This window comes from Elephas maximus, chromosome X (assembly GCF_024166365.1).
Source record: "Elephas maximus indicus isolate mEleMax1 chromosome X, mEleMax1 primary haplotype, whole genome shotgun sequence".
In the NCBI taxonomy this organism is placed as follows: domain Eukaryota; kingdom Metazoa; phylum Chordata; class Mammalia; order Proboscidea; family Elephantidae; genus Elephas; species Elephas maximus.
In genome coordinates, this window is record NC_064846.1 from 32,892,568 (window position 1) to 33,036,746 (window position 144,179).

At 38.0% G+C, this 144,179-nt stretch overlaps 1 protein-coding gene and 1 pseudogene across 8 annotated transcripts; one reads left to right on the plus strand and one right to left on the minus strand.

Annotated features, from left to right (window-relative positions):
- The first annotated feature begins 3,629 nt into the window (after positions 1–3,629).
- Positions 3,630–116,418, plus strand: THOC2 (THO complex subunit 2). Of its 8 annotated transcripts, none has more exons than XM_049871370.1 (39): positions 3,630–3,715; positions 15,576–15,634; positions 18,999–19,090; positions 21,355–21,406; positions 26,641–26,711; positions 27,579–27,700; positions 28,252–28,385; positions 42,928–43,094; positions 53,455–53,547; positions 55,616–55,771; positions 57,096–57,268; positions 59,638–59,833; positions 75,536–75,577; positions 76,263–76,393; positions 76,493–76,594; positions 78,843–78,927; positions 79,787–79,880; positions 80,467–80,547; positions 82,140–82,236; positions 85,559–85,676; positions 86,477–86,656; positions 87,452–87,616; positions 91,796–92,071; positions 93,092–93,233; positions 93,669–93,826; positions 94,744–94,872; positions 95,206–95,337; positions 95,431–95,615; positions 96,130–96,308; positions 96,537–96,639; positions 98,051–98,484; positions 98,685–98,743; positions 100,175–100,291; positions 105,343–105,480; positions 105,823–105,892; positions 105,973–106,130; positions 108,250–108,326; positions 108,767–108,812; positions 115,638–116,418. In XM_049871370.1, exons 1-38 carry the CDS (start codon positions 3,645–3,647, stop codon positions 108,792–108,794), a joined length of 4,866 nt encoding a protein of 1,621 aa, XP_049727327.1. In that variant the 5' UTR covers positions 3,630–3,644; the 3' UTR covers positions 108,795–108,812; positions 115,638–116,418. The 8 variants fall into 8 exon arrangements, 7 of the variants coding, with proteins under 7 accessions (XP_049727327.1, XP_049727325.1, XP_049727329.1 ...); XM_049871368.1 differs by lacking the exon at positions 115,638–116,418 and adding an exon at positions 113,650–113,793; XM_049871372.1 differs by lacking the exon at positions 115,638–116,418 and adding an exon at positions 113,650–113,793 and having other exon boundaries at positions 108,250–108,325; positions 108,772–108,812.
- LOC126068673 (tyrosine-protein kinase Fer-like) lies at positions 113,543–114,258 on the minus strand (annotated as a pseudogene).
- Positions 116,419–144,179: the final 27,761 nt, after the last annotated feature.

Below are 144,179 nucleotides of genomic sequence, written 5' to 3' on the forward strand. Positions count from 1 at the left end.
ATATTCTGGAATGACTCACAGAATATTGCAGAAAGTATACCATACTTATGACTACACATTTATTACAACCAAAAATGATACAAATGAAGAGGCACGTAGGGTGAGGTCTGGGAGGGGTCCCAGCATGGAGCTTCCACACCCCAAAGGGACACACTACCCTCCTGAGAGCAGATGTTCTTACCAACCAGGAAGTCCACTTGAGCCTTAGGGCTCAGGGCTTTTATCAGTCTCACCATGTGGTCATGATACATTACGCCTCTAGAGGTTAGTCAACATCAGGCCGCCAGGTGGTCCTTCTTGCTCTGGTTAGCCCCCACTCATTAGTCTCAGTTGTCCTCCAGCTCTCAGGAACTGAGAACAAAGGTGAAATTGCCTTATGCACCTCATAGAGGCCCAATCGATTACAGATTTAACCGTATTCTACTAGCTGCCTCCCCCTTTCTTCTTTTTTTAAAATTTGATTTAGAAATTTGGGCAAGAAAGAAAAGTGTAAGTCATTGGGCTCCCTTCAATCCTATTCGATAAGGGAAGAAACAGAAGCATAGAGAAGTTGATTAACTTTCCCAAAGTCACATAGCTAAGTGGAAGAACTTGGGTTCAAGCTCAGGCACAATAGAGGTAAGATTGTCAGCTCTGGAGCCAGACTGCTTGGGTTTGAAGTGGGAGAGAAGAGGAAAATTAAATGGTAGGGAGAGAAACAACGAAAAGCTTAGAGGAGATAGTGAGAATCCTTATAATCTGGGCCCTGTTCAAACCTAGCAGACAGATAGTGTTAACATGTCCCAGTTTTCAAACTATGGCCATATCTGCCCTGTGACTCTGACAAACCTCTCCCTCACAGGCATCTGGACCACTACCTCTTCCCACACTGCCTCTTCTGTGAGATTCCAATTCCAACCTGAAGACCTAACTATACTACCTGACACAGATGATTGAAGGACCTTTTTCTCACCAGACGAGCAGTTCAGTCAAGGTAGAGCCAAGTTGATTGGTTTGGCATAAACAGCCTTAGCATAAAATGCAGAAGCTATTAGGTACCTTATTCCAAGGAACTTAAGTCGGGATCTTGGAAAACCTTTTGTATTCATTCTTTTATTATTTTACTTATTTTGCCTTGGTTTATTTTTATGTGCCTATTTCTTGGTTCCATTATCTATTCTCACTGAGATGGTAAGTGAAATGATTGCTTGACCTTACCATCACCCAAAACCAATCTATGACTACATGCATCAGACTATCAACATTGATACTAACCAGTCCCTAGCCATCACCACAGATCTCAGTCCCTGCCTAGCAGATTGCTACCTTTGAGCCAGTTAGGTCACCAGGGAACAGTACTCCCAGGTGCCAAGACAATACCAGACACTGATAGCAAAGAACAGGTAAGCCAACAACAAGGATGTAAAAGATACAGTAGCTTCGCAATCTTATTGAGCAAGAAGCCAATTAGCCCTGAGGAATTCCTAAAGGAATTGTCATAGCATGTAAAAATAGTTTTGTGGCCTCTGGGAGAAAGGAAAACCAAGGTCTGTGTACTTCAAAAGCCTCAAAGGGCACCACTGCACTTAGCTCATACCACATTTACGGCATACTGCATAGTATTCATACTGTACAGTTCAGTACTTGTAAGAAGAAATCACTGCGACATAGTGGCAAAGTAAGCCACAATACAGCAGAATACTGTAGATCAGTGGTTCTCAACAGGGGACCTTTTGCCCTCCAGGAGACATTTGGCAATGTCTGGAGACATTGTTGGTTGTATCAACTAGTGTGTGTATGGGGGTGCTACTGACAACTAGTAGGTTGAGGACAGGGATGTGGCTAACATTGAAGGCAACTGACAACAACATGGAAACCCTGGTGTCATAGTGGTTAAGAGCTATGGCTGCTAATCAAAAGATCAGCAGTCCGAATCTACCAAGTGCTCCTTGGAAGCTCTATGGGGCAGTTCTACTCTGTCCTATAGTGTCACAAGGAGTCGGAATCGACTCCATGGCAACGGGTTTGGTTTTTTTTTTTTTTTAACAACGTGGTGCCCTGGTGGCACAGTGGTTAAGAGCTCGGCTGCTAACCAAAAGGTCTGCAGTTTGAATCCACCGGGTGCTCTCCTTGGAAAGCCTACGGGGCAGTTCTACTCTGCTGAAATCCACTCAGTTGGCAGCAGGTTGTATTTTTGGAACAACAGCATATATATATCTACATGAAATATTTCATTTTGAAACAAATGTTGACATAACATGAAATGTTGTTTTGAAACAAACATTAACTTTTATTTTGAATTAACATTTTAAAACTTTTTATTTTAAAAGTTGCTAAAATAGTACAGAGGATTCCATATGCCCTTTGATTCTTCAAACGTGAACATTTTACCACAGTTGCTTTACTTGCTATGAGTTATTTTTCTGAAACATTTTGCAGTAAGTTGCAAAACAACGCCGCACTATTTCGAAACATCTCAGGGAGAATTTTCTTACAGCAAAGACTTTCTCTTACATAACTACTGTACATGTATTAAAATCGGAAATTAACATTGATACGATACTATTACCTAGTCTACAGCTATTCTAATTTGGTCAGTTAAAAATAGTGCTTTTTCCGTCCAGGACTAGTGGTCCTACCTCTTTTCTATTAATCTGGACGAGTTCCTCAATCTTTCTTTGTCTTTCATGACTTTGATAATTTTGAAGAGTGGATACAAATTATTTTGTAGACCGTTCCTAAATTTGAGTTTGTCCGATGTTTCCTCAGGATCAGATTTAGGTTATGCAAAGTTTTGGCACTAATACTGCAAAATCGATCAGCGTTTTTCTTAGTGCCTCATCAGGAGGCGCTTGATGTCCATTTGTCTCATTTCTGGGGCTGCTTACTTTCCTCAGTTAGGACGGCGTCCACCATGTTTTTCCATTGTAAAGCTTCTATTTCACGCTTTGAAATAGTAACTATCTTTTGGGAATATACTTTGAGACTACGTAAATATTCAGTTTCTCATCTTACTTGCGCTCCCTAGTTCTGCGTAAGGTTACAATAGTGATAGACAGAGTAGGGTTTCAGAATACGTAGCTCCTTGTGTTTCCCAGGGCCGATTTCTGGATCCCTCCCTTGCATTAGCATAATGCCTGGCGCGCAGTGAATGCCCGCCCCCTACCCGACTAGTTTCTTTTTATCTCAGCCCTGAGCAGAGTGTATTGTAATTTATGTCTGTCTCTCACACAAACTATGAACTCGTCGAGGGCAGGCATCGTGGCCTACTGTTTCTCAATACCAAAGTATAGCACGCATACAATACATGCTAGACACTGGAGATACAAGCAGATAAATTACAGTCGAATTTGAACAGTCGCCTGTAGATACTATGGAACCTAAGAGTTACAAGTCAGACTGGGGACGGCACGTTTCCTGTTCTAAAGAGAAGCGAGGGTGGCGGAGGGCACGTGTGATACAGTTACTTTGCGAAGGGGCCCACGGCTCGCGCGCGGCCTCACCGTTGACCGGCGGGCCTCTCACTCACGCGGAGTTAGGAGGAAGGTGGGGCGGGAAATCGAAAACCGAACTCTCAGCTCCCGGCATTCCTCGTAGGCGGTGCTCCCCTTTGACCCCTCGCTCGCGTGCTACACATCCGGGCTTTTGCTACTAGTGAGGGGAAGATGGCGGCCGCAACTGTGGTGGTTCCCGCAGAGTGGATAAAGAACTGGGAGAAATCAGGGAGAGGCGAATTGTGAGTGTCCAGGCCGGAGGCAGGCGCCCGTCTAGGCCGGGCCCGGGCGGCGGCCGCCCTCTCTTGTGTGGCGGGAGGTTGGGGAGAAAGATGCGCCCCCTCCCCCATCAGGGCGGCGGGCGTGGACGGTTGTCTGGGAGTTTCGAACTCAGGGAGAAGAGGTGCTCGTAACCGCCGCCGACCTCCTTCCTTCCCTGGCCTCCGTAAAGTCCCTGCTTCCTGCGGTAGCCCCGGCTTCCTTTAGCCTCTTCGTAGAACTCCGTTTCGCCCCCGCGGGTCCCTGCGCTCCTGCTCGGTCTCTTTTTGTCCCCTTCTTCGCTTGAGCTCACTTGGCTCCTTTCTCTTTACGGGGCCGCCGGGGGGGGGTTCGGACTCTCCACCTCTCTCTGTCCCATTTCTTCACTTTGCACCCGTTCGACTCCGCAGTTGGGAGCCCGGAACCTCCTCTGCCCGAAGTCCGAGGAGGGCGAACCGTCCCGGACTCCCTCCCCTCCTCTCCGCCCGCCGCCGCGAAGCCCCGGGCATCGCGAAGAGCCCCGCTTGGCACCTCTCGTCCTCCCGGGGAGCGATCTCTCGGATTGTCCCGGCCTCGCGCGGCGCCGCGGCCGTGGGGAAGTGTGGCAGGGATTGCCTCTTTCCTCGAAGACCTACCGGCATTTCTTTGCTCGTCTTTTCACCTTAGAGCCTTTTCGGGTTGGATTCAACTGTCGTCATTAAATGTTTCCTAAACCCCATTTTGTCCTGGGACTTCAACTAATTTTGGCAACTTTCCAAGCTTCTCGAGTACCTAGGATAACGCGTTTCCTTTAGCCATAAAACTTAATTTTTCCCCCAGTAACACCGAAAACAGTTATTTGCCGTTCTCGCGGTTTCCTCGCCCAAATTTTCAGCTCGCTCGCTCTTTCCCTCCCCCCACCTTGTGAAAAAAATACCGTTTAAGCAGCAAAAGAAACCACAGGTTTAAAAACAACTTAGTTCTAATTTCCTTCACTGAATTGCTTTAGAAGCTAAAGCTGAACCCTCTATGAGCTGAATGCTTGCTAGCCCTTTTTGTCGTCGTTGCCCCCATCCTCCCTTCCAGTAGCTTGTTTAAGGTTGCTGGTGTGAAAAGATAAGAATCTTTGGAACTTCATTTCTCGGAAGGAAATGCGGGGAACGCGTTGCTGGATCTTACGGGTGTAATATTGCCCGCCCCAATGGCCCACCGCCCCTCCTACGCGCACGGCCACGAAGTCTTAACAGTGGAGCCCTAGAGTTGGATTGCCTGAGTAAGCGGCCGTTTTAGCCTCTTAACTGGCTGAGTGACCTTGGTTAAGTTCCTTAACCACTTTGACTGTTTTCCCTTGAATAAACTGGGAATAATAGTACTCTATTCAGAAGAGCATTGTGAAGACTAAAGGATAATCCTCGTAAAGCGCTTGGCATATAGTAAGTGCCATAGTGATAGCTATTAATAGTAATATTTCAACCTATAGATGTTTCAACTTAGCGGGACAGCCCTTGCGCTTAAAGTCTGTAGCACTCAGTTCGCAGTTAATTGGTCTTTGACTTTTTATGTGTATTTATTTCTGTTCTCCAACGAATTGAGAGGCCCTTGAAGAGTAGGGACTGTGTCTCATATTTCTTTTGATTCTGCCCCTTCCCTCCTGCCAGCCCTTCTGGCACGTGCTTGGAGTGCTTATTGGTTTATTAACGGTAAAAAAAAAAAAATCCGTTGCCGTCGAGTCCATTCCGACTCATAGCGACCCTATAGGACGGAGTAGAACTGCCCCATAACGTTTCCAAGGAGTGCCTAGTGGATTCGAACTGCTGACCTTTCGGTTAGCAGCTGTAGCCCTTAATCACTGTGCCACCAGGGTTTCCTATTAACGGATAGAGAAGTCTATTTGATAAACATTCATTTTGAACTGTCATGAACATTGTCCAGATTCTTACACAGCCAGTCAACAATTATCTGTTAAGTCCCCTGTGTGCATGCAGGGAAGACTGGATGATCATCATCTGTATTAGATTAGGATAACCCAAAAGATTGATAAATCACTTCCTTGTTTTGTTAGGAGCCCTGGGGCACAGTGGTTAAAGCGCTTGGCTGCTAACTGAAAGGTCAGCGGTTCCAACTCACTAGCCACTCCAAGGGAGAAAGGTGAGGCAGTCTGCTTCTGTAAAGATTACAACCTTGGAAACCCCATGGGGCAGTTCTGCTCTTTCCTATAGGGTCTGTGAGTAGGAATCGACTTGCTGGCAGTGGGTTTGGTTTTCTGTCTGTTTTGTTTACTTTTAAAGCCAACTTATTTATTCAGGGGTTGTCATCTTTGGAGATTGCTCAACTTTCTCCTTCCTGCTGTTTTTGACAGTTTTACTATTATTGCTCCCACCTTAGAATGAGTGGTATGGGCTAGGAAGTAAAATCAAGAGCCTTCTGTTTGGCTTCTAACTGGCAGTGGTTGGGGAAAAACAAAATGATGTTGGGAGTTAAAATACCTAGCCAGAATGGAATTTTGAATTCATTTTATGTATATTTACACGCTCCATGATATCTGTCATAGCTCCTGAGTTTGAAGAGCTGCTTCAGAATTGTTACGAGGACTTACATGTATATAGTTATTGCATGGCTTGTGGAATGTGGTTTGAATTATACTAGATCCAAATCAGTATAGTCAGTTTTGTAATTGAATTCTGTTATATAAAGTGTCTGAAGTTAACTGTGTAACATAATGGAATATTTTAAATAGTCAATCATTTCACCACTTGATACTTAGTTTTCATATATTTGATTCCTTTTCCCGCTATAAAAACTTTGTTGCATATAGCCTAATTTGGGACTTCTTGTCATCTTACTAAAGATAGATGTTAGCAATTTCATTAGACAGAACAAATTATGTTGTAAATATATTACAAAAAAATCTTTCCTTTGTCTGAAAACAGCCTCTTTTAAGTGTAAAACAGCAAATGAAAATGTTAAAAACAAAGGTAGTGTGTCACCAAATTAGAATTGAGTCCATTTATAGTTCTGGCTCTTAAGAGTATGACCAATATTTAAAATTGGATCTTTGATGGATCTTTCCTTTTTAAGGAGATGAATTAACAGATGAGCTTTAACTTGACTGAAAATTACCTTTTAAAAAGGTATGATGTAGTTTGTGATATTGTTAGTTCATTTCTTGTCTGTCACTTCTTATCGTTAAGTCTGTATTCTGGGAGTTGCAGTTAATTTCAGCATCATAGTGTTAAAAGCAACACATGAGATATGGGCATTTAAAAACTTTCAAAGAGGGCAAATTCTTAACTGTGCCCCATAAAAAGCCATTGTCTGTTAGCTGGAAGATCCTGGCTTTGAAAAATAAGCTTTGTTAGGTACATAAAGGAGAATTAAAACTGTATTTTGCCTAACTGCATAGTCCACCACATACCTGTCTTTCCAGAGATACTGATAGTTTTTGATGATAAATTACAGAACTCTTAAAATGGTCTTTTTCAAATGGTAGCAAAAAGGCAAAGGATTACCAAAACATAATTGTCTTCTCCAGTAACACTTAGATTTAGAATCTTTTTTTAGATTCTTAGGTTTTTTTTTCCCTTATATCTAGTTTTAGAAGTTTCACAATGTAAACCCTTTCAGATTCTGCCACATGTGCAAGATATGGTTTTAATCACTTTAATTTTGGAATTAAGAGTTTTAGTGTCTTTATGATTTTATGTTAGCATAGGACTTGCTTTGATGAAGCAAATAAACTTGCATGTACTGGTAGATACAGTAGAGAATTCTGCTTTTAGTAGAAATCAGTCACACAGTGAGCTCAGCATTTCTCTGTCACAGGCAACCTTAATGGAAGACTTATGTTCCAAGCTCTTAATCTGAAGATGCTAGCCTCATGTAAATGCTTTAGTCTAGTTTTGAAGTGCATACTTATATTTGTTTAGTATCATCAATTTGTCTGGTTGAAGAATTTATTTTTCTTTTAAAAAATCTACATATTCCAATTAGAAGTTTTTGTTAGGACTTATTAATTAATCATTGGTAATCATAATAAAGCTTTAAAATTTAATTGCTAAATGTTTTGGTTGCCATTCTTTTTCTTCTACTGCTGCTAAATGATTTTAAACATTCTAGAACTTGTCTAAATACACTTGGATGCTCAATAAATGTCTGACCTGAATTTTTTAAAGGGAAGTAGGAGGGGAGGGTTTAGAAATTTTAGTCTTGGTGGCTGAAGATTTTTTCTCCCCAAAGGTGCTCTAAATTCTGCTTAAACTTTATTTGATGTTTAGTTGATGTCTTAGTCTTCAAACATCTGGCCTTAATTTCTCATTGCAACCTGTATTCACAAGTATAAGTCTTGGTCTGTTTTCCTGGTAAGAGAAATGCCTTCTTTAGAAAATGTTAAAACAATATCAGGAGGTTATCTAGGTTACTTTTTTCTTTCTTGGTTAAAAAATTAAAATATTGTATAAGGCTTAAACATTTAGAGTGGGTGCTGTTAAAGTGTTTGTGCGTTTTCCTACTGTAAGTACAGGAGCTTCTCTTGTCTCTTTACCATTCCCTGTTCCCTTTGCTCATAAATGCATGTTTTCACAAGATACAACTACTTTGTCCTGGTATTCATTTTTATGGATTATGTCTGTGTTCGAACACTGAAAATAGAGGTAGCACTTCACTTTACCAAATTTAGCCTTTTTTATTTTTATTGTATTTTAGATGAAGGCATACAGAACAAGCTAGTTTCTCATTAAACAGTACACATTGTTTTATGACATTGGTTAATAACTCCGTGACGGGTCAACACTCTCCCTTCTCGTCCTTGGGTTCCCTATTAGCAGCTTTCATGTCCTCTCCTGCCTTCTAGTCCTTGCCCCTGGGCTGGTGCGTCCCTTTAGCCTCGTTTGTTTTTGTTTTATGGGCCTGTCCAATCTTTGGCTGAGGGCAAACCTCAACAGTGACTTCATTACTGAGCTAAAAGGGTGTCTGGGGGTCATACTCTCTCGGTATTGTTTTGTTTTTAACAATTAACTGAGGCACAAATGAACATCAGCCTTCTCTATGTGAAGCCAGCTTTGAAATGTTGAGCATAATCAAGTAGTTCAGGCTTGTGCTGTGTTTCCTTTTTACTGGAAAATGGGAGCCGGTAAGGTGAAATGCTAGCTACTCATGTTAACAAGTATTCACAAAATACTTCTGAAGCCCTTGGAAGAGCTTAAGACATTTTATTCAGTTTAAGTTTCACAGATCTTCGACAGAAAGCAGATTCTGTCCTTCTCAGGTACCTAAGACAGCATCTCCACAATAACACTAAAATGTGTAAAAAGCGGAAAGAGTGCTGAACGTAATTATTTGGAGGTCATTAAGGAACTAATCATTTGAATTTGAACTAAGGTGGAAGATTTGGTTATTTTTCAAGTTATGTTACAATGGCCAACCATTGGAGGTAGTTTTGTTTTTCCTCCGTAATTTAGATTAGGATACTAAAACTGTTGAACAATATTTGTAAGAAACAATTGTTTCTTTAAGGGTACTTGCTCTTCTGTTAGTGGTTTAGAGAGAAGAGCACAGATTAACCCACTGACTGGGGGAAAATTCTTAGTGATTGGTTTTAGTTTCTTCCAACTAAGGAAGACCTGTTTTATACTAAGGTAATATAAGTATCTGTTATGCAAGTGAATTGCCTTATTGTAATAACCCATCAGTGATTCTTTACACAATTTCAAAAAATCTTTGAGATGGGAATTAATAGTTCATGATGCCATTGTCATCTGCATACTAATATGTTTGTGGCCTTGTAACTGACAAGATAGAATGATCTTTCAATTATTTCTTAAAATTATGTAATGATGAATGTACCATTAGATTAGTTAGGGGTTTAGAATACTGACACTATCCCTACTACCCTCTTTGGAAGGCTTACCTTGAAAGACATACACATTAAGCTTATTAAGACAAATAGAAAAATGAAGTTACTGAAAATGGGGAGGAAGCAAATACATTCATCATAAGAAGGAATATTTTACCTTGCACTTTGTAGCCTGGGTACAAAGGGAAAGATGAGTTACTTGATTCTGTTAAATTCTGTCAAAGGCAGTGTTTCTTGCCACTGTGTTCTAAAGGGAAATGAATCTTTGGAGGCAGTGAGAACCACAAGGAGGGGGAGGAGGGGACTCTTGTAATTTTATAGCAAATATTGATGCAATCTTGATATATATATTTACTCTCAACAGAAAGGAGCTCGGTAGCAGACATTTTTTGGTTATACTCTCTCATGCTAGTCTGAAGCAAATGGTATTTCTTTGTTGCCTATTGGAAGGAAAATTGATTTTGGTTTACATTCCAGATAAGCTTATGGGTAGGTTTAATATATTTTGAGAAATTAGCTTAACCAGTGCTCTCAACCCATTGGAAGGCCTGTAGTAGTTCTCCAGGGAAGTAAGCGAAAGCACTTGGGATCAAACTTAAAGCAGTTGATTTTACCATTTGTAAGTTGCTCTCTGAAGAGCTTTTCTTTTAAACGAATTGGCTAAAAACTAACTAAAAAATGAGGTTTTTAAACTATTCCGATTTAATGTAGTATTAACTCTTCATTGGCAAGCCGTTTTTATTCTTTGGTTTTGAAAATAATTTTGTGAGACCTACAAGTGAATTCATGACCAGAAAAGTATACTTAGTTGGCTTTTAATAACCTTACCCTGCTCATCTTGATGATGGACCATTGAAATGATCAAAAGACACAGGTGAGCTGTAGGGGCGTGGATAATCTGCAAAGTAAATACGTAATTTTCTGTGGATGATTGTAATGTGGCATCATTTTTTAGATGTGGCATATAAGCAAATTCAGTGTCTTAAAATTAGTTTTTTCACTATAGAAAAAAGATTGCTAGACATAAAAGAACTAAGAAACTCATATTCGTTGGCCACTGACTTCATTTTCCTTAAAGCCTTGTGCAACTTGTACAAATAATTTTTTTTTTAAATTGTGAAATTCAACAAAAATACGGACAAGTGCATAAAACAAATGCAGAGCTTAAAGAATGATTGTAAAACCCACACCCATATAACTCATGCCCAGGTCAACAAGATAGACCTGTATTGCTTTTACTTCCCAATTAGTTCAAGTTTGTTCTTGAACTTCATATAAATGGAATCATAGAGTATGTACTTTGTTGTATCTGGCTGCTTTTGCTCAACATTATGTCTTCAGGATCTGTCTGTGTTGCACATATTTATAGTTCTTCCATTTTGTCTTCATAGAGGCAAAATATACCATTGTATAACTATACCCTAATTTGTTTATCTTTTATGTTGTTGATGAGTATTTTGGTTATTTCTTGTTTTTGGCTATTGCCAACAGTGTAGTAGAAACATAACCTGTACAAGTATTTTGTGTACACAAGCATGTGTTTTTATGGAGTATATACTTAGGAGTAGAATCACTACATTATGGATTATGTTTGACTTCAGCTCTACTAGATACTGCCAAACTAATTCAATATGTACTACCACCAGAAGTGTATGGAGAGTTCACTTGTTCTACATCCTGGCTAATTTTTGACACTGTCAGATTTAAAATTTTTTGTCAAGTTGATAGGTATGTAATGATATTTTATTGTGGTTTATATTTTCATGAGTATCTTTGTATATGTTATTGACCATGTGGATTTCTGATGTCTTTTTCTGAAGGGCCTCATATCTTTTAACTCACTTTCCTGTTGGATTGTTTGCATTTATTTCATTGATTTGTAGTTCGTTACGTAGTCTGTCAGACCGTTGTGACCCGTGGGGTTTTCATTGGCTGATTTTCAAAAGTAGATCACCAGGCCTTTCTTCCTAGCCTGGAAGCTCTACCGAAACCTGTCCAGCATCATGGCAAAATGCAGTCTACCACTGACAGATGGGTGGTAGCTGCACATGAAGTGTATTGACCAGAAATTGAACCCGGGTCTCCCTTATGGAAAGTGAGAATTTTAACACTGAAGCACCAACCATCAGATCCATAACCGATCATGGGGATGGTGCAGGGCTGGGCAGTGTTTCCTTCTGTTGTGCACGGGGTTGCCATGAGTTGGGGGCTGACCCCATGGCAGCTAACAACAGTATAGTCTGTATCTGAGTCCTTTGTTACACTGTATGTGTTGCAAATATCTTTTGTTGTTGTTTGGCCCTTTTGTAATAGTGGCTTTTGATGAACAGAAACTATACATTTTAGTATAGTCAAATTGATCAATATTTTGCTTTATAGCTAGTAGTTTTGTGTTTGAGCAGTCTTTCCCAGTTTTCAGGTAATGAAACTATTCTCCTATAATTGTCTGGAAACTTTATTATTTTGCTCCTTATTTTTTGATCTTATCTACCTGCTATTGATTTTTGTGTATACTGTGAACTAGGGGTTTGCAATACTATGTTGTGGTTGAAGTATATGAAGAAGATTTGGCCTCACACAGATAAGTAGTTAGCATAGAGAGAAGAACTACAGCTTTTCAGATAATTGTGGGTATTCTTCTTTAATACCACACCAAAATTCGACAAGTGGTTGTTTCTTAGTGGTTTCTTGTAATGTGAACTTTTCATATTTTGTTAAATTAAAATCCATTTGTCTCTCTTGAATTTGGAATGAATTTTTTTACCCATGCATCATTTTGCAACATCATCCGTTGATCAGTTGAAAAATATTGGTTCACTGTCTATGCAGATCTTCCAAATATTGACACACTTCGTTGTATAATATCAAAAATCACATTTTTACGTATCATCACTGAACTAATCAGGAGAGTCTTTATGAATTAGGAAACAGGCTCATGGTGGCAGATACAAGTTTTCCAAAATTTTAATTTTTGCACGAAATCTTAAATTTCTATCATTGGCAGCAAGTACTCTCATTTGGCTTCCACGAAGTGACAGGCTCACTTGGTTCAATTTTGAGAAAATGTCTTTCCAAGGCCCAAGTCTGAATAATCATAGTTTGTCAGTTGTTCTTTCCAGTAAAACATAAAGAAGTGGTTAGTTCAGCTCACAGTTCACCAGTCGCACAAATGCTTTTACTGGAGATGACCATAATATTTTGGTGTGTGGTAGAAATACTTTATGCATATTTTCCATTTCATCACATAGAATGTTAAAAAGGCATGTTCTTTTAAAAATGTTCTTATGGCTTGAGATTTAATAAAACTAATTCTATCACTTCATCAAGGGCATTCTTAACAGACTGGCTTTTGTTCACTTGAGAGCGCATGGTCATGAAGGTACAGTTTGGTGCCATCTTAACTGAGACTGGCTTTTATTTTCGAGTTCACGGTCGTGAAGAGTAGGATGAGACAGTTCAGTGCTTCTGCACTGATACATGCTGAGGTGCCGGCAGTTTTATCTTCCATTGCTTTTGCACTATTAGTGCAAATGTTACTACAGTGAAAAAGGGAAGTGAAGTTTTAATACTACTATGTGTAATTATAGTTTTGACCTTGCAGATCCCCTGAAAGAATCTCAAGGATCAAGGGTTTGTGAACCACTCACTCTAGAACTGCTACTTTATGGAATTAAAACAGGTTCCCTAAGCTTTTTTTTTTCCTTTAAATTTTATTTATTTTGTTGTTGAGAATATACACAGCAAAACATACACCAATTCATCAGTTTCTATATGTACAGTTTAGTGACATTGATTACATTCTTTGACTTGTGCAACCATTTTCACTCTTCTTTTCTAAGTTGTTCCTCATTAACATAAACTCACTGCCCCCTAAGGTTCCCATCCGATCTTTCTAGTTGCTGCTGTCAGTTTGGTCCTGTATTGATCTTAAAAGAACATGATGCCCATGGAAGACCTTTTTTACTAAAAAAAAAATTTTTTTTTACTAGTTAAGCTAAACTGTTGTTCGGTTTTAAGAAGACTTAAGGGGATGTATTCGGTTCAGGGTTCAAAGATTATCTCATGGCAATAGTTTCAGGGGTTCATTCGCTTTCCATGGCTCCAAAAAGTCTAGAGTCCATGAGAATTTGAAATTCTGTTCTGCATTTTCACCCTTTTGATCATGGTTTTCTGTGGAGTCTTTGACCAAAATGTTCGGTAATGGTAGCCAGGCACCATCCAGTTCTTCTGGTGTCATGGCAAAGGAGAAAGTTGTTCATGGAAGCAATTAGGCACATATTCCATATCCTCCTCCTATCCTGACTCTCCTTCCTCTGTTGTTCCAGGTGAATAGAGAACAATTCTTAAGCATTTATTTTAGTGTTTGTCTGCTGGAGGCGAACTCTCAGTTTTTGTTTGTTTGAGATTCATTATTTTGACTTTTCTTGGAACTATTTTCTTTGGTATAGAATTTTGGATTGGCATACTTGATTTCAGCACCCTGAATGTATCTTTCAGCTGTCTCTCGAGGTCACTGTTCTTGTTGAAAAGTCATGTGACTTTATGAAGATAATCTTGTTTTTTTTTGGACAGGATTTGTTTTCCGTTTTCTGTAGCTTAGCTATGATGTTTCCAGATAGGGATTTTACTTCAGTTCTGGAAAACTAGATTCTTGGCTATTATCTCTTCATATATGGCTTTTGCCCTATTCTCTTCTTTCTGCAGCTCCGATTAATCGTGTACTTTCTCACCGTATCCTGTGTATCTTTGCTCACTATATCCTGTGTATCTTCTTTGCTGTGTTTAAATTAATCTAATGAAGAAATAGTCAAAACAGGAAAGTATATTTTTAATTTTCAATTTTTTATGTTTATTTTGTGGGAAAAATCTCAAACACATTAAAAAGTAGACAGAGTAGCAGAATAGGCTCCTATTGAAATCATCAGTTAGCTTCAACAATTATCAACTCCTGAGTAATCTTGTTTCACCTATAATCCCACCCATTTTTCCATTCTTTTGTATTATTTTGAAGCAAATCCCAGACACTGTCATATCATCTGTAAATATTTGAGTCTGTCTTTGAAAGATGCAGACGCTTTATAATTTCCAATTGTTTTATAAATGTCAGTTTTTTAAATAGTCATTTGAAACAGGATCTAAATACGGATCCATACATGGTGATTGTTATGTCTCTTAAGCCTCTCATAACCTCAGGATCCCCTACTATCTTTTATTTTTTTCTTGCAATTTTATTTGTTGGGGAAACTGGGTAATTTGTCCGATGAGAGTTTGCCATGGTCTGAGTTTTGCTGATTGCATCCCCATGGCATCATTTAATGTGTGCATCTGTTTTCTGTAAATTGATAGTTGGGTCTAGATCGCTTGATCAGATTTAGGTTCATGCTTTTTTTTCTAAAGACAACTTCATAGGTGGGTAGTATACTCTTTCATCAAGATCAAGAGGCACATACTGATTTTTTTTTAATGATGCAAACAGCCACTGATCCTTTTATTCATTAGAGATCTTAAAATGACATTCTAATTCTGTCATTATTTATCAGCTGAAATACTTTGATACAGAGAAATTTCTTATCTACTATTTGGTTTCCCAGTGGTGTAGTTCATGGAAACCCTGGTGGCTGTGGCTGCTAACCAAAAGGTTGGCAGTTGGAATCCACCAGGCACTGCTTGGAAACTGTATGGGGCAGTTCTGCTCTGTCTTATAGGATTGCTATGAGTCAGAATTGACTCGATGGCAACAGACAATAGGTATAGTTCATATATGAAGGGCAGAATAAATGCTTGGTTTTTTTTTTCTTTTATTTACCAGTTTTCAAAGTAATAAATTGGTTCAGTGGCATCCTCCAATATTGACCAATTAGGTTTTTAGCTTTGTTTTAGTGTCATTATAAACAAATGGATTTAAATATACCTGATACATTTCCAAATATTGTTTCGTTGATATAATTTGCTCTGTAAGAATCATCCAGTGTTAGGATCAGAAGTTAATACAGATTATTTCTCTTTTATTCTAGTTTGCATTTATGCCGAATCCTCAGTGAAAATAAAAGCCATGATAGTTCAACATATAGAGGTAAGACTTTTAAAAGTATAATAGCTATAGTTGTTGGCTTGATGGAAGTTAATAAATATCTGCTTCCCATTCAGTGTTATGATTGAAAACAAAAGATATAAGATAGTTCACATTATATAAAGCTTTTATATGTATGTATTACTGTCAGGGTTAAAACCATGGTTATAGCAAGACTGTCCATCTCTACATACAGATATTTTTTGATCTCTACATGCAGATGTGTTATAGTTATATGATATCACTTGACTTTTATAATTGGGACTTGGCATATTCACTGAATTTGAGCAGTTGCTGCTTGTATTAAAAATTACACAGGCTAGCTACCCATCACAAACAGAAAAGAGAAGCTGGCACAGAAAGAAAACTGTCTTCATCTTAATTGCACTGCAAAATTTCCAGAAACTGAGGTTCAGTGTTTTTCCTAAAGCTGGTTATGTTTAGGTGGTATCTGGGGATCTTATTAAAGCAGTTGTCATAGAAAACATTAAAAGCAAAGCAGTTGTTTACTGCATATCACGAATACGATTTATTAAGTAAAATGTTATATAATTAAACAGTATATAAACTTCCTTAATTTTAAAGGATTTTACCATTTAACGTTCGTTGATTTAAAATTGAGTGTATGGATTTGGAAAAAGGGGAGGTTAAAAAATAAGAGCAATTATGATTAATAAATTTAAAACATTTTCATACGTAGTTTTCATTAGGTGTAGAACTGAACATATTTTTGATCTGGAAAGTAAATTTTTTATAACTAATATTTTAAAGCAAATATCATTAGATAACATTTATTGTAATTATTTAAATTATACGTTTATGAATAGAAGATTAAGAACAGAATGTTTTTCTGTAGATACATTTCCTTTTGTTTTATCAAAAATTGACTATACCTTACCTTTAGAGGTTATGCTTTTTAAAGAACATTTGGATATTTGAGTAGAAAGCATTTTTTAACAAATCAAAGAGCAGTCTTTTTCCCACTTGGGGAAGACCTGTTTTAAGACTTAACACCCCCAGCCACCAGCCCCCAAAGATAATTCCTTACAAATTGTGCTTATAAAATTGTGTGATCATTCATAAAGATTTCTGAGGTTGCTGCAATGCCTTATTGTTTGAATAAGTCAGCTGACTGTCAGAAGTGTAAGAAAGTACAAAAGACTCCTTTCTAAAAACAGTCTGATACTTAAGTTATTTTTCTTCCCCATGTTTGAAACAAGTTCTTAACTATGTAGTTAGCTTTGATACTGTCAGCTCTTGAAACCTTGAGTGGCTCAAATGAGAAAAAGAATTCTCAGTAAAACTAAATAGCAAAACACAGGGTGACTATTCTTTCAGTTTTAAATGAGATTGTATGGTTCTTTAATTTTAACCGGGGTATTGCTAATTTGCCCAGGTCTGATTAACTTGTGAAACCAAAAATAGTTCTGAGTATGGCTTCATTGGCTGAACTGCCATTGTTTTCCCTCTCTTGCCCCTACCTGTTTCTTCAACACACACACCCTTTGCCTGATCCCTGCCGACAATCAGGCTTTCATCTGAGGGCCCCAGTTGGTAGTCATATGCAGGAAACTGTCCTTTTTTCCGAATCTTTGTTTTATCTTGAGGCCCTTGGGTAGTGTTTCTTCTGCCTTTCCCTTTCTGCCCCTCCTTTGAGCTAATTTCAGTTCAGATAGACAGTTTCCCTGTTTCTGTGGATTGAATGCAATAGGAGTTCTGAACTTCAGACTTTTAAAGGACACTTAGAAAACTTTACTTGTGCTTTAGGGACTTTTTTGCTACTTTGTGGATTACAATGTGACTGTTTTGTATGTCACTTTAATGTCAGTAAAATGAGCCTGGCCATTTGTTCTCTATTTTAATCTCCTTCTGTGAGTAAGATTAGAATTCCCTCAGCCCCAGTGAGCAGTAGAGAACATATTCTTATGGGAATTTAGGTCATGCTGATCAACTGTTTTGTCCTTCTAAAAGTGATTGCTTTTTTTTTTTTTAAAGTAGTTATCTGGATAATTTTAAATAAGTATTTTATTAATGAAAACGGGAAGTGTGAAATTGATCTCATATTCTTACCATACCAACAAATAGAGCTTTTCCTTTTGCATTTTAGGTTTTATGTATAAAAGCCAAAAAACCAAACCTGTTGCTGTTGAGTCAACTCAGTTACCAAGGAGCGGTTAGTGGGTTTGAACTGCAGACCTTTTGGTTAGCAGCCGAACACTTAAGCACTGCGCCACCAGGGTTCCAGTTTTTATGTATATTGTTTATTTATAAGCCTAATGAAGGCATAGTTGTCAGAAAGGCAGAATATATTTAATAATGAACTCTTCATGAGGAAGTGGGATAATCTGGCTATATTTCTTTTAGCAAGTGATTTAGTGGACAAATTAATTTCATTGGAAAATACTATTTTCATTGGTTAAAGGGGGATTGATATAAATTTTCATTTATGTTCCTTTTTTGTGACTGGTAGTTAAACCAGGGGAGACTTTAAAATACTTGATTTTTACTTGCTGTTTTCTTCTCAAAGATTTTTGATTCCTCTCTAAAGGTGATTATAAATAGACTTTTACAATTGTGATCTTAGAGCTGCTTATTTCCCACTTTTAATGAGAGGAAGGAGGTACAAGTTTTAGTTTTGCAGACTAAAGAAAAAGATGACTGGAAGGAGATGTTCACCTGATCATTAAGCCCTCCCCTCCAAAAAAAAAAGTTCCTCTCCAGGAAAGAGGACATAGTAATTAATAGTACCTGGAGCTACTTGTGGTTAACAGTTCTCAGAGAACTGCCATTTGATGTATGTGTGTATGTACATGTTTTAGTTGGAATGCCGATAGAAAAAGATAAAAAGAGATTTAGGTTTGGGTAAATTTCTGACAGTAGGATATGGAGAAAACTTGGTTTTATATTTACTCCTGTCACTGTAGCCCTGAGGTTGAATTAACTATCATCTGAGTAAATTTAGAAAAATTATTGTGAAATCTGCTGGTGACAGAAATGGTTAATTTAAAAATAATTATATTTAGGTTGCATGAAAAAAATGCTTTCAAAAGTGTTTGTGGGGGGAACCAGAATAGCAGATATCGCACACTGTGAATGGAAATATGTGGAAGCTGTAGACACGGAAAAAGACTGGCAGGGAATGCTCAAGTAGTAGTTACCTTAATAATAGTGGAATATCATTTGGCTTTTTCTCATCTTAGAGTGTTGTGTTTTTGTGAATATAAAAGAGAAAAACATGCTAGAGGAAAGCATTAGAAGTGTACTTTTTCTTATCATTATTGATGTTTACAGTAATTCTGAGAAGTGGAAAATACATAGATTTTCTCCCAAAGAGTCGACCTTTCACTATTTCTTTTACATTCAACAGATTTCCAGCAAGCCCTCTATGAGTTATCATATCATGTCATTAAGGGAAATCTAAAGCATGAACAGGCATCTAATGTTCTTAATGACGTTAGTGTAAGTATGAATATATATTAATTTAAGACTTGTTACATATCTCTTTTTGCCTTGAAGTGCATAACTTGCATTTCATTTTATTAGAAATTGTAGTAGTGAATGTTTTAAGATAATATTGGTAAGCCATTTTGACTAGACAGAAATAAAGATATTTTTGCCTTTTTGTCTTAATTGTGAGTAAAGCAGAAAATGTTAGGTAAGCTGGGATGGGGGAAAGCCTGCATTGCAATGAAATCAAGGTAGCCTTAATATAAAAATGCTATCCTCAAAAAAAAGTTGGGTAGAATGTTTTTCTCCCAGTATAGCATATCTAGGTATTTTCTTTTGTTTGTCCTTCTGTTTGGAAATTAAATATATATTTAAAAAATTAAGGATTAAATTATTTTAAATTAAGGTTTCACAGCTCTCGCATTCACTTGCTGTCAGTTTTCATGTTTGCTGTTTTTTTTCTGGAAATAACTAGATTTTTTGTTAACATTTAAGTGGTTATTCTGTTTTCATTTATTAGAGAATTTAAGTTAGATTCAGACCAGATACTTTTCATGGTTGTTTGGTATTTGAATTAGAAGATGGGCTCCCAAATTTAAGGGTGTTTAATAAAAAAAAAAAAAAAAATTTTTTTTTTTTTTATTGTAAGGAGCCCTGGTGGCTCTTAGGTTAATGTGATCGACTGCTAACCGAAAGGTTGGTGGTTCGAAATTGACACCTGCTTCATGGCAGAAAGGTGTGGCAGTCTGCTTCTGTAGAAATTTGTAGCCTTGGAAACCCTATGTGGTCTCTATGAGTTGGAATCGACTCCAAGGCACTGGGGTTGGTTTTGGTTTATTGTAAATCAGTAGTTAAATTTGAAATTTTACTGTGCCTTTTTTTTTTTTTTTTACACATTTAAATGTGTTAATAGGCCGGTTTTTGAGCTTGTATAAAAAAAGTTATCTGCCCACTTGAGAACAGCTATTTTAATAAGTACAATTGAGGTGGGACCTGGGACTTGAAACTAAAATCTGATTGATAATTAAGATTCTTTTCATTCTGTAAACTGGGTGTCAGTATAGGTTTTAGTGTGTTTATAGAATCTGATTCTAATTCTTTTCCCATTTACTGAAAGTGAATAGTCCAGATGAACTTCATGCGTGTCTATTCAGTTCTTAGTTAGCTGCAGCTGATTGCCTTTGCCATGGCTTTCTCATAGTACTATATACTGTTCCATATCTTAGCCAAAGAAGCACACCTTGTGTGTCTCCTTGCAGCTGCTGTGTTTTTCTTGAGAATTATGCCCCTTCCTTTTAGTCTCTGAAAATAGGCTAATATTAGGGCTCCTAACCAAAAAACTAAACTCCCTGCCGTCCAGTCGATTCTGACTCATAGCGACCCTATAGGACAGAGTAGAACTGCCCCCATAGGGTTTCCAAGGCTGTAATCTTTACAGAAGCAGACTGCCACATCTTTCTCCCGCGGAATGGCTGGTGAGTTTGTACTGCTGACCTTTTGGTTAGCAGCCGAGCACTTAACCACTGTGCCACCAGGGCTCCTTTAGGGTTGCTATAGTATCAGAAAACTAATTGCAGTAAGTAATTGAACTATGATCTTTACTAGTGGAAAATGGCTTTACAATTGGGAATAGGGGTGGGAAGTCAGGAGAAAAATCTAGAAAAAATGCTGACGTTTTCATCTAGAAATTAAGGGAGAGTATTGGGTCAGCTTCTCCAAAGACTGTAAGCATTAATGAATAAAGAAAATAGCGATATCTTTTATGAGACAACAGCTTATAATTTATTTTGTATTTTTTAGATTTCTCTTCATCTTATACCACTGTGGTTTTTTTTTTTTTTTTTTTTCCTTGCATAGATCAGTATTGATTCAGGCATGAGCACAGCTTTTAAGGTTTTGGATTAAAAAATGTACCATTTTTTTAACAGTCTTGCTATAGGTTAGGTGTAAGGTGCTCTACAGTCAAGTGGTTTCTAACATAAAACCTCATTGGAAAAATGTTATTTGTGTTCTTTAATGTTTCTTGAGGTGCTTATTTAGGTTTCTGTTTTTTATCAGGTGTTTTCATGATAGACATTTAAACATTTTTTCAACATTTATCTCCCTCTTTTTTTCTGTGTTATGAAGCTTAAGTTGAATTTTAACATTTGTGAACATACTGGTGTTGGGTTTTTGTTTATTTTTAAGTATTACCAAAGAATGATATTATCAAACCATAGTACTTGCTGGTGTTCTCTTCTACTATTTACCATGAATGATTATATTTTTAAAATTAGGAATTTCGTGAGGATATGCCCTCCATTCTTGCCGATGTATTCTGCATATTAGGTGGGTATTGCCTTACTTACCCTGTAAAATAAGTGCTGTTTGATAAATCAGTGAACTGTGTTAAATGAAATGCTTTCTTCTACGCTAATAATTTTAAACAAATGTATACATGACTGCAAATTTAGAAGTATATACATGTATATTTACAAAGAATAGTATTGTAAATCTAATGGCAGTACAATTACTTTATTAACTCACTTTAGAGTATTATTCAAGTGGTTTGGGTTTTTAACAATGTGTGTTTAAATAAAGTTGAGCTGCATTAGATCATTTCAAGTAAAGAAGCCAGGTTTTTTTGACGTTGGGTTAGTCTGAGTTATCGAGATCAAAGTAACCAAATAATATTCAGCGCAGGTTATCAATGAATGGCGTCAGAATCTCCAATTTAGGACACTCAAGAGAGATAATAACTTTGCTATTGTGCTGTTATGATTCTTCTTAATTTTAGAAAGAACAAGAAGAACCAAAGTAATCAAAAATACTTTTGAGGATCAGAAACCATCTTTGGAAATAACAACTTCTCTATTTGTCCAGAATAAATAATAATTTATGCTAGAGTAAAAAGAAATATTTCTTCGATTTAACAAAAAGTAGCATCCCTCTATGGGAAGCATGGATTAAAAAAAATAATGTGTATCACAAATTTATTTAATTTTAGATCTGGATTAAAATAACTCTGAGCACAGTTATTCCCATCAGTCTTGTGCTTTCTATAACTTTGAGTCTAATAGAAAACATTGTGAGACATTATAATATTTACTTTAAAATAAGACTTGTCCGCTGAGGGTTTGTCAAGCTGAAATGAATTATTTTAGCTCATTAATCCTAATTCCTAGAATTGGATAGATTACTTAAATGTCTTACTGAGAGTCTAGAATTTGATCTCAATAAATACAAATGCCAGGTACTTGATCCTTCAGGATATTTAAGATTTCATAACAGCAATAATGTTGGAAACAGGTCAACTCATATGTGGGCTGTGAGTGATAAATGAACAGAGCAGATAGTTGATGGGGTGACCATATGTCCCAGTTTGCCTTGTTTCCCTTGGTATAATAATTAAAAGTGCTCTTTACAGTATCAAAACTGTGAAGTATGTGATCAACTATCTGTTGGGTTGATTGATTTATAACAACAACAACAAAAAACCTTTTAAGCTTAATTTTTGAAGCAAGCACTAATGATATTATGTTACAAATAAATATAAGATGAAGTAACGTTCAATTTAAAAAAAATGTTTGCTTTTACCATCAGTTTGTAAGACTGAAAGACTGATTTGTAGGTAACGTGTTGTAGAAGTTCCTGGATAGTTGTCAGAAGTATGTTTTATGACTTTCTTTGAGTAATCATCAATTATCAGCTTACTAGTTCCGGTAATTTCTTTATTATTTTATTAGGGTGTATTTTTCCCTTCATGGTTACTTAGTAATATGGTTGGATTAAGATAAGTTATTATTATACGTCATTGCTTTTTACTAGTAACGTGAATTCATGAAGATGATGTTTGGTTGCTCTTGGGAAATTTCTTTTAGCCTATCCAGTCCATTTTTACAAGCAAGATTAGGACGGCAAACTTGGAAAGAGAATTTCCCTCACCTGCCCCCTCATTCACCTACCCCTACCCTTGGCAGAAAAAAAAATGATCCAAGGGTCGTCCCAGACCAAGGTAGGGGAATAGGAGTAAGAATGTGAGCTATCTATAGTAATGATGATGATAATGATAATGTAGGTGCTGTTTTTGGAGTACCTTCTATGTTCTAGGCATTGTGTTAAGCATTTAATCTGATTAAAAAAATTTTTTTTTAATTTTGTTGTTGAGAATATTTACACAGCAAAACACACATCAGTTCAACAGTTTCTACCTGTAGCATTTGGTGACATTGACTACATTTTTCAAGTTGTGCGTCCATTCTTGCCCTCCTTTTCTGAGTTGTTCCTCCCCTATTAACATAAATTCAGTGCCCCTTGAGGTTCCTATTTAATCTTTCAAGTTGCTGTTGTGACTTTAATCCCACACTGATAGTTCTTATAAGAGCTTAATGCTCAAGGCAGACATTATTTACTAAAAAAAAAAAAGCTAAACTTATTGTTTGGTTTTAAGAAGAGTTCAGGGGGATATTTTTGGTTTAAGGTCTAAAGATTATCTCAGGGCTGTAGTTTCAGGGGTTCATTCAACCTTCATGGCTCTAAGAAGTCTGGAGTCTATGAGAATTTTAAATTTTGTTCTGGATTTTCCTCCTTTTGATCAGGATTCTTCTATAGAACTTTCAGTCAAAATGTTCAGTAATGGTAGCTGGGCACCATCCAGTTCTTATGGTCTCATGGCAGAGGAGGCAGTTGTTCATGGAGGCAATTACCAACACTTCCCATATCCTCTTCTTACTCCTGGCTCACCTTCTTCCTGTGTTGCTCCAGGCGAATAGAGACCAATACATCAGTTGCCTTGGATGGCAGCTTGCAAGCTTTTAAGACCCTAGGCACTACATGATGAACTAGGAGGCAGAACAGAAGCACTAAATGTGTTATTAGGCCAGTTAACTGGGATGTTCCATTTAACCATGACCCCAGACTTCCAAACCAAGAAACAAACCCCATGAGGTTTTTGGTTGTACATAAGCAGCTTTTAATTTTATTTTAATCCTCGTAGCAGTTGATATAAGGTAGATCAGAAAAATGAAGCTCAGAGAAGTAGTGATTTTTCCAGACCATGTTGCCTACATTCCAGGATTTGAACCTGGGTTTCCTTGGCTCCAGAGCCCATGATCTTTTTGCTACATCATGTTGTAGGGAAATAATTTCCAGGTTAAGATAACAACTTTCTTTAAAAAGACCTGAGAGCTATATTAACCTGAAAGAGGAATCTGAGGTAACTTGATGGGCTGTTGGGACCTCCGAGGTGAGTTAGGTAGTTGGTGATACTGAGGACTGGAGTTGGAAATGGCTGAGGGCTTTTTAGTAAATTCACAGGGAAAGTAAAAAGAACTTATTAGAAGCTGATTGAGGGTAGAGAAGTCAGGGATAATGAGTGAGTCTATTAGAATGGTCTTATGAGTTAGAACAAAAAGAATAAAGAAAGCAGGAAAAGCACCGTTGGGATAATAAAATGCTGTATTGATTGCTGAGGTAACTCAGCTAAAAAATTTACTGAGATCCTATTAAGCATTTCTTGTTATGGTCAGGGAAACCGTGGTGGTGTAGTGGTTAAGAGCTATGGCTGCCAACCAAAAGGTCAGCAATTTGAGTCCACCAGGCAGGCGCTCTTGGAAACCCTATGGGGCAGTTCTACTCTGTCCTGTAGGGTTACTCTGAGTCAAAATCAACTTGATGGCAACAAGTTTTTTTTTTTTGGTTTATTATGGTCAGAACCTAGTGATGGGTATCTTAATCAGGTCAGATGGCTAAAATGAGAGCAGACTTGACTTGAAGGATAGGAGGATGAACCTGGTACCCAGGTACCCTGAGCTTAGGGACCTGGGAGGTAGATCTTAGGGTTTAGGGCCCTGGAGGATAGATAGATGTTGGTTAAAGAAATGAGCACAGTTTAGCTCTGACCCATTGAAATAAGTGTCCTTGAAGTTGTAGGCTGAGGAGGAACCTGAAAGAGTAGATAGCAAAGTGACAAGAGGAGTTCCTGGAAGGGATTGATTAGATACAGATAAACAGCCTTAGTGAGAAATTGAGATTGTACTGCAGTTTACTTTGCATACAGTTACATCCTAAATTTCCGTTAATACACTCCAAGCTGACTGTGTGCTTAGCTGCAGTGGCCAGGATATGGAGAAATGGCAGTGTCCAAGAAGGGAAAGAGAAGGGCCAGGAAAATGTGGACATGCCTGAGGATAAATCCTCTTCTCTTTCACATCTCAGTGATGACAGTAGAAAGTAAACTGAACCAAAGCAGTGGTAGGGCATCTTTTGTTTGGGAGAGAACCCTTAGAGGACAATTTTTATTACTTCATTACCTCTTTCTATAAAAACAAGAAAAACAAAACCGTTGCTGTTGAGTTGATTCTGACTCATGGTGACCCCGTGTGTTACAGAATAGAACTGCCCTGTATGGTTTTCTTGGCTGTAATTGTTACAGAAGCCTTTCTTCTGAGGTGGCACTGGGTGGATTCGAACCAACAGTTTGTGCCACCCTGGGACCTCTTTCTGTGTTGCTGTTGTGTGCCACTGAGTTGATCCCCACTCATAGTGACCCTATAGGACAGAGCAGAACTGCCCCATAGGGTTTCCTAGGCTGTGATATTTATGGAAGCAGATCGCTGGGTCTTTTCTCTTGTGGAACAGTTGGTGAGTTTGAACCACTGACCTTTCGTTAAGCAGCCGAGCTTTTAACCATTGCACCACCGTAGCTCTTCCTCTTTCTATAGTACATTCTAAATTATCAGTTGACTTTTTAAATAGGGTAATAGTATGTAGTCAATAAAAACAGTTATCTGAAAATCAACCTTGTAATCCTGCCAGTCCTGGTTGAAATTTCTGATGCTTGACATTTAGAGCTAGTTGATCCTCAAATCAGAAAATTGTTTGACAAACTTTCTGAATAATTTACTGAAACTCAAGGAGGTCTTAGTTTTTTCTTTTTAACATTTCAGTAGGAAGAAAACTAAAAACTTGAATGAATTTGTTTACTGAATAGAATTTTGATTCAAAATAGGATGTTAAAAAATATCTTTTAATACTGTCTTTTCATAGTATTGTGGCCAGGTGCCTTGGTTAGAACATTTTATTTGGAACCAAGGTTGCCAAGGTCAAGGGTTTGATCTTCATGAGTAATAGGATCTTTAGAGTTAGAGGACATCTTTGTTGTCACCCAGCTCAGCTTTTTACCCAAGGAAGGAATCTCTTCAGCATCTCTGACAAGTGGACATTTAAACTTTACTTGAAGTTTCCTTCCGTTTTGGAGAATAGTCTTTTTTTTTTTTTTGAAGCTTTGACATGGCAATGCAGGTAGGTATCTCCTATATAACTGACTTACATGGATATGTCACAAATTACAGGGAGCTCGGTTAGAGAGCATGGGTCAGCCTCCATTATCAGGAGAAATTCTTTCCGAGCATTCATATGCTGCATATGAAGGACAGCTCATGTTTACTGTAGTTTTATATTTTTGCAAGTTCAGAATGAGGCATTTTAAAATGACCTACTCTTAAAGAAAACAAGTGTCTTACAGTGCTAGAGAGTCTAGAAAAAAAAAATCAGACTTTCATTTTTTTTCTTCATCCTTATAGATATTGAGACAAATTGTTTAGAAGAAAAAAACAAAAGAGACTATTTTACTCAGTTGGTATTAGCATGTTTGGTAAGTATTAAAAATTTGTTTTCCTTTCTAAGTTTTGTATTGAACAGTTGTAATCACAGTTAATCGTGTTAATGGAGGAGAGAGTTGACGTTCATTTGACCATTATGAGGTGAGGTTTGGGTTTTGAGATTGAACGTTTTGTGAAATTAGACATACTAATTATTTCCATGAAATAGGCATGTTATCATATTCCTTAAACTATTTGTACGTATAAGACTTGGCGATATTCCTTGTTTAGTATTTTAAAGTTCTTAACTAAGGAAAAGGTAAGCAATTATAAAGTGAGTAGGAAGATTTGGACAGCTTTTAAACTGAGAATGTTTTCATAAACTCTTTATTAGGCAAGGGGAAAAAGAATGGAGGTAGTTTAAAAATAGTAAGTTCTAGAACTTGTCATAATTATTGTCTAGTAAATCATTTTATGTTCATGAATTTAGAACCAAGGAGAAATGCCATCACTCAGACCTGGAAGAATGTCCTTGTCTTTGCTGTACTAGAATTTGACTCACAGTAGAAACTAAAGAAGGCTGAAGTGCGTGCGGTATTATCTTAAATGAAAGTTCAGTTAAGACAGACACAGTTTTAATTAGAATTTCATCTTGTCATTTGTGGGTTGTATATAGCATGCATACATTTTTTTGATGAGATTTTTTAAAGAGCCATATGTTATATATTTCAATCTTCGGAGAGTCATCATTTTTGTTAAATTGAAGTTCCAGGTCTTTTTATAAATTATACATTTATTGATATATCTAGAATGTGATTTTTGTGTTCTTATTTGGGAAAATTATTTTAAATTTATTTAAGATTGTGTATGCACAGTTGGAATGCTGAGGAATAAATGGCCTTTAATATTTTTTAATGCAGTATTTAGTTTCAGACACAGTTCTAAAGGAACGTCTGGATCCAGAAACACTGGAATCATTGGGGCTTATCAAACAATCACAGCAATTCAATCAAAAGTCAGTTAAAATCAAGACAAAACTCTTGTAAGTACATGCATCTTATGTTGCAGATTTAGTAGCTGAGTATGGTTTTTGGTTCTTATGAAAAGGCAAGTTTAAAGATTTTTTCTTTTGGTGGCGTTAGCATGTGTCTTGTGTTTTTTGCTTTCTAAAAATAGGCTAAGATTATTGATTTACCAGTAAACTTTACCTTTGTGACATTGATGTTAATTTTATCCATATTAGAAGTTAAAATAATATTCAATGCTTTCATTATTACCAATAAAATAATTTATAACTAAGGCTATACTCTTGAGTATATTCTAGTCAGTGATGGAAATAGTGGTATGTTGTCTCTGGGTATTAGCAGTCTCCTCTTCTTGTGTTACTAGTTTTCCCATGAATTAATATTGGGATGTCTCTTATGAACCATCGTATCTAAAAGATACACAAAGAGGTAAACTTACCAAACCTATTCTTATGATTGTTGTAAATTAGAGAGATAAGAAAATTCAATGAGTAGAATACACTACTCTTATGCAAGCTTGTTAATTAAAATTAATTTTATCCCCTTAATAATGTTTATCTAATTTCAGTTATAAACAGCAAAAATTCAATTTGTTAAGAGAAGAGAATGAAGGTTATGCCAAGCTGATTGCTGAATTGGGGCAAGATTTATCTGGAAATATTACTAGTGATTTAATCTTAGAAAATATCAAATCTTTAATAGGTAAGACATATCTATCTAGTATGTGTTATTATTAAGATAAGTTTTTTAAACTATTGGAGAATATCCATAAAGACAAAATGAGTGCATTGAATATAGTTTTTTTTTAATTAAGAAATGAAAGTTTCTATCTTATACTTTTAAGATTTTATCAGCAGTTATGGGATGATATTTATCAGAAATCTTTTTGTCACTGTTACCTATGTGTTTGTATTAGTTTCTACTCTCTAGTATTTCCATATTTAATTTTTTAGTATTTCTCAGTCATTTTATAGAGGGCAGAAAATAAATGAGCAAATTGGAACATTTAATAAAATCTTCATTGAATAGTTGTTTTGAACTTGATTTTAAAAATAACTTTAAAAGGGACTTTGATACACATCTTATTTTATCTTTCCAGCCCCGTAAGGTAAGTGCAGCAGATCTTGTAAAAGTATGTAATTGATAGGAAAGTGTTATTATATCTACCTTTTAAATAGAATTTCTTTAGCATTATTTTTTTCTTTTTATTTGCATTGGGAATTTGAAGGAAATACAAAGTAGGAATGACAGTAGAAAATTATAGTAATCCTGATTTTTCAAGGATGGAAAGAGTTTTGCTACTATTTGTTAGGTGTTACAATGTCCTAGGGAAGAATTCACAACACCTAGGTGCCTTAGGTTTTGAGACCTGTCATAGAAGTCATATTCCCTGACTTCCTGGTTATATTGTAGGGGATGCCTATGTTTGGTTTCTCAGTTCTTTCTCTCCGTTTTTGGAGTTTATGTATGACTACGGAAGAGAGGAGGTGACCCAATCCTTATCCCCTTTCTCCAGTGCTCTGTGTAGGGACTCAAATAAAACTGTATTTACTACAGTCATCCTGTTTTTAGCTAAGTGTTTTGGTGACCAACAAATATAGAAGGTAAGGAACTTTTAGTTTAAATTTACCCTTTGGAGTAAGCTTAATTCTGTTAGCAGATCTACTCTCTTTGCTACTTCTTCCTGTTGTCAATTTAACACCAAGAGTGGTGTCCTCCCACCTGCCCCCACCCCGGCTGCAGGGCCCTTGCTTACTTGTGTGGCAGTGAGCCATTTTTTTAATCCTTCTGTTGAGATTCCTTTCCATCCTTTCCAGGGTAGGCTCTACATTTTTCCTACAGCACTTTGGTCTTGCTTTAGAAGCATGTCAGTACTGCTTTGCTATAGACTTGCTTTTCCTGTATCCTGCCATGTACTTAGTTAAGATGTTATTCCCCATATATTGGTCTACACTAGATGTTGTATGACTGGTTTGCCCTTCTCTTTAAGAAGAGCCAGCTATTGCTGTAAGGGTAAATACTTTTACCTCTTATTCTCATGATAGAGGAGCCTTTTAGGTGAAGAGGAAACCCTCATTGGTATTATACCAAATGTACTCTTTGTGTGTAGAGTGGGTGGTCACTTAACTGCCTTAGTTTCCCCAGGTTTCCATCTGGGTTGTATATATGGAGCACTCTATGTATCATGCCTACACTGGCTTCCTATGGCTTTTTCCATAGACTGAGAGGTAGGTAGATACCTTGCTGAGAAACTTAGGGAAGACAAGATAGGGATATAAAGTAAAAACAAAAGACATAAAACCAATTGAGCAGTTTACATCACACAGAATTTTTATTTTAAGAAAACTAAAGTTTAATTGCAGAATTTTTTGGCTCATACAGTTTACTGGGCGCACAGAAGAAGCTGGTTCTTTTCCTGACCCTGTCTCTGATATATAAATGGCTTCAGGGATTTGTTCACATCTGGGCTAACACTGGACTTCTGGCAGGAGTTAGCAAATTTTTTTTGTAAAGGGCCAGACAGTAAATATTTTAGAATCTGTAGGCCATATGGTCTCCATCCCACCTACTCAGCTCTGCCACTGTAGTATGAAAGCAGCCATTGACAGTATATAAATGAATAACTCTGTGTTTCAGTAAGACTTCATTTGTTGTTGTTAGGTGCCATCAAGTCAGTTCCGACTTGTAGCGACCCCACGCACCAAAGAATGAAACACTGCCTGGTCCTGCACCACCCTTAAAATAGTGATGCTTGAGCCCATTGTTGCAGCTACTGTGTCAATCCATCTCATTGAGGGTCTTCCTCTTTTCTGCTGACCCTCCACTTTACCAAGCATGATGTCCTTCTCCAGGGACTGATCCCTCTGACAACATGTCCAAAGCATGTAAGACGCAGTCTCGCCATCCTTGCTTCTAAGGAGCATTTTGGTTGTACTTCTTCCAAGACAGATTTGTTCATTCTTTCGGCAGTCCGTGGTATATTCAGTGTTCTTCACCAATGCCACAGCTCAAAGGCATCAGTTCTTCTTCAGTCTTCCTTATTCGATGTCCAGCTTTCACATGCATATGAGGCAATTGAAAATACCATGGCTTGGGTCAGGCGCATCTTAGTCTTCAAGGTGACATCTTTGCTTTTCAACACTTTAAAGAGGTCCTTTGCAGCAGATGTGCCCGATGCAGTACGTCTTTTGATTTCTTGACTGCTGCTTCCATGGGCGTTGTTTGTGGATCCAAGTAAAATAAAATCTTGACAACTTCAGTCTTTGCTCCATTTATCATGATGTTGCTTATTGGTCCAAAAACTTCATTTATGGACACTGAAATTTGAAGTTCATATAATTTTCATGTGTCACAAAATATTCTTCTTTTGATATTTTTTCAATCTTTAAAAATGTAAAAACCATTCTTAGCTAGTGGGCCATACAAAATAGGCAGCAGGCCATATTTGGCCTGTGGGCTTTAGTTTGCTGACCCCTGCACTTTGTGCCAGGTGTCATGGTGACAGTATCAACTGGAAATTTGTGAGGGGGGAAATTTGGTGGAGCTAGTGAAGTGACCCTTTGGAGTAAGTTTAAGACAGAATGAATTATTGATTCCTCCCTTTATCTCAGGGCGATTTCTATATACCTTTCTAATTCATGAAAATGATTTCAAATCCAAAAAGGAACATAGACCGGTAGAGTGTTCAAATTAAGTAAGACTCTTGCCTAATGAAGATATCATGGAAGGGCATTTTTGTAAACTTCATTTGAAGTTTATGATTAGCTTAACATCTTGTTGGTAACACAGTCCCTCTACATAGAATGGTCTATATTTCTTTTCTTCCTTTTAAAAATATTTTTTATTATCCAGCAGTATATGAGCATAACTGAAGAAATTAAGTTGTACTCAAAGACTTAAAATATTATTGTACTTAAAATGATTTTCCTCTTTTCTAGAGGAATCCATTTTCAACTTTTTCTGCTATTTCTTCTGACATTTATGTCCATAACTCGAAATGACATGCCTTTCTTGCTGTTGGTTAATGTTTTTTTTTTTTTTTTAATATTATCTGTTGACTTCTATGTGCAGTATCAATTTATCTCTTATACCATGTCCCCATCACACTTCCCCTTTTCCCATCCTTTCAATAAATTAATAGTTACATTAAGATTTTTGGTTAAATCAGTGTTTTTGTATTATTACAACTGTATAATATGCAGGTGAACTACAGTTTTCTGTGAGTATAGTTCCTTTTTTGTATAATTTTTTGCTTCTGGAACTAATAATTCCTTGATTTTTTAAATTTTCTGTGAAATCTGTTGCTAGTTAATTTTCCTAACTCTGAAAACTCTTAAGATCAATACATGCATGTATCAGTCAGTTCTATTTTTTCCCCCTTGGCAATATCCCTTCTGGAATCTGCATCCTCTTCCTCTAACATGTATTTGCTCAACTGCTGGGGTTCTAGGACTTCCATTCACCATCGTTCACTTCTTTTCCTGTGTTGGGTCTCTTTGTTTGCTGAATCATGTTTTCCTATTTCTTTGTTTACTTTCTTGGTGTGAAGGAGCATATCTTCCAGTAGCTTTCAGAGAATGGGTGCGTGGCAAGTACAAATTGATACCTAACATCTTTGAAAATATCTTTATTTTACCCTTTGTCTTGAGCAACACTTTGGCAAGTATCATTTTCCTTCAGAATTTTTGAAGATATTGCTCAGTCTCTGGTTGCCAGTGTTGTTGAGCACCCTGGGGTCATTCTGGTTCTTCATTCTTTGTAGGTGGCCTTTTCGTCCCTTATCAAGAGGTTTTTTAGGACCTTTTCTTTGGCCCTGGTTTTCTTAAATGATATGCTTTGGTGGGGGTCTTTTCATCCATTGTGCTGTGCACTCAGTGGGCCCTTTCAACCTGATAACAAATGTTCTTCAGTCCTGGGAGGTTTTCTTGGGTCAGGGGAGGAATAGCTGCCTAGGTACACAGGCAAGGGTAGGGGACTGGGATGGCCAACTCAGCAGTTACCAAACTTTTTTGTCTCAGGACCCCTTTATGCTCTTATTGAGGACCCCAGAGCTTTCATTTATGTATATTACGAATCCCTTCCTGTCATTATCTGAGACAGGAATTTTTCATTGACAGGAAAATTGAGGTTACGACTTAAATTCTAATGAATATCCTTTCAGTATTTGAATTTATTGAATTCCTTCTCAGTGTAAATTCCATCCAGGCCTTGCCTCATCTGGCCAAAACAGCTCGCTGACCCAGCATCCTGTTTTTCATGGCATCTCTGGATTAGTTTCTCTTTGTTTACTCCCATTGTTTTCCTTTTAGGAGCAACCTAGACTTGTACCTTACAAAAAACTATCTCAGGTCTGATTTCCTTCACCATCCATTGTCAGAGCTGATAAACTAGTTTGGGAGACAAGGTACTTTACCTACACTTCCAGTATACTTGGTCTTATCAGGAGAAATCAGTATTTATCATCCTTTAGTTAAAAGGCAGTCAAGTCACATGTTCCGTAAAAGATTCTGGAAAATCCAATTGTTCATAGTGTATTAGAGAGTCTGGGACTCTTTACTGCAGCATCAAGCAAGGAGTTAGAACTATTATGAATCTGTATGTTGGTTGCGATCTCAAGTCTGACACTAAATTTGAACATCTTATTAAATAGGAATTTAATAATTTGATTAGCAGGCTTTTGAGCTGCCAAGTTATAGATGCACAAAAGTAGTTCCTTAATCAAGATGGAAAAAGCACCTTTTAGAACTTAGAGAAGATATCAGAGGTGGACTCCTTTGATGAGCTAAACTATAAGTACTACACTCTTCTAGATGCCCTTCAAAAAAAGTGATTGCTGGAGATTCTTTCCCTCTCCTTTGAATCAATGATCAACAAACTTTTTCTTTAAAGGGCAAGATAGTAAATATTTTCTGGCCTTGTGGGCCATGTGGTCTTTGTTGCAGCTACTTATATGCTGCCATTATGACACGAAAGCGAGTGTGGCTTTGTTCCAGTAAAACTTTTTTATAATTTACTGAAGTAGGCAGCCAACTGGATTTGACCCACAGACTGTAGTTTGCTGATCTTTGCTCTAAATTAAGTTTTGGCTAAAAACTAGTCATGGAGCTAGCTTACTGGAGGTGATTTTTGGTTTCTTTGCATATAGAACTCATCTTTATTTTTTTTTGCATTTGAATTTTTTAAAAATAGCTTCATTGAAGAATAATTTACATTCCTTAAAAATTCACCCATTTTAGTATACAATTAAGTGATTTTTAGTTAATGTGTGGAGGTGTGCAACCATCACCACAATTTGGTTTTAGAACATTTCCCTTATCCCCAAAAGATCCCTCATGCCCTTTTGGAATCATGCCCTGTTCCACCTCCTATCCCTAGACAACCACTAATCTACTTTCTGTTTCCATAAATTTACCTATTCTAGACTTGTCATATAAATGAGACCATATAATATGTGGTCTTCTGTGTCTGGCTTTTACTTAGCATACTGTTTTTGAGCTTTATGGATATTGCAACATATATATCAGTATTCCCTTCCTTTTTATGGCTGGCTAGTATTCCACTGTATAGATAATGCCACATTTTGTGTAACCAGTTGTTGGACATTTGAGTTGTTTCCACTTTTTGCTATTATGAATATTGCTATTATAAACACTCATGTACAAGTCTTTGTGTGAACATATGTTTTCATTTCTCTTGGCTAAACCCAGGTGTTGTAGTGGTTAAGAGCTACGGCTGCTAACCAAAAAGTCGGCAGTTTGAATCCACCAGGCACTCCTTGGAAACTCAGTGGGGCAGTTCTACTCTGTCCTGTGGGGTCTCTATGAGTCGGAATCAACTTGTGGGAAATAGGTTCTAGATACCTAGGAATACAATTGATGGGTTGTATGGTAAACTGATGTTTAACTTTTTAAGAAACTGCTTTCCACAGTGGCTCTGTCGTTTTAACATTTCTGTCAGTAAAGTTTGAGGATTACTCCTCCATTTTTAAACTTGATTGGTTCTTTTGGGTTTCAGGATGGGTGAAACTCAGGGAATGGATGTTGGTGGGAGAAGCTAAAAAGCTTGTCCCCACATAGGCACACGTGGCAGCTAGGTATGCACAGGGCAGTTTTTTTCTTGAGAGAGGGACATAGTGGTATTTTTAAAAATTTTATTTATTTGTTGTTGAGAATATACGTAGCAAAACATACACCAGTTCAACAGTTTCTACATGTACAATTCAGTGACACTGATTACATTCTTCACATTATGCAGACATTCTCACTGTCCTTTTCTGAGTTGTTCTTCCTCCATTAACATAAACTCACTGCCCCCTGAAGTTCTTATCTGATCTTTCAAGTTGCTGTTGTCAGTTTGATCCCATATAGATAGTTCTTAAAAGTACGTGTCTTAGTCATTTAGTGCTGCTATAACAGAAATACCACAAGTGGATGGCTTTAACAAAGAGAAATTTGTTTTCTCACAGTCTAGTAGGCTAGAAGTCCAAATTCAGGGCCTCACCTCCAGGGGAAGTCTTTCTCTATCTGTTCACCCTGGAGTAAGGTCCTTGTCATCAATCTTCCCCTGGACTAGGAGCTTCTCCATGTAGGAGCCCCGGGTCCAAAGGACACGCTCTGCTCTCCTACTGCTTTCTTGGTGGTATGAGGTCCCCAACTCTCTGCTTGCTTCCCTTTCCTTTTATCTCTTGTAAGATAAAAGGTGGTGCAGGCCACACCCCAGGGAAACTCCCTTTACATTGTATCAGGGATGTGACCTGACCAAGGGTGTTATGTCACACCCTAATCCTCTTTAACCCACAGGCAGAGGTTATGATTTATAACACATAGGAAAATCACAAAATGAAGGACAACCACAGAATACTGGGAACCATGGCCTAACCAAGTTGACACATACTTTTTGGGGACACAGTTCAATCCATGATGGTACAAAATGCTCAAGGCAGACTTTTTTTTTTTTTTTTACCAGTTAGTGAAACTATTCTTTGGTTTTAAGGACACTTCAGGATATTTTTGGTTTAAGTTTTAAAGATTATTTCAGCACAGTAGCTTCAGGGGTTCATCCAGCCCCCATGGCTCTAGAAAGTCTGGAGTCCATGAGAATTTGGAATTCTGTTCTACATGTTTCCCCTTTTGATCAGGATTCTTCTATGGACTCTTTGATCAAAATGTTCAGTAATGGAGCCAGGCATCATCCAGGTCTTCAGGTTTCATGGCACAAGAGGCAGTTGTCCATGGAGGCAGTTAGCCACACATTCCATATCTTTCTCTTATTCTTGACTCTCCTTTCTCTGTTGCTCCAGGTGAATAGAGACCAATCGTTGTGCCTTGGATGGCAGCTTGCAAACTTTTAAGACCCCAGGCACTGTGCAACTAGAAGATAGAACAGAAGCAGTAAACACTTTATTCGGCCAATTAACTGCGGTCTTCCATGAAACCATGACCCTAAACCTCCAAACTGAGGAACCAAATCCTATGAGGTTTTTGGTTGTACATAAGAAGCCTTAGCAGCTACTCTCTTTTTTTGTGAATCTATTTATCATTTTTTTTTATTGTACTTTAGATGAAGGTTTACAGAGCAGACTAGCTTTTCATTAAACAATGCACATATTGTTTTGTGACATTGGTTGCCAACCCGACATGTCAACACTCCCCCCTTCTCAGCCTTAGGTTCCCCATTACCAACTTTTCCGTCTCCTCCAGCTTTGTCCTTGCCTCTGGACTGGTGTGCCCATTTAGTCTCATTTTGTTTTACCTGTTCACCCTTAAGCCAATGATTGGACAAGCTAATCTTTGGCTTAAGCATAAACCTCAGGAGTGACTTCATTACTGAGCCAAAAGGATGTCTGGGGGCTGTACTCTTGGGGTTTCCGTAGTCTCTGTCAGACCAGTAAGCCTAGTCTTTTTTTCTGTGTGTGTGTGTGTGAGTCAGAATGCTGTTCTGCATTTTTTTCCAGCTCTGTCCTGGACCCTCTATTGTGATCCCTGTCAGAGCAGTCAGTCGTGGTAGCTGGGCACCATCTAGTTGTACTGGACTCAGTCTGGTGGAGGCTGTGGTAGTTTTGGGCCCATTAGTCCTCTGGACTAATCTTTCCCTTGTGTCTTTGGTTTTCTTCATTCTCCCTTGCTCCCGAAGGGGTGAGACCAGTGGAGTATCCTAGATGGCCACTCTCAGGCTTTTAAGGCCCCAGACACTACTCACCAAAACAGAATGTAGAACATTTTCCATATAAACTATGTTATGCCAATTGAGCTAGATAGTCCCTGTGACCATGGTCCCCACAGCCCTCAGCCCAGCAATTTGTTGCCTCAGGGAGTTTGGATGTATATCACACAACTTTTGCCACTTCAACTTTTTATAGGTATACAACTTATTGACAGCAATTTCAATAATTGACTGTGCAGCCCTACCCTTAGTATCATTTTTTTCATCGCCATTAAGCCCCCCCCGCCCCTTTCTCCCACACCTGGCAATGACTAATAAACTATGGTCTCTATACATATCCCTTTTCTTATCTTTTTATATAAGTGAGATTATACAATATTTGTCCTTTTGTGATTGACTTGTTTATTTCACTCGGCATAATGTTTTCCAGCTCTATCCATATTGTAGCACGTATCAAGACTTTGTTTCTACTGCTGGCTGAGTAGTATTCCATTGTATTTATGTACCACGTTTTGTTTATGCATTCATCTGTTGATGAGCATTAAGTTTGTTTCCACCTTTTGGCTGTTGTGAGTAGTGCTGCAGTGAACATTGGTGTACAAGTTTCTGTTTGAGTTTCTGCTTTCAAGTCTTTTGGATATATACCTAATTGTGAAATTGCTGGGTCATATGGTAGTTCTATTTTTAGTTTCATGAGGAACCTCCACACTGTTTTTCACAGCAGCTGTACCATTTTGCATTTCTACCAACAGCGGATAAGGGTTCCAGTTTCCCCACATCCTGGTCAACATTTGTTATTTTCTTTTTTTTTTCTGATCTTAGCCTTCCTAAACCAAAAATCAAACCCATTGCCGTCGAGTTGATTTTGACTCATAGTGACCCTATAGGACAGAGTAGAACTTCCCCATATGGTTTCCAAGGAGCACCTGGTACATTCAAACTGCCGACCTTTTGGTTAGCAGCCATAGCTCTTAACCACTATGCCACCAGGATTTCCTTAGCCTTCGTAGTGGGAGTGAAATGTATCTCTTTGATTCTTGCCTTGAGACATCAGGGTTTCGTTTTACAAATACTGTTTCTTAGAAACAGTGTAGCGTAGATTTTGTTAGCCTATTTCTAAAGGAATTCTTCCTGGATGCTAGAGCTTTTCCTTTTTTAAAAAACAGAGTTTTTTTTGTGTCCTAAGTTCCATTCTGTCAGGAACATGATTGAAGCTATAATGTTTTCTTGTCTGAAATATACAGGCTAGTTGTCTCTAGTCATGTTTACAATATTACCTTGGCATTTTTTTGCTGTTAAAATCTCAGTTTGGCCGTATTGCTACAACAGCCATTGTCAGTTTAATCATATTTCTTTCCTCTTGTTATAGTCATTTGCTCTAATATCCTGGCCATCTTGTTCATATTTGGAGAAACTCCAGTTTCTTTTTTTAATTTTATTGTGCTTTAGGTAAAAATTTAGAGAGCAAATTAGTTTCTCATTCAAATGCTTATGCACAGATTGTTTTGTAATGTAACATTGGTTGTAATCTTCTCAATGTGTCAGTAGTCTTCCCCTTCCCACCCCAGGTTCCCCATTTCCATTTGTCCATTTTTCCTATCTTTTCCTGCCTTCTCGGCTTTGCTTTCAGGCAGATGTTGCCTGTTTGGTGTGTTGTATGCTTGATGGATCTAAGAAGCACATTCCTTCTGTATGTTATTATTTGTTTTATAGGCCTGTCTAATCTTTGTCTGAAAGGTGAACTTTGGTAGTGGCTTCAGTTCAGAGTTAGAAGGGTGTCTGTGGGCTATAGTCTTGGGGATTCCTCCTGTCACACCAGTAAGTTAGGTGGTCTTTCCTAATTTGAGTTTTGTTCTACATTTTTCTACTACTCTTTCCAGGACCCTCTGTTGTGATCCCCGTCAGAGCGGTCGGTGGTGGTAGCCAGGCACCATTCCAGTTACTTTTCAGTGCATTTCTTCAAAGATACGTCATCCTAAAAGGTTGTGAATTCTTTGCAAGGGTAGGGGAAACATTTTATTAATCTCTGGATCACAAGCAACTGACACTTCATGGATTTTTGTTTAATGTTTATTTAAATGAAAGGACGAATCCATGGCTGCTGTTAGTTGCTGTGGAGTCAGCTCTGACTCACGGTGACCGTATGTGTAACAGACTGAAGTGTTGTCTTGTCCTGGGCCATCTTCCCGATCAGCAGCCAGTGCTGTCAGTCCATGTCATTAATGGTTTCATTTGTTTTCTTTGGCCCTCTATTTTTACCAAACTTGATGTCCTTTTCTAGCAATTGGTCTTTCCTGATGATCTGTTCCAAAGTAAGCGAGTAGAAGTCTCACCATCCTCTCTCCTAATGAGCATTTTGGTTGTATTTTTTTCTAAGACTGATTTGTTCATTCTTTTGGCAGTCCATAGTATATTCAGTATTCTTCACAAACACCACAGTTTGACTGCATCAGTTCTTCTGTTTTCCTTTTATTTTTTTGGAAAAAAAAAAAAAGGATGGCCGTTATGGATTTGCCACTGGCCCCCTTCTGGTTCCCTGTTTGTTTCTCAAAATACATAAAGGCATGTGTGTGTATATTTAGGCAAATGAAATATATTCCTCAGTGTAACTGGTAGTAGAAGAAGGGAGCTAGGTTTATGATCTCTGTCCAGAGTATATGATTATAGATTCTTGGGCTGGACAAGTCTTTCTAAGATACTTGAGCATAAGAGTGCTTATGTTCTACCACAGCTGGGCATTAGAAAAAAATTTTTTTGTCATTGTAAGTCTACTGATTTTTACTAGAGTCTCATTGTATGTGAAATAGCTGTTACTTAGCAAATATCTAAAGTTTTAAAAATCATTTTCTAAACCTTATATAGAAATGGTCATCCTAATTGATTGCACTGACTTAGGGCACTTGAGATATTTAATAGATAACTCACAAGCTAGTTTTTCTTATGTGAAAGGTGCAGAGGTTGACTTATGTCATAAACAAAAGTGTATACCTTTTCTTTCAGACTATCGCCTTACTAGCACCTAGAGGGACATGGGTAGCTGATAGTACAAATCACTGATAGAATAGCTTTGATGGAGTAATACTATGAAATAAAACATAATATTAGTGGTTGACATTTTATCACATTAAAAGCATGAATTTCAGAGCAATGTGAAGGAAACACTTAAAAAATTTCCATATAACATGTTGCTGTTCTAGTCCTTTTTCACAAGTGTTGTGTGAATAGCTTAATGGTTAATTACAGTTTTTCAATATTATATTCAAAATCTTGTTTGTCCTTTCTGATAGAATAGAGTAGTAGTAGTTATTTCTAAAAATCTTCATTGAGGAATAATGCCCATAAAAAATAATTTAGCAATTTTAAGTGGACACTGTTGATTTTTCCCCCCATTCCTCATTGCCCCCCTCCCCCCATCCTCTGGTAGCCAGCAGTCTTCTTTCTTTTGTCTTGATGGATTTACCTATTATAGATATTTTATACAAATGAGATCATATAATATTTGTCGTTTTGTGTCTTAGCATTATGTGTTCAAGGTTTATCTGTGTGGTGGTATATATCAGAACTTCCTTTTTCTTTATAGCTGGATAATACTCCATTGTGTATGTACTACAGTTTGTTCATTCATTCATTCATGTGTTGTAAACACTTGGGTTGTTTCCACATTTAGCTATTGTGAATAGCACTGCAGTGTACATGTGTCTTCTTGAGTCTCTGCTTTCATTTTTTTGGGGGGAGGGTTATATACCTAGTAGTGGAAGTGCTGGGTCATATGATAATTCTGTGTCCACTTTTTGAGTAACTGACAAACTTTTCTACAGTAGCTGCATCATATTACATTCCCACCAGCAATATACAAGTGTGCAGAGTTTTCTACATCCTTGCCAACATTTATCATTTTCTGCTTTTTAGATAATAGTTGTCCTGGTGGGTGTGAAGTGGTATCTCATTTGATCTCGAGTTCTCTGATGACTAATGATATTGAAGGTCTTTTCGTATACTTGTTGGCCCATTGTGTATCTTCTTCGGAGAAATGTCTATTCATGTCTTTTGCTCCATTTTAAATTGGGTTGTTTCACTTTTTAAGACACTGCCAGTTTTACAAGGTGATTGTACCATTTTACAGCCTCATCGGCAGCATATAAGGAGAGTTGTAGTTGCTATTTTGAAGTCACTTGTACATTGGAAGACCATACTGGTTTTTTTTTTTTTTTTGGAGGGGTGCAAAGTATTTAGATGTTTTCATCCCAGAAATTTAGGGAAACATATTTTTGGGAAATTTATGAAAATCTAGAGCACCTTTTAGTAAGACATGATCACTGCTTTAGTCCTTTTTTCTCATAGTATGAGAAACGGGAGAAAATGTGTTCTTACCTGGAACTGAAGAGTTAATCAGACATTAGGTTTATAGCATTTAATATAACTATGTATGGAGTTAATAGATGTAACTCTGGAAATCTCCTCTTACAAAAGAGTGAGGACAAAAATAGCTTATGTAAGGCTTATCTTGGAAAAATCTTGTAAGTCATTAATAAGGTACCAAACATCTCTTGTGAAGTTCAATACAGTTCTTTTTTCTTCCAGCATGAGAATAAATCACTGTTTATTTGCTTATTCCAGTAAAGTGGTTAGCTTGCGTTTAGGGACTATGTCTAATGAAAAGTAATTTAAAATACTAGAATCCCATTCAGCTTGATGTGAGGCATGTGGAAACTGACATAAACTGAGGGAACAGCAATTTCATATCTTATGCTCACTCTAGGTCATAGGCATACAGTTTGTTGAGAGGAATGATGGGTGGAAGTGTCTATACAGTAGCCCCCCTTATCAGTGGTTTTGCTTTCCACGATTTCAGTTACCTGTGGTCAGCCAAGGTTCGAAAATGTTAAATTAGTACATAGCATGATGAAATCTCATGATGTCCCACTCTGTCATTCACATAACTTTTATTACGGTATATTGTTGTAATTGTTCTATTTTTAGTTATTGTTTTTAATCTCTTACTGTGTCTAATTTATCAATTAAGCTTTATCATAGGTATGTATGTTTAGGACAGATCTTACTATATATAAGATTCGGTACTATCTGCAGTTTCACACATCTACGGGAGGTCTTGGAACGTATTCCCCCATGATAAAGGGGGACTGTTGGCTTCAGTTGTTTCTCTCTTTTTTTGTGTGTAAATGGTCGAATTCTCGTAAGGTAAATGCATATATGATGTGACTGCAGTATAATAAAATTATGTTAACGGCTGAAGCCATATGCATATAATAATAATAATAGGGTGGCTAGTAGGTTTTAACTTACCCTAGGAGATTAGGAAGGATCAGTACACATGAATACCTGAATTGATTATTCAGTGCTTTTTTCCCTTTCCTGATACGCCTAGGTTGTCTGCTTTCTTCCTTCTCTCTTTACTTGTGTCCTCTGCATTCCTTTGTTGTATCCTCAACTCCCTTATATTCTCTCATCTCTTGAGTAGCAGTAGCATACCTCTTTTCCCCTTAGAATGCTGCAAAAACCATAAATATAAATCAGCGCTGAAATTATATTATAGATCTGTTGTATATGTAAGATAAACTAAAAATTGACTTTAAAAAAGATGGTCCATGTTCATGAACCTGAACTTTTAACTGTTTATCAATGTTCCAAATACTTTTTTGTAAAAATTTAATAAAATTTTTAGTTGCCTAATTTGTGTACAGCATTGTTTTATTTCATATTTTAAGAATTAAAGATGTGGATTTCTTTCACTAGCCTGAGTACTTAAGAACTGATGAGACAGTGTGGCATAGAAGAAAGGTTACTAGACTCAGTGTCACAAGTTCTGAGCTCCAGCCCTGTTTGTAACCCACCTTGTGATCCTGGGCAAGTCACAATTCTCATCTTTAGAATGTGGGGTCTGGATTTGGTATTGAAAGCTATGAAGATTTCCCTCTGGGGGAGGGGAAGCAAATGTGCAAAATAAGTTGTTTTTGCAAACATGTTTTTTTTTTTGCTGTATAAGTTATCCCTGAAAATTAATGGCTTTATTAGAAATGATGTATAATCACTTTTGAATTTGTGTATATCTCATCTGTTGCAGGATGCTTTAATCTGGATCCCAATAGAGTTTTGGATGTCATTTTAGAAGTGTTTGAATGCAGGCCAGAACACGATGACTTCTTTATATCTTTATTAGAATCTTACATGAGTATGTGTGAACCGCAAACACTGTGTCATATTCTTGGGTTCAAATTCAAGTTTTACCAGGTAATAAAAAATATATATATGTACATATATATACACACACACATACTACAGGTTAATCTCATAATTTTATATATACAATTTAATTTTGAATTTTATTTGTAATTGTTGGTTTCAACTCATTCTAGCAGAGAGATAGAAAATGGATAGCTAACAATACAACGTAATAAGTAGTGTTTTAGTGGTATGAATGATATGATACGAAAGCGTAGAGGAAAGCATGATTAACTTTTGCCTTGAGAGAGATAGAGTCAGGGAATACTTGACAGACATGACCTCCTTTAACTTGATCCTTGAAGGATGAGTAGGAATTTGTTGAGAGTTTTCTGTTCAGAAGTAACAGTGTGAGAGCGAAGATGTAGGGGTGTGCATGTACATGCATGTTGAAGGAATGAATGATACATAGTCTGATGTGGCTGAATTATAAGATGTGGGGAAAAGAAGAGGCAAGAATCAAAGCTAGAAAGGTAGGCTCACTTTAGATTATTAAGGGACTTAATAACTGTGTTAAGAGTTAGAATTTTATTGTGTAGACAGTGGCCATTGGAATATTTTAAGGATGCGAATACATACTTGAGGCATATCTTATATCGTTTTTCATTTAGACCACAGTAGGTATCTAACTAATCTCTATGCCTTGAGTTATTTCTCCTTCAAATCCATCTTCCATGTTATTGCTACTGTTACTTTCTAAAAGAGATCTAATTGAGGCACTTTACTGCTCAAAATCCTTTGCCTATAGGATGAAATTCAAACTTCTGAATGTGGCAGGAAAGGCTCTTTACAGTCTAACCCTGTACTTTCTTTCCAGCCTCATCTTTAATCATGTTTTTTTTTTTTTTTTTTTTTTGTCAAATCTACTATTCTGGTCATATCAAATACCTGGCCTTTTCCTGAGCTTAGGTATAGGCCTTGCTGTGAACCTTTGTACAACTCCTTATAACCAGAAAACTATTCTTACCCAACCCTTTCACCTCCCCTTTCTTCATCTTGTGAATTCCTATTTATTCCTTAATATCAAGTGGTACTTGACTCTGTAAAGGCTTGACTGACAAGTCACCCATGCAGGATTCTTAATCTATATTTTTATAGGACTTGACACATTTTTCTAGTACTTATCTTAGAATAAATTGTGCCTATCTCCTTTGTCAGATTGTGTGCAATTTGTATCCGGGTGTGTGTTTTACTAATTTCTGGGGGTTAGTTTACCGCTCAGCCTGTAGTAAAGATCACTAAATATAAATGAGTGATCTGTATTTCAGGAAGATAACTCTCTAGTTAGTAGATAGTAGGTAGTGGGATTTCCATGTAATAAGAACTCCATTGTCCTTTTGGCATAGCTTTGCTAATTTGCGTATCTGCTTTGGATGATCAGTTAAGAAATATACATTTATTGAGCATTTATAATATACTGTTGCTTTGCTGGGCACAGAACATACTCTGATGAAGAGGAGTATCTATTCCTGTCTTCTTGGAGCTTGTGTAAGAGGATTCCTTTTAGGATTCTCAAATGATATATCACCTACTGCCTCTGATTATACTTTCACTTTCCATTCTCTGGGATGCTGCAAAAGACAGAAAACAGATCAGAGCTTAAAAGCGTATAGCACTTAGAGACCAAACAAGATACACGGCAGGGCTTTTGGGCAAACTCATTACACCTTCATCTTTGTTCAGAAATTAGTGATGGTAGCTGCTCCTTTTCCTAGTAATAGCCAAGGAGCATACTCTTAATACAGGAAAGAGAGATTCAAGCATTCCATCAGTTTTTTAGAGGCACCATGATTGCTTTGAGTTTGGAAACATGAACCCAGCTGCTGAAGTGACAGTAGCTGAAATTTGACTTGGGCACGATAAATTAGAATATAGGTTAGGGCTTTGGAGACACTAGCTTTCAGAGCAGATCACAGTGAATAATAATGATCTGCTGCATTAAATCAAGTATTGTTAGCTGAATTGAGTTTTAGAATTGGAAAAAATCTTTTTGTATGAAAATATTCCTCATGATAATGTAAACATCTTTTGAGCTGAATTAAAATGTACCTGGAGTGGTTGACAATATTTGAATAATTTTTTTGTGAACATTTTTCTTATATAAGCAGTACCCAAACAAGAAACATTTGATTTAGAAATAACCTGTTACTGGAAAGAGCAACCCTTGTATTGCTCTGTGTAACACTGTATTCCCCCGTTTCTATTGCCAGAGCTGTCTTGTGAGAATCTGCAACTTAAAGGGCCACTGAGGGTAAGGGGAGAAATGTTAGAAAGTCTAGATAATTTGTGATTTGGGAGGTACAGTAAGGAAAACTATGAAAATCAAGAACTGCTTAGGGCGTGTAACCCTGGTAGGTTTCTAGGCATGTGTGGTCTATGTATTAGTCCCTTGCTTAACTCCAGCCCCCTTCTCCCTATCAGCTCCTCAGCCCCAACCCATATTCTGACCAATTGAGAATTTGGATTAATAGACTTCTTTTTTTTAATGCTAGTACTTCTAGGCATAGCTAATTATTCCAGTTGTAATGTCAGTGAGGATGGTTTTATTCTAACGTCAAGCGGTGATCAGACATAATGGATGCTTTGACTTAGAAGGATGATGGGGAATTTAAGCCGTTGTAGAGCACATGAGCATTTTGGAGAATAGGGCAGCCACATCTGCCCTGTTCCCCTGACAGGAATTGCTATAATAGAGGGTTTAGGGACAGCATGAGGAACACCACAGGGAACAGGGAGAAAGGACTGGAAAGTGTGAGAGTACCACAAAACAAACTTGGCTGTAGTTGTCTTGCAACAGGAAAGAAGGTGATAATTGCTCTCACCTGTAGCATAGCCCCTTGATTTTTGAATTCAAAATGCAATGATAGTGGTAATAGTGGTACCATTGTTAGGTCCTATTATACCCCAAATTCATTCATTTAAGAAATACTGATTGATTGCCTATTATGTGCCAGGTACTGTTCTAGGTGCTGTGGCTACATCTGTAAACAAATCTTTGCCTTAGTGGTCCTTACATTCTAGGTAAATTATATGGTATCTTAGAAAGTGATCAGCGTGATGGGACAAAAAAGAAAGTACAGAGCAGGATAAGGAAGGTTGGGAGCGCTGGAGTGGTAGGTTGCAATTTTAAATAGAATGGTGAGAGTAGACCTCATTGAGGAGATAAGATTGAAGCAAAGGCTTGAAGGATGTGAAAATGTAAACTATGTGGACCTCTGGGGAAGAGCCCCTAGGCAAAGGAAACAGCCAGTTCAGAGGCCCTAAGGTGAGCATGTCTGAGGTGTTTGAGGAATGGGAAGGAGGCCGGTGCGCGTGAATTAGAGTGATCCAGTGGGAGAGTAGTAGGAGAAGAGGTCAAACATGAGAGACCAGATCACGTAGGGCTTTCTAGGCTAGTGTAGGGTTTGACTTGGGTACTGAGTGAATCAGATGGAGGGTTTTGAGCAGGGGGTGATGTGGTTTTTTTTTTTAACATTTTGCTGTGTTTTAGGTGAAACTTTGCACAGTAAATTAGTTTCTCATTCAACAATTCATATACAAATTGTTCTGTGACATTGCTTGTTATCCCCACATTGTGTCAGCACTCTCCCCGTTTCCCCCTCTGCCTTCCTCTGCCTTCCATCCCTCCAGATTCCCTGCTGTTCCTTGCCTCTCATCTTTGCTTTGGGCACATATTGCCCGTTTGTTCTCATTTAGTTGATTGTCCTAAGGACCGCATTCCTCATGGGTAATTGCTGTTTGTTGTGATCTTATTATTTAGCTTTTTGTTTCACTTTTACTTTTTCACTTTTATTGTGAACGTTTTCAAACATACAGAAAAAGAGTGAGTAGTGTAATAAATATCCATAGCCCATCACCTAGAATTAGGTTTATTAATATGCTACCATACTTTTTTGAAATATTAATTCATATTACAAATACCATGAAAGGTCTCTCCTACATAGTTTGCACTTTTGAAAAATAAGGACATTTTTCTATATAGCCATGATATCAATTTCATACCTAACTAGATAAATAGTAATTCATTGCCATCAACTCGGACCATATTCAGATTTCCCAAATTGTCCCCCAGATGTAGTTTACAACTGATTTGTTCAGACTTTGATTCCATCAAAGACCACACATTGTATTTGGTTGTTAATGATTCTTCAGTCTCTTTTTAACCTATAATAGTGCTCCCCTTCCTTTAATCACATTAACTTGTTGAAGAGAGCATTCCCTTTGGAAGGTTCCGCCTTTTAGATTTATATAATTACTTTTTCATGGTTAATTTCTTCACTGTCCTCTGTATATTTTATACTGTGAATTAGGTCTAAAGTCTTGATAATGTTCAGATACAATGTTTGTGGCAAAAATGCTTACAGCTTGTGTTATATGTTTCATATTGTATAACATCTAATGTCTGTCTCACTTTTAATGTTTCAGTAAGCTGGTGACAGTCTTAATTCCCTCCATTATACAGGTATATTTCCCTCCTTATCAGCAGCAATTTATCTGCAGGTCGATACTTTGCTACCATGTGAATATCTAACTTCTTATTAACCAAACATTAAAATGTTTTAGACTTCATGGATGAGCCTTGCCTGAGCCAGTTATTTTTTAGGGGTTCCAAATTGTTGATTTATTAATTGTATCATGTCTTCTACAGTTATTAGCTGTCATTCTTCTGTAACGAAGAGCTGTCTTATCAACTCAGGCTATTTGGTTACCCTGAAATACAATTCCTACTGGAAAGGCAGGGCAAATGCTTCCCCCTGCCCATTTAATTGCCAGGTAACAGAGTAAGGAGTTTAATAGCTACCTCCAATGGTGACACGAGTGGTATGTGTGTGTGTGTGTGTGTGTGTGTGTGTGTGAGAGAGAGAGAGTGTGCCTGTACATGTGTATGTTGACGTAGATTCATAAGGGATCAGTCTGATTGTGGTAGCAGTGAAAGTTGATCAAATTTTAGATGTATTTTGAAGTTAGAACCAGTAGTATTTGATGGTCATTGGTATGAGAAAGTAGAGTTAAGGAATATTCTAAAGTTTTTTTGGATTGAGCAGCTACAAAGATGGTACTGTCATCAACTAAGATAGGGAAAATTTCAGGTAGAGTGCGTCTTGAGGTGTTGGGGGTGGGAATCAGGAATTGTTTTGGATATGTTAAGTTTGAGATGTCTGTTAGATATCTAGGTGGAGATGTTGATTAAATAATTGAATATATGGATCCGTGTTCAGGAGAAAAGACTGGGCTAGGAATAGAAACGTGGGTGTCAAAAGCATGTAGATGGTATTTAAAATTGTGGTACCTGATGAAATCACCATAGGATGAATAGAGAGAGACGAGAGGCGAGAACTCCAAGGACCGAGCCCTGGAGTGCTCCAATGTTAAGAGGTCTGGGAAAAGAGGAGGAACCAGGAATGGAAGTCGAGAAGGAATAATGTGAGATAGGAGGAAAACAGAGAATGTGGCATCTTGTAAGCTAAATGGAGGGAAAAATGATCAACTGTGTCAAATGCCCCCTGATAGTTCATGTAAGATAAGGGCTGAAAATTGACCATTGATTTATTAGCAGGGAGGTCAAAACTAGCCATTTTCGTGTTGTTGGCATGGTATTATGAGACAACTGGAAGAGCAGATTTGGAGATAGTGAGAACAGACAGCTTTATCAAGGAGTTGCTACACAGGGGAGCAGAGAAATGGGGTGGTAGCTGGAAGGGGAAGCTGAGTCAAGAGAAATAGTTTTTTTTTTTTAAAGATGAGAGAAATAGTACTTGTATGTTGATGGGAATAATTGAGTAGGAAACAGGAGTAGAATTACTGGAGCATTGTTCTTGAGTAGGATACAGAAAATGGAGTCTTAAGTGGAGGGATTGACTCTAGGAGCAGAGGGAATTCATCTATAATAACAGGTAGTAAGGCAATAGATATGGATACAGTTTTTGGTAGGTGGGTAGATGTGATGGTAGTTTATAGAAGTCCTAATGATTTCTTTAGTGTTTTCACTGACGTATAAAGCAAGGTCATCAGCTGAGAGAGAGGATGGGAGAAGAGGTATTGGAAGTTAGAGGAGAAGGCAGGAAATAATTGTGTAGGAGAGCAAATGAACTAGAGGAATAGATTATGCTTGGCCAGCAACATTAATGGCCTACTTGAGGTTGGACACATGAAATCAAGATTTTGGGGAGGTTGTAGCTATTAATAATATTAAGGCATATGATACGGAGTGATTGGTTGAGATAAGATAGAGAAGGTCTTTACAAGAAAGGAGTTCAAGGAACCGAGAGGCCAGCGTGATAGAAGGAGCAACAATGTGTAATTGAAAATCTCCCAAAATTTTAAGAAGTAGAGTTGGAGAGAGTGACAATTAGTTAGAAGTTAAAATCATTGCAATGTGAAGGTTAGTGACCCAGGGCTCCATAGATGGCAGCACCAGGATGTCACTGAAAATGGCAGAGCAGGGAACGTCAGGGTTCTGTCCCTCTGCAAAAGCAACTAATGAGTTGGCAAAAACTGTCAGAATCAACTTTTGCAGAACTCTGGAATCTAGTCAAAATCGTACAACAACCAGAGGAAGACTTAGTCAAGAAAGAAGCTGCTGTTGTGTGGTAAGAAAACACCAGGGAGTTTTAAACTCCCTGCCTACCATCTTCCACCCTTCACATTGGCCCATGAGGACAGAAACCCATTCTTTTGGTGCAGGTTGCTAGTGCCAGAGGGAGCAAAGAATTTTTCTCATAGTTGTGGTTGTGGGCCTTGACTTGTGTGGCTGCTCTGTGAAGGACTGGTGCAAAGACTTGCCTTTGTTTCATCTGACTCAAAGCATTCCCAGGGCTGGGGTGGCTTCTTGGTTGGCTTTTGTCAAAAGGATTTAAAGGTGTAAGTATTGGCCACAGCAGTCTGGGGCAAAGGTCAGCAGTCGGGGCAGGCAGTAGAGAGACCAAAAAAGCTGGGAACTGGGAAGGAAGAAGTTGGGAAAGAAGACATGTGGAGAAATAAGGGCTTTTCAAAGCTCCTGCATATACTGAGACATTGAAAAGGCCAACTGCATACCCAGGGCTGGATGCCTGGTCAGAAAAGGCCTGAGAAGCCCCTAAGCTTTCACCTCTGGGATAGCCTCAGGTTCCATGCTAGTAGGAAGTGAAGACTAAGGCAGAGTTGTAAACAGCCTGGTTAGGCATTGAAGAAGGGCCTGAACATAGATCCAATCTGCAAAGACTGGGAGAGTAGCTTTTTAGCTAACAGAACACAGAGTTCAATGGCCACACATGATAAAGAATTTAGACTTCATAAAAATAGTTTAGAAAAGTCACTAAGCAAGCAGTCAGCAACAACAAACCCCGGGGATGGAGAAAAATCTGATTTCCAGAGTTGCCACATTATAATATTCAAAATGCCCAGTTTTCAGCAAAAAGTTACTAGGCGTGCAAAGAAACAAGAAAGCATGGCTCATTTAGAGGAAAATATTAATAAAAACTGTCCCTAAGGATGTCCAGACATTGGACTTTACAAAGAATTTAGATCAGTTGTTTTAAATATGCTCAAAGAACTAAAGGAAACGATGGAAAAAGAACCAAAGGAAACCAGGATAAAAAAATGTTTCAACAAATAGAGAATTATCAATAAAGAGAAATTATAAAAAGGAATGAAAAAAATTCTGGAGCTGAAAATACAATAATTAATATGAAAAATTCACTAGAGGGGTTCAAAAGCAGATTTGAGCAGGAAGAAGAAAGAGTCCACGAACTCGAAGATAGGTCAATTGAGATTATCCAGTCTGAGGAGCAGAAAAAGAAACGAGTGAAAGCAAAATGAACAGAGGCTAAGATATCTGTGGGAAACCATCAAGTGTACCGACATAATGCAATGGGAGTACCAGAGGAAGAGGGGAGAGAGAAATGGATAGAATATTTGGAGAAGTAATGGCCAACCCCCTCCCCCAATTTTTTTTTTTGATGAAAGACATGAATCTGCACATCCAAGAAGCTCAATGGACTCCAAGCAGGATAAACTGAAAAGGGATGCACACTGAGGCACATCATTTCAAATTGTCAGAAGAAACAGAAACGGCATCTTGAAGTCAACAAAAGAGAAGTGATTGGTACATACAAGGGATCCTCAATAAGATTACATGCTGATTTCTCCTCAGAAACCATGGATGCCAGAAAGCAGTGGGATGACATTTAAAGTGCTGAAAGGAAAAAACTGTCACTCAAGAATTCCGTATCTGGCAAAATGGCCCTTCAAAAATGAGAGAGAAATTAAGACATTCCCAGATAAACAAAAACTGAGGGAGTTTGTCCCACTAGATCTGCCCTAAAAGAAATGTCAAAGGGAGTCCTTTAGGCTGAAATAAAAGGATATCAGACAGTAGCTTGAAGCCATAAATGAAATAACACTGTTAAAGTAGCTACATAAGTAAATATAAAAGCCAGTATTGTATTTTCGGTTGGTAACTCTTCTTTTTTTCCTAAATGATTTAAAAGACAGATGTATAAAACAATAGTTAGAAAAGTATGTTGATGGATACACAATCATGAAGATGTAATTTGTGATAATATAGGGGGAGGGATGGAGATGTATAGGAGTAGGGGTTTTATATGCTATTGAAGATAGGTTGGTATTTATTCGCACTTTATCTTGTTGTAAGTTTAAGATGTAATCCCCAAAGTAACCACTAAAAACTAAAACATAAACAGAAAGGAAATGAGAAGGAAATCAAAATGGTACACTACAAAAAAATCAAACACTAAAGAAGATAGTAATTGAGGAACAAAAAAAGAAAACATAGCAAAATGGCATAAGTCAGCCCTTCCTTATCATTAAGGACTTTACATGTAAACAGTGGGAGTGGTGTTCTTAAGGAGAGCCAGGTTCTGTTCCTGTGGTAAGGTGAAGGCAACAGTCTGAGGAGAGGCTCAGGATATAGGGGGTTTTGCTAACAATGGGTCATGAGTTCCAGTGGGTCATGAGTTCCAATGGATAATGTGGAAAGGTTTCAAGAATGGGGAAAGGACAGAACAGGGATTGTGCAGAGCAAGGTCGGGATCACAGTGTGGGAGGTGACATGTGACCAGGCAGTCTGGGAATTTTTGTGATTCATTTCAACAGGGTTAAAAGGAATAAATGAGAGTAGTCCTGATGGATTCAAGTCAGATAATGGAGGAGAAGCTGTAATAAGTAAGCTTTTGTGGGTTTAGTCTGAGACCTTGACCACCATTTCTTATTATTGGATATTGTTTTGATAATAAATAACCATTTATAAACAAACATTTGAAGATTTAACCTGTTATAAAGTGAAGCAGAATGCCTTATTTGTATTTGTTAGTTGGGTTACCTTCTTATTTTATGTGCACACAGTATACATCACAACTGTGGGAGGAACCTTAAATACAAAGGTCTCATTTTCAGCACTGAGTAGAATTAAAATATAATGGATTAATGGATTGTCTCTATTTTTTATTTGCATTTGGCCATTTAGTATTTGCCGGTAATCTTCACTTTACCTCTCCATTCATCTGACCCCATTAGTTAAAAAGCCAGGGGAAATACTTCTAAAATTGATAGCATTCAAAGATCCTTGTATTTTTGTTTAGGGCCCTCAGGGCTGGCCTGGAAATGACTCTGCCATTACATATTTTAAAATGTTGATTTATTCATATGTAATACGGGAACCTTGGTAGTGCAGTGATTAAGCTGACTGAAAGGTTGGTGGTTTGAACCTACCCAGGAGCTCCGTGAGAGAAATAACCTGGTGATCTTCTCCTGTGAAGATTGTAGTTTAGAAAACCATATGGAGGCAGTTCCACTCTGTCACATGAGGTCACTGTGAGTCGAAAATTGACTAAAAACAGTATGTATAGACAACTGTTTTGAAGGGAAAATTAGATGACAAGCAGATACACTTAATATAAAATCCAAGAAATCAAAGTAAATGGAGAAAAGTATACAGCAAACGCAGATGGTTCTGCATTTCCATTTGTCAGCCTTGTCTGTTTGCATCTCCACTGAGAACTCCTTGACAAAATAAGTTAAGAAAATACATGCACATGTAAACAGAAACCCAAACTAATTATTATGCAGTATAAAATCACAATCTATTTGTCAGATTTTATTCATATATTAGCATGCATAGCAAAATGTGTCCATTCTCAAAACTGTTTTCCTTGTGCTCATCAGAGTTACGTTCCAATGTGAAAAGGGATGTTGACATGTTAATCTTTGTCCTGGATTCAGATGTTAGGTAAGATAAGGGAGAGCAATGAAGTGTATTCTTGGCCTAGAGATTTTTTTTATCTGGTTGTTATTAATTATTGGTAGATAAAGGATATGATTTCAGTTGTACTTTGTGTACTAAATAGAAACCTTTTTGTTTTCTTTTTTAAAGGAACCAAATGGAGAGACTCCATCATCTTTATACAGAGTTGCAGCAGTACTTCTCCAGTTTAATCTTATTGATTTAGATGATCTTTATGTACATGTAAGTCAAATGGTCTGCTAAGAATAGTTGTCCATCTCAGGGGTAGTGAAGAGGAGTAAGCAGTCATATAATACTTCAGAGTTGGTTCTAGGCTCTTAAAGTCTTAATTTTTGAAACCCTAATACATTAAAAAAAAAACCTTGTGTTTATTTTATAAAATGAATGAATTTAAGTCTTTTCTTCAGCAACGTATAGAAGCAAAATACCTTATGGTCACCCATACAGAGTTTGAAGTTGGATATAAAATTCAAGTTCTTAGTTGCTATCCAGGCATATGCCTTGAGGAGAGAGGCCAAGATCTAACCAATGTGATCTTAGGCTTCTCTGTTATACACAGATTATGAGAAATAAGGGGTACTTACCTCTTCCTTCTCCCAAAAATGTTACTTTTAGGCATTCAAAATAAATGGGAAACTGTTAGTGTATTTAAAATTTTTTTCTTGTGTATTTACCGGGTAATGAATGACTAACATTGTTTTTATTGCTGAAACCATAATCTAGAAGAGTGTGTATGTGATTGTGATAGAGGACCTCTAGTTTACCAATTTAACCAATCAATTTGAAAAAAAAAACTTAGGTTTGTAGTGTAGAAATTCCTGTTTGATTATGTTTTACATCATCCTCATTGCCTTTCAAATCACTTTGTAACTTCCCTATCATTAGTTACTGTGGCTACCAAAAAAAAAAAAACCCAAACCTTTTGCCCCAGAGTTGATTTCTGACTCGTAGGGACCCTATACAGCATTGAATAAAACCTGGTATCTACTTTGGAAGTCGTCATAGTGTAGCAAGGGAGATAAACATTTTGTTAAGCAATGAGTGCTCTGTTGGAGGTATGCACAAATTACTGTGGAAGCTAAGAGTAGATAACATCTCTGCCTGGGGGTTACAAATTAGTGATGTTGAACTGGAATCTTGATAAGGGAGTAGTTGTTTGCCAGACTTAAATGGTGGGGGAGGCTTTCTAGAAAGAATGAACTGAGTGTAAAGGCAGGAGGTTTGAAAGAGCTTCATTATCCCCTCGGGGAAATATCAGGAATCTCAGCGTGGTTGGCCCCTAGGGCTTGTAAGGGAGATAAGGATGGAGAAGTGGGTTGAGGCTAAATTGTGAAGGGCCTTAAATGTCATAGTGAGGAGTTTGGATTTTTTTTTTTCTCAGGAGTAGAGAGCCATTTAAGATGTAAAGTGGAGAGAATATGGAAAAGGGAAAATTTGGAAACATAAGTTTAGAGGCAGATGTAGACTGGTAGGACAGATAGCACAAAAATGATAGATTTATTGCTGAAATGTTTTCACCATATTGCCTTTTATTGTTTACTGATTGTTTCCTTTGCATTAGACTTACTGAAATAGATTACAGATTTCTAGTGGGTAGGAATATTTCTTTTACAACTCACCATAGTGCCTAGCGCAAACCACCAAATAATGGTTTATTGGCTATATTTTTCTTTGTGTTAGGGTATTTCATGGAATGTGTACATTCACCATCTTCAACTCAAGCCTTTGTTGTAATGGAGCTTTGACTACAGACATTACTTTCTCTTTTGTAATAAACTAGAAACTAGTTTTGTGACTTAAGTCAGATATCTAGAAAATTAAAAGTGAAATGTTAAAGTGTTGATTTTTCTAATTGAGATTTTTCATTTAGAGGAATCAAATTTACTTCCTTATATAATTCAGTAGCTCTCCTCTCCCTAATTAGAGCTATATACAGCACTTTATTTAACTTGGAGTTTGGACTTTAAAGGGGAAATTTGTGATATTTTTAATGGAACAAGTGTGTATTATTTTGGGTAAGCTAGTAAATTCAATGGTAAGCATCACTGTAGCAGACAGAAGATAGGAAATTTCGAATTGCTGTCTGATTTTAAAAGGTGTCCAAAATTCAGGTACTTAACCTTGCCAAATTATAAAAAAATAACCAAGAGAAACTTATTAGAAGGGAAATCATGGTCAAGAATAGACTAGACTTATTTACATTTTTATCGATTGAGAGTAGTAGTGTTTGCGTTTTATATGAGCAAGTTGGTATTAGCTGTTATACGAACTTTTAATGAACCATTTTTAGCTTCTTCCAGCTGATAATTGCATTATGGATGAACATAAACGAGAAATAGTGGAAGCTAAGCAAATTGTTAGAAAACTTACAATGGTTGTGTTGTCTTCCGAAAAAATTGATGAGCGAGAAAAAGAAAAGGAAAAAGAAGAGGAGAAAGTAGAGAAGGTATGTAATTAATTCCAGTAAAATTAACATTGTTTTCTGGATTTAGAATTGTGAAGTTTTAAGTTCTAATAGTTAATTTATAGAAGTATAATTTCTTAAATATTTTTTTTATCGCTCTGTAGATGAAGGTTTACAGAGGAAACTAGTTTCTCATTAAACATTTAGTACACATATTGTTTTATGACATTGGTTAACAACCCCACAACATGTCAATACTCTCCCTTCTTGACCTTGGGTTCCCTATTACCAGCTTTCCTGCCCCCTCTTGCCTTCTATTCCTTGCCCCTGGGCCGTTGTGCCCCTTTAGTGTCATTTTGTTTTATGGGCCTGTCTAATCTTTGGCTGAAGGGTCAGCCTTGGGAGTGACTTCATTACTGAGCTAAAAGGGTGTCTGGGGCCATACTCTCGGGGTTTCTCCAGTCTCTGTCAGGCTAGTTAGTAAGTCTGGTCTTTTTTATGAGTTAGAATTTTTTTCTACATTTTTCTCCAGCTCTGTCCAGGACCCTCTATTGTGATCCCTGTCAGAGCAGTCAGTGGTGGTAGCCAGGCACCATCTAGTTGTACTGGACTCAGTCTGGTGGAGGCCATGGTAGTTGTAGTTCATTAGTCCTTTGGACTAATCTTTCCCTTGTGTCTTTAGTTTTCTTTGCTCCCAGAAGGAGTGAGACCAGTGGAGTATCTTCGATGGCCGCTCTCAGGCTTTTAAGACCCCAGATGCTACTCACCAAAGTAGAATGTAGAACATTTTCTTTATAAACTATGTTATGCCAGTTCAGCTGGATGTTCCCCAAGATCCTGGTCCCCACAGCCCTCAGCCCAGCAATTCGGTCCCTCAGGGTTGTTGAGTAATTTTGATTATGATGAAACCTGGTTTTTGGGATAGTAATTTGCAAAAAAAAAAAAAAAAAAGAGTTTGTTTTTAATCTAACGAGCAATATTCCAAAAGAGGCTGCCATATTTTTTCTTATATAAGAATTTAATTTAAAAACGTATTCTAACTAAAATGACTAAGTGGATTGATTTCACCTGTTTGTACTTTATTTGATAATGCCTCAGGTTCTAAAGGGATTGTCAAATAAAAAGCAATTAGTTCTAGCTCCCTATGACAAAATATGCCATTTAGTAAAAGGTAATTTAATTCCAAGTCTATAAACTGTCACTCTTGTGTCTGCTAAATGTAGCTTCAGGAAAATACTCTTGAGTTTCCCACAAATGGCAGCTATTATTGATGTATGTTGTGTTGTATAACTTAATTTTTTTATGAGAAGTATTAAGATTTCTTCCTATCAGTATCATAAGTATTGCTGTGATTGTTTCTTTTTAGCCACCTGACAACCAAAAACTTGGTTTGTTGGAAGCCTTGTTAAAGATCGGTGATTGGCAGCATGCACAAAACATTATGGATCAGATGCCTCCATTCTATGCAGCTTCACATAAGCTAATAGCCCTTGCTATTTGCAAACTCATTCACATAACTATTGAGCCTCTCTACCGAAGGTACGTTGCTGGATACTTTATAAATCATTGTGGTAGAAATAGTTTAGGACTACAAAAATATTTGTATACCTACCTTGTCTATTCAAACTAAGCATATATTTTGGTATGTTTTGTCAAAAGAAAACTATTTGCAGAGTGTATCAGTCTGATATAGATTAATCAGTGACTTATCTCCTAATGTCTAGACTAGGTGTTGTAAAACCTGTGCTGTAGTGTAGTCTTAAAAACCGTAGGTTAGACTTCTAGGTTGGGTTTGCTCCATTGAGAGTGAAGACTCCATTCTTCTACTTTTGACTTTTCCATTTCTTTTGAGGGGAGGGGGTCAGAGAATTCCTAAGGGTTTTTAACCAGTTGCCATCAAGCCAGTTCCCACTCATGGTGACCCCATGTGTGTCAGAGTAGAACTGTGCTCCATAGGGTTTTCAGTGGCTGATTTTTTTGGAAGTAGATCGCTAGGCCTTTCTTCTGAGGCACCTCTGGGTGAACTTGAACCTCCAACCTTTTGGATAGCAGCTAAGTGTGTTAACTGTTTGAACCACCCAGGGATTCCTTAGGTTTTTAATTAGTGTAAATTTTCTGTATTCTGGGTTGAGTATTTCTGAGTGAGGACTTTGCCTCTCCACTTGCCTTATCTCTCCTGGCATATAGGCTGCTCTTCTGGAAATTGCTAGTGTAGCCCCTCTCATCATTCCTGGTTCTTGTGTCCACTAGTCCTCAAGCCCCTGGCCTACTTGCAGGACATTTAGGGATAGTATTAGCAGCAGCTGTGGCTTCTAATACAGACCAGAGCCTGCCTCAAAAGCCCCAGCCTTGTGACTTGTGCATAGCTGCTGGCTGCTGCATTCAGTGCCACCTGGGCTGTGGACGATGAAGGCTTTTTCTCAGAGAGTGACCCCTGTAACTCCACAGCTGGACACCTGCTCAGCAGGTGAGAACTGTGAGCATGCTGTCCTTTTTTGTTTTTTTACTTTTTATTTGGAAATAATTTTAGACTCACATGAAGTTGTAAAAAATAGTATGGAGTGGTCCTGAGAACCCTTCCCCCAGCCTTCCCCAGTGGTAATGTCTTAAGTAGCTATAATACAACATCAAAACCAGGCAGTTGACATTGGTTCCATCTACAGACCTTACTCAGATTTCACAAGTTGCTCCATCTTATTTTGGGGCATTTCAAAAACATCTCAAGGTGTACTAATTGCAATAACAACAACTATCTACCAAGCCTGAGGCTAGTGCTTTATAGTCAGTATCCTACTGAATCATTACAACCCCCCTGTAAGGTAAGTAGGAGCCCTGGTGGTACAGTGGTTAAGAGCTTGGCTGGTAACCAAAAGGTTGACAGTTTTTAAAAAAATTTTATTGTGCTTTAAGTGAAAGTTTACAAATCAAGTCAGTCTCTCATACAAAAATTTATATACACCTTGCTACATACTCCTAGTTGCTCTCTCCCTAATGAGACAGCATACTCCTTCTCTCCACCCTCTATTTCAGTGTCCATTCAGCCAGCTTCTGTCCCCCTCTGCCCTCTCATCAGAAACTGCCCACATAGTCTCATGTGTCTACTTGATCCAAGAAGTTCACTCCTCACCAGTATCATTTTCTATCTTATACTCCAGGCCAATCCCTGTCTGAAGAGTTGGCTTTGGGAATAGTTCCAATCTTAGCCTAACAGAAGGTCTGGGGTCCTTCTATTCTCAGTCAGACCGTTAAGTCTGGTCTTTTTATGGGAATTTGAGGTCTGCATCCCACTGCTCTCCTGCTCCCTCAGGGGTTCTCTGTTATGTTCCTTGTCAGGGCAGTCATCGGTGGTAGCTGAGCACCATCTAGTTCTTGTGGTCTCAGGCTGATGTAGTCTCTGGTTTATGTAACCCTTTCAACACTGTCCTTTTTAGTGTGATACCCTCTTCCATTATTCTGCCCACTTTCCCTACCACTACTTCCCTCACACTCAGTCTAGGTAGTGGAACCCAGATTCAGAAATGTTTATTGACTTGAATCAGTGTTGTTATATTCGTATTTTTCTGTTTTACCTTCTAGTGTCTCTGAGATCCATCTCTTGTTCCTCATTCCCATATCCATATTCCTGATACTGGCCATGTTTATGATCTATGTTAAATGTTACTTGAAATCTTCATTTCTCTGATTTCCTTTTCTTATGCAGTTAATTTGAAACATTCTCTAAGCTCTAATTTTTCTAGTCAATATTGTTTTTGCATTTTCTACTGGTTGAGAATTATCTCATGTAATAAATTGAGGCAGAATTGAAATATAGAAAGCAAATATGAGCAAGAAAAGCTTTATTTACTAAGATGATGGTGTTAAAATGGTAGGTGTTGTATAATACATATACATTTTACTTCTTTTTATAGAGTTGGAGTTCCTAAAGGTGCTAAAGGCTCACCTGTTACTGCTTTGCAAAACAAGAGAGCACCAAAACAAGCAGAGAACTTTGAAGATTTGAGAAGGGACGTATTCCATATGTTCTGTTATCTTGGTCCTCACCTTTCTCACGATCCCATTTTATTTGCAAAAGTGGTTCGCATAGGCAAGTCATTTATGAAGGAGGTTAGTAAGATTTTTCTTCCAGGCAGAAAACTAAATTTTGAAATGGAAATGTTCTGAGTATATTTGTGTTGTGAATAACTCTAGACAGAAAAATAGAGCGAACCTAATTTAAGAAAATACTATGCTGGGTAAGGTTTGGGGAAACTCCGTGTGTCCTAACCAAATACATAACCCAAATATAGCTCATAATCTAGGTGGTCAGGTCCTCCACATACGAAAGTGACAAATTACCTTTGAACAAGTGATTTCTTTTTCGAATCCCCTTGTAATTAGTGGTAACTTAGTGTTCTTTTAAGTTGAGTTTCTTCTGATCGGTTATTTTTGTCTTGGCTGCAATTTTGAATCATCATCATTATTTATATGAAGCCCCTTCAACTGTAGAATATTGAGGATGCATTCTTTTATGTTTTTAAGTAAACTTTTTATTAAAGTAAAATACGTATAGAGAACAGTACATAAATCATAATTGTACAGCTCAGCAACTTTTCACAAACTAACCCCCTGGTGCCTACCACCCAGGTCAAGAAATAGAACAGTACCAACATCCCAGAGTTGCCTTGTACTCCCTTCCAGTTACTACCACTCCCCACGGGTAACCATTTGTGCTATTTTTTTAAAATCAGCTTTGAGGTATAATTTACAATAAACTTTGCCAATTTTAAGTGTGCAGTTTGATGAGTTTTGACAAATGTATATATACAGTTGTGTGTCTACCAACACAATAATAATAATAGAATATTTTGACCACCCTGGTAGAGTTCTTTTGTGTCCCTTTGCAGTTAATTCCCTGCCTCCAATTGCTGGGTCCTGGCAACCACTGATACGCTTTCTGTCACTATAGGTTTGCTATTTCTACAATGTCATATAAATGGAATTGCATAGTATGTATGGTACACTTTTGTGTCTGGCTTCTTCCACTAACAGTGCTTTTGATATTCATCTGAGTTGTTGCTTGTGTCAGTAGTTCCTTTGTATTGCTGAGTAATATTTCATATTATAGATATACCAATGCTTGTTTATTCATTCAGCAGTTGATGGACATTTGGTTTGTTTCTAGTTGGAGGTATTATAAATAAAATTGCTATGAATGTTCTTGTACAAGTCTTTTGTGGGTGGAGGGCGTAGGTTTTTGTTTAGGAGTTGGATTGCTGGTTCATATGGATAAGTGTATGTTTAACTATGTAAGAAATTGCCACACTAGTCCAAAGTGTCTGTGCAATTTTACATCCCTAGGAGCAGTGAATCAGAGTTCCAGTTACTCCACATCCTCACCAACACTTGGTGTTGACAGTCTTTCACATTTTAGTCATTCTAGTGGGTGTGTGTAGTAGTATCTCATTGTGCTTTTAAGTTACATTTCCCTGATGACTAGGGATACTGAGCATCTTTTCATGTGTTTATCTGCCATTTGCAATCATCTTTAGTGAAGGATCTGTTCAGATCTCTTGCCCAGTTTTTAATTGGGTTATTTTCTTTTTTGTTATTGAATTGTAAGTGTTCTTTTTTATATTCTAGACACAAAAACTTTCTCAGATAATTTGCAAAAATTTTCTCAATCTGGTTTGCCTTCTAATTTTGTTAACTGTCTTTGAAAAGGCAGAAATTTTAATTTTTGACTAATTCCAATTTAGCAGTATTTTTCTTTTATGTTTTGCCTTTTGTGTTCTAAGAAACCTTTGCCCACCCGAGGTCTTGAAGCTGAAAAGAATAATACACAATTTCTTCTCAATTATAAAGTAAGATAGCCAGAAGAATATCTAGAAGTTGTTATAACCACGAATGCAGGTTTGTCCAGTGTTTTGGTAATTTTATCTAATTTTAATTCTAGACAACAGTAATCACATAGAAAAACTAAACAGCTGTTGTTGATTTCACTCCACACCTGAAATATTTGACTTGGCTTTTAATACTTAGCTGCAAATTTATGCTGGGTAAAGGTACTCTAAAACAATCTGTTAGTTTATTACTATTATGTGTATCATTTATTATATAACACATGCATTCATATAAAAAGGAAATATAATGACATTTCCCTGGGTTGATCCTTATAGTCAGAAAAGAATGAATCATGTTACCTAAAACCAAACCAAACCAGTTGCTGTCGAGTCACTTCCGACTCATGGTGGCCCCATGTGTTTCAGAGTAGAAGTGTGCTCCATGGGGTTTTCGGTGGCTTGGATCTTTTGGAAGTAGATAGCCAGGTCTCTCTTCTAAGGTGCCTCTGGGTGAATCTGAACCGCCAACGTTTTGGTTAGTAGCTGAGTGCTTAGCCATTTGTGCCACCAGTGCCTGCTCAAAGAACAAAATGGTTGTGTCTTTTCCAGGGCGTTATAGTAAGAGGCACGTGATGGCAGTTTGTACCATTGTTGGTAACGTTAACTTCGATTACTTGTTTAAGGTGATGACTGTCAGATTTCCCTCTTCTAAAGTTACTAGTTTTTCCTTTGTTGTTAATATGTATCTTGCGGGGAGATACTTTGAGACTGTGTAAATAGCCTGCTCTCATAATAATTTCACCCACTAATGCTGTTCTTGTTAACTGAAAATCTTATTGTTCAAATTTCCTGTTCTGAAATTCTTTCTTTGGCTGTATCATGAACTTGTAAACAAGAGACCAGACATCCAACTTATGGAAGTCCTATGCATATAAAATATTGTTGCCCTGTTACAGAAGTGCTAGAGCTCTCAGCCATCCCTTCCCTCCATCTCTATTGCAGCCCCCCTATACCTTGGTTCTATCCCAGTTGTGCTTGATTCCTGCCCCAACTTCAGTCTGAGTAGAGACTTGCAGAGGTAGAAAGGGGGAAGGGAAAAGAAAAAAAAAAGGTTTCTTTTAACCACTTGGGCCAGTATGGGAAGGAATCTGCCTGATCTGAGTTAGAATTTTGGTTCGTTTTTGCCTATATAAATATTTCACCACAACAAACCATTTGTTCTGTGTTTATAGGTTTAAAAGGCTTTTGTGGCCTAGCTAGGAATTTAACCAGGTTTTTAAGATTGCTTCTAATGGGGGAACATGACTGTCATTCCAAATTATTTATACCGAAATGTCTGTAACAGATCTCACTAGTAAGTTTGGGGTTCCTTGTATATATAAGTAATTCGTATTTTAAAGAAGTAACTTATATGCTTATACCAAATATCACTTTACAGGATAGTTGTCCAGCCTGTAGTTATTTATAATCGTTTATTTCTTTAATCATGTATATTAATTTTTATATATACGTTTCCTAAATTTGAGGTATGTACTCTAGTATAGGACTAACTTTCTAGTACAGTGATTTTGAAACTTCAGCACGCACGTCACCTGGAGTGCTTGTTAAAACACAGATTGTTGGGCCCCATCCTCAGAGTTTGTGATTTAGTAGGTCTGGAGTGGGGCCTGAAAATTTGTGTTTCTGACAAGTTCCTGGGTGAAACTGATGTTGCTGCTGCAGAGACCAAAATTTGAGCACAGTTGTTCTAGCTGACTAACAGTTTTCTTTTTTCCCCAGGCTTAAAAAGGGAAGGGCTCTATAGAATACTTCTCTGTGAACAGATAACATTTTGTTATCTTTAACGTTTTCTTTTGTTGTAGAGCATAGCTTTAGCATACTCATTTGACATACTTAAATGTTTTTGATAGCACCTACATACATGAATTCCTTGGTTTTTTAAAAAAATTTTATTGTGGTAAAATATATATAACAAAAAATAAGCCATCCCAACCGTTTTAAAGTGTACATTTCAGTGACATTAGTTAGATTAACCATGTTGTACAGTCATCATTACTGTTTCCCAAAGTTTTTTATCACCACAAACAGAAAGTCAGTGCTTCTTAAACAAGAACTCCCTATTTCTCCCTTCCTCACCACCACCCCCCCCGCCCCGTAACCACTAATCATCTTTTGTCTCTATGCGTTTGCCTATTCTGGATATTTCATGTAAGTGTGATCATACAACATTTGTCCTTTTGTGACTGGTTTATTTTGCTTTGCATAATATTTTCAAGGTTTACTTATTGATATAGTGTTATCAGAACTTAATTTCTCTTTATAGTTGCATAGTATTCCATTGTATATATCACAGTTTGTTCACTCATCTGTTAATGGGCACTTGGGTTGTTTCCACCTTTTGACTATTGTGAATAATGCTGCAGTGAACATTGGTATACAAGTATCTGTTTGCCTTGGTGCTTTTTTGCATCCAGTTGATGTTAATGGATGAAATTGTTTACGATGTTAGTTCAAATCAATTGAGTGCTTACTCTGTGCCAGACCCTATTCTAAGTGCTTCACTTGAATTAGCTCATTTAATCCTTACCATACCACCTTTTGTGTTACAGGTTAAGTAACGTATCCCAGGTAATAGAGCTAGTATTGCACAGAGCTGCAATTTCAGTCCAGGCAATTTGGCTTCAGAGACCAAGCTCAAAATCACCATGCTGTACTGTCTACACAAATGTAGCATGTCTGAAATTTTAGGTCGAAAGGTTGGTGGTTTGAGCCCACCAGCTGCTCCCTGGGAGAAAGATGTGGCAGTCTGCTTCTGTAAAGATTTACAGCCTTGGAAACCCTGTGGGGCAGTCCTACTCTGTCCTATAGAGTCTCTATGAATCAGAATCAAATCGACGGCAACGAGTTTTGTTTGGTTTTTGTTTTGGTCTGAAATTTTGCGATTCTTGAAATACCTTGCTGTTTTGCATTGTATCTGTATTAGTAGTGTTTTTGTGTTTTATCTCTAGCAGTCTGTCTTTTCATCTCATCTCTTTGTTTTTTTGTTTTCAGTTCATTCTTAAATTTCCTATGACTTCATATAGTTACTTGTGAAGAACGTGCCTCTGTCCTTTGTATTGTACTTTCTTCCATACTAAATTCATCTGACTTTTATATGCTTTTCTTCCCCCTCCCCCGCTTTTGGCCATCTGTGTTTCCATAGTTGCCACAACATTTCTTTTCATCTTAATGTGAACAGCTCTGTTCAGATCTTTTATTCTTTCTGACAGAATGTGAGTGAATCCTCACACCCTTTCCACCTTATTTATGGCCAGACTTCCCCCCGCCCCCCGCAGCCAAGCTACAATTTGAGTATTGGGTTCTGTTTTCAGTCTTCTGTTCTTTAGAAGGGGGAGTGAATGAACTCAGCTGAGGATAAGTATAGCCATTATTTAGGACCTCACTTCTGTTTTCTTTTCTGAATCCTATACTAGGCCCGCCTTGTAAGACAGCAGGCCTTGGCAGCTGGTTCTCCCTTTATCAGTGTCCTCGTGGGCTTCTGCTTGCAGGGGTTTTTCTTGGGCTGCCTACTTACCCTGCAGGCTACATTGCCTAACTGGAAGGTATTCATGAGAAAATTTGTGAGGATTTTGATTTACCTTCTTCATTTTTTTTTTGTTGTTGATTTAGCTTCTTCATTTTTTTCTTTTGTTGTTGATTTACCTTCTTCATTGGAAGCCCTGGTGGCATAGTGGTTAAGTGCTACGGCTGCTAACCAAGAGGTTGGCAGTTCGAATCTACCAGGTGCTCCTTGAAAACTCTATGGGGCAGTTCTACTCTGTCCTATAGGGTTGCTATGAGTTGGAATCGACTTGATGGCGGTGGGTTTGGTTTTGTTTTGTTTACGTTCTTCATCGAATACTACTTCTGGGGATTGGAGTGGGGACAGGAGCCATACTGTACTGTACCAGAATCTTGTATTTATTTTTGCCTTGGTCGCTATTTTTTTTTAATAATATTTTATTGTGTTTTTGGTAGAGTTTTACACAGCAGTTTAGGTTCCTATTCAACAATTACTACACAGATTGTTCAGTGACATTGGCTATATTCTTCATGACATGTAAACATTTTCATTACTTCCATTCTGGTTCCTCCGTTTCCATTAATCTAGTTGCCCGGATTTTGTTGACTTACCTTCTTTTTTGTTGTTGTTGTTGATTTACCTTCTTCATTGGAAACCCTGGTGGCATACTGGTTAAGTGCTATGGCTGCTAACCAAAAGGTTGACAGGTTGAATCCAACAGGCACTCCTTGGAAACCCTGTGAGACAGTTCCACTCTGTCCTGTAGGGTTGCTGTGAGTTGGAATGGACTCGACAGCAACAGATTTGTTAACTTTATTTGCTATGAGTCGGAACCGACTTGACAGCAAAGGGTTTGGTTTTGATTTTACATTCTCATCTTTGTTTTAATGTAATTGTTGACTGTTTGGTCTCATGTAGGCGATTTTTTTTAAATTGCATTTTTGGTGAACGTTTACACAGAAAAATTAAGTTCCCGTTTAATAATTTCTGTACATATTGCTCACTGTCATTGGTTACATTTTTCACAATGTGTTAGCATTCTCATGATCTCCATTCTGGTTGTTCTGTTTCCATTAATCTAGCTTCCCTGCCCCCCCTTCTCATCTTTGCTTTAGGGTAAATATTGACTGTTTGTTCTCATATAGATGATTATTTAAAAGGAACACAGTACTTATGGGTGATATTGTTTATTTTATGAGCCAGTTTATTATTTGGCTGAAACGTGACCTCTGGGAGTGGGTTCAGTTCCAAACTTAAACGATATCTCAGGGTGACGGTCTCGAGAGTTCCTCTAGTGTCTCTCTGCCAGTCCAGTAAGTCTGGCCTTTTTTAGGAATATGAGGTTTGTTTTGCATTTTCCTTCCATTCTTTCCGGGACCATCTGTTGTGTCCCTGGTCAGAAAGGTTGTTAGTGGTAGCCAGATTGGTTTCTTCTTTGAGTCTTTGGCTTCCTTCTTCCTCTTTTGCTCCAGATGAGTAGAGACCAATAGTTGTATCTTAGATGGATGCTTACAAGCTTTTAAGACCCCAGGGGCTACTCACCAAACTAGAGTGTAGAGTAATATATTTATGAACTGTGTCATGCCAATTGGTTTGGTCACTACTTATTTAAAAAAATTTTTTTTTGTTGTGCTTTAAGTGAAAGTTTACAAATCAAGTCAGGCTTTCATACAAAAATTTATATACTCCTAGTTGCTCTGTCTCTAAAGAGACAGCATACACCTTCTCTCCACCCTGTATTCCTCGTGTCCATTCAGCCAGCTCCTGTCCCCCTCTGCCTTCTCATCTCCCCTCCAGAGAGGAACTGTCCGCATAGTCTCATGTGTCTGCTTGAGCCAAGAAGCTCACTCCTCACTGTATCATTTTCTGTCTTATAGCCCAGTCCAATCCCTGTCTGAAGAGTTGGCTTTGAGAATGGTTTGTTTCTCAGAAGGTCTGGGGACCACGACCTCCAGGGTCCTTCTGGGCTCAGTCAGACCATTAAGTCTGGTCTTTTTACTAGAATTTGGGGTCTGCATCCCACTGCTCTCCTGCTCCCTTGGGGGTTCTCTGTTGTGCTCCCTGTCAGGGCAGTTGTGGGTTGTAGCTGGGCACCATCTAGTTCTTCTGGTCTCAGGATGATGTAGTCACTGGTTCATGTGGCCATTTCTGTCTCTTGGGCTCATAATCACCTTGTGTCCTTGGTGTTCTTCATTCTCCTTTGATCCAGGTGGGTTGAGATCAGTTGATGCATCTTAGATGGCCGCTTGCTATTGTTTAAGACTCCAGATGCCACTCTCACAAAGTGGGATGCAGAATGTTTTCTTAATAGATTTTATTATGCCAGTTGACTTAGATGTCCCCTGAAACCATGGTCCCCAACCCCCCGCCCCTGCTAAGCTGGCCTTTGAAGCATTCAGTTTATTCAGGAAACTTCTTTGCTTTTGGTTTAGTCCAGTTGTGCTGACCTGTCTTGTATTGTGTGTTGTCTTTCCCTTCACCTAAAATAGTTCTTATCTATTATCTAATTAGTGAAAACCCACTCCCTCCCTCCCTCCCTCCCTCCCTCCCTCCCTCCCTCCCTCCCCACTCGTAACCATCCAAGATTATTTTCTTCTCTGTTTAAACTATTTCTTGAGTTCTTATAACAGTGGTCTCATACAATATTTGTCCTTTTGCCACTGACTAATTTCACTCAACTAATGAAATGTTTCACAAATTCATCATTGTTTTTTATCGATGTGTAGTATTCCATTGTGTGAATATACCATAATTTATCTATTTATCTGTTGATGGATACCTTGGTTGCTTCTGTGTTTTTGCTATTGTAAACAGTGCTACAGTGAACATGGGTGTGGATATATCTGTTTGTGTAAAGGCTCTTATTTCTCTAGGATATATCCCAAGGAGTGGGATTGCTAGATCCAACGGTAGTTCTATTTCTAAGTTTTTAAGGAAGCGCCAAATTGGTTTCCAAAGTGGTTGTACCATTTTACATCCCCACCAGCAATATGTTAGTGTTCCAGTCTTTGCACAACCTCTCCAGCATTTGTTTCATGTTTTTTGGATTAATGCCGGCCTCGTTGGAATGAGATGGAATCTCATTGTAGTTTTGATTTGCATTTCTCTAATGGCTAATGATCGTGAGCATTTCCTCATGTATCTATTGGCTTCCTCAGTGTCTTCTTTGGTGAAGTGTCTGTTCATATCTTTTGCCCATTTTTTAATTGGGTTATTTGTCTTTTTGTAGTTGAGTTTTTGCAGTATCATGTAGATTTTAGAGATTAGGCACTGATCGGAAATGTCGTAGCTAAAAACTTTTTCCCAGTCTGTAGGTAATGTTTTTACTCTTTTGGTGAAGTCTTTGGATGAGCATAGGTGTTTGATTTTTAGGAGCTCTCAGTTATCGAGTTTCTCTTCTGCATTGTAAGCAATGTTTTGTATACTGTTTATGCCATGTATTAGGGCTCCTAGTGTTGTCCCTATTTTTTCTCCCATGATCTGTATTGTTTTAGATTTTGTATTTAGGCCTTTGATCCATTTTGAGTTAGTTTTTGTGCATGGTGTGAGGTATGGGTCTTGTTTCTGGTCACTAGTTTTTGAAGTTAATGGCATAGGTTCCTCTTTTCTGGCTTTGTTGTCGGTGGTGAGTTTTGGACATTAAAAAAAAAAAACAACCAAATGTTTGTTCATTGTATTAGGAACTAGGGGAGAGAGATTCTGGGTTTATGCTTTACTCTGTCATCTGAATTCACTTGTCTGGGTGGGTTCTTTGTATGGCTGTTTCTTCTTATTGTTGTAAAAATATATATGTATAACAAAGCATTTGCCATTTCTGCCATTCTTTCTTGTACCATTCAGTGAAAGTAATTACATTCATCATGCACAACATGGTGACTGTATATGGCTGCTTCATATATTGGCCCTCGGCAAAGTCAGAGTGCTCTCAATTGATTCACAGATAAAGTTTAGAAAAACCTGGAGCCAGATGGTCAAAATATACCTTAATCTGAGTACTGGATGATATTAGGAAATAGGTATGATAATGATATTGTGGTAGGATAGAAGAATGTCCTTATTCTGAAGAGATGCATACTGAATTATTTTGAGGTAAAGTGTCACGTCTGCAGTGTTGTTTTTGATCAGCCAAAAACAAAAAAAGTGAAATGTCAGTTGCTGAATCTAGAAGGTATGTATTTAGGTGTTGAGAGTACTATTCTTTCAGCTCTTGTGAATATTTGAAATTTTTCATAATAAAACTTTGGATGTCTAGGGGGAGAGTGTACCTGAGGCCAGTGGTTCCAAAACTCTGGTTTATGAACCAGTTGCTTTAGAGTTTTGGGGCCAATGTTTACTACTTTTCATTTTTCATCAGCTGTTAGGGAAGGGAATATCTTAGTCATCTAGAGCTGTTATAGCAGAAATAACCACAGATGGATGGCTTCAACAAACAGAAGTTTATTCTCTCACAGTTTAGTAGGCTACAAGTCCAAATTCAGGGTATTGGCTCCAGGGAAAGGCTTTCTCTGTTGGTTCTGGAGGAATGTCCTTGTCATCAATCTTTCCCTGGACTAGGAGCTTCTCTGTGCAGGAACCCCGGGTCCAAAGGACGCGCTCTGCTCCTGGCGCTGCTTTCTTGGTGGTATGAGATCTCCCTGTCTATCTGCTTGCTTCTCTCTTTTATATCTCAAGAGATTGATTTATGATACAACCTAATCTTGTAGATTGAGTCCTGCCTCATTAACAAAACTGCAGCTAATGCCATCTCATCAGCATCTTAGAGGCAGGGTTTACAACACATAGGAAAATCTCATCAGATAAAATGGTGGACAGTCACACAATACTGGGAGTCAGTGGACTAGCCAAATTGATACACGTATTTTTGGGGGGCACAATTCAATCCATGACAGGGAGAGTCTGTAATCCTGTTTTACTCCATTTGTTTCTTTATGAAATTGAAGATCTACTCTGGTTGTGTAGGTTAGAGGTCAAAATTAATTTTCCTTTTGGATGGAAGTATGGAGTTCAAGAACAGTGGAGTTGCACCATACTTGTGCTTAATTTGTGTGAATGTAGCCACACTTTTACCATCAAAATACTCAGTGAGTGTGCATGCCCAAAGAGTAAGGGTAGAGTTTGGAGGCATTTTTTCCCCCTTCAATTTGGTTCAGTTTCTCAGATCTCTTCTAGGGTCTCTCACCACATTGAGTGGGTGAGCCTGGTATTTAAAGTTATGTGTTTTCAAGTGACATGACCCCGAAATTCAAGCCAGTCACCTCAACTTATGTTCAAGTGAATTAACAGTGATTTCTTCTAATGCTAGAGGGAAACAAATACAGTCTTTATTGGCTTAATTGAGAGATTGTGTATCTGTATACTTTATGGATGATTTAATGGATTTTCAAGGGTAATTGTGAGTATATATAATTTCCGTCTTATGCAGTGAGTTTAGAACCTAACTTGCCCACAAAAAGTATTCATTTAAGGCTGTCCCCCAGACAAAGTAATTAGAGGGTTAACAGTCGATCGTTACGCTAACTGGTTTCATTAGGACAAGCTGCTGTTTATTTTCTAGTTATGTGATCTTAAGCCAGTCACTTTTCTAAGCCAGAGAAGGGTGGTGGTAATAATTGCCTTAAATAGTTTCTGGGGTTGCTATGAGGATCAAATGAGATATGTCTAAGTATTAATTAGGTAATACACTACAGAGAGTAAAGAAAAAAATGAGTAGTCATGAATTCTTAAGATCAAAGTAAGTTATTGCTTTACTAAACTTTTGATAATTTGTTTTAAAGTATTAATATACTGTCTATTTTCTGTCTTTAAATATTAGATGCTTCTTTAAAGTAGCAGCTTCATTTCCCTCGAACATAATTCTTTTGACTACTTTTTAGCGATAATCAGATGTTTGTTATATTTTATATTATAAATTAGTAACAAATAAAGAAAATTTTTATTGCTGGGGTTTTGTGAGTGAACTGGTGAAGGGTAGTTACGGGTGTATCTGTTCTCCATTTTAAGTGGAAACAAATTTTGTTAGAATATTTTAAAAACAATCAAAATGTTGCATTATAGTTCTTATGTTCTAAATAGAGACAGATACTGCTATTATTGGCACCATTTGTTAAGCTCCCCTATGTATTTTCTAGGTCTTATACAAAAGCAAATGAGGAACTCTAAAGTTGAGGGCCAAGTTTAAAATAAAACACTCTTGCTATTTAATGAGCCTGAACAAGGAAGAACTATTAGGGCATTTAGTGTATTTGCGCTTATATTGTCACCTATAATAATTAGTTTGAACTAAGGTCACCTTAGCTATTACTGAATATCTTCATGTAACAATTCTAATCAAGGTGTGGAATCATAGCTAAGGTAATAAATTACAAATAGGACCTTAATTAATTAACATTTTTCCTGTTAGCTATGCTTTTTAGCTGAGAGGTATATAAATATAGAAGATAGGCATTTATTCAGTCTGTTAATAGGCATATGTAGACTTTATGTACAAATATAATTTTTAAAAGTATACTTTTTACAAGAAAAGTACATAGCATTTTTAGTGTGGACCAAATGCACACTGTAAAAAATTGATTGAACCCTCTGTCTCTTCCCCCAAAGGCTTTGTTTTTGAAATTGAAGTTCGATTTCAGGGGGAAAAAACAAAAAACAACAACAACAAAAAACAAAACTAAAAGTCTGCAAAGGAGTGGTTACATTTGAAAACATTTGTGAAAATGCTTACCTTTTAGAGCTTTGGCTATTTGTTTATGCAGAGCGTAGCAGATGCTATCAGTTTCCACTTCTTTCTCTTTGGCCCCTATACCAGGTACTTACCATTTCAGTGTGTCCCAGCCTAATTTCCAACTGCTGGTACCTGTATCTTTGCTTGGGAGCCTGCATTGCTGGAGAGCGAAAACAAATCACACCCCTCTCCTCTAGTTCTCAACCACTGAATGACAGGAATTGTGTGTGTAACTACCAGCTATCTTGCCCCTGAGATGGAGTAACCCTGAGATGTATTTCTACACAGACTCTCAGGATCCCCAGTGAGATTAAGCTCCAGGTTACTCACAGGGATAATTTTCTATGGGTGGTTTCTAGGATTACCTCCCAAATATACTGTGTTTGCACTGTGAATGCTACCCACGTGATAGGGAAACCATGTGACTTATTGACTCAACCAGAACTCTTTTGAGATTGAAAGATTGTGCTATTAATTGCACTGGAATAAAAAGCAAGAACCAGTGCTTATCATCATCCTGCGTGTAAACAAACAAAAAAAACCAAACCTGTTGACTGCAAGCCAGTTCTGAGTCCTAGCGAAGTGGAAGGACAGAATAGAACTGCCCTATGGGGATTCCAAGGAGCGGCGGGTGGATTCCAACTGCCAACTGCCAACCTTTTGGTTTAGCAGTCTTAGCTTTAACCGTTGCGCCACCAGGGCTCCTAGCGTGGATTTGTATTGACCAAAAATGAAATGTTGCACGAGATAGTACATTTTTATCTAGTATCTTTTCCTGAGTTTTCACAAATGATATAGTATTGACATTACTGGTTATTTCTAAGTGCTTTTATAAAGTTTTAAGGGCTTCTGATTGAATGATATTCTTTTCTTCAAAGCAGTGAAAGGTGATTTAGTTATCTTTCTCCAGGCTTGTAAGCTCATGTTCCTTTAACTTTTATAGGTTATATTTTCCAATGTCTTAGTTATTTTAATGGTCTTATTTCGATCCTTTCCAGCAAAAAGATTTTCCTTATAAAGTAGGTTTAAGACATAAATGAGATAATATATATGAAGTTCTTAGCCTAGTACGTGGCACATAGTGAGTACACCATAAATGGTGGTTAGTAAGAATAAGAAAGGTGAAAATAGTGCCTTAATTTACATAGATATTGCTTCAGGTTGCAATCTAGTCACAAATCTTAAGTATTTTCTGAGATAATGTGTAGTCTAAAGTAGCATTTGAAATGTTCATGAGTTAGAGATACTAAAAATAAGTAATTAATAACAATACTTTAGTTATATTTACAACTTTTCCTAGTGTTTATTCCTCAACTCTTCAAAAGCCTCCCTCTTGATAGACCAACATTCTTTTTGTGCCCAGTACTATTGCGCGGCCCAGTCAATTGCTCAATCTTTAAGGGGCAAGATTGAAACCTGCATTGGGCCATTCAGTTGATGGCCTGTCCAGGCATAATTGTGAGTGCCCAGTTTTTTTTTTTTAATTTTTATTGTGCTTTAACTGAAAGTTTACAAATCAAGTCAGTCTCTCACACAGAAAACTTATATACACTTTGCTACATATTCCCAATTGCTCTCTGCCTAATGAGACAGCCTGCTCCGTCCCTCCACTCTCTCTGTGAGTGCCCAGTTTTATTCCAAGCTTAAAAAGTCAGTTCCTAACAGTACATTGGCAAGTACAGTTTTTATCTCCAAGAGGTGTCAGCTCTTCAGAGGTAGGAACTGTCCGTTTCGTCTTTGAATTCCCAGTGCCTTGGCACCTGGTCAATAAATGAATGAATGTCTGTCTGTCTCCCCCCCGACCCCCCCAATTTCTTTCTCCCCATTTCCTCCTAGCCTGGTCATTCAATAAAACTTCTAGTATTGTACTATGGGAAAGGAGAGTTTTATATTATTTATGCTAAATTTAAAAGCGAATTAAGTTAAACACACAAACAAAAAGCCTAAAGTGAGTCGGAAGGTTACCTTTACCTATGTGTACCTCTTGATTTATTTTTGTTCATCCTTGCGATAATTAGCCTTTGATAGAAAGGTTTCTTATTATTCTTCTAGATGGTTTCATTTTGCTTTCCATATTTCTTTCTCCTTTTCAAATCTTCCTGTTTTTGAAATCTAAATAATTGGCATGTAGGCATTAGAAACTCATACATGTACCTTAAAGGAATTAGAACAGCTTAGTAACTAAGAAAATATTTTATTATTATAGAGAAAACTATGTGTATAGCTTTATTAGGTTTATTTGAATCATAGTATACCAGGGAAGGAGTAGCTTAACTGCTTCTATCTCCAAAATAGTATTCTATAAACCTAGGTCTTCCAATTATGGCATACTCATTTCTTTTTTTAATTTTTAATTGTGCTTTAAGTGAAAGTTTACAAGTCGTCAGTCTCTCATACAAAAATTTATATATACCTTGCTATATACTCCTAGTTGTTCTCCCCCTAATGTGATAGCACACTCCTTCTCTCCACCCTGTATTCCCCGTGTCCATTCAGCCAGTTTCTGTCTCCCTCTGCCTTCTCATCTCCCTTGCAGACAGGAGCTGTGGCATACCCTTATTTCTGCTTCCCAGTGTACCCAATGTGCTGCTAGAGTTGCCCCCCCCAAAGGAAAACCCCCCAAAAACAAACCTATTTAGCTTTTTTTCTGCCGGGCCATCCTCCCTAACCTGGCTTAATAATTGTTTCTGTGAGAGGGAGCTATACCTTTTATATGTTTTCCAATCAAGGTAACATGGTAAGCCCAAGAGATAGAATTTTCTTCTGAATTGGTCTTACGTAAAAATGATGTACAGAAGTTAGACTTCCCTTGGTAACACCCATTAAATTACTCAAGCATGAAAACACATACAAAATACCCTTATTTGCCGAGAAAATAAGAAACTTTGTTAGCTGTCTATTAGCTTTTCCCCTTCCCTTACTTGGTATTGAGCTAAATCCTTCTTAGAAGTCTAGATAGTTACCAATGCTTCAGTTGTCCTTTTGGCCTCTGCACAACCCACTCCGCATGTACACATACAAGTATTACTATTTCATTTTGGATGAACACAGAACATATTCAAACATAGCATTGTAGGCGACCCACCTGCAAATCATAGATGTTAATTATCTGGACCCAGGCCTTTTCATTCAGTTTGTCCAAGTTAGGCAATGGTTTTATCTTTGTCAGCAATGTTATTAATATCTTGAGCCTATTTTTCAATGAGGACTTCAGTAGTGGTGAATTAAAACAAAGCTTTAAATTTCTTTGTGTTTCATTTGTGTTTTTTTGTTGTTGCTTTAGTATTTGATTTTTCTAACTCTGTAGGGGGGAAATTTTTTTTTTTTTTTAGTAGGGGGAAAACGGAAACCTCTGGGTGGAAAAATGCATTACAACTAAGTTACGGTGCTAGCTACAATTTTATGATAAATACTTAGATCAGTTTCAGGATGCTTTGGATTGCAATAATGAGGTTAAAAGAATTGGCTTATCAAATTCATATTTAAAATTCATGGATGTCAAGAATGATTTGGAGGTTAGCAATACGGATGAAATAAAAAATTTAGTAACATTGGCTATATTTAAAATCTGTATGTGTGTAAAAAGTAAGGAAACAATTCACAAACACGTGCAAGTTAAATTTTTTTTCAAAGGAGAAACTAAATTTTGATAGCATCAGCTTAACCTTTTTGCATTTTATTTATAGTATTTTTTTAAATTTTAGTTTCAGTCTGATGGAAGCAAACAAGAAGATAGAGAGAAAACGGTAAGAGACTAGAAAAATCCAGTATGTGTCTAATGTTTGTCTAAGTACAGCAGACTGCAGATTTTATGTGAAGAAGCTTTAATCACATGTGTGAATAATTATTTTATACTTTGTATGCTGATTATAACTTCTGGTAGATTGTACAGAGTTACCTTTTAAGATTAACAACTTCCTTTTTTTTGAGGATTAACATGTTGAAGAAGAAAGAGGTGTAAAAGTTCCACATACTCTTGCTACCCCTTTCCTGCCCTCACCTTGTTCGGTATCCCCCCAAAAACCCATTGCCATTGAGTTGATTCCGACTCATAGTAACCGTATAGGACAGAATAAAACTGTCCCATAGGGTTTCCAAGGCTGTAAATCTTTATGGAAGCAGAGAAAAAATTCTTTCTCCTGTGTAGTGCCTGGTGGGTTTGAACCACTGCTCTTTTAGTTCAGCAGCTGAGCGCTTTAACCACTGTGCCATCGAGGCTCCTTAGATTTGCTCTTCTGGGGAAACACAAATAAGCATTATGAAAAGGATAGTGATAAAACAAAATAGAGTGGGGGAATTAGATATCGTATGTTATGAGACGGAATGGCAGTTTATCCAACGCTGCTGTCAGTTTATATCGTGTGTGGGGGAAGATGAATGTGCATAGGCAATTACCTCTTACTGAAATAATTTCTCTCCCTTTCTTCTTAGGAAGTTATCCTTAGCTGTTTGCTTAGCATTACTGACCAGGTACTACTTCCATCTCTTTCTTTGATGGACTGCAATGCTTGTATGTCTGAGGAACTATGGGGAATGTTTAAAACATTTCCATATCAGCATAGGTAAATAATTATTTTCATATTTTTAAGTACCGTTAGTTCTAGTGTATTAACCTTTAATTGTTTAACACTTTTTCTAATTCTTCATCTTCCTTTTTTAAGATATCGTCTGTATGGCCAGTGGAAGAATGAAACTTATAACAGTCACCCACTTTTAGTAAAAGTTAAAGCTCAAACAATAGACAGAGCCAAATATATCATGAAGTAAGTTTTTCTGCATATTAACCTAAATTATATCTGGATCTGATTTTACTTTCTTTCAGCTAGCTTTAAGTCTGCCTTGATTTTGAGGAAGTCCATGAATGTTTGCTAATGCTGTCACTGATTGTATATTCCAGGTGAACTATCAGTTTTTGTGGTTTTAGCTCATTTTGACTTCTAATTAATGTTTTAATAGTTGTCATATTTGTATAGGTATAAAATCTAATGAAAATACTTCTTATGCATACATATATGCTGTCGCCTTTGCTCCGTGTGCATAATGCATTTAATAGTTTGCGCAAAGTAGTCAATGTTCTAGGAATTTTTTCTGCTGGAAGTTATTTTAATAAAGCTGTTTTATCTGTTAGGAAGATCTAATGGAATTATGCACATCTCCACAAGGAGTCAAACTTTTGAGAAATTTCTGTTTTTTTTTTTTCTTCGTTTGCGTATTTTGTTTTTTCATGTTATTAACATGAGAGTGATGTTAGTTTTACTTTCCGGTAGACTATTTGAAATTTAATTACGAAAGTTGCGTACTTTAGGTTAGTATCAGTTGAGATATGTTTACACCACCTCTTCACCCATCCATTTAGTCCCTGCAAGGGAGAAAAGTAACCACTGCTTAGTTTCTTCTTTATTCTTCCAGATATTTTTTAATGCATATACAAGGCAATACTAGTGTATTCGCCCCCATTTGTACTATTGATAGAATATAACAGGTACTGTTCTGTAATTTACTATTTTTATTTAATTATCTAGAAATTTAAAAAATGGTTTTAAATCTTTCTTCCCAGCTGGACTGAGCTTGAGAGTTGGAGCTATTCTTACTCATCCTTGTATCCTTAGTGCTTAGCACCTTGCCTGGCATATAGTAGGCGCATGATGAGTGAATAAATAAATTAATTAAAAATACAATTTACCACAGAAGAATATGTGCAGAGTATTTAATGTACTCAGATTTTCGTTACGTTTGTAAGCTATAACGTTCACTAGTCTTGAACAACATGATTTTGGTATTGCTTGAACTTTTTTACATTGAGAATGGAATGTATTAATTTATCACTTGTATAATTATATAATATAAGTTTTGAATACTGTTTAAAATGTGAGTTTTCTACTGGGCCTTCAGTAATCCATTCCATGAATCCTTATTGCTTGTGGTGTTTCATATGCCAGATACCATACTCAGGTGGTAGGAAGACATAATCAAGAAAATATTTGTTTTATTTTTGTGTGTTTGTTTTTCCCTTCAGGGTGTGGAGGTTTGGAGGGGAGGGTTAGCCTTGGCAAGTGGGAGGGATACCTGAAATAGTAGGGTTGGGAATAAGGAGAGGTGGTGGTAAGTTTGAAGGTAGAACAGAGTGTAGACAAAGTTTAAAAACTGGTGGTCTCTCTTCCCTGTGAAAAAAGAATCTGGGCCATGGAGGATGGGAAAGGAAAGCAGTTGGTGATGGCATAATTTTGATTGATGGGTCAGTTTTGTCATAAGAAGCTTCTTAAGGTAATGTATCAAGTTTGTCACTTCCAGAATGGAATATAGTTCCTTGACGTATAAATTGAATTTGGAATTTGCTCCATTACATTTGCATTCTAGAAAACTTCTTTCCTATCACTTCTAATGTTTTCAAGCTTCTGGATTTGTTATGTAATAATTTCATCAGAAAAGTTCAGGATTCTGTGTAGGAATTGTTTTGAACGATAAGCATTTCATTGACATGTGTCTCCAGAATGTTGGTAAAAGAACACTGAGCGGAGGAAAGAAAGGAATAGAATTGATTTCTATAAAGTTGTTTTCTTTGAATATGAGAACTTTCTGTATCGAGAAGTACAGCATTAGCTATTGTTCTGTTAGGGTCACTGAGGCAGATGCCATGAGGTATTTCATTGCATTAATACCAAATTTGATATCTTAATCCCTAAACTGATAAAGAAGCACTTCTTATGATTTACTGTAATAAGAACTTGTATAGTGAGTTTTAATGCTTATTTAGCGTATTACTATAAAATGAGAATGTGTATTTTATAAATATTAAGCATTTTATATAAACTCTCAATAACCCTCTGGGAGAATGCCTAACCAAAATAGCCTAAGTCCTGTGGTAAGGAATATGAGGAATGTGGTGGTTTGTATGTATCTATTTTGGATATATGGGAGATAATTTTTTTTCTCCCATAATGTAACAAAGCTATCAACATTATGAGGAAAGTTACTTAAGATAAACCCTGTCACCTTTTTCTCCCCTTGTAGGCGTCTAACCAAGGAAAATGTGAAACCTTCCGGAAGACAAATTGGGAAGTTGAGCCACAGCAATCCAACCATTTTGTTTGATTATGTATGTTTGGAGATTAATATCATTTTAAGGGATGTTTTCTTTTTGTATCAAATTAGCAGGCAGGAAGGGAATGACATATTTTAAAAATGGTAGTTTTAGGGGGAGAACCTTTAGCAAAGGAAACATTGTATGATTATGCTAAAAACAAAACTTAGTACACAATATATTTAATATATTAATACAATTTTCTAGTACTATTTTTTTTAACCCACCATCACCCGCCTGCTGCTGTCGAGTTGATTCCGACTCATAGTGACCCTATAGAACAGAGCAGAACTGCCCCGTAGGGTTTCCAAGGCTGCAAATCTTTACAGAAGCAGTCTGCCACATCTTTCTCCTGAGGAGCAGCTGGTGGATTCAAATCGCTGACCTTTTGGTTAGGAGCCCTGTGCTTTAACCGCTGCACCACCGGGGCTCCTACTATGTAACATTGTTACTATTATAAACAGTCTGATGTTAATCTTGTTTACTGCATTCTGATAGCAAGATAAATTATTGGTTGATTTCTGTTTTTAGAAACATTTGAATAGCGTTTCATTGTGATTCAGATATAGCACTATTACTTTCACTTTAGGAAGATTTCTAAAACCTTTGTGATGAGACTAGCCTTTATAATTCCAAAAGCCAAGTTTAGTAGACTTTCTAGAATTATTTCCTAATTGGAAAATGTAGCCTAAGAAAATAACCTCTGAGGCAATGATAAGAACAGTGGGTTTATATGAATACAAAATGGAAGAAAACCACTTTAGTTATAAACACGGTTCCTTTATTTTGAAAAGTAGAAAGTGTAGCCGTTACTTACTTAGCACAGTACAAGTCCTTTGATTAATACCATCTGTTCTTTTTTGTTGTCTTCCAGATCTTGTCACAAATACAGAAGTATGATAACTTAATAACACCTGTAGTAGATTCATTGAAATACCTCACTTCATTAAATTATGATGTCTTGGCCTGTATCCTTTCAAAGTAATGCATATATTTCACATTTCATAGCTCTAAGAGGTGAACATTTTATTTTTGTAACTACCTGAGGTGGATTCACATGGCTGATTTTGAAGTTTGACCAGTCATCTTTTTCTCTCAAAAGAGAGAGAGAGAGAGAATGCATGTGTCTTTGTGTTGTATATACCAAAACGAAACCAAACCCACTGCTGTTGAGTCAATTCCAACTCATAGCGACCCTATAGGACAGAGTAGAGCTACCCCATAGGGTTTCCAAGGCTGTAAATCTCTACGGAAGCAGACTTCCACATCTTTCTCCCATGGAGCAGCTGGTGGGTCTGAATCATTGACCTTTTGGTTAGCCACTGAGCACTTTAACCACTGTACCAAACACCTTGATAAAGTAGAATGTGTCTTGCTCCTTGAAAGATGGGAATGAGGCTAAAGAAAAGTTGGTACTAAAATGAGTGTATTTTTCAGTAATTTGTAATAACGTGAAGCAGATGTTTTATTTTTTCCAAGATGTAGCATACTTTTTGTTTTAAGGGTCTTTGCTAGAGACATAGTGACATAAATTTTGTTCTTAATGAATGCAAGATTGTATCATTGAAGCTTTAGCTAATCCAGAAAAGGAGAGAATGAAACATGATGACACAACCATCTCAAGCTGGCTTCAGAGTAAGTGTTTTTATTTTTCCAAAGGTGAAATTACTGTCTCTGGTAACTGCTACACTGTATATTTCATTACCTATGCTTAGAGACTTTTAAGAGCCTATTTGTCAGCTGTTGAGAATCTCTTGCCACTGTGATTGTTTGACAGAGTATCCAGCCCCTGGGTGTGTAAGCAGGTTTATATAGTATTTAGTCATTTTTCCAACTCAAGAGGCTGGTATTGGTTGTGATAGAATTCAGGTAAGCATGACTGGGGAGATGAAGCTCCTCTTCTTTTTTAACTATGACTTTAGAGGAGTTGACCTTAAGGGAACTAGTCTCCCTTCTTTCCCTTTTATCCTGAGGTTCTGTTCATCTTACAAGAACAAAAACTTGGTTGTTTAACAAAAAACTTAGACTTGTTTCTTTTTACTTCTTGTACCTTTGGTTTCCGGCAGCTAGTTCTCTGTTTTCTTTTAACCTGTCATGTCTGATAGCTGAGTCTTTCAGTGGCTCCCTGTTGCCCTTTAAAGTTTGAAATCTTTAATAAGTCATACAAGTAAGTTATTTTGGCATCAAGTCCCTACTCACTGTTTTAGCCTCATCTTTCCCCCCTTCCCCAATATTCTAGGCTCCAGTAATACTTCTCGTACTTTCCCTGGCCCTTTGCACATGTCATTCCTTTTACGTGAAATGCCCTTCCTTGCCCACTTATCTCCCTGCACTTTATTTTCTGCTCGTTCACCAGATTTCACCTTAGAGGTCACTTCCTTCAGAAAGCTTTCCCTGTTATGCTTCCCACCCACAAGTTTGAATTCAGTTCTCCTCCTCTGTATTCCCATGATACTCTATACTCACTATAGTTATTTCATTTTACTTTTCTGTATCACCCACTAGACAATAAACTCCTTGAGGGCAGGATGTGTGTTTTGTCCATTGTCATTTAGGTTCTTAGCAAATAATTGTTCAGTAGGCTACAGATCTGCTTGACTTTACTGGGATCCCTTCCTTTTGTCTTGACTGGGGTTTCCTCCCTACTCAGGATAAAGGACTATTGGTTAAAATCGGTCTTTTGTCTGCCTTCGGTCTGGCGATCTTTACCTGTCTCCTTGCCCCTACCCAAGGCGCATGTTCCTAGATAAAAAGATATTTTCTTTCTTGAGTCAAACATTTGAGGGGGTGTTTTGTTGTTTATTTAACTTTACTGAGTAACTGGTAAGATTTTGTTGTGTCCTATTTAATGTCACAGCTTCTGGAGTCATGTGGCATAGCTTTGAATTACTTTTCTACCTCATACTAGCTATGTGACCATGAGCAACTTACTTGACATGTTTGTTCCTAATCCGCCTCGTCGATAGGTTTCTATGAACCTAAGATGGTGGTTGTGAGGATTAAATGAGATAATGTAAAATGCCCAGTACAGTGCTTGGCTCAGCAAATGTTACCTATTATTATTAATTATAAAACCCCATTCAGTGGCATCAACAATACAATTATTCATTCCTACTTTTATTTGTTTTAGATATTTTGTTAGTTGAACACTAATGTTAGTTGAGACTTAATGTTGTGTTTTCTGTTTTATGAACTGTTAGTAATCTCATTTTTTAAATTTCGTATAGGTCTGGCTAGTTTCTGCGGTGCAGTTTTTCGTAAATACCCAATTGATCTTGCTGGTCTTCTTCAATATGTCGCCAATCAGCTAAAGGCAGGCAAAAGGTATTCATAGTAAACTGTATATAAATAGAATTCAATAATTAGAATACATCTGATGGTATTGGGAATGTAAGATTGCTATTATCCTGAAAGGCTACTTCTTGATTGGTTGTATGCTCAAGTAGAATAGTTGCTCACTTATTTACATGAAATTCTTTAATTAAAAGAAATTATAATTTAATACAAACTCTGCTAAAATATAAACACTTTTTTTTTACAGAAGTAATTTTATTATTCGGCTATATGTATAATTCACCAAAAAGACACTTTAACTCATTTTGCCTATCTGCTAGGCTTTTGAGTAAATGGGCGATCCTTTTTAATAGGAATATTTTGTTGTATGTCCTCTCATGACAGAACATATTGCATTATTGATTATGTTACTAGACAGTGATTGACCTTTAAATTGAGTATTTGGTAGGAGAGTGTTTATTAATTTTGAGGGTGTATATGGTACCTGTAAAACAGTTAATTTTTGAATTTGAACTTCAGAGATATGTATGAATTGCATACTTAAAAATATTATTATGTTTTAGGTGAAAGTTTACACAGCAAATTAGGTTCCCCATTAACAATTTGTGAGGAAACCCTGGTGGCAGCTGCTAACCAAAAAGTTGGCAGTTCGAATTCATCAGGTGCTCCTTGGAAACCGTATGGGGCAGTTCTCTGTCCTATAGGGTCGCTATGAGTTGGAATCAACTGGATGCCAGTGGGTTTTTTTTGGTTAACAATCTGTATACAAACTGCTCCGTGCCATTGGTTACAATTTTTACAATGTGTCAACATTCTCATTGTTTCCATTCTGTTTATTCTGTCTCCATTGATTTAGCTTCTCTTCCCCTCCTTGCCTTCTCATCTTTGCTTTTGGGTAAATGTTGACCTTTTGGTCTCATATGGTTTATTGTTTAAGAACATCACTCATGGTTGATACTGTTAATTTTATAAGCCAATTTATTCTTTGGCGGAAAGGTGAACTGCAGAAATAGCTTCAATTCCACATTCAAAGGTTGTTATTTTAGGGTGATAAGTCTTGGGAGTTCGTCTAGTCTGTATCAGTCCAGTAGGTCTGGACTTTTTTTTTTTTTTTTTTTTTAGAATTTAAGTTTTGTTCTACATTTTTCTTCCATTGTGTCTCTGGTCAGAAAGGTCAGTAGTGGTAGCTGGGCACCATCTAGTCCTGCTTGTCTCAGATTAGAAGAGACTGTGGTTCGTGTGGGCTGTTAATCCCGTGGATTAGTTTCTTCTTTGAGCCTTTGATTTCCTTTATTCTCTTTTGCTCCATAGAAGTAGAGACCACTAGTTGTATCTTAAATGGCTGTTTGCATATCTTTTGGATGGCATCCTCTTTTCTTTATAAATACTGAATTTTATTAGTTTATTCTGGGCCAGTATCAGTGATTAATGTTTGAATTAGTATGTATATTAAATTCATCAGCAGTAGACTGATTAGAATCAAAGAACTAGAAATTGTTTTTAAAAGCTTTCTGTAAAAAACAAACAAAAAAAGTCTGGTGGTCTAAGCAAGCATTATCTATGTAATTCTTGACAGGTGCTTACTTAGGGAAAACTTAAAAAAAATTAGACTCAGAATTTTATCAGCAGATAAGTTACCACTTATACTGTGCTCATCTATTGGCCATTCCTATCCATTTTATTCTTCTCTGTTTATAAAAAAAGAAAGCAAAACAAACCCGTTGCCATTGAGTCGATTCCGACTCATAGCGACCCTGTAGGACAGAGTAGAACTGCCCCATAGGGTTTCCAAGGAGCAACTGGTGGATTTTAAACTGCTGATCTTTTGGTTAGCAGCTGAACTCTTAACCACTGTGCCACCAGGGCTCTCCGTTTATAGGCCAGGAAACTACACATTACTTTTGAATATATAACTCAGTTTATGTTTGTACCATGAATACAGTTTTCATGACCATCTCATTGAAAGGTAGTTTAAAGAAAAATTAAACCAGAGGATTTAATAGGTACTTGTACACTAATTACAGTGGTTAAAGTGCCCTGCTGCCGACCACAGGGTCATCGATTTGAACCCACCAGCCACTCTGAGGGAGAAAGATGTGGCAGTCTGCTTCTGTAAAGATTTACAGCCTTTGAAACCCTTTGGGCCAGTTCTACTCTGTCCCATATTGTCACTATAAGTCAGAATTGACTGGACAGCAGTGGGTTTGGTTTGGTGGGGTTTGTACACTGATTTAGATGAGAGACCTAATTGTTTTCGAAAACTGTCTTTAGGAAAGACAAGGCAAGTTGAGAGAGCAAACATTTGATGAGAATCTTAGGAAATGGTTCCTTTGTCTATTGTGTCTTGGGTATGTTTAGCTTTAACTTTGGAAAAACGTTTGTACTTGTTTTGTAGGAAGGAATGTTTTCACTTTATCTTCATTATTTAACTTATTAAAGAAAATCTTAGAAGTCATATGGTGTTCTTTCCATAGATAATCCTACACTTCGAAAATTAAAATGTGTGACTGTTGGCACATTACTAAAATGTACTTAGGACTGGACACTAAACTGTCATCTTAGGCTTGATACTTCAACTTGTAACTTCCCTGCCCTGTCCTGCCTCCTCCCTCCCTCTCTCCCTCCCTCCTCCTTCCTTTCTTCCAAGTGTATATGTCCCTTCCACACCTTTATTTCCTTTTTAATAAGTAGGTTGTTTAGAGAGAAGGCCTCTATATTATCAAAAATATATCGGCCATTCTGTACTGGAGGAGAGAAAAATGCTATAAAGGACATTATTGGGTCAACTGATAAGATTGAAATCTGAACAGTAGATTAGATACAACTATTGTGTGAGCCTTAGATTTACTAAAGTTGATAACTGCTGTGGTTATGTAAGAGAATATCCCTGTTTTAGGAAATGCACAGTGAAATATTTAGGGGTAAAGGGCAATGATGTATCTAACTTACCCTCAAATGGTTCAAAAAAATTTGTGCATGTGTGCACACTTGCGCACTCTCTCAGAGAAAGAACATGCAAATGATAAAGCTAATGGCGGTAAAAATGTTAATAGGTGTGAAGCTAGGACAAAAGGTATACAGGTTTGCTTTGTAGTGTTTTTATTTTTGCAGCCTATCTCCAGATTTGAAATTATTTTCGAATAAAAAATTAAAGTAAACATAAACAAATGTGCCAAATTTTTTATCTCATTCTAGGAATGCAGCTTTTCCTTTCTTCCTCCCCATAAAAACTACTTCAGCCCCTCCCCTGTATTAATTGTAAATAATTTAGAGATTATCAATATTCTAATTAAAATATTTTTCTACTTTTGTATTTAAAGTTTCAACTACAAACTGTTTCTTTTTAAAATAGTTTTGACCTGCTAATATTGAAAGAAGTGGTACAAAAAATGGCAGGAATAGAAATTACAGAAGAAATGACAATGGAGCAACTAGAGGCTATGACTGGTGGAGAACAACTTAAAGCTGAGGTGAGCACTGCTATTTTTATTTATCGAAATTATTTTAAAATTCAAAAGGTGTGCCTGCCCATAGTAAAGATTCCAGATGATACAGAAGTACATAAAGCCATACCCTTCCTTCACAAGCACCTCCTCCTTTTTAAAATTAAGATATACTAGTTATTTTAACCTAATGTGTTTTTAAAAGTTGAAACAAAGTGTGAAAGATAGTAATACATCTGTAAGGGAAGTAAATACCATATCATCTGTGGTCCTTGATATGACTTAAATCTGAAGGTAATCACTTTGGTGTTAAATCTGTTCCACACTGAGCAAAGAATATTCCTTTATAAGGGACTGCAGTGTGGACAAAGAAAATATGTAGTAGTTTAAACACAATGGACAGTTATCTTTAAGCTAGTAACTATAATCAGAAATAAAAACCAAAAAAAAAAAAAAAAAAAAAACAAAAAACCAAACCTGTTGCTGTCGAATCGATTCCAACTCATAATGACCATATAGGACAGAGTAGAACTGCCCCATAGGGTTTCTCAGGAGTGGTCGATGGATTCCAACTGCCGACGTTTTGGTTAGCAGCCAAACTGTTAACCACTGTGCCACCAGGGCTCCGTATTATCAGAAATAACCCAGTGCCGTCGAGTTGATTCCAATAGTGTCATTTAAATAAATTTCAGAAGAAGGGTGAAGGCTAAGGAATGCAGAATGTATGAGATTTTTATTTTAAGGTTTGAACTCAGGTTTCTCTGTCTTTTTCAAGTCAAATGGCCTTTGTTATGTACTGTACACTGGTAAATTTGTGTCTTGTACAGGGTGGCTATTTTGGCCAGATCCGAAACACTAAAAAATCCTCTCAGAGGCTGAAGGACGCACTATTGGACCATGATCTTGCGCTTCCTCTGTGTTTGCTTATGGCTCAACAGCGGAATGGTGTAATCTTTCAGGAAGGTGGAGAGAAACATTTGAAACTTGTGGGAAAGCTCTATGATCAGGCAAGTTAAAGTGGCTTTTGTGTTTATGTAGATTTTTTATTTGGATAAAGGAAAATGTAAACTGGTATAATTTGAAAAATGTCATGTATGCACATCACATCAGTGTGAAGCAGCGCTGATGTAAAGTAGTCTGGAAGTAGGGCCTATTTCTGTATGACTTCAGAAATGGATGCAAAGGAAGGTATTGAAGAGATGGCTGTAGGAGAGCTATCATAACGTACAAAATTTTAAATAGACATTCTAGCATCAAATTTCTGCAACTTCAAGTTGTTTGCCGTCATACCTTTCCTGATCTCCGGAAAGCTGGAATTTCAATTACAGCAGAGTAGATGCTGTCTTCCCCCCCACCCCCTTTATAATAATAGTTGGTGATAATTGAACACATTTTGTAGGTTAATCATAGATTTTGGTGCTTAATATTTATAAATAAATAAAGTTTGCATATTTTAAGGGCAAAGGAGTTTACTTCTGTTTGCCTGTGCATATTGTTTTGTATGCTTTAGGTAAATATATTCTTTTATTAAAAGTGATGAGCAGTAGCTTGAAACTTAAGAGACCTGGTTGACTCTTAAAACCTTGGATAAGTCAACCTATGAGGGCCTCAGTGACTTATGTAATATGTTTATGTGATTATGTTTGTAATGGTCTCTAAAGTCCTTTGAAGTTCTGAAATTTGGATTCTTAATTGTTAATCAAAGTATTGTTAAAATAACATCATGATTATTTTGGAAAATATGTTGGTTTTGTAGAATGGTAGCACATCTGTGTTTTTTTGTCTTATTTTTTAAAATTTAGTGTCATGATACCCTGGTACAGTTTGGTGGGTTTTTGGCATCTAACCTAAGCACAGAAGATTACATAAAGCGAGTACCTTCAATTGATGTGCTCTGTAATGAATTTCACACACCTCATGATGCAGCATTTTTCCTGTCTAGGCCAATGTATGCACATCACATTTCAGTAAGTACAAGTATCCTTGTTGCCATTCAAGAATGATTCTAAATTGTTTAAGTGTTTTGTTTTTAAATGCATTTTAGTTTGACAGAAGTATAGATAATATTTCTTGGAGAGTTACTCTCATCTTTTGTTAATACTTAGCTCTGAGCAATGCCCAATGAAAATGTCTCTGTAAAGTCTTACTATTTCTATAATTTTACTGTTACAACTTTGCCAGTTTTCCAGATAGATATCTTACCAGCCCTCTAGAACCTGTAGTTCTCAAACTTTAGTGAAGATGAGAGTCACCAGGGAAGCATCTTAAAAATTCAGAATCCCACTTTCACAAGTACTAGTTCAGTAACCTGGATAGGGCCTAGGGATTTCTGGTGTTTTGTTATGTTTTCGTTTGTCTTTTTTAACCAAGCACTAGGTGATTCTTATGCAGGTGAGCCTGGGTACCTCACTCTAAGAAAGACCCCTGTTGAGTCCAGAGAGTCCTGTTTCCTCAGTGACAAGTGTTTTTGTTTGATGTTGACTTGTTATTGCCCATACTGCCTTGAAACAGAGAGACAGAAAGGCTTAGGTACCCCCAATTCTTTAAAAACCCTTGCAGTCTCTGTTGTGTAACGTCTAGGAAGGATGCGCTCATATTTCTTGTTTTATTTCTCTCCACCTCAATGAAACAATTCCAAAATAAAACCAAACACAAACCATGGACTTTCCAGGCAGGGCATCCTAGTAGTGACTGAAAATTCAAGTAAGGATGTGGGAGAGAGGAGGCAGTCCTCCCTCCCCTTCTCTACCTGCCACCTGGACTCTTCCCTGCAAAGCAGTAACCTTGCATGGAAATTTCCTTTTCCCTCAGGGCCATGATCAGTCCTCAGTTTGGAACCTGTGGTACTTCCCTACTCTGATTGGAGTCCCAGCATATTCTTCGTTTTTCTGTAGGCTTGGATTCTGTCCCTTCTCTTCGTTTGTTGCTGTTTTTAAGTCTGTAGTAAACATGGCCTTCACTACAGAATTTGGGGAAGGTCTTGGTCCCTTCTTTGTTCCCAGTAAGACACCAGAGCTGTGTAGCAGAGGCTGCAAAAAAGGTGCTAAAAAGTTTGGGGTCTAATTGATCATTTAATAGACTATCAGCTGTTACTGTTTACGTATCAGCTGCTGTAGTCTCTCACCTCCCTCTAACAACTAACTAAATGTTAATTGACTTCATTATCACATTATCTCTATTAGCATTATACAGCAGTTCCTGTGCTACTCTCTCTGGAGGGGGAAAAGGCAGTAAGGGAGTGGGGTTAGCTACCTTCTTCCCCTTTGGAATCTCTCAATCCAGAGAACTTGTATGCTCTTTAAGTAGTTATGTCTTGTGTTGTTGCCATATCCCACGGTCGATCAGTCTCAGCTATACAGCAGGGGACCTGATTTCTTGAAGTACTGAGGTGGGAGGATTGCTTCATCTCAGGAATTTTGACCTGCCCTGTGCTATACTGAGAAGTGAGCACACCAATCGGCTATATTGAACCCTAGCAAACAAGAATACCTGGTTGGCTGAGCTTTTGCAGGTCAGAAAATGGAGCAGGTCATTCAAAGGAATATCTGCTGCATCCCTAGTCTGTGTAAAATATTATATCTTTGTCATTAAAGAAATAAAACATTAAATAAAAATTAAAGAAATGGAAAGGAGGAAAACAGGTGGCTATACAAGCCAAGTTAGGGAGGGATAAGCCCTGTGTCCTCAGGCTACTTGGTACCCTCCGTGAAGGGAGTTCTCGGCAACCTTGGTTGTACTGGATGGGCATCCAGGCTATGCTGGGGATCCTTGCTTTCGCCTATTGAGTGAAAGCCTCTCTTGAAGAGACTTTGATGGGTTAGTGAATGTGTATGAGTATTGGAGGATTGCTAGGCCTCTTCCCTAAATGGATGACCAGTAGGCTTTCTTGGGAATAATTCTGCCAACCAAATACTGCTCAGATTCTTAGGGCAACAAGAGCTTTTTGAACAGTAATTAGAAATACACCAATAACTGGCTATCAGTTCTGTTCCCTAGATCTAGTACCCCAGGTGACTTCAGATGTAGAGCTGTTATGCCTCTCCATTTGACTGAAGATGTGAGCTTGAAGTGGGAGTTAAACTGACTTTAGACAAGGAAATATCCATCCTAGGTAAATATGAAGTTTAGTCGTCTTTCTTATCAAACCTATTTTATAACTAGATTAGGAACTAGGGGTGCCTAGCAATAGAACTCAGATTCAGAACAAGAAGGACTAGGGAGACTGGGGCTATCATGTAACTCTCTCATACCTGTAATCTAATTTTCAGCTTTACTTGATGAGACCCACCTTGTGACAAGTGAATGAAAGGCTTTCCCCCAGCTCATATTCTAGATCTTGCCCATATTAGCTAGCTAGGTTGCCTTACACAGGTAGTTTCAGCACTACTTTATCCCGTGTTTTGTTAGAACCTTACTTAGTACATGCCAATTCTGCTCAACTAGATTCATTTTAGATACCTTTAAGAAGACCTGCCCTCAAAAAACAAACAAAAAGAAAAACTTGTCCTTAGCCTAGGTGCTGGTCTTTCAAATCTCTGATGCAGTTGGGAAGTCTGTCATAAATATTATTCTTTGTAGCTTTGTCACTTCTGTGGTCTTAGTTATCAACATGCTCTCTAAAATGATGAGAACAGGAGGTAAATCTTCCTACTGCTAGGAAAATCATAGGATTCTCAGATGCTGCTCAAGACGGTAAATAGTTACTTGGTATGCCCTTAGCCCAATGAGCTGGGGGGTATGGCAGCATCCAGGGCATTCAGGAGGGAAGGCAGCTGTACTTTAAGTTGCTAAGATTCCTGCCTATCACCATACAGAATTGGAAGTGGAACCTTTGTCCTCTGACCTTCTAGTTCTGAATTTTTGGTACCGTGCTTAGCACAAATAGAATGATTTAAGTGTTTTTCTATCAAAAGGAAGCTAGTTTTACATCTCCTTTTAGGTTCATCTTCAAGGATGATGTTTAACCCAAACAGAGTTTTTGAGATGAAAATTCTTTCATCTTAAAGACACTGAAGGACAAGAGACAATAGCAACAACTGAGTGTTTTATTATTTGGCATAAGCTCTGAGCTAATTTGTAGTTCCCTCCATCGTACTGGAGTCCCTTGGTGGTGCAAACTGTTAACATGTTCAGCCGCTAACCAAGAGGTTGGAGGTTCGAGTCCACCTAAAGGCATCTTGGAAGAAAGGTCTGGTGATCTACTTCTGAAAAATCAGCTATTGAAAACCCTATGGAGCACAGTTCTACTCTGACACACTTGGGGTCACCATGAGTCTATTCCACATGGAGTCTACTCCACAGCAACTCCTTTTGCCCCTCCCCTCCATTGTACTAGCAGGTTATTTTTCTCATACAGTTAAGAATATGGCTGTCTTCTGATTCTCCCCCTAAATGAAATAAGCCAGCCAGGGCAAAGAAACTACAGCTTTAGTTTCCACATGTTTTAAACTCCAGTGTACTTAACCATAGCTGTTTACAGAAAGTCTCATTTGGCTTAGCGCTGGGGTGACCAAATGGTCCTGGTTTGCCTGGGACTTTCCCAGGCTTAGCTCAGAAGTTTGCATCCTGGGAAACCCTTCAGTCCTGGGCAAGCCTAGGAGATTGGTCACCCTACTTAGCAGTCTTGCAGTGACTTTCTTATAACTTTTGTTTTTTTGCAATAATTGGACTTCTTAATTGACAGATTATAAAAACTGGTAGGGACTATATGTAGCAACAGTACATCCTGTCCTAGCTGGCTGTTACTAGTTCCATTCTGCCTCTTCACTAGTGTTAAGACCCTTGACTTGGTTCTCTTGAATAGCTCAAAACTGGGACTGGAAGCCCTACATGCTCAATCCCTGATGCAGCACAAGAGGGAGTAAGATGGGGATAATGGACAGGAGGGCACACATACCCTATTCACTTAATCAGCAGGTCAGATTCCATAAGAATCTTCTAAAAAGCTCTTAGCACAGGGATTAAAGATTGGAACAATTGCCAGGGATGATTTATCAGAAAATAAATGTTGGTAAGAAACTAGAATTCCTGTAACAGTTTTGAGATTGGTGATCTTCTGATTCTTGAAAAGGCATTTTTCCCATGATAATCAATGCTATAAATTATGTTGTGTCTGTCTGTATTTTTTTTTAACTTTCTATCTCCAGTCAAAATATGATGAACTTAAAAAATCAGAAAAGGGAAGTAAACAGCAACATAAAGTTCATAAGTACATCACATCATGTGAGATGGTGATGGCTCCTGTTCATGAAGCAGTGGTCTCCTTGCACATTTCCAAAGTCTGGGATGACATCAGCCCTCAATTCTATGCTACATTCTGGTCGTTGACAATGTATGACCTTGCAGTTCCACAAACCAGCTATGAAAGAGAAGTCAATAAACTTAAAATCCAGATGAAAGCAATTGATGACAATCAGGAAATGGTAGGTTTTTGTTTTATCAGCTCAAGTACAATAACTTTATGGTACACCATTACCCATACTTGGAAATTGTTTTAGCTCAGGTTCATAAAACCTGTATTATTGCTGTATAACATTTTCTTAAGTAGGTTGATGATAACGTTTCAGTGGGTCATGGTGGGGGGATTTGATGAATGGGTGGAGGTTTTCATCCTTAAATAAAGGTATTTGAGTTTGCTTTTCTACTGAAAACTGTGTTAATCAACTTAAAGTGATCTATGTGACTCCAATTGCAAGAGTAGGAGTTCTTTTTGGGAGAAGGCTTTGTTGAAGACATGGGCCTTGAGCTGGGTAAATCTTGAAGATAGACTTGTATATATAGAGGCAACTAGGGAGGCCACTGTAGGGCTCCAGCAAAGGTATGAAGCGGTCTAGGGTTTAAGGAGACCAGTTTACACTGTAATGATTGGGATTAGTGGTAAATTTGAATAGTTAGGATAAGGTGTAATTATATAGGGCATTGAAAGTCAGGTAGAAAAGCAGACTTGGTAAAATTGACAGCTATTTTAGATTCCTTAGCAGGGAAGTGATAATGGTAAAAACGGCACTTTAAAAAGATGACTTATGGCAGCAGTATGAAGGATGCATTTGATAACGGAAGGAACTAGCATTAGACTATAGAGGCCATGCTTTTGGGGTGATTGAGTGTGAGGTACTGAGAGCCTAGACTATGGTGGAAGTAGTGGGAATGCATAAAATACTTGTCAACGATGGGATATAGGAATGAAAGAGAACAAGTCAAAGAGGATTCTGTGCCTAAGATTAATAGTAGCAGTGTTGGGAAGGCAGCCTGTTTTGAGAGGGTGCGAAGACTGGGTGACTTTGTTTTGAATGGACCTGAAAGCAGCACATCCAAGTAGGCCTCCTGTATAACCATGTTGAAGTAATTATAGAGTTTCAGCATTTATCTGTTTTTAAAACTTTTCATTAAAAAAGGGAGGTAATTGCATATAGTCAGAAAAGAATCTAACTTATACTTTGTAGCCTCCAAATAAAAAGAAAAAAGAGAAGGAGCGCTGTACTGCCCTTCAGGACAAGCTTCTTGAAGAAGAAAAGAAACAGATGGAACATGTACAGAGAGTTCTACAAAGACTGAAACTGGAAAAGGACAACTGGCTTTTAGCAAGTAGGTTTTTAGAATCGCTACATTCCTGTTGCTGCTAAATTACAAAAGAAAATGTAACTTTACAGGTGTTGAGGTGTTTATTATGTTTGTATTTCAACCCAGTGTTCACTATTCCATTCTTGGGTTATTCATTAATGCAGAACCAACTTCACATGTTCACTGAAGGAACGATTTAGTTTGCTGGTGAAATTAATTATAACTACAGTATTGGCAGCTTATCATTCAATTCTTCTGTATAAAATCATATTTCCGGAGAAATTATAGATAGAAAAGTGTCCACAGAGTATCCCAGGCATGACCCTTTGGTACAAACTATAAATAGTTTGTGGTTTTGTAGCATTTTCTACACTAAAGTTAATATGTTATCATGTTTAGTGGCCTTGAGGCACTTGAGGAAGAAGTTTCCCACTTAATATATTCTTCCCTTATTTTTAGAATCTACCAAAAATGAGACCATCACAAAATTTCTACAGCTGTGTATATTTCCTCGATGTATTTTTTCAGCAATTGATGCTGTTTACTGTGCTCGTTTTGTTGAATTGGTACATCAACAGAAAACTCCAAATTTTTCCACACTTCTTTGCTATGATCGAGTAAGTTCTTTTTATTGCAACCTTTAAAAAAAAAGTCTCACGCAAAGATAGCTAAACATTATAATCTATACAAGTATTACTGTGTATGTGGTTTAAAAGCATGAACTCAAGAGCCAAGTGCCTGAACCTGAATCTTAGCTCCACCACTTTCTACCTATATGATCTTTGGCAAGTTATTTAACCTCTCTGTGCCTCAGTTTTCTTACCTGTAAAATGGGATAATAGTAGCTGCTTCATAAGATTGTTGTTAGGGTTAAAGAATCACTACACATAAAAACACTTTAGATAGTGCCTGGTACATAATAAGCACTCAAGGTTAAACTATTAACTCTGCATTTGGGTTTACATGTGTTATAGGTAGAATCCTCTTCTCTACTCTTAACCTCCATCCCCTCAAAAAACGACAGAAAGCTTACTTACACCTTCACACATACGTAAAAGCAGTGAAACTTTTCAGTGTGGTCACATTAGCAGATTTTACGCCTGACTTTTCTTAATAATAAATGATTACATTTTGTGGTTTAAAAATGTCTTGTTCCAGCATGTCAGCTGCCAATTTCTGGTTTCTATCAGCCTTGCCTCTGCTTACTGCTCCCCTAACCCCAGTAACACCTATGGCTAAACCTTTGCTAAAGAAGTTACGATATTATGTAATAATGATGATAGTTTTTTCTTCTGTCATTGTAAATCACCTTTCTGTGTAAACGTTTTTTGGGGTTGCCTTATGAGTGTGCTGTTTTTCCACAAAAGCTGTAATCTCCAAAGGCCTCTGCAAGTGTGAATATAAAAGGAGAAAATTAATCTGAACTAAACTTACCTGTTTAAGTTATTATCATTTACTATAAAATGATCTTTTAAGTTCTGAACGAATTTTGACCTTGATTTATTTTTATTTTTCAATAATTTTTTTCCTGTAGGTTTTCTCTGACATAATTTATACAGTTGCAAGCTGTACTGAAAATGAAGCTAGTCGATACGGGAGATTTCTTTGCTGCATGTTAGAGACTGTGACCAGGTGGCACAGTGATAGAGCCACATATGAGAAGGTAGAACTGATACCCATATATTTTACCTATGACATGAGTACTTCCAGTAATCTCTGAATTACTCACCTTTAAAAGCTGAGTTTAAGATTTAGTTGTCAAGCAGTGTTTAAAAAGTGCTGTACTTTTTTATCCTATCTGGAACTGACATTCCAAATTAGTATCATTAAATAAGCCGAACCTTTATGTGAAAACTACCTACTATCCATAAAAAACACATCATATTTTCACACGGAACCATTAATCTTAATGTTTAAGTTTCAGCTTCTGCTATTTTGTAGGACTAGATTTTCCTTTAAAAGTGACAAACTTTTTTCCTTTCCTTTTTTTTAAAAGGAATGTGGAAACTATCCAGGATTCCTTACCATATTACGGGCAACTGGATTTGATGGTGGAAATAAAGCTGATCAATTAGACTATGAAAATTTTCGACATGTTGTACATAAATGGCATTACAAACTAACCAAGGTAAAAAAGGAAAAAAAAATGAGGTTTTTCAAGGGTGTAATTTTTTTCATGCTTACACATTTATAATAATGGATCTTAAAATTTTTGTTGTAGGCATCAGTACATTGCCTTGAAACAGGCGAATATACTCACATCAGGAATATCTTGATTGTGCTAACAAAAATACTTCCTTGGTACCCAAAAGTTTTGAATCTGGGTCAGGCTTTGGAAAGAAGAGTGCATAAAATCTACCAAGAAGAAAAAGAGAAGAGGCCTGATCTATATGCATTGGCTATGGGGTAACATAATCTTACTTTAAAGTGCTTTATGAGACTAGATGACCGAAGGATTCTGAAGACTTTAAAATGTTTTACAGTGTTGAAGTTTATCTTCTGCCTTATTTCAGGAGATTATGGGAGATTATGCGATCATGTTCCCACAGGCTGGTGAGAGTTGGCACTTCTGATTATCAACTTCCGGTCTATACTGGATGATAGTTTCAAAAGTCATACTTAATATGTCTTGGTTGGGAGAAAGTTTTAATTTTTATCATCAGCTGAGTTATCAGATCTTTAATAGCAAAAAGAACAAAAGTCAGCTCAAGTATTAATTTATATTGAGAGATTTTTATTTTTAACAAAGTATCTAGGGCTTTCTATAAAGACTTCCAGTAAGTTAACGGAAAAAATCAATATTTTTATTCTCTGGAACCAAGTAGCCGAGTGAATCACTTGCTAAATTTATTCTTTTAAACTCCATGTTTGTACTTTCTGATTTGTGCTTGTATATTTAAACACTTTGTGCGACTTTCAGCTACTCTGGGCAGTTGAAAAGTAGAAAGTCATACATGATACCTGAAAATGAGTTTCATCACAAAGACCCCCCTCCGAGGAATGCAGTTGCCAGTGTACAAAATGGGCCTGGTGGTGGGCCTTCTTCATCATCGATAGGAAGTATATCTAAATCGGACGAAAGCAGTACTGAGGAGACTGGTATGCTTATTTGCAATAACTTAATGTAATACATTTTGCTTCAACAAACTGAAGTATTTTGTAATGTTACAAGTGAAATGCTGATTTAGTATTTTTTAATTTCCTTGGTTGGATTATATGACAATCAGCCTATTGTTTCTTTCTAATTAATCTCTTAATTATTTTGCTGTGAAATTGTAATTTATTTACATTAGGAGCTTATCAAATAAAGCCTTACCTTTATTTCAGATAAATCAAGGGAGAGATCTCAGTGTGGTGTGAAAGCTGTTAATAAAGCTTCTAATGCCACACCGAAAGGGAATTCAAGCAATGGAAATAGTGGCTCTACCAGGTACAAACTCTACCATATGTTAAAATTCTAAATTATTTATTTATTTTTGGTTACATTCTTTTTTTCCTTAATGATTGTGCTTTAGGCGAAAGTTTACAGAGCAGATTTCTCATTAAGCAATTAATACACAAATCGTTTTGTGACATTGGCTGTCAACCTCGTGATGTGTCAACACTCTCCCCTTCTCCACTCTTGGTTCCCATTTCCAATTGTCCAGTTTTCCCGTCCCTTCCTGCCTCCTTGTCTTTGCTTCTGGGCTGTGTGCCCTTTAGTGTCGTATACATGATTTGAACTATGAAGCACGTTCCTCACGTGTGTTATTGTTTGCCCTATAGACGGGTCTAATCTTTGGCTGAAGGGTGAACTTCGGAAGTGACTTCAGCACTGAGTTAAAAGGGTGTCTGTGGACCATACTCTTGCGGTTTCTCCAGTCTCTGCCCTTTTTTTTTTTTTTTTTGTGAATTTGAATTTTGTTCTACGTTTTTCTCCTGCTCTGCCCAGGACCGTCTATTGTGATCCCTGTCAGAGCAGTCAGTGGTGGTAATCAGGCACCATCTGGTTGTTCTGGGCTCAGTCTCATAGAGGCTGTGGTAGAAAATTCTATATTCTTATACGATTGACATCATTAACCATGAATGGAAGGGGGTGGTAGTTGAGTAATATGAAAATCATTCATGTTAGACTCTGAAATTTGGTATATGTTCTTATTTTGATGATGCATTTACTCTCCTACTAATTATATTTTGTATAATACTGGGACTTAATTTTCCCTGCTAGGGTATACAGGAGAAGGTAGGTGGCAAAGGAAAAATAAAAAACTTTAGGATTGAGTGATGACTGTAGACAATCTGGATAAGGATAATTAACATCAGAAGAGCCTGTGCAATTTAGATGAATCATCTATCCAGCCAAGTAATCCATTTCCTGATAGTAACACCCTTGGTTGGTTTATGGGATATATTTTTGGTTGTTACCTTTACCTTATTATCCTCAAAGGTTATGAGTGTATAAAATAAACAGTAAAGCCAGACATCACTGTAATCATTCTTTTAAATCTGTTATTCATGAATTTGCTTATTTACTACCTATTGGATTAAGATGTAAGGAGCCCCGGTGGTGCACTGGTTAAAGCGGTTTGAACCCACCAGCTGCTCTGTGGGAGAAAGATGTGGCAGTCTGCTTCCATAAAGATTTACAGCCTTGGAAACCCTATGAGGCAGTTCTGTTCTGTCCTATAGGGTCGGCTATGAGTTGGAATCAACTTGACGGCAATGAGTTTTTAGATATCCTTTGGTTTTCAAAGGGCTACCCTTAGTTTGAGAATTTTTTAAGTCATTAGAAACCCTTTATGATTTTAAACATGGAATATATGTTATGATCATTTGTCTCAAAGTCTCATATTTTTATTCAGCAGCAACAAAACTGTTAAAGAAAATGACAAAGAAAAAGCAAAAGAGAAAGAAAAAGAGAAAAAAGAAAAGACTCCAGCTACTACTCCAGAGGCCAGGGTACTTGGTAAAGATGGTAAAGAAAAACCAAAGGAAGAGCGGGCAAATAAAGATGAAAAAGCAAGAGAGACCAAGGAAAGAACGCCAAAATCTGACAAAGAGAAGGAAAAATTCAAGAAGGAAGAAAAAGCTAAAGATGAAAAATTCAAGACCGTTGTCCCCATCGTAGAGTCAAAATCAACTCAAGAAAAGGAAAGGGAGAAGGAGCCATCCAGAGAAAGAGATATAGCAAAGGAAATGAAATCTAAGGAAAATGTTAAAGGAGGAGAAAAAACAGCAGTTCCTGGGTCCTTGAAGTCACCTGTTCCCCGATCAGATATTGCAGAGCCTGAAAGGGGCAAGTTCATCTTTCTTTATATTTGTTTACCTTTTACCGTTTTAATGTATAGTTGGTTGTTGCCTCCTTGTTTTGGTAAAGTGATCTAGGGACTTCGCCAGGGGAACTAATACTTGATGACCGTAAAAGTTGGTTGTTTTTGTTTGGAAAAAGTGGGAAGTGGAATTGTACCTTACTCTATTTCTTTTTTGTCCTAACAGAACAAAAACGCCGCAAAATTGATTCTCACCCTTCTCCATCACATTCCTCAACAGTAAAGGTTAGTATAGCCTGAGGAAGGCAGCGTCCATGTTAGGCTCACCTGTTTGGAATACCAGTGTCCTGACTTCCTTCAAGTCTTGTGCCAAGTATTCACTGGAGCCACTGGAGGTTTTATGTTGCATTAGAAAATGAATTTTTTCTATATTGGTGGACTGATATTTTTTTACTATTGAGTGTTTTTATAATAAAATATTAAAACTTCAAGGACTTAGCACTAATTTTGTAAATAATGTTTCAAAGTACAAGAGAAATTTTACCCAGAAGTGCCTCACTGCTTTAAGCAGTCTATTTTTGGAGTGCAATGGTAGCTACAAGCAAATGAATCTTTTCAGCAGAATGAAAGCCTATTTTTCTGCATAAATATCGAAGAATATATAGCACTGAAGACTTCCTGGATGATACAGGATCACAAGATACCTCTGAATTCATCAAGCTTCTTGATGAGCATCATACCGATGTGTGCCTTCTAAGAAGGAGTCTTGAAAGGAGTTCCCATTTTAAAGTCTCCTTGGTGATCAGTTCTCCTGTAGTTGTGTGTATTGAGTGAGCATGCAGCTTCTGTTGTATCTTCCCTTGGAGGTTTGTTTATACCCATTGGGTTCCCAACAAGTTGAACCTTGCGTTACGATAAAAGCAGATGTGGCATCCAGTCCTACCAGCAAAGAGAAACCCCAAGCATTCAACTGCAGCACAAAATCGTGGGTGTAGCCTTCTTGAAGACTCAGGGTAGCCATTCCTTGCTCCATATTTTATTTTAATTCTAAAGTCATCTAATTTCATGGAATCTTTGAATTTGCAGTACACTGAACTTTTAAAACTGTAAGTTACTAATTTTTCATCAAGAGCACTGGTGGAATACTGTAATTCCTTTTTTTTCTTTTTCTTTTCTTTTAAATGCCTTTTTTTTTTTCCTTTTTTCATGGGAGGTGTGAGATGCACCATCACAGATAGGCACTTTGCAAAAAAAAAAAAAAAAGATTACTTTTTTATAGAATACATTTTGTTTTCTTGTTATATAATGCCACTAAGTTTTCCAGCTAGGATAAAAAAAAAGTGCATATTTATATTAGAGTCACAAGTAAAGTAAAGCTTAAAGCCTCCCAATTAAAGAAAAACTGAAAATCTGAGACAATGTTGTTCTTCCACAGTCATCTCCACTATTTTAAACTTTTTGTGGAGAAAGAATGTTTTGCTTTTATAAGCCTCTTAACATTACCTATAGCTTAAGTTATGGAAAATGTGGCATTGACATATTTTTAAATTCTGAGCAGAAAAAGATTTTTATTTGTTACATTGAGTATGTACAATTTCATTTTTTTCAACATTACAATTCCATTACATGGTTTTGTTTTTGTTTTTATTGTTGATATTCATGTGATAATGACATCACGAGATTTATCCTCACAAGAAGTAGCTGGTTTATTTCCAGGTTACAGCCACACTTCCCAAAGTTCCTCTGGGTTCTGAGAACTATGCCAGCTCACCTGTCATCTCCATTCATTTTCTACAGGACAGTCTCATCGAACTCAAGGAGTCTTCAGCAAAGGTTTGAGTCTTTTAAAATCATCATGCCTAAGTAAATCAAAAAATTCTTTACTTCTTTTATTTAGTAGATTCCGTAGCCCCAATACATTCATTAAGCTAGGATCCACGAGAAAAAGTATTCTGCTTATTTAGAATAACCTCTAAAAATACCTATCACAAACTGACACAACAGATGATACTGGTCTCTTTTAAAGAAATTGTTATAAAATGTGTGTAATGTGGCAACATTTCTATAATCTCTCCTTGCCTGCTGTGTTAAATGCATTCTCCTTTTATGCTTCAAAGACCTGGAAATAAATTTTAAGTTTTGGACAAGGAGGGTGTTGGTTTGTTTTGGGGAGTGTGCTTATTTAATTTCTCAAAACAAATCTGCCAGGCTATTTTCTGACTTTTTTTTAGACAATCCAAAAGACCAAAAAGTAAATTTTATTCATTCACGTAACTGCTCTAAAAACTGAGCCTATCTCAGTCCATAAATTTCTCTTCTGCTGAGCTAGCTCTTTGGTAGTTGTAGCACAATATCAGGGCATGTAATCATTCCCCTGGAGGGGGAGTACTCAACTTGGTGGTTGTGTTTACATGTCAGTATTAATTCTTATTCATTACTCTACATTCCTGAGAATTCTGCTACTACAAGTAATGTGCAGTTTGTGTATGTTATGACAGAGATCATTTCAGTATTGTAGTTGTATTGTTCGTTATTCATGTTATCTTGTCTTACACAATTTGTACCCTTCTTTACTTGGATTAAGGAGCCCCGGTGGCTCAGTGGTTAAAGCAATCGACTGCTAACCGAAAGGTGGGCGGTTTGGAACTACCAGCGACTCCACGGGAGAAAGATGTGGCGGTCTGCTTCCGTAGAAATTTATAGCCTTGGAAACCTGTGGGTTTGCTATGAGTCGGAATTGACTCAATGGCAGTGGGTTTGGTTTTGGTTACTTTGATTTTCTACTTTGCTTCCTCTTGTATCTGCTAAGTATGATTGCTTACTGGTGGACCAATTTACAAAATAAAATTCTGAAACAGAGCCAGGTGACATCGCTAATGGCTTTTAGGTCTATAGCTTTATAGTGAAATGTTTGTGGATGTTGGGTAAATAAGCACTCATTTTTAACAGTTAAGATTAGCCAATGTGCCTGTGTCCTAAAATTGTAGGATTGTTTTTAGAATATACTGTATTAATCAAGAAAGAATATCAGCTGTATTGTGAGCACTTTCTTTTAAAGTAAAACTTTTTATTGGCTAGATTAAACCTGCATTGCGATGTAGTAGGTTTCTGTAACCTTTTTGAGATTGCGTGTGTCAGTATTAACTTTCAACGCGCATGTGGGCTAGTTTTAATTCATGGGTTAAGTTTTTAGTATTTTCTGAAACGTGCTTAGAAGCAGTTTGAAACCTGCTGTTAAAGTTAACTGGATTTTTCTAATCTATGATAAAAATAATGTTACTTCACTTTTGTGAAAGCCTTTTTGAAAATAAAACCTGTGAGATAACTTAGGTTATCTTACTTGGTGCTTGTAACAGCACCGTGAGGTAGATAGGGCCTTTGGTGGTGTCTTTTTGACAAATAAGAGACTGAAAAAGTTCTTGAAACTTTCCCAGTGGCCTACAACGTGTTAGTACTAAAACTGGGAGTAAAATTAAGATTATTCTTTCTTAGCACCCATTTCAGCATAGGTTGAAAGGGTTTCTAAGTGTGTTTATTTTAAAATGGTAGTGATCCAAGTCAGTGTCCACACCCCCTTTTTAAAGTGATGATTTTGTGGGTAGTTAAAATTCAGTAGATTTTTGCTATTCAACCAGAAAAAAGTGAAAATGGCATACGAATATATTTCTAAAAATTATATGAATCATAACCACGTTGTTGATCCTTAGTGCTTCACATGATATCTGGCAGTATGATTAGGTATTCAGTAAATATTTGAAATGAACTCTTAAGCCTTTGGACTTTGGTAAAGCATCCAAAGTACTGGTTTCATCACAGCTGATGTTGCATTTTTACATGTCTAAGAAAATTTAATAGCATATTATTGCTTTAGAGAACAAATTTTACTGGAATTTGAATGATCTCTAAAATTGATTATCTATAACCTCAGTGTTTTGGGGGTAGCTTGTCACCTGTACATATAAAATTCTTTCCCTGCCTTAGTTTGAGTTTTTTAGTTGTACTTTGTCCCTGGCATTTTCTGTTATTATTTTTACTTTCTAATCTAAGGTAAAAGTAATACATGAATTCAACTTCTAAAGTGGGATTTAGTAGTTAAAGGGGAAAAAATCTAGCTTAGTATTCAAATCTTTGTCAGTTCACCCTCTCCCCCAATTTCCAACTGGCATATTTCCAGTTTTGATCAGTTGTGTTTTGACCTACTAATCTTAGCGGCTGTATTTGATGAAAAAAGTATTAAGAACATGTTCCTCTAATCAAGCTTCTCTGTAATTTTGAAGGGCAGCACCTTAACAGAGAATTCTGCTTTTAATTCTATTCACCATCTGAAAATAAGGATGTAGAGACACAACCAAGCCTGAAAAAGTCAGGCCACTTTTGTATATTGCAGCCTGAATGAAGTCACTTTGTCACTTTGACAGTGTTCCCTTAAAAAGATTTTGAAAATTGGTTAAATTTCTCTTTTGGCCCTAATGATCCCAGTGTCAGGAATAAAAGCAAATCAAAAACAAAATCCAACAATGCTATGAATACAGATGATTCATTAACGAATCATTTATTTTATTTGGCAAACATGTATTATACTATGTATAAAAGTAGAAAAAATACTTGGCTCCTCTACCATACCAGAAACTATGTTATGAACAAAAATAAATATCATGAAATTCATAGAGAATACTTGCCACAAAAAGGCAAATGTAAAATAATATAAGAGTTCTCAGGAAAGGGAGTCGCAGAGTTGAGGGAGGGTTGAGTGCTGACGGTTTTGAGCTGTCTTTGAAGGCTAAATAGGATTTCAAAAGATGAAGAAATGTGAGTGACCCTTGCAGGTGAAGAGAATTGCTGGAAAGGGGAGGGTGTTAGAGAGCACTAGTGGTCATGGCATAGAGTGCACTGGGTTACCATGTAGAGGATATATGTAATTATGAAAAGATGAGGAGAGCTTGGAAGCCCCAAACTAAGGACTATATATTTTATTGAGTAGGCAATGGGACACTGTATGTTTTTGTGGAAAAGAATATTGTGATCAGAGGTATTCTTAGAAGGACAGAAAATAAGAATAGAACTGGGGCATTTCTAAACTAAGAATTTCTGATTGTATATTAATCAAGCTATTTGACTCTTTAGGAAACCCTGGTGGTGTAGTGGTTAAGTGCTACAGCTGCCAACCATAGGATCGGCAGTTCGAATCTGCCAGGCGCTCCTTGGAAACTCTGTGGGGCAGTCCTACTCTGTCCTATAGGGTCGCTGTGAGTCAGAATCGACTCGACGGCACTGGGTTAATTTGACTCTTTAGGCCAAGAATGAAATATTTATTTGAACATTAATGCCAAAAGTAAGTCCTAGAAAAGGTTTTTCAATTGCTTGCAATACAGAATTCAAGTTAGGCACCTTTAAAAACTTCATTCTTACAGAGAACATTGGTTCGTGTGTATATGTATTTGTAACCACAAGCCTTTCTTTCTTTTATCGAGAGAAATTAAGCAATACTTTTCTTAGAGAAATTTCCTTTGAGTATTGCAATAATATATTATTTCTTATCAGTTTCTTAACTAATATTAACTTAAGATGTGAATAAACCTCACAATTAGAAAGACTGAAATGTTATTTAAGGCATACCCAGCAAGAGTATCTTTTCGACAAGCACTTTTATGACTGTTTCTTGTTCTCTTGCTGCTTGTAATTAGTGAACATTTTGTGTATTTCAGTCGGTCACCAACTTCTAAACATTGAAATTTTAAAGATTCTACTTCTGCATTGCTATAATAGTATTTTGGAGCTAACTGAATTGAAAATGTTTGGTGCTATTAAAAAAATTGTTTCTTAATTCTTAAATCTTTTTTTCATGTATTCTTTTGAATACCAAAGAATTTCTTTGTGTACAAATATTTGACTTTTGACTATTCTGTTCATCCTGAGGTATATCTAGAATTAATATAGTTATATAATGAGTCATATTCAGTGTATCTACTGCCTCATACTTTTAATGTCTTCAATTAAACGTAAGCTTATAGCACAGTTAAAAATGCCGTAAGGTTAGGTATCTGATAATTTCCTGATTACTTCATAAATGTTTTCTTTTTTAATGGATTTCCATATTTACAACTTGCATAAGTAGGATCATCTCTCAATTCTTCAGAACTAGAATATCCAGTTTCTGTGATCTTTGGCTGTTTTATTGCCAGTGGGCCTTTGGCAGCGACAGAATAGGCAAAGGAGAACATTGGTTCATCATTTGCAGTCTTTGAGTTGTTTCATCATCTTCAGATGATGAGAATGACCAGATGGTTTTCTGAGTTATTTAGAACCATCAAGACAAATCTTACAGTCAGTTGAAGTAGAAAATATGCTGCCTGTACATTTGTAAAAACAGTTTAGGGAAGTCTATGCATGGTTTATGCTGAGGCAGAAAAGACCTTTAGTAAAGTCATGGCTAGGTCCTGTTTTTTTTTTTTTTTTTTTAATCTTTACTCACTGTTACCACTGCCTATCAGTGGATGGTAAAACTGCTTACAGTCCCCATGATTGTTTAGAGACATGGACCTTTTTTACAGTAGCGAAAATTCAGTCACTGTTTTTCACATATGAACTCTTGTAATAGAGGTTATAGATCTTCAAAATAGAGCTATAAGGAGAACGCTAGCTTGTGAATTTACTGAGTCTCAGTTGAGACAGTAATGAACTGAGTTTAGATGGTAATTTTTAAAAAGGAAAAACATGGAAGCTTTGCATAATTTGTGCCATAGCTTTTTCTTTACCTCTTGTAATCCAGACAGCTGACCAGTTTTGGCTTTAGGTCTAACTACCAATCGTCTTTCATTAAATAAATAAATAATACCAATACTGGAAAACTAATAATCTTTAGTAATATTGCCTTAATTTAACAGCTCTACATTAATCATACTCCTCCACCACTGTCCAAGAGTAAGGAGAGAGAAATGGACAAGAAAGATTTGGACAAGTCAAGGGAAAGATCCAGAGAGAGAGAAAAAAAAGATGAAAAGGACAGGAAAGAGCGGAAAAGGGTTTGTAACCTTCTATAAATTAGTTTGGAAAACTCATTATCATATACAGTAGCATGGTTGTTGCCTTTATTTTTTAATACTGGTTCGTTCCATAGAAGTCTGTTATTTAGTGTTTTACCTGGTATTTTAGCCCTAAAGTGTGCAACTTCTACAGTAACGAGGATCTTCAATCTAGTAATCTCTACCAGCTCTGCTTGTCTTTCATGCCATTTTACCAAGTATGTGAAACTACCACGAATAATTCTCCAATGCTAGTTAGCTGTGCTCTTCTAGTGTAAAAGTAATACCTTAAAACAAAAGCATAAACCCTTGATCAACGTAGTTCACAATTCTTGGTTCTAGGATCATTCAAACAATGACCGTGAAGTGCCACCGGACTTAACCAAGAGGCGTAAAGAGGAAAATGGAACAAGTAGGTAGACTTATTAAATACCTTTGAAGCAATCAAACTGAATTGGAAGAGGCTTTCATGATTCTCTTTTGTAATTGTAGTGGGAGTTTCAAAACACAAAAGTGAAAGTCCATGTGAGTCTCCTTACCCAAATGAGAAAGACAAGGAAAAAAATAAGTCAAAATCTTCAGGCAAAGAAAAAGGCAGCGATTCATTTAAATCTGAAAAGATGGATAAAATCTCCTCCGGTGGCAAAAAGGTAAATTAGGAAAACAAAAGAATGATATATTTTTTCTTAAAAAATCAACTCTTTAAAGAATTTAGCATGTCTTGAATATTTTCCTAGTCAAACAATCTTTTGTTAATTATTTCGGTGTGGGAAGAAGAGACATTGAGAAAAAGGGGAGGTTATCTGTTTCCAGGACTTGTGCCAGCTCAGTTCCAAATTACTGGTAGGTAGAGTTTTTTTTTTTTTTTTCAAACAGAGCTTACCTCAGAAATTCCTTTCCTCTCCATTCTACTCCCACCTATTTCCATTCTTTGATTTTCAGCTTTTCTTCATATCTTTTTTCTCCACCCATTTTTGCTTTTAGTTTCTCTTATGAGATCAAAAGATGGTCACATGTGTTCTCTCTGACCATCACTTTGTCGTAAAGCCTTCGTGAGCCATGATTTTAAATGTATTTTTATAACATTTTTTAATAAATTAATGTGTTTGCAACCTGTGTTTGATTTTAAAATTAACTGTAGGGTGTATTCCCTTAGATACTAAGATATTATATCACTTGGATGGTATTAAAAATAGATCTCATGTATCTGCTAAAAGTAAGCAAATCATTACTAAAGTATAAATGTGTAGTGTTTATAAAGCATTATCATAGAATATAAAATATATGTCATATTCATATTTCATAAAAACAGTTTTAGAAAATTATAAGGTGAAAGTTTTAAAATTTCTGTATATTTTAAAAGAGACTGTTCTTTGTAAATAAGTTTATTTTTAGTAGTGGTAAAATTCCACGTAACATGAAATTAACCATTTTAAATAAAGTGTACAATTCAGTAGCATTTAGTACTTTCACAATATTGTGCAACTATTCCCTCTGTCTAGTTTCAAAATATTTTATCACCCCAAAGGGAAATCCTGTATCCGTTAAGCAGTCACTGCCCATCACTCCCTCCTTTCAGCCCCTGACAACCACTAATCCGCTTTCCATCTCTATGGCTTTACCTGTTCTAGATAAAAAAAAAAAAAGATAGTCCATATAAATGGAATCGTAATATGTGACTTTTTATGTCTGGCTTCTTTCACTTATCATAAGGATTTATCCATGTTGTAGCATGTATTGGTACTTCATTCTTTTTACGGCTGAATAATATTCCATTGTATATGTATACCATATTTTATTTATCCACTCGTTTCTTGATGGACATTTGGGTTGTTTCTACCTTTTGGCTATTGTGAGTAGTGCTGCTATGAACATTCGTGTACAAGTATTTGTTTGAGTACCTGTTTTCACTTTTCTTGGGTATATACCTAGGAGTAAAATTGCTGGATCAGATGGTAATTCTATGTTTAGCTTTTTGAGGAAACACCAGACTGTTTTCCACAGTGGCTGTATTTTGTATTCCCACCAGCAGCATACGAGGGTGCCAATTTCTCCACATTCTTGCCCATGCTTTTTTTTTTTTTTTTTAAAATAATAGCCATTCTAGTGGAAGTGAATGATATCTCATTGTGGGTTTGATTTGAATTTCCCTAATGACTAATGAGGAGTCCTGGTGCCACAGTGGTTAAGAGCTTGGCTGCTAAGCGAAAGGTCAGCGGTTCGAATCCACCAGTCGCTCCTTGGAAACCTTATGGAGCAGTTCCACTCTGTCCTATAGGGTTGCTACGAGTCGGAATCGACTTGATGGCAAATGGGTTTTTTGTTTGTTTGTTTGTTTTAATGACTGATGATGCTGAGCATTATTAAATGTACTCATTGGCCATTTGTACATCTTCTTGATGAAATGTTTATTCAAGTCTTTTGCCCATTTTTTAATTGAGTTGTTTGTCTTTTCGTTGTTGAGTTGTAAGAGTTCTTTATATATTCTGGGTATTAGACCCTTATCAGATATATGGTTTACAAATATTTTCTCCCATTCTCTAGGTTGTCTTTTTACTTTTTTGATGGTGTCCTTTGATGCACAAAAGTTATTAATTTTGATGAAGTCCAGTTTGTCAATTTTTTTCCTTGTGTTGCTTGTGCTTTTGGTTGTCATATTAAATAAGCTTTTAAGGAAAAATTTATGACAGGTGAGTGTTGAAATGGGTTTTTGAGCTAATTTTTATATTTGGTATTTCCTTCCCCACCCAATTCCACCATTCCTTATAGGAATCCAGGCATGATAAAGAAAAGATAGAAAAGAAAGAAAAACGGGACAGTTCAGGAGGAAAGGAAGAGAAGAAACAATATCCTTTTTGTTTTCAGTCAATGTAACGGAAAACTTTGATACTGGTCATGTTTTAGAACTATACTCTTGTAGTAGGTGGTCTAAATGCTTAAGTGCTTCTTAGCTTTTAAGTGGTCTCTCTAGTACGGAATCCGGAAGTGGGAGACTTTGATGTTCTTGGTTTAACTTCTGTAGTGACTGAGGCTGTTTCATGCTACCAAGGGATTTAGAGTTCCTTAGGCTGTATTATCACTGAGAGGAAGAAGGACCACAGACAGTTCCTTGGGCTGGAGACATGGGGAATAGAAGGGCAAAATAATGCCGATGACAAGCAGAGCTGGTAGGTTGTGGCTACCAGGCTGGTTGGAGCCAATGAGGCCTGCACGCTGAGGGATTGAACTAAAACGCAAAATACCATTGTTTTTTTTCAAAGTTGCTTTCCCTTAATTTGTCATCTACTCATAAGTCTTCAGACAAGCACAGATAATGAAGACTTTCCATCAAGGTGAGTGTTCTCTCGCTTTTTATTTAAAGGTAAAAACATAAAATGAGGTTTGATAATGTTGAAGAAACCAGGTCCATTTTGCAAGATTCAGCTACTTGAAATTTGTACCTAAATATAATGACCACGCGTTTGGGTACAGATGCAAAACAAGATTCATTTCAATTATTTTTAAGCTGTTTTCATTTTAAGCTTGCCAATTAGCTGCACTTTTTTTTTTTTTTAAGTACCAAGATGTATTCAAGAACATCTGACTTTCTTTTTCCACTGGTTCCCATCTTCTCTGGATACTTAGTTACCTTTTTAATGTACCTCTAGCCCTGCAAAAGGACCTGTGGTGGCATGGTGGTTAAGCGCTCGGCTGCTAACCAGGAGGTTGGCAGTTTGAACCCACCAGCCTCTCCGTGGGAGAAAGATGTGGCAGTCTGCTTCCATAAACATTTACAGCCTTGGAAACCCTATGGGGCAGTTCTACTCTGTCCTACAGGGTTGCTATGAGTCAGAATTAACTCGACGGCAATGAATATAGCCATTGGTGGTATCTGCATTTTATAGGTGAAGAAATAGACTTGGAGAGGATAAGTTGGACAGGGTCATGGAGATATTACTCGACAGAGCCAGGACTCAAATCTAGGTCTTCTAAAGCCTTCGGTGTTTCTTCCTTTTTTTAATTTTTTTTTGGCTTCTCATGCAGACATGTTATCCCAAGGTTTTTAAGTTTTTGTACCACTTTTTCTACCTCTGCGCATATTTTGCAGTGCGGAAACCTTTGGTCTGTACTTTTAGTTCTGGAATTTAAAATATATGGCTTTGTTTTCAAGATAATTCACTTATACCTTACATGAAATTTCCAGATACAGAAGCTTACCTTTTTAAATACCAAAATGGTATTTCATGCGAAAGGTTTTTTTTTAACCATCTTAAATAAATCATTTGTCCATCTTAGTGGCCATAGTGATCAAAACTTTTTTTGAGCACTTAGATCATCTTATGAATACCTGTTTTTGCTTGATAATGCCTTGGGATTACTGAGGTATGTAGAATCCTTTGCCTCCTACATTTAATGGTTCCAGGTGGCTATATTTGAAGTTGTTGACTCAAGTTTTTTCATAGCCCGTTTTCTCTGTTCCATGTTAGCTGTCACTTAATGATATCAAGTATCCTTGCTGTCTGTGTTGTTGTTAGTTGCTGTTGAGTTGATTCCGACTCATGGTAACCCCCTCACCGCAAATACCATTTGCTGCTTCTAGTCTTTTATGAAATCGGATAGATGACCAAGGCTGTTAGAGTTGTTTGAGAAATGTCTGAGAACCAGCTCTGTACAAGGGAATGAGCTTTAGGGTATGAATTTTGTAATACTTATTTTGGCTGCAAAACTGGTACTTGAGGTTGCCAAATAGGTAACCTCCTGATCAGTGGTGTGGTTTTACGGCTTTATTATTCTGTGCGTGTTAACTAAGTAGTAGAGTAGGGTAAACTAGAATTATGAGAGGGCATTTTTAATTTCATAGAGTTTTTTTTTAATTAGGAAGATTATATAAAAAAAAATCGTTGCCCATTCTTCAATTGTAACTGTCTCCCAAAATGCCCTACCTCTCATATCTTCACTAGGAATGGGCCTACCATTGTCACATCTCACATCTTTCACTGTGATTTTATACTCTCTCTTTACTTAGTACCTAAATATTAACCTTTGGTATGTGAAGATTATGCTATAGGTTTTTTTTTTTTTTTCCTTTGCGTTTTCTCTCATGTTGGCCGTGGATTTGTACTTTACTTTTCTACAGAATTTTTCAGGACCAAAGGCATGAAAAGACTGGCCATGGATTGGTGTTTGGCTAGTGGCCTTGTAGCAAAGCTTCTAGATTCAGATATCCTTTTAAAATACATTTAGTTTGATGTTCACCCTGTTAAATTTCTTGCTGACAACTATGTACTATACTTTTCTTCTTAAGTAGACTCTAGTTTTTTGAGGCTCTGGTTGATTCTTCCTTTTTCTGGCTGCTTCCTATCTGGATACATTCTAGGGTTGGTCAAGTGTTTTCTATTTTTCTTCCTTTTTGTGTAGAGGTCTCATCATTTCTCATTGGCACCATCTACCTATAGGCTACTTCTAAATCATTTCCACCCCGCTCCCTCTTTTATTTATTTTTCATCCTATGGGAAAGAGAGCTGCTGCCTATTTCACATTTCCATGATTCAGAGATGTCATTTATTCTAAGACTCATTGTTAGTTTCTAGAACATTTTTTGACAGGAGTGGGTAGAGAAATAACATTGATTTCTAAATATCACCCCGATTTCTGAGACATTAAAATGATCATATTAGAACTAAGAAAATATGGTATACCAATATGGCTCAGATTAAATTACTTGCAGTGTTATGTCTTCTTTTCCTGTTTCATATTTTTAGTTACAAAACTCTTTTTGCTTATCCTCCGAGTTCTGCATCTTCTGTTACCTTTTATTGCTAAAGTCTTCATCCAGATTCATCTTGCCACTCCTTGACTAATCACTTGAACATCACTGGCTGCTTCGCCTTTAACCCAGGGCTTTGAGCCAGTTCAGACTGATTCAGTCATAGCCGCTGAAGCGAAACTGGAACAGAACCGAGTTTTTACAATTTGGATGATCTGGAACGATAACTGGAACTGGAAAAATTACAGGTCGAAGCCCTGGAATGGTAGACTTGGAAGAGGCGTAGTGAGCCCATTGAGGAGCCTGATACATGAGTTTGGATTATTTGCAGGACTGTGGAGAGTGACACACATTCAAAGCAGTGTGGTCGGCCGCTATCTTTTAGCAGGACACCATTGTTTCTGACTCTGCCCAAAATCCGTCTGGCAAGAAATTTGGTTGCTATTATGCAGCACATACACTGCTCTTGTTTTCAAAGAGGGAAATTAGGTTTCTAGCAGGGCTTCGACCTATAATTTTTCCTGTTTAGGCCATGGACCTTTTTTTCAGTGCAGCACAGTCAGTCCCCACCCAACCCACAACTGGTTTTGCAACTCCTGCTTTAAGCCATTGTTTTATTCAGTCCATACTTGGAAACTGACCTACCAAGTGCTCAAAGAGTTTTAAATTTAGGAATGTACTACCCGGTTGAGGCATAGCCCTAGATGCTGGTAATATGTGTTGGAGTAGGGAATGTTTGATTAAGTTTCTTTCTAATTGCTTACACATGAGCTTGCCTGCAGAGTCCTAGTCACTGATTCCTATGTATGTATGAGTATATATAAGATTTTATTACATGGTTGCATAGCCCCCCTCCCTAGATTGGGATCTTTTTGAAGGCAATACCTGCATCTCTTCTTTCTAATCAGTCAACTATTTTTTTTGTATTACTTGCTATGTTTCAGATACTCTGTTAACTTTACGTAGAGGACCACCTACTCCCGAGGTATTAAATGTTTCTCTTTGGTATCTGGTGTGAACATTGATGAGGAGGAATATTGGCTTTTATTTTCTGCTATTTTATCAAAAGAAGGTTCAGTTTATTTATAACATCTGTTAGAAGGGAAAGCCATACTGATTAAAAAGAAGTCACTTTGTGTGCTCCAACATATTTTTTGAGGGCAAGCTTATTATACTTTCATTTTGGTCTGTATGTAGTAATCATTGAATGTATACAAAACCTTTGTTAGGAGATTGAAATGTTGATGCAAACCATTTTTCTTTTCATTATCATCCCTTATTTAAAAGTATTGGGTGTGGGTTCTGTGCACTGATATTCAGGGCAGAAGGGATTTTCTGTTTCCTTGCTTTTCCACTTAAGGTAGACTGTAAGGTGCTCTTTTTTTTTAATCTGGACATAGGCACGAGCACTTCAAAAAGTCTCCCATGTCACATTGACCCCTGAGCATGACTGTCCCCTGTACGCACATTTATTCTGAGCATAAAATTAAAAAGTGTGTGTGTGTATAAAGGCGTACCTTTGATAAGAAGGCTGATCTTATATATACAGCTTTTCTGCCTTGATCACTGCTCTAGCTGTTCTTTTCTCCAGATCATCCTCCTTTCAAATTTGCTTTTTGCTGTCACAGCTCTCCATAACGTTATTTAAAAGCAGCACCCTCAACTCTCAGAGGGTACTCTTTGAGGGCATTTCATGCATAGTTTTCTGATTCCTTGACAGAGGAGGAGAGGGCATGATAGAACATAGGGAAATGATAGCCCTACTGATAGAGCAAGGCCTATTTCTGGAAAAAAAAGAGAGAGAAAACCCAGTGGCCCAAGATAATTCCCAATATAAAATGATGTTTACAAGTAGAATCTTGTCTCAGCAGATTAGAAAGCCACATTTTGTTTAAGCATTTCTTGTGAACATGGCATTACCAATGCAGTTTATAGCACCAATAGGTAGGTGTCCATTTAATAGGACAGGAGACTGTGAACTGAGCCTGCAGTAGAAAACACTTGAGAAACATCGATAGTCCTAGGTATGAAAAAGAGATCTGTGTGATTCTTTACATTTACAGCCTGTGCTTTCTTATTCACAATGGTTAAAGTGGCACATATTTAAAACAATAGTTAATAAAAATAACCTTTGAAGAATGTTGAGGTAATGTGGTATGGTATAAACTCAATGAGAAGAAAACTACTGCTCTGCTGGAAGATGGAGTCCCAGTGGCTGAGCGTGACACTGTTTCATCACTGTGTGACTTTCTTCTTGACAGCACCTAGCTCTTTTTGAAGTTCACTGAACTTGGGGCAGTTTTCAAGTTTGTAATCCTACCACTTGAGCATAGTTTTATAAACATCCTCTGGGCACTGCTGAGAGGCTGACACCCAGTATCCTCTTTCCACTTGCTCTTGTGCTTGCTGATTTGTCATTCCAGGGTATGGACAGACCCCTAAGCTGAAGGTCTCCCAGAGGAGGATGCCAAAGCTCCATGCGCCACTCTCAGAACGATATCTCCCATAATTAAGAGCTTCTGGTGCTGTCCACTTAATGGGAATCTGCTTTAAGCCAGAAGATGAATACACACCACCATCCTCTTGACGAGACATTCCAAAGTCACTGATTTTCAGAACATTATTTCCGCCTCCAGGCAGTTTCTTGCAGCAAGGTCCCTGTGTATACAGTTTTTATTGGAGATACGTCACCCAGAAGCAGCATCTAATGAAAATTTCACTAAATGAATTTTAGTTCATCCTTCTTTCCTCAGAAAGGAGAGAAAATCGCCTCCTGGAACCGGTTCCATAATGATGTAGATAGGCTGTCTTTGTGTGCAAACTCCTATGAGTTTGAAAATATTGAAATGATCATATTGCTTGAGGATTTTGGCTTCTTGTAAAAAAGTTAATTTCTGTTCCTGGGAAAGAGCTTCTTTACACATTTTAACAGCAACAGCAATTTTATCCTTCAATGTGCCCTTAAATACGTCACCAATATTTCCCTTGCCCAGTAATTCTCCCAATGTGACATCTTAATGATTGAAACCCATTTCTTTTCCTCATAGGCATAGCCATACTGATACCATGATGCTCTTTACTGGAACATTCACCTTTATTTTTCCAATTTTATTACTGAGATGAACTTCACATAACAAAATTCACCATTTAAAAAGTGTATATAAAGAGACCTTGTACCCATTAGCAATCACTCCCAACTCTCCTCTCTGCCCCTGGAAACCACTATGAATTCTTTATGAATTTGGTCTATTTTGGACATTTCATATAAATGGAATAATGCAATATGTGGCCTTTTGTTTCTGGTTTCTTTCACCTAGCATCATGTTTTCAAGGCTCATCCATGTCGTAGCATGTATCAGTACTTCATTCCTTTTTATGATTGAATAATATGCCATTGAATGAATGTGTAACATATTTTGTTTATTCATCAGTCGATGGACAGAAATGATGATTTTTAAGTATTAAAATTGTAAGTTCAGCATTAGTATATCCACAGTTACAATTGGTAATGTCAAGATTGTTCACGGTGTGAATAGAACGCTTGTGTAGAAACAATATGTAAATTATTTGTCAGCATTTTATGAAAGTGTGATGATTTTCTAAGGCCCCTTCTTGCTCTGATTTTATCAAATATATGAATGTAGTATTTTCATCAATAAAGGTTAATGCGTTAAGCATTAGTTTAAAATTTGAATGAGAACAATGTTAGGCAGATATGAAATTATTTGCCACATGTTGTAATGATCATGTTTTGAATTTATTTCAATATGCAGTATTTGAAAAATGTCAATACATAAAGGAAAGAAAATGAGTATAATTGAGTCAATATATTTTTAAAGCAATTTTTGTAATTTAGCAGACATTGCATCTTAATATAAGTTCCTATTAAAATTGTGTCCTTGTAAAAAATGTGATGGCATCTCTCTCTCTCTTTCTCTCTCATTTCTTTTCTTTGGCTGTTGGTCATATGAAATAGCTTCCTTTTCATTGCTCCATGTTCTGTTTACTTTTGACAAGCTACTGCTTACCCCTGTGGAATGTTTTATTTCTGGCTTTTTCTTTTTCTTTCCTCACCCCATTCTCCCCTCCCTCTCACATGAACAAAATACTAAGTGTTCTTTTTAAGTCATCATGATGTCCCTGTCTTTAATGGTTTCTAAGACTGGACAGTAAGAAATACGCAAATATTTTATCCCTTTCTGGGGACTTAATTCAGGCATTTGTTATTGATGGAACTCACTGACTTTTCTTTCTTAAACCAGTCAATCCTCTCTTCTTTCTTTCTCCTTCCTTCCTCCCTTTTCTTCCCTCCTTCACTACTTCCTTCCTCCCTCCTCCCATCCTTTCCCCTCCCTCCTTTTCTGCCTGCCTTCCTTCCTGTCTATCAATATAATCACTTTGTTTCTTTCAGGTGAGATTGGAATGAAATTGTTCAACTGTGACCAGAAATTTATTTTCCTGAGTAGATTGCCGAGCAATTATGAATGAAGAGGGCCCATTTTCATCTCCTTAAATTATTCAGTTATCTGCTTTATTGCTCCGTGCTGAAAACTTAAATTATTGAGTCGTGCATTACTGTATTTTAACTTGTTGCTTCGTATCTACATGTTTATTTTCAGTAAATGGCTGAAAGTGTTAACTGTTCAATATTTTTAGCACAATGTGCTGCCTACAGTTCCCAACAAGCAAATAAGGTTACATATGTACAGAATTTCACTTAAGGTTAACTAAATATTGCCTGGTTTGGTTTTTTTTTTTTTAATCTGAAATGCTTTCTTTTTATTGGTTGAGACTGAAAATAAACAATTATGGAACCATTTTGAATTTACCTCATTTTAAAACTCACTTTTAATTTATTATTTGGCCTCTTTTTTAATATTAGTCACTAAAAACAAAGTGGGAGCAGTGTCTTATGCAATGCTTAGGAATCCTTTTATATAGTACGTGGACAATATTAAAACCTGTAAAAAAGAAAAAAAAGTACCAGCGCTCATTTGTCCCTTGCCATGTTTTTTCTTGTAATTATGTGAGACAAATCGGGGTCGGGGGGAATCAGAAGTTACTTGTGTTTTAATTCTACAGCTACAGGAGCTTTGTATTGCTGAACTTTCGTCTGGAAAAGTTTCACAGTGACATTTTTAAAAGAGAATTTTTTTATCTACTGAATTATGCCAGTGTAACCTTTTTTCTAAATAAACAATAGTTTTCTCAATTGATTGTACATCGTTGTGTATGTTGTTGCTTATTCAGAATACCTCAGCAAAGATAACTCATAAGGATTCTTAGTACATGGGCTACAGTGTTTTAAAATAACATGTCCAGTAATATTAAAAAATTCTCTTTGATCACCTCTGCGGTGGGGTAAACTGTGCTGAAATCATGCCTAGAATTATCCATTTAGTTTTTCATTCCTTGGAACCAATGATACCTTGCCTATTAAAAATTGCAGAGAATGATAAAAAGGATGTAATTTGCTGAGAAATGCTGAGCATATTTTAGAATTGGCAAAGGGATATGTATATATATGTATCTCAGTACTGCTTTTCAGGTAGTTAATAATTTGCAAAAATTGGTTGAGCAGAATATTTATGAGAGAGCGATCCATTCAGTCACTATTGAACAGCCATAATTTGCTGGCATAAAAATAAATACTTCGTTAGAGTGATTTCGGTGTTAAGAAAATATGGTTCACCTCAAATTCATCTGAAACATCAGGGAAGAGCTTTCCAGGTATTGCATTGCTTTCACTTTTTCATTTTAAAGGTCACATGATTGTGCATTTGAACTAGAAATTTTACTATTTAACATCAGTATCTCTTCTCCCTGTCCCCCAAATGGTTGAACACAGGCAGTCTTTGGTTGTGGCCTTGGTAGAAATGCATTGCGAATGGAAAATCTAGCATGTTAAATCTTTGGATTTAGCTGTGCAGCAATAATGATTTTGGAAATAAGAAATCTGTATTTGTGTAAGACCGTGCCCCTAAGGTGCTTCCAGTCTAGCTGGGAAAATAAAAGTCCAGTGAGTGCTGTAGGGGGTCAGCAAACTTCTGTAAAGGGCCGGATTGTGAGTGTTGGAGGCTTTGTAGGCCATATGGTCTCTCTTGGAACTACTGAACTCTGCCCTGGTAGCATGAAAGCAGCCATAGACAATATGTAAATAAATGACCCTGACTGAGTTCCAGTATTTACAAAAACAGGAGTGGGATTTGGCATGCAGACTGTAGTTTATTAAACCTTGCTATAGAGAGTTCTAACCTTGCTATAGAGAGTAGAGAGTCCTAGAGAAGATTCATTGAAAAAATAAAAGTATTTGTGCACCACAGCGCCAGAGGTACAGCCATGAACAAAACAAAGTCCCTGCTCTCATGGAGCTTCCGTTCTAGTTAGTGGAGGTTGACGGCATTTATGTTAGGTGGTGAGATGAGCTCTGAGGAAAAATAGACTAGGATAAGGAGAAAGGCTGAGACAGGGCTTACTGCTTTATATATAATCAGGGAATGAAGAGCAAAGCAGGATATTTTGAGGCAGATGTCACAGTATGAATATTTTATTACCAAGTAATATGAGCAGGAAATATTCCTGATCCACAACTCATCTTTGAACCTTTTACCTGAATATCATGTAATATGCCGAATTTCTCAGAACTTAGGCTGAGTTCTAGTGGCTGTTCTTCAGGCTTGTCCATTTTCTAGAAGTTCTTAACTTTGGGCTCATAAATGGGCTTGGAGGACATTTATGGACCCCCAGAAATTGAATGCAAATTTGTGATATGTGTATTCTTCTGGGTCTTTAGCTTTCACTTGGTTATCAAAAAGGTAGGAGCACAATTAATATAGCTCAGTAGATCTTGAGGTAACAACTTTTTCTGGGTTTTGTTCCAAAGCAATCAAAACCTATATAACCCTGAACCTGTCTATCTGAAACTGGTGAGAAGTTGGAAGATAGTTGTCTATCCATCTGCTTTGCATTAAACCTACCTACCAGCTGCCATCAAGTCACCAACTCATGGTGACCCTACGTGTTGCAGAGTAGAACTGTGCTCCATAACAGTTTTCAAGGACCTTTTAGAAGCAGATCACCAGGCCTGTCTTCCAAGGCACCTTTGGATGGGTTTGAACTGGCAACCTTTTGGTTAGTATTTGAGTACTTAGTTGCACCAACCAGGGACTCCTTGGATTAAATGTTGGTGGGTGCCATAGAGTCAGTTCCAACTCAGCGACGCTATGCACAACGGAACGAAACACTGCCCGGTCCCGCACCATCCTCACGATCATTGTTACGCTTGAGCCTGTTGTTGCAGCTGCTGTGTCAGTCCATGTCGGTGAGGGTCTTTGTCTTTTCTGCTCACCCTCTACCAGGTATGATGTCCTTCTCCAGGGACTGATCCCCCCCCCCCCCGACAACATGTCCAAAGTATGTAAGGTGCAGACTCGCCATCCTTGCTTCTAAGGAGCATTCTGGTTGTACTTCTTCCAAGACAGATTGTTCTTTTGAAAGTCCATGGTATATTCAATATTTTTCGCCAGCACCACAATTCAAAGGTGTCAATTCTTCTTCGGTCTTCCTTATTCATTGTCCAGCTTTCGCATGCATATGAGCCGATTGAAAACACCATGGCTTGGGTCAGGCACACCTTAGTCCTCAAGGTGACATCTTTGTTTTTCAACACTTTAAAAAGAGGTCTTTTGCGGCAGATTTGCCCAAGGCAAATAGTAGGGGCAAAAGTTAGAGCAGCTTGCCTTGCCTTGGCAAATGAGCTACAAGTGATTTGCAGCTTATTGTTGGAAAAGTCACTGGTCCGTGGTAGAGGGCCTTTTTCTATTTCAAGGCATCACTTTATTTAGCCATGTATGGGTGGAAATCCTCTTGGTCTTATTTTTTTTCCAATAATTGTGTAATTGTTTTATTCCACCCCATCATGGTCCAAAAAGGATTTATGTAAAAACTTGCAATACAAGATTTTTTTTTTTTAACGAGAAAATTTGGTTTCTGGGTAAAAATATCCCAAGTGAGGTTAATACCCCCCAAAAGTGTATACTTGGGCTATGATTTGGCTCTGAGAGGCCACATAGAGAAAGTAATGTGGTCACTTAGAGGAATTGCGGTGTCCACTAAATAAAAAGCTAGTGGCAGTGGAGAATAGTATTTCCTGACACTGAGGCCTGAAAGAAACTTCCCCTTTGGATTATCATAAAGAAGCCATGTCTTTTCCAAAAATAAAACAATGGGGATGTATCTTGTATTGGCCCTGATGACCAGCACCTCAGTTTTTCCCAATAAGAGTATTTCTACAATGACACCAAAACATGTGGTCCAGGCAGCCAGGTCTCCCGATGATTGATTGGGTTCAGTACAAGAAAATATTTTTGAATATTTGGAACAGGGCTCTTAAACTGGGCTTTGTGCTAGCCTTCCTCTTCATAGGCATGTTCCCATAAAACCAGTAACATGAACAAGATCTCAGTTTAACAGCTGTGTTCAGCCTTTGATCTCCCCCCTCCATTTTTGTGGATACTGATGTCCAGGACTGCCCCTTAGAGTGAAGCTCATTACAGCCACTTAATATTCCATCTCATCACTTATCAGAAGAATGCTTTAAATGTTTTTTTTTTCTTTGCCAATTCAACTTTTTATAACCTACTGGCAGCAATCACAGTTAACAGCTGTGCAGTTCTACCCTTAATGGATGTGATTATTTCCATCACCTTTAACCTCCCCCCCTTCCTCCTCCCTCGCACCCCTGGTAATGACTAATAAACTTTGGTCTCTACATCAACTTTTTCTTGTCTTTTTCTGTAAGTGAAGTTATGCAATGTTTGTCTTTCAGCATAAATGTCTCCCAGTTCCATCCATCCTGTAGCATTTATCAAGGCTTTATTTCTCCTACTGGCTGGGTAGTATTCCATTGTAAGTATGTACCACATTTTGCTTATCCGTTTATCCATTGTTGGGCATTTAGATTGTTCCCACCTTTTGGCTATTGTGAGTAGTGCTACAATGAACATTGGTGTACAAGTCTGAGTCTCTGCTTTCACGTCTTTTGGGTACATACCTAGGAGTGGAATTGCTAGTTCATATGGTAGTTCTCTTATGGTAGTTCTATTTTTAATTTTTTGAGGAACCACCACACTGTTCTGCTCAATGGCTGTACCATTTTGCATTGCCACCAGCAATGGGTAAGGGTTCCAGTTTCCCTGCATCCTTGACAACATTTATTATTGTTTTTATCTTAGCCATCCTAGTGGGAATGAAATGGTATCTCATTGTGGTTTTGATGTGCATCTTTTTGATGCCTAATGACATTGAGCATCTTTTCATGTGTTTGGTGACCATTTGAACATTTTCTTTGGTGAAATGTCTGTTCAAGTCCTTTTCCCATTTTATGATTATGTTGCCTTTTTGTAGTTAAGTTGTCGAAGTCTTATGTGTGTTTTGGTGATTAGATTCTTGTCAGATATATGGTTTCCAAAGATCGTCGCGTAGTTGGTAGCTTATCATTTTACTTTCTTGGTAAAGTCTTTCGATGCACAAAAGTTTTTAAAAAATTTTTATGAGGTCCCATTTATTTTGTCCTTTGTGCTTTTTGTTATTATATTAGATACTGCATTGTTAAAATTAAATGTTTAATTTTTAAAATTGATAACATTTCTAGAGACACTACATGTCAGGGCCAAAGAGATTCTGTTGGGTCTAGAATTGAAAATAAAAAGAGGAGCTGCTTAAAAGATGCTAATTCATGCCAATTGAATACATATTTTGCTATACTTACAGACATAAATAGACATGATAATTAAGAATATCAAGAGAAGGGATATTGGAAGTAGTGGCAGAAGGAAGCAAGATGACCCGAGAGGATATACTTTAATGTACAAATACTTGATTTTCCGTCCTGATTTTTAGATACTGTTTTAAGCCTTAACAGCCATTTCTACATGAGTCAGCTTGAAAAAGCTTAATTTATTTGATGTGCTGCTAAATAAAGATGGTGAATATAACAAGGAAAGAAGAAGATTCTGATTAGGCACAGGGCACATAAACCTAAGAAATACATCAATGCAAGTCAGAAATAGCTAGAAAATGACCTGGTACATAACCCCTAGCTTAGTCTGACCCCTGTTTTTTGTCAGATGACAGCTAGTTGTCTGGGGGCTTGAGTATCACACTGACAGCCTCCCTCACAATTTTCATATACTTTAACAAGAATGCTATTGTACTATGTACAGGGCCTTCATAATCCTAATTTTATGCAGTACGTAGTAGACCCCAATGCATCTGTCAGTTTGTCGTACTGTGGGGGCTTGCGTCGAGAAGACAAAGTAAAGTATTATAATGACATGTGCAAAGACCTGGAGGTAGAAAACCAAAAGGGAAGAACACACTGAGCATTTCTCAAGCTGAAAGAACTGAAGAAAAAATCCAAGCCTTGAGTTGCAAAACTGAAATATTCTACACGGAAAATATTAAACAACACAGGAAGCATCAAAAGAAGATGGAAGGAATACACAAAGTCACTATACCGAAAAGAACTGGTTGACATTCAACCGTTTCAGGAGGTAGTATATGATCAGGAACCGATGGTACTGAAGGAAGACGTCCAAACTGCACTGAAGGCATTGGTGAAAAACAGTGCTCCAGGAATTGACAGAATTTACCAATTGGGATGTTTCAACCAACAGATGCAGCACTGGAAGTGCTCACTTGTCTGTGCCAAGAAATTTGGAAGACAGCTACCTGGCCAAATGACTGGAAGAGATCTGTATTTATGCCCATTCCCAAGAAAGCTGATCCAACTGAATGTGGAAATTATTGAACAATGTCATTAATATTAAAAGCAAGTAAAATTTTGCTGAAAATCATTCAAAAGTGGCTGCGGTAGAATATCGGCAGAGAACTGCCAGAGATTCAAGCCACATTCAGAAGAGAATGTGGAACACGAGAGATCGTTGCTGATGTCAAATGGATCCTGGCTGAAAGCAGAGAATACCAGAAGGATGTTTACCTGTGTTTTATTGACCAAGCAGACATTTGTGTGGATCATAACAAATTATGGATAACATTGTGAAGAATGGGAATTTCAGAACGTGTAATTGTGCTCATGAGGAACCGTTACATAGAACAAGAGGATACTGCGTGGTTTAAAGTCAGGAATGATGTGCGTCAGGGTTGTATCCTTTCGCCATACCTCTTCAATCTGTATCCTGAGCAAATAATCTGAGAAACTGGACTATATGAAAAAGAATGTGGCATCAGGATTGGAAGAAGACTCATTAACAAACTGTGTTATGCAGGTGACACAACCTTGCTTTCTGAAAGTGAAGAGGCCTTGAAGCACTTACTGATGAAGATCAAAGACCAGCCTTCGGTATGGATTAAGCCTCAACATAAAATAAAAATCCGGACAACTGGACCAATAAGCAACATCATGATAAGGGAGGAAAAGATTAAAGTTGTCAAGAATTTCATTTTACTTGAATCCACAGTCAACACCCATGGAAGCAGCAGTCAAGAAATCAAAAGACGCATTGCATTTGGCAAATCTGCAAAAGACCTCTCTGTAAAGTGTTGGAAAGCAAAGATGTCACCTTAAAGACTAAGATGTGCCTGACCCAAGCGATGGTGTTTTCACTCACCTCATGTGCATGTGAAAGCTGGACAATGAATAAGGAAGACCGAAGAAGAATTGGTGCCTTTGAATTGTGATGTTGGTGAAGAATGTTGAATAGACCATGGACTGCCAAAAGAACAAACAAATCTGTCTTGCAAGAAGTACAGCCAGAAAGCTCCTTAGAAGCATGGATGGCGAGACTTCATCTCACATACTTTGGACATGTTATCAGGATGGATCAGTTTCTGGAGAAGGACATCATGCTCGGTAAAGTAGAGGGTCAGAGAGAAAGAGGAAGACCCTCAGTGAGTTGGATTGACAGGGTGGCTGCAACAATGGGCTCAAGCATAACAAGGATTGTGAGGTGGCGGTGGATCAGGCAGCATTTTGTTCCATTGTACGTAGGATTGTTATGAGTTGGGATTGACAGCACCTAACAAGAACAACTAAATGTTAATGAGGCAAGACTCAATCTACAAGATTGGATTGTGTCTTGAGCCAATCTCTCTTGAGATATAAAAGAGAGGCGAGCAGAGACACATTGGGACCTCGTATCACCAAGAAAGAAGTACTGGGAGTGTAGCACATCCTTTGGACCTGGCATCCCTGTTTTGAGTAGCTCCTAGACCAGAGGAATACTGATGACAAGGACCTTCCTCCAGAGCTGACAGAATGCCTTTCCCTGGAGCTGGTGCCCTGAATTTGAACATTTAGCCTACTAGATTTTGTTTGAGACAATAAATTTCTCTTTGTTAAAGCCATCCACTTGTGGTATTTCTGTTATGGCAGTAGTAGATAACTAAGACAGACATCATGCTTGGTAAAGTAGAGGCCAGTGAAAAACAGGGAGACCCTCCAGGAGATGGATTGACACAGTGGCTGCAACAATGGTCTCAAGCCTAACAATGATCATGAGGATGGCACAGGACTGGGCAGTGTTTCGTTCTGTTGTACATAGGGTTGCTTTGAGTCGGACCCCAATCGACAGCACCTAACAACATAACCTAACAAGTTTCCAAACTGCGAATCATCAAAATCAGAATTATTGGGGAAACTAGGTCCTTAACTGAAATATATTGAATCAGATATTATTGGGGTGAGGATAATATTTTTTAAACAGTCCTTGAGGTGATTCTAATATAGGGATGGCATTGGGAATGAATTACTGAGTTTAACCAGCCTGCAATCCCAGCATCTCTGTCCTTTAATCAGGGGCAGAAACCACCTAGAGCGTTCTTGTTTCGGCAGGTGATAAATTTATTAAGCCCCGGGACAACCCATGCCCAGCAAGGAATATTTTTAAAGTAAAAGCAACAGCCTCTACCCTGGGATCAGAGTTCATCAATTTTGCTAGCCCATGTTGCTCTTGTTTTTGCTGACTCCCTGTATTCTTCAGCCTAGCCCCACTGACCTTCCTGGACCTAACTTCTTGTTAGTCTAGATTTATTGTCAGCAGACACCTACTACCATGATAAGCAATTTGGAGTTAGCTCAGAGCTACTTTTATTATCACATAGACCTTTTCCTTTAACTTTTATCTGCAGTAGTTCACTTTTCTATGATTACAGTTGTATTCAGGGCTAGGTTTTGGCCTCCATTCCTAGTTTTTCCTTGGATAATATACTGATATAAATGACTGGGAATTTGTGTAAGCATCTAATGATTTCATGCTATAAATTTCTCTCTAACCACGGATTTAGCTACATCACACAAATTTTGACATGTGGCCTTTTCATTTTCATTCAGCTGTAAATATTTTCTAACTTGTAGTTTTTTTCTTTGACCCATGGGTTATGTAGAAGTGTGCTTAATTTCTAAATACTTAGTGAATTTTCAAATATCCTTCTGTTATTGACATCTACTTTAATTCCATTGTGGTCAAAGAATGTATTTTGAATTATTCAGATCCTCTTAAATTTACTGAGAGTTGTTTATGGTCCAGAATTTAGCCTACCATCGTGGATATTCCACGTGTATTTGGAAAGAATGTGTATTCTGTTTGTCTTAGTCATCTATGCTGCTATGACAGAAATACCACAAGTGGATGGCTTTAACAAAGAGAAGTTTATTCTGTCGCAGTCCAGTAGGCTAGAAGTCTGAATTCAAGACACCAGCTCCAGGGGAAGGCTTTCTCTGTAAGCCCTGGAGGAAAGTCCTTGTCATCAGTCTTCCCTTGGTCTGGGAGCATCTCAGCACAGGAACCTCAAGTCCAAAGGAAGCACTGTGCTCCTGGCGCTACTTTCTTGGTGGTATGAGGTTCCCCTGTCTCTCTGCTTGCTTCTCTCTTTTATATTTCAAAAGAGATTGGCTCAAGACACTATCTAGTCTTATAGATCTCATCAGTATAACTGCCACTAACCGATCTTATTACATCATAGTGATAGAATTTACAACATATAGGAAAATCACATAAAATGGTGGACAATCACACAACACTGAATATCATGGCCCAGCTAAGTTGACAGATGTTTTGGGGGGACACAATTCAATCCATGACACTGTTCTTGTTCAGTGTGGTATTCTATAAATGCTAGTTAGGTCTGTGTCTTCTATAGTCTTGCTGATTTTCTGTCTGCCTGTTCTGTCAATTACTCAGAGAAGAATATTGAAATCTACAACTGTAATTGTGGATTTGTCTTATTTTTCTTTTCATTTTTGTCTTTTGCTTCATGTGCTTTGAAACTTTGTTATTAAGTGCATACACATTTAGAATTACGTACTCTTGGTGAATTGATGCCTTTATCAATATGAAATGTTCTTTATCACTGGTAATATTACTTGTTCCAAAGTTTACTTTGTGTGATATTAATATAGTCTCTTCAGCTTTCCTTTGTTTGGCTTTTGCATGGTATATTTGATTCCATTGTTTTCCTTTATTTTAAAAATGGTGTGATGGTTGAGATTGTGTGTCAACTTGGCTGGACCATGATTCTCCATGTTTTGGCAGTCGTACAGTGTTGTGATCACTTCCCTGTTGAGATTTGATAGGTGATCACCCCCATGATGGGATCTGCTGTGAGTAGCCAATCAGTTGAAAGGGAGTATCTTTGGGCGTGTGGCCTGCATCTGAATATAAGCGGATGTTCTGGCTTTTGCCTGCCCTGAATCCAGCAGCTGACCACTGTCTGACCTCTGGTTCTTGGGACTTGAGCTAGCAGCTTACCTGCTGTCTTGCCTGCCGATCTTGGGATTTGTCCATCTCCACAGCCTGTGAGCAAGAGCCCTGCTCTCCAACGTACCGATCTTGGGTTCACCAGCCCCTGTGGCTACGTGAATCAGGAGAAGCCTCTATTCTGATCCACAGACTTGGGACATTCCAGCCTCTACAACCATGTGAGCCATTCCCTTGGTATAAATCTGTCTATATATTTATACACTTTATTGGTTTTGCTTCTCTAGAGAACTCAGCCTAAGACATTTGGTACCAAGAGTGGTTCTAGAGAAACAAAATGGTAAGGATGAGTTTTTTAAATTGGTTCTCAAGTCTGGTTAGTCTTAAAGATATTGATGACTCTGTTTCCAGTAGTAAAGAGGGCACTGTTAATCCACTGTGTGAGGTGCAATACAGATATGCAAAATATCAACACCAGTAGATCAGGTATTGGTGAAGGTGAGGCTCTGAGTGAACAGCTGTGATATCTTTCTACAGTTTTGTCATAATGAGAAGTATAAGGAAGCTGGTTGGTTGGTCCTACATTCGGTAGACAAACTGGTGAAGGAAAGAGATGCGCTCAGAGCTTTAGAGTCAAAGCTAAAGTGCTGCATAAACGACCTCAAAGTTCCGACTTGTGCTTTGAAAGAAAACCTTTTTTTTTTTTTTTTTGGAGTAACAGAGCTGATATTACCGAAAACCAAACACAGAGTCTTATTCTAAGGGTAGCTGAATTATGATGCCAACTCAACTGTCAACTTCGAGAGGTGTATGAAGTTAAAGCGAGGGCATTGATTGGGAAGAAATGGGACCCTGAAACTTGGGGTGGGGACATATGGGCAGATAATCAGGAACCTGGAGACACTGAGCCCCTAAATTCCATGGAATCACTCCTGTCAACAGGACCACTCCCATCTGAAGAGATTACTTCATGTTTGTCTGCTAAAACACGCTGCCCAGAAAAACCATTAGACCCTCCATTCCCATCTAATGAGATTAGCTCAGCTGCCTCTAAAGAGCCCTTTTCTGAGTCATTGCCTGGGGCATTGCCTGAGGCAGATGCTTTGCAAGACAATGCTGAATATTCTCCAAGCAATTCCACACTACAGATTCTGGCTTCCAAGCCCTGGTAGTACAGTGGTTAAGAGTTTGCCTGCTAACCAGAAGGTTGGCAGTTTGAATCCACCAACCACTCCTTCGAAACTCTATGGGACAGTTCTACTCTGTCCTATAAGGTCGCTATGAGTTGGAATCAACTCGACGGCAGTGGGTTTGGTTTTTTTTTTTTTTTTTTGAATCTGGTTTCTGGACCTATAACTAGACTTAAGTGCCAGCGAACCCCAAAAGGTGAAGTACAAAGTGTGACCCAGAAGGAGGTACACTACACTCCAAAAGAACTCCTTGTCTTTTCTAATATGTACAAACAGAAACCTGGGGAATATGTGTGAGAATGGTATTGAGGGTATGGGATAATTGTGCAAGGAACATAAAGGTAGATCAGTCTGAGTTTATTGATATGGGCCCACTAAGCACAGATTCTTCATTCAGTGTTACTGCTTGAGAAGTTAGGAAAGGATCTAATAGTTTTATTTGGTTGGGTTGCTGAAGCATGAATTACAAGGTGACCTACACTAAATCAAGTTGAAGTACCAGACCTGCCTTGGTATACTGTAGAAGAAGGTATCCAAAGGCTTAGGTAAATTGGCATGCTAGAGTGGATTTACCAGGTTAGACCCACAGACCCACACACGGAGTGTCCAGAGGACACACCTTTTACCACAAAGGTGAAGAACAAATTTGTGAAAGGGAGCTCCAGCCTCCTTGAAGACTGCTGTGATTACTATTTTTTATAAATCAGATTTGACAGTGGGAACTGCCGTAACTGAATTAACACACCTAACTACAATAGGGCTGATTGAACCCCATGGTAGTAGGGGCCAAGTGGCTGCACTCAGTCGACAAAGACAAGGTGGGCATGGTAATGGTTATGGACAGCAGAGTCAAAGCAGTAATCCGAATAGTCTGACTCATATGGACTTATGGCATTGGCTACTTAGTCATGGTGTCCCTAGGAGTGAAATAGGCATTATTTGATCTGTACAAATGGATGAATTTTAGGTCAGGTGAACAGCAGTCTACCTTGAATCACCAGAATAGAGAGTCACAGTCCCTCAGCCAATTCCCAGACTTGAGGGAGCTTAAAGGCCCACAACCCCCCGAATGAAGGGGAGGCTGGGTTCCCTTGGGGAAGGACTCCAATACAATGCCAAAAATTTATACCGTTAATCTCTCTCCCAGCCTTCCCCAAAGGGATCTATGGTATTCTATGAGAGTGACTGTTCATTGAGGAAAAGGAAATAATCAGACTTTTCAGGGATTACTGGATACTGGGTCTGAACTGACACTAATTCCAGGATACCAAAATGTCATCGTGGCCCACAAGTCAGAGTGGGAGCATATAGAGGTCAGGTTATCAATGGAGTCTTGGTTTATGTCCATCTCACAGTAGGTTCAGTGGGTCTCTGAACCCATCCTGTAGTGATTTCCCCAGTTCCAGAATGCGTAATTGGAATAGATATACTCAGGAACTGGCAGAACCCCCACATTGGATCCCTGACAAATGGAGTAAGGGCTATTATGGTAGGAAAGGCCAAGTGGAAGCCATTAGAACTTCCTCTACCTAGGAAAATAGTAAACCAAAAGCAATATATACCACATTACTGGAAGGATTGCAGAGAACACTGCTACCATCAAGGACTTGAAGGATTCAGGGGTGGTGATTTCCACCACATACCTATTCAACTCACCTATTTGGCCTGTGCAAAAAACAGATGGATCTTGGAGAATGACAGTGGATTATCGAAAACTTAACCAGGTGGTGACTCCAATTGCAGCTGCTGTTCCAGGTGTAATTTCGTTGCTTGAGCAAATTAATACATCTCCTGGTACCTGGTATGCAGCTATTGATTTGGCTAATGCCCTTTTCTCCATACCTGTTTCGAAGGACCATCAGAAGCAGTTTTCCTTCAGCTGGCAAGACCAGCAATACGTTTTCAGTTGCCTACCTCAGGGCTACATCAACTCTCTAGCCCTATGTCATAATTTAGTCCACAGGGACTTTGATCACCTTTCCCCTCCACTGGTCCATTACATTGATGACATTATGTTTACTGGACCTAGTAAGGAAGAAGTGTCAATAACCCTGAACTTAACTGGTAAAACATTTGCATGCTAGAGGGTGGGAAATTAACCCCAAAAAATTCAGGCACCTTCCACCTCAGTGAAATTTCTAAGGGTCCAGTGGCGTGGGGCATGTTGAGATATTCCTTCTAAAATGAAGGATAAGTTATTGTATCTGGCTGCTCCCACAACTGAAAAGGAGGCCTAACGCCTAGCAGGGCTCTTTGGGTTTTGGAGGCAACGTGGTCCTTATGTGGGTGTGCTACTCTGGCCTATTTATTGACCTATTTACTTGAAAAGCTCCTGGTTTTGAGTGGGGCCTAGAACAGGAGAAGGCTCTGCAACAGGTTCAGGCTGCAATGCAAGCAGCTCTGCCACTTGGGCCATATGATCTGGCTGATCCAATGGTGCTTGAAGCGTCAGTGGCAGATAGAGATGCTGTTTGGAGTCTTTGGCAGGCCCCTATTGGTGAATCACAGTTCAGACCCATAGGATTTTGGAGCAAAGTCCTGCCATCCTCTGCAGATAACTACTCTCCTTTTGAGAAACAGCTTTTGGCTTGTTACTGGGCCTTAGCAGAGACTGAATAATGCTTAACAATGGGACACCATGTCACCATGCAGCCTGAGCTGCCCATCATGAACTGGGTGTTGCTGACCTACAGAGTCATAAAGTGGGACATGCACAGCAGCAGTCCATGCTTAAATGGAAGTGGTATATATGAGATCGGGCCTGAGCAGGACCTGAAAACACAAGTTCCATGAGGAAGTGGCCCAAATGTCCATGGTCTCCACTCCTGTCACATTACCTTCCATCTCCCAGTCTGCACCTATGGCCTCGTGGGGAGTTCCTTATGATCAGGTGACTGAAGAAGAGAAAACTCTCATACCTGGTTTACAGTTGGTTCTGCACTATATGCAGGCACCACTTGAAAATGGACAACGGCAACACTATAGCCCCTTTCTGGAACCTCCCTGAAGAACAGTGGTGAAGGGGAATTCTCCCAGTGGGCAGAACTTCGAGCAGCGCACCTGGTTGTTCACCTTGCTTGGAAGGAGAAATGGCCAGATATGCAATTGTATGCTGATTCATGGTCTGTGGCCAATGGTTTGACTGGATAGTCAGGGACTTGGAAGGAACATGATTGGAAAATTGGAGACAAGCATTTATGGGGAAGAGGTATATGGATAGACCTCCCTGAAGGGGCCAAAGAAATGAAGATATTTGTGTCACGTGTGATTGCTCACCAAAGAGTGTCCTCAGCAGAGGATGATTTTAACAAGTAGATAGGATGACGTTTTCTGTGGAAACCAGTCATCCTCTTTCCCCAGCTACTCCTGTTATTGCTCAATGGGCTCATGAATAAAGTGGCCATGGGTGGCAGGGATGGAGGTTATGCATGGGCCCAACAACAGGGACTTCCACTCACCAAGGCTGACTTGGCTATAGCCACTGCTGAGTCCCAATCTGCCAGCAGCAGAGACCAACACTGGGTCCCTGGTATGGCACCATTCCTTGAGGGGACCTATCTGCCAGCAACCTGGTGGCAAGTTGATTACACTGGACCACTTGGAAAGGGCAATGTTTTGTTCTTACTGGAATAGACACTTACTCTGAATATGGATACGCTTTCCCTGCACACAATGCTTTTGCCAAAACTACCATCTGTGGACTTATAGAATGTCTTATTCACTGTCATGTTATCCCACACAGCATTGCCTTGGATCAAAGGACTCACTTCACAGCAAAAGAAGTGTGGCAGTGGGCCCATGCTCACGAATTCACTGGTCTTACCGTGTTCCCCATTATTCTGAAGCAACTGGCTTGATAGAATGATGGAATGGCCTTTTAAAGACACAATTACGGTGCCAGCTAGGTGGGAATACCTTGCAGGATTGGGACATTGGTCTCCAGGAGACTGTATGTGCTCCAAACCAGCATCCAGTATATGGGGCTGTTTCTCCCATAGCCAGGAATTATGGGCCCAGGAATCAAGGGGTGGAAATGGGATTGGCACCACTCACTATTATCTCTAGTGACCCACTCCCAAGATTTTTGCTTCCTGTCCCCACGACCTTATGCTCTGCAGGTCTAGAGGCCTTAGTTCCACAAGGAGGAATGCTCCCACCTGGAGGCACATCACTGATTCCATTGAACTGGAAGCCAAGAATGCCACCTGGCCACTTTGGGCTCCTTATGCCTCAGGATCAACAGGCAAAGAAGGGAGTTACCATTCTGACTGGTGTGACTGATCCTGATTACCAAGAGGAAATTGGATTGATATTACATAAAGGAGGTAAAGAAGAGTATGTATGGCATGCAGGAGATCCCTTAGGGCATCTCCTTAGTACTACCACACCCTGTGATTATAGTCAATGGAAAACTACAGCAACACAATTCTGACACGACTGCTAATGGCCTGACCCTTCAGGAATGAAGGTTTGGGTCACCCCACCAGGCAAAGAACCACAACCAGCTGAGGTGCTTGCTGTGGGCAAAGGGAATACGGAATGGGTGTGGGAGAATGTGGTTCTAAATACAAGTTACAGCCATGTGACCAGTTGCAGAAACAAGGACTGTAATTGTTATGAGTATTTCTGCTTTGTATGTGCGTGTCTTAGTCATCTAGTGCTGGTATAACAGACATACCGTAAGTGAATGGCTTTAACAAACAGAAGTGTATCCCCTGTCAATCTTCCTCTAGACTAAGAGCTTCTCCACACAGGGATCCCAGGTCCAAAGGATGCGCTCTGCCCCCGGCATTGCTTTCTTGGTAGTATGAGGTCCGCCTGTCTCTCTGCTCGCCTCTGTCTTTTATATCCCAAATGAAACCAGCTCGAGACACAATCCAGTCCCGTAGATTGAGCCCTGCCTCATCAACACAACTGCCGCCCACCCCCCCTCATTAACATGATAGAGGCAGAATTTACAGCACATAGGAAAGTCACATCAGATGACAAAGTGGTAGATAATCACACAATACCGGGAATCGTGGCCCAGCCAAATTGATACACATTTTCTGGGGGACACAATTCAATCCATGACAGTGTGCATCAAATATTTTTCTTTTCTTCATTTATAAAATATAAGATGTAAACAGGGCTAGTGCATTTTTGGTTGTATGGGTGTTTGTTGTATCATGTTAGGTGCAAGTATGACTTTATAATTGTCTTTATTCAGAGGTTATGTATGGTTTAAGGTGATGTATACAGGTGCCAAGTTGACAGGGGGTAGAGTGTAATGGTTAAGATTGTGTGTCAACTTGGTTGGGCCACGATTCTAGTGTTTTGGCAGTCATATAATGTCGTGATCACTTCCCTGTTGATGTTTGATATGTGATCACCCCCGTGATGGGATCTGCTGTGGGTAGCCAATCAGTTGAAAGGGAGTTTCCTTGGGCGTGTGGCCTGCATTCGAATATAAGCAGATGTTCTGGCTTTTGCCTGCTCTGGATCCAGCAACTGGCTCCTGTTTGTCTGACCTCTGGTTCTTGGGACTTGAGCTAGCAGCTTACCTGCAGTCTTGCCTGCTGATCTTGGGATTCGTCCATCCTCACAGCCTGTGAGCAAGAGCCCTGCTCTCCGACCTGCCAATCTTGAATTTGCCAGCGCCTGTGGCTATGTGAATCAGAAGCCTCTATCCTGATCTACAGACTTGGGATGTTCCAGCCTCTACAACTGTGTGAGCCATTTCCTTGGTACAAATCTCTCTCTATATATATCTGTGTGCTTTACTAGTTTTGCTTCTCTAGAGAACACAGCCTAAGACAAATGGATTTCTTATTTTTTAATGCAATTTGACAACCTCTGCCTTTTAACTGGACCTAGAGCATTAACCTGCTCTAAACTGAACTCCAAACTTAGACTCTGGGCCCAGTTCTGTCTGGATTGGACTTATTTTGGGCTGGAGAAGTTGAAAAGTGCTAGACAGGTGTTTCACAGGTTTTGGTAATAGGATTTTTCTCTGTATCCCAGTTTGCCTAGCGTTGGTGTCCATGCTTTGTATATAAATCATCATAGCAGAGTCCCTAATACCTGCTGTCAATGTCCCTCAACACATACCAGAAACTAGGGCTTGTGTTAGCTTTAGGAGTTTGGGAGAGGTTAAAGCACTGGGGAGGAGGATTAGGAGAACAGAGGGTGTCACACCTAAGCTTGGTGTTTAGGGAAATTTTTCTCTGAATTGCTCTGCAAAAGAGAGCTGTAGACTCTTCCTTTTCTCTCTTGCACTGCAACCTATTGCTCTCAGGACCCAGAATTCAGACTAGTAACAGCAGTCCCATGGTTAAGGTTGATTTACAACCTATAGGCTTTTGTGAGCAGGTCTGAGACCCAAAGCATCCTTTGTTCTTACGGGAAAATATATTCTGACTTTCAAACAGTTGACTTAGAAATAAATTTTGGAACACAACCCACTGATAAATTGGAGATGACCGGTAGACTAATTCAGACATGCTTTTTCCACCAAGGAGCTTGGGTTGTTGTTGTTTCTAGGTGCCACTGAGTTGGCTCAGACTCATAGAGACCTTATGTAAAACAGAAGAAAATGAGGCCTGGTCTTGCACCATCTTCATGATTGTTGGTATGCTTGTGTCCATTGTATTGGCTGTTATGTCAATCCATCTCATTGAGGGTTTCCCTTATTTTTGCTGACCCTCTACTTTATCGACCATGATGTCCTTTGCTGGTAATTGGTCTTTCCTATGCAGCTAAACATGGATTGCCATGTTAGTCTCCATATAATAACAGGTGCCATTCCCTTTTCTGTAATTCTGGACAAATAGCAGAGAAGATTTTTCTTCTTAAGTTTGGTATAATTTTTTTTTTTTTTGACAGAAGATGAGTTGTCTAAAGAAAACTCTTTTTCTGCTCACTTTTATTCTGGTGGTAGTGGTTACTGACTTGGGAAGGATTTTAGTTCAGAGCAACTTTTTTTAATATTGCAGTTTAACTTCTTTCAAATACAGTTTTTTCTCTTTAGAACTAAAATAACACCCATCTTGGCAATTTATATGGCAGGTTCTTCCAAGGTTGCTATTTGTTCAGTTCTATTGGTGGGACATAAAATATAGCTGTCTAATGTCCCAGGATAAGGAATATGCTAACCTTTGAAGAAAGAACATTGTAGATAATAGAAGATATCAGACAGAGTGAACTTTCATGCAGTCATTTTAGAGCTAGTAGGTTGAAAGATGAAGTTATTTGAAATATTTCAAGGGCCACATTCCACTGCTCCCTGGGGAATATGTCCAGGGAAATTCTGACTCTGATTGCTGGCCCAAATAGAGTCTAAACTCTTTCTCAAAGTAATAAACATATGTCCAACATGCATTCTCTGCCATAGTGAAGCAATACAGTCAGTGAAAGAAGTCATTTGTTTTTCTGTTTTGTTAGAAAACTCACTTAGGACATTCTAAAACCATAGTTCAATTGTCAGAAATTCCATTTATCCACCACATTTGGAGAAGAGACTCAGTGGCTTAAGTTAAGGTGGTAAGTGATGTTCCATTAAAATTTTGATTTATGTAGCTTAATTAAATATGAGCATTATTAACAATATGTCCTTATTTGAGAAGGGATGGGAGAACACTTTGTCTTAGAGGAGAGGGAGGGGCTGGGCAGGGAGAAAGCAAAGTAAGATGGCAAGGATTCTTCTCGATGTTAAAATGGAGCATGTAAACAGTATTTATTCTCCCCTCCCCCTCATTTTTTCATCCAAAGGCATTTCTGAACCTCAAAGTCAGTGAGTTATTAGCCTGTAAGTGGAACTTCTTCACTACCCTGGGTACTTCTGGTTCACTTTACACAGTAAATATGTTCCTGGAAAGCTCTATGCTAATTTCAATCTCTCTCTCTCTCTTTGACTCACATTTTCATTTCTGATCTTGATTTGCCAGCAGATTCTAAAACTAACCCAGTGAGGTAGTTTAATAAGAGGTACTTAAACTCAGGAGATATTACTGTTTTAGGGAACCCTAGTGAATCCTTTCATGAAATAAAGAAGTTTTATAAACTTGAAAAATGAATGTGCATTCTTGTGTTCTAAATTTGAATTTCATTTATTGGCTTACCTGAAAGTGAAGACCACCTAGCCTATATATTTTTTTCTCTTTAATTTTTTTCCTTGGCTATTATTTCTGTTGTGATCATTTCTTTTACATTCTAGAGACCAAGTTGTCTTTCTCCATTTATTCCTTAGTTATTTGTCACCAGCTTACAACAATTACAGAGCAGTCATTCAATCTATAAACATTGATCATGTACAATGTGGGAGACATTGCACTAGGTCTTGGGGATCCACAATCATGTAAGGCAAGATCCCTACCAAGGTGCTCACAGTGTGGTAAGGGAGGGAGATAAATTAATAAGCAATTCCTTGTTGTTGTTTGTTGTTAGTTTCCATTGAGTCAATTCCGACCCATGGCGACTCCATGTGTGCAGAGTAGAACTGCTGCATATGGTTTTCAAGGCTGTGACCTTTTGGAAGCACATCCCTGGCCTGTCTTCCCAAGAGCCTCTGGGTGGGTCCAAACAGCCATTCCTAGGCAGTGTGAATAGTGCTTTGATAAAGAAATTACAGGGTGCTGTGAGAGCACAGAGGATGGGTGGGAGGCTGGAGGGAGAGGGGTTCAGGGAAAACTGTTTGCAGTAGGTGATGTCTATAGAAGCATACATCTCAGACAAAGTCATTTGTTAGCATGTGTCAAAGTTTTCTTCCACCAATTAATGAAAGAACCAGCAGAAGGACAAGAACGCTTGTTCAAGAGCATTTGGAAGATAGAGATTTAGTAGTCAGTTGGGAAAAGAATACTAAAATACGATTGCTAAGTTAGCTTCAAAATTGGTTAATGCTTTATAGGGCAATAAACTGAAATTTTTGGGATTATCTGCTGAACCAAGACGTTCCCCTTACCCCTCGCAACAAAAAAATGAAAAGCAAACCTTAGTAGTTTTCTGTCCATTAACCTTTAATTTGATAAAACTAGACTTTTCTGAGCTCTCATCAGTTGTGGATAGTTAAAGTTACAAACCTCAAGAAAATTAGGTGGCTCTCAGTCAAGCTTATCAGAAAATGTGCCACCATGAAATTTAACAAGTCACAAAATCATCATTGTGCCTTATTTTGAAGTTTTGGATACGTTTTCCTACGTGGTGTTCTGTGACTTTGGACAGTTTCTAAAGAGTGGTCTTGGTCACAAAAATTAGCTGGTCTCATTGTGTTTTTGTGCCAAGATCATTCACTGAACTTGTTGCTTAATCAACCATTTTCTACAGTTCTTCAAGGTAATGGAAATTAGATATAAAGTTAACATGGTAGATGATATTCTTATTCAGTTATTCACTCCCCATCTTTCCTGTAAGAGGATTATATATCCCTGCCCATTGCCAGGTGACCTGCCATGCCTCCTGCGGGAGGACGACAGGTCCTCGCCTCACTGGTTTCAGGCTTGGCTGACATGCTTTGGTCAAAAAATTGTGAACAGATACGACATATGCCACATCCAAGTAGAGGTTTAATGTAGGCAGTTTGGCTTGGCCTCTTGTTTTTGCCCTCTGCCAAGAGAATAGTACAGCCTAGGTAAGAGATGCTACCTCAGGCTGCATCCTAAAATGAGAAGACACGTGGAGCACAGGTAAGAAGAACTAAGCAGAGTTGCAGCTGACCTGCAGTCAACCCGTTTTTGTTGTTGTTAGCTGCTGTTGAATCAACCTGTAGCTTACATGTAATATGAGCAGAAAACTTAAAGGTCATGAGCCACAGAAATTTTCCCCTATGATCAGGAATAAGACAAGGATGCCCCTTTTTTTTTTTATTGTGCTTTAAGTGAAAGTTTACAAATCAAGTCAGTCTCTCATGCAAAAAATTTATATACACCTTGCTATGTACTCCTGGAAACCCTGGTGGCGTAGTGGTTAAGAGCTATGGCTGCTAACCAAATGGTTGGCTGTTTAAATCCACCAGGTGCTCCTTGGAAACCCTGTGGGGCAGTTCTGCTCTGTCCTATAGGGTCGCTATGAGTCAGAATTGACTCAATGGCAACGGGTTTTGGTTTTTTGGGTTTATGTACTCCTAGTTTCTCTCCCCCTAATGATACAGCACACTCCTCCTCTCCACCCTGTATTCCCCATGTCCATTCAGCCAACTTCTGTCCCCCTCTGCCTTCTCATCATGCCTCCAGACAGGAACTGCCCACATAATCTCATGTGTCTACTTGAGCCAAGAAGCTCACTCCTCACCAGTGTCATTTTCTATCTTATAATCCAGTTCATTCCCTGTCTGCAGAGTTGGCTTCAGGAATGGTTCCAGTCTTGGGCTAACAGAAGGCCTGGGGACCATGACCCCTGGGGTCCTTCTAGTCTCAGTCAGACCATTAAGCCTGGTCTTTTTACAAGATTTTGAAGTCTGCATCCCACTGTTCTCCTGCTCCATCAGGGGTTCTCTGTTGTGTTCCCTGTCAGGGCAGTCATTGGTGGTAGCCAGGCACCTTCTAGTCCTTCTGGTCTCAGGCTGATGTAGCCTCTGATTTATGTGGCTCTTTCTAGTCTCTTGGGCTCATAATTACCTTGTGTCTTTGGTGTTCTTCATTCTTCTTTGCTCCAGGTGGGTTGAGACAAATTGATGCATCTAAGATGGCCACTTGCTTGCTAGCGTTTAAGACTCCAGACGCCACTCTCCAAAGTGGTTTGCAGAACATTTTCTTAATACATTTTGTTATGCCAATTGACCTAGATGTCCCCTGAAACCATGGTCCCCAGACCCCCGCCCTTGCCACTCTGGCCTTCAAAGCGTTCAGTTGTATTCAGGAGACTGCTTTTGGTTTAGCCCAGTTGTGCTGACCTCTCCTGTATTGTGTTGTCTTTCCCTTCACCTAAAATAGTTTTTGTCTACTATCTAATTAGTGACTACCCCCCCTCCCTTCCCACCCTTGTAACCATCAAAGAATATTTTCTTCTGTGTTTAAACTATTTCTTGAGTTGTTATAATAGTGGTCTCAAACAATATTTGTCCTTTTGCAACTGACTGATTTCACTCGGCATAATGCCTTCTAGATTCCTCCACATTATGAGATGTTTCAGGGATTCATCATTGTTCTTTATTGTTGCATAGTATTCCATTGTGTGAATATACCATCATTTATTTATCCATTCAAGGGATGCCCACTCTGAACGCTTCTGTTCAACATTATACTGGGATTGTAGCCAGGATAAGTAGGCAAGAAAATGAAATAAATGGCATTCAGACTTGAAGAAGTAAAACTATCTCTGTTTGCAGATGATATATTTTGTATGGAAACCCTGGTGGTATAGTGGTTAAGTGCTACAGTTGCTAACCAAAAGGCCAACAGTTCCAATCCACCAGGTGCTCCTTGGAAACTCCATGGGACAGTTCTACTCTGTCCTAAAGGGTCGCTATGAGCTGGAATTGACTTGACGGCAGTAAGTTTATGATCTTGTATATAGAGAATCCTAAGGAATCCATAAAAAACAAAGAAAAAAAACCCCAAAAGCAAAAACCAACCAACGAAGCAGAAAACAACTATTAGAACTAATAAACGAGTTCAGCAAGATTGAAGGATACAAGATTAATATGCAAAAGTCAATTATATTTTTATACAGTAGCAGTGAGCAAACCAAAAATGAAATTTAGAAAATGATTTCATTTACAATATAATCAAAAAGAATAAAAAAAATTGGGAATAAATTTAACAAAAGAAGTGCATGGGCAAAGGACTTGAATTAAGCATTTCTCCAGAGAAGATATACAAATGACCAATAAGCACATGAAAAGATGCTCAACTACATTTGCCATTAAAAAGCCATTAGGGAAGTGCAAATCAAAACCACAATAAGATACCACTTGTTGCTCACTAAAATGGCTATTATAAAAAGACAAAAGCAAACAAAAAACCCAGAAAACAACGGGTGTCAGCTAGGATGTGGAGAAATTGGAACCCTCAGCCAATCAATGCCCTCACTTTAACATCAGATACCTTGCAAACTGGGAATTTAATTTATGTTGTAATTCATGAGACTGGGTTTGGTTTTCAGCAATCTCAGCTCTGTGGCTACAGGAGATAAGGTTTTCTTTCAGGGCACAAGTATGCAGTGCTTTGAGCTAGGAATTTGAAGCCCTGAGCTCATACTTTTCTTTCTCCAGCTGGTTTAGTGAAATTAGGAGCAACCAGGAAGTGTCACTGTACTCCTTAGTTAGATAAAAATGTTCTAAGGTATCAAATACTTGATCACCCAGAACCTGTCTCTCATCAGTATTTGATTAGGAGTGTCCAATGGTGATATATTGCCATATCACACCATCGACTATCAGTACCCTCTTTATTACTGGAAATAGAGTCATTAGTGCTTTAAATGTAAACAGATTTGAGAAGCTATCCCATAAACCTGAAAACCAATGAATAAAACTCATCCTTAAGATTCTGTTCCTCTAGAAACACTCCTAAAGGATCTTAGTCGGGGCCCTCTAGAGAAACAGAACCAGTAGGATGATAGAGAGATTTACAAAATCTGTAGGTCAGACAATGGGGAAGAAATTCCTGTAGTTTCGTGTCCCAAAATCTGTAGGTCAGGTGACAGGAAGAGATGAGGAGTTCTGGCAAGATGTCTATTTATAATATGGAGGCATAATACTCCCTAGGGAAAACTCCTTTTTTGCTCTTAAGGCCTTCAACTGATTGGAAGAGGTCCACCCATATTAGGGAGGGTAATCTGCATTACTTAAAGCCAACTGATTTAATCACATGTAAATTTTTTTTTAAATACTTCATAACAGCATCTAGACTAGTGTTTGTCCAAACAGCTGGGCACCATATCTTAGCCAAGTTGACACCTAAAATTTAGCATCACAAACCCAGGTGTTCTTCAGCTGATGAATGGGTAAGCAAAAGATGGATAAGTAAAATTCCATTCAATGGAATATTACCTGGCCATAAAAAATAAATGATACTGATACATGCTACACCATGGATGAACCTGGAAAATATTATACTGAGTGAAAGAAGCCAGTCTCAAATGACCATATATGATTCAATGTATATGAAATGGTCAGAATAGGCAAATATATAGAGATGGAAAGTTAATAAATGGCTATCTAAATCTGGGGAGATGGAAGCTTGCAGGGTCATAGCTAAAGGATATGGGGTTTCTTCTTGGGGTGATGAAAATGTTCTAAAATTGATTGTGGTAATGGTTGCGTAACTGTGTGAATACACTGAAAACATCAAACTGTACACTATAAATATGTGAATTGTGTGGTATGTGAAATAATATCTCAATAAAACTTTACCAAAAAAGTCAATTTTTGACAGTCATTGTGCATATGAGGGGGATTATGCTTTTATCTCTTCTGAGGAACACAGTGGCTGAGATACTCATATTTTCATATTCGTGTATTCATATTTCACCTGATCTACAAAAATACCTGGTGGAACTGGAGCTTCTCTTTTTTACTTGGAAATTTTTCCCATATTGTGGGTTTGGTGACATAATCTAAATATATAAAACAAAGGCTTCTGGCAATTGTAAAGCAGTGAAGTCATCACATGAACTCTCTCACAGATAACAATTATAAAACTTGATTAAAAACTTATTAAAGATACTGGAGAATACAAAAAAGCAGAGAGAAGAAAGAAAACTAAAACTGCAAAGGCTATGTGTTGTGAACCAAAAGAAAGACAAGTGAACTGGTTCAAATAGCATTTGGAAAGCAGTGATTTGTCCAGTTTGTGGCAAGAGAATGCTGAAATAGGATTTCTAAGTTAGATACATTGCCTCTCTATGAGGAAACAAAACCGTAACCTTTGAGGTTATCTTCTTTATCAGCCCTTCCCCATCATATTTTTTGAAGTTTTCTATAAAGTTAACTTCGAATTTTACAGGGCTGTAAAACATCTCTGCTCCAGTCAGTTCCTGATAGTCAAGCAAAATTACAACCCCTAAGAGAGTCAGATAACTGTCAGGCAGACTTATTAGAAAATACTTTGTTGTTGTTACGCGCAGTCGAGTCGATTCAGACTCATAACGGCCCTACGAACAACAGAACGAAACACTACCCGGTCCTGCGCCATCCTCACAATCGTTGTCATGCTTGAGCCCGTTGTTGCAGCCACTGTGTCAATCCATCTCATTGAAGGTCTTCCTCTTTTTCACTGATCCTCGACTTTACCAAGCATGATGTCCTTCTCCAGGAACTGATCCCTCCTGATAACATGTCCAAAGTAAAGTCATACAATCATGACTTTGCTTTATTTCCAAATTTTGGATACTTTTTCCTGTGTATATCTCTACTGAGTTTTGAAGGCAAGATAGAAAAAATGTGGGGAATCACCTTTGAGGCAGAGGGAGTAGTATGTATAAACACCTGGAGGCATTAAAACACGGTGCCTTCCAAGTCCTATGAGAGTTTTTAACAAGATTGGAAGGGGGAGAATGGATGGAGAGAGGGACTGGTAAAGGCTGGAGAGGAAAGCTGGATGGCTCTGAAACTGTTTTTGAGCTTGGACTTTATAGGCAGGGTGATAGAGAGCCACTGAAAAGCTTTAAGCAGGAGTGGGATGGTTGAATGCTCCATTTTAGATAGATCATTCTGGATGAGAGAGGAGAGAATTGGAGGCAGCAAGTCCCTATAGGAGTGTCTTTTCCCTGATTGTTCTGAAGTCAATGGGTCCTTCTGAAGCCTAGGCTGTCATCTGCTCTTGCCACTGCCTCTGTCCTCACATGGTAGGTTGAATCACGATACTCTTCCTGAAGTGGGGTGAATGCATATAGTCCAAAAGAAGATAAAGCTTCCGGGCTTCACAAGGTACCTCTGGATTGGGCATTTGTTTATACTTTTTTTGGTGTGCTTTTTGATTTTGATTTCTAGGCATTTATCAAGGAAGTTTCTACTCCTTAGAGCATGTGGTCAGAGCACCTGCTTCCAAGGCCATGCCCTCTCACAATATTTCTCCTTCATATACAAGATCAAAATTATTTGAGCTACTATTATTACAGTCCTAAGCCAACTGAGGAAACTCTGGTGGCATAGTGATTAAGTGCTACGGCTGCTAACCAAAGGGTCAGCAGTTCAAATCCTCCAGGCGCTCCTTGGAAATTCTATGGGGCAGTTCTACTCTGTCCTGTAGGGTCGCTATGAGTCGGAATCGACTCGACGACGGCACTGGGTTTGGTTTTGGTTTAAGCCAACTGATAGACCATGCCCTACTGAGCAGTCTAGGTGGAGGGATTTTTTTTTAGTTTGTATTGTGCTTTAAGTGAAAGTTTACAAATCAAGTCAGTCTCTCATACAAAAATTTATTCACACCTTGCTGTATACTCCTAAGTGCTTTCCCCCTAATGAGACAGCACACTCCTTTCCTTCATTCTCTCTTTTCGTGTCCTTTTGGCCAGCTTCTGACCCCCTCCACCCTCCCATCTCCCCTCCAGACAGGAGATGCCAACATCATCTCATGTGTCTACTTGATCCAAGAAGCTCACTCTTCACCAGTATCATTTTCTATCCCATAGTCCAGTCCAATCCCTGTCTGAGGAGTTGGCTTTGGGAATGGTTCCTGTCTTGGGCTAACAGGAAGTCCGGGGACCATGACCTCTGGGGTCCCTCTAGTCTCAGTCAGACCATTAAGTCTGGTCTTTTTACAAGAATTTGGGGTCTGCATCCCACTGCTCTCCTGCTCCCTCAAGGGTTCTCTGCTGTGTACCCTGTAAGAGCAGTCATCGGTTGTAGCCAGGCACCATCTAGTTCTTCTGGTCTCAGGCTGATGTAGCCTCTGATTTATGTGGCCCTTTCTGTCTCTTGGACTCAATTACCTTGTATCTTTGGTGTTCTTCATTCTCCTTTGCTCCAGGTGGGTTGAGACCAGTTGATGCATCTTAGGTCGCCGGTTGCTAGAGTTCAAGACCCCAGATGCCGGTCTCCAAAGTGGGGTGCAGAATGTTATCTTAATAGATTTTGTTATGCCAATTGACTTAGATATCCCCTGAAACTGTGATCCCCAAACCCCCGCCCCTGCTACGCTGGCCTTCGAAGCGTTCAGTTTATTCAGGAGGCTTCTTTACTTTTGGTTTAGTCCAGTTGTGCTGACCTCTCCTGTATTGTGTGTTGTCTTTCCCTTCACCTAAAGTAGTTCTTATCTACTATCTAAATTAGTGAATACAGCTCTCCCACCCTCCCTCCCTCCCCCTCTCGTAACCGTCAAAGAATATTTTCTCCTCTGTTTAAACTATTTTTTGAGTTTTTGTAATAGTGGTCTCATACAATATTTGTCCTTTTGTGACTGACTAATTTCACTCAGCATAATGCTTTACAGGTTCCTCCATGTTATGAAATGTTTCACAGATTCCTCACTGTTCTTTATCAATGTGTGAATATACCATAATTTATTTATCCATTCATCTGTTGATGGGCACCTTGGTTGCTTCCATCTTTTTGCTATTGTAAACGATGCTGCAATGAACATGGGTGTGCGTATATCTGTTCACGTAAAGGCTCTTATTTCTCTAGGGTATATTCCAAGGAGTGGGGTTGCTGGATCCTATGGTAGTTCTATTTCTAGCTTTTTAAAGGAAGCGCCAAATCGATTTCCAAAGTGGTTGTACCATTTTACATTCCCACCAGTATAAGTGTTAGGTGGAGGGATTCTTGATCCCCTTTTTTCAAAACCATGTTTAAAAGCTGTGAAGAGGGGTGTTGTCGCTGTTGTGACACATTTTGTTTTCTCTGTTTGATTTTGACCCTTTTAAACAAAGAAAAAACCCCATTGCTGTTGAGTCAGTTCTGACTCATAGTGACCCTATAAAAACCCAAAGCAAACCCGTTGCTGTTGAGTCAATTCCAACCCTATAGGACAGAGTAGAACTGCCCCATAGGGTTTCCAAGGAGCGGCTGGTAAATTTGAACTGCCAAAATTTGGTTAGCAGCCGAGCTCTTAACCACTACACCACCAGGGCTCCTAGTGTCCCTATAACCAAAACCAAAACAAAAAACCAAACCCATTGCCATCAAGT

What these genes read in the sequence shown, in the direction of transcription:
- THOC2 (XM_049871370.1), top strand. Translation starts at nt 3,645, where the DNA reads ATGGCGGCCGCAACTGTGGTGGTTCCCGCAGAGTGGATAAAGAACTGG. An exon ending in TGATAGTTCAACATATAGAG is followed by an intron (nt 15,635 to 18,998) that starts GTAAGACTTTTA and finishes TACATTCAACAG; the next exon opens with ATTTCCAGCAAGCCCTCTAT. An exon ending in ACATTTCCATATCAGCATAG is followed by an intron (nt 76,394 to 76,492) that starts GTAAATAATTAT and finishes TCCTTTTTTAAG; the next exon opens with ATATCGTCTGTATGGCCAGT.